At 47.9% G+C, this 144,179-nt stretch overlaps 1 protein-coding gene across 13 annotated transcripts; it reads right to left on the minus strand.

Annotated features, from left to right (window-relative positions):
• Positions 1–3,243: 3,243 nt before the first annotated feature.
• On the minus strand, positions 3,244–62,804 carry Bin1 (bridging integrator 1). Of its 13 annotated transcripts, none has more exons than XM_075969043.1 (20): positions 62,531–62,752; positions 32,746–32,826; positions 26,394–26,448; positions 26,171–26,265; positions 25,695–25,790; positions 24,593–24,700; positions 23,872–23,964; positions 19,482–19,567; positions 19,266–19,341; positions 17,521–17,603; positions 16,172–16,216; positions 14,688–14,835; positions 13,300–13,428; positions 10,309–10,416; positions 9,911–9,934; positions 8,400–8,507; positions 7,471–7,542; positions 7,127–7,237; positions 6,811–6,912; positions 3,244–3,837 (listed from the first exon to the last, which is right to left on the minus strand). In XM_075969043.1, exons 1-20 carry the CDS (start codon positions 62,612–62,614, stop codon positions 3,730–3,732), a joined length of 1,812 nt encoding a protein of 603 aa, XP_075825158.1. In that variant the 5' UTR covers positions 62,615–62,752; the 3' UTR covers positions 3,244–3,729. The 13 variants fall into 13 exon arrangements, with proteins under 13 accessions (XP_075825158.1, XP_075825160.1, XP_075825159.1 ...); XM_075969045.1 differs by lacking the exon at positions 62,531–62,752 and adding an exon at positions 42,391–42,490; XM_075969044.1 differs by lacking the exon at positions 16,172–16,216 and having other exon boundaries at positions 62,531–62,783.
• Between the last annotated feature and the right edge of the window lie 81,375 nt (positions 62,805–144,179).

The following is a 144,179-nucleotide window of genomic DNA, read 5'->3' on the forward strand; positions in this document are numbered from 1 at the left end:
GGCACACACCTTTAATTCCAGCACTCGCAAAGACAGAGGCAGACAGATCTCTGTGAGTTCAAGGCCACCCTGACTACACAAAATTGATCCAGTCTAAAAAAGAAACAGAGCCAAGTGGTGGAGGCTCACACCTTTAATCTCAGCACTAGGGAGGTAGAGACAGAAAGATAAATATAAGGCGGGAAGAGACAGGAGCTCAGGATTCAGTCTTAGGTTTCATAGAGAACGCATTTAGTCTGAGGACTTACAGAGACAGGATACCTCATTTAGTCAGGATTTCATAGAGGTAAGGCTGCACCCCCTAATATCTGACTCTGGGTTTTTATTACTAAGACCAATTAAAATACACGCTACTGCTGTGTGTTCCCCTTTTTGTTTTCTGAGTCTCAATGTCCTTTCGGGTCCATCCTGTTTCCTGTCTATTTCGTTGTTTTATTCGCCTTCCCAGCTGAATGAAATTTCACTGCATATGTCTACCATCGTTTCTCTGTTCCTCTGTTGATGAGCACCTAGGTTTCTCCATTTCCTACTATCGCGGACAATCCGCCAATGACCACGGACGTTTACTTACACCCAGAAGGTCTACAACTGAGTCACATGATAATCCTGTTTCTAATTTTTCTTTTTCAGGCCTCCATGATGGCCATACGGGTTTCCACTCCCGCCGCAGTGACGAGTTCTTCCCGTGCATCCCGCCAGCAGTAGCTGCCATTTGTTGTCCTGATCCTGGCCGTCCTGACTGGGACGACACGGAATCTTTTTTCTTAACATTTATGTATGAGAATGCAGGACCACGTGCCACGGCGTGCATGTGGAGGCCAGAGGACGGTTAGCATCGGTGGTTCTCACCTTCTGAGTCACCAGGCTTTGTGGCAAATGCCCTTACCACTGAGCCACCCAACTCAAAGAACCAGGGATGGAATCTTAAAGATTTTCGTTTCTATTTCTATAGTGGAGAAGGGGGGTTAATACTTTTTTTAAAGTACTTATTGGCCATTTCTATTTCTTTTATGAAGTCATAAGTCTTTTCATTTTTTTCTTCAGCAGGTTGAGGGTTTTGTGTGTTTGTTTTGTTTTTGTGCTTTTGGTATTTTAGTTCTTTACATATCCCAGACATCAGCACCCATCTGAGGCTTAGCTATCAGAGACTTTTTCCCATGCTATAGACTATTTACTTTGCTGATAGTTATCCTTGCAGAGCAGAAACTTAAAAAAAAAATTCGATTTATTTTCAATGTGTATAGGTGTGTGTGTGTGTGTGTGTGTGTGTGTGTGTGTGTGTGTGTGCTGCAGACAGAGGCTAGAATTACAGGCAGTTTGAGTTTCTCTAGGTGTGCTATGCACTGAACTCAGATCCTCTGAAAGAGGGAAGGGCTCTCAGGCACTTGGCTGTCCCTCCAGCCCCATAAATTTCAGTTTCCACAGTCCCATTTCTTGCTGCCAAGGTATCTCGAAATACTTCCTATGTTTTTCTCTAGTGGTTTCAGCATCCCAGGTGATTTTTATTTGTTTGTGTATTTTTCTTTGTTTATCAAGACAGGGTTTCTCTGTGTAATGGCCCTGGTCATCCTGGAACTCACTCTGTAGACCGGGCTGGACTCGAACTCACAGAGGTCCACTTGCCTCTACCTCCTGAGTGCTGGGATTAAAGGCGTCTGCCATCACTGCCTGGCAGCACCCCAGGCTTTAAGTTAAGGTCTGTGACCCGCTTTTCTAGACGGAGTTAAGTGAGCAGGAAGACTCACGGTCTATGTGGCAAACCCTTCCAGGAGCTGAGATCCCAGACTGGATAAAGAGAACACAAGCTGAGCACCGGCATCCATCTTGCTTGACATTCTGACTATAGATGTCACGTGACCAGACACTTCCCGCCCCTGCCACCATGCCTTCCCTACCATGACAGACTGTAGCCCCTGGATCAGTGCACTGGAGTATACCCCTTCCTCCTTATTTTTATCAGGTATTTAGTTGAAGAAGCGACACAAGGCATTAAACAGGCTGCCTGGCTCTGACTCCCCCCAACAGGAGCCTAAAGATACCCAGCTCCTAGGTCCATGGCCACAACCAGGTAGAACGGCACAGGCTTGTAGTGCCAGGACCAGAAGGCCGAGGCAGGAGGATCACAGCCAGTCTGGGCTACATAAATAGACCTTGTCAGAAACAAACTGGGAAGGAGTGTTGGGGGACATGGACAAGAAGCTCTCATGACGTAAACCTAATGTGGATACTTTGTAGTTGATAATGTTCTTAGTGAAAATGTTTCAAAATCTTCCACACTGAAGGACCTGGCTGCAGAACCCGGTAACAGCCGAGGACACCTGTATCCTAGGCTCAGGTCTGGACTTCATGGAAAGGAAAGAATGAACTGGAAAGCTCCAGCTCCCCAGGCAGGTGACTAGAAATGAATATGTTTTATGGGTGTGTCCAACCCTTTGACATCGGGGCAAGGAAGATGTCTCCTACGAAGTTCACACCCAAGAGCCAAGAATTGAACTATCAAAAAAAAAATCTTATAATTTTCAATAAGTTTATAGTTTTGTGTCAGGCCACATTCATAGCTATCCTGGGATGTTAGTAACCCACAAGCTGCAGGCTGGGCACCCCTGCCCACAGTGCTATTTTGATGGCAGCCGGTTCTATTTGTCCCCTACAGAAGGCTCAGGTTGCAGCTGACAGCAGAACAGCCCAGTCACCTACAGGAAGGCACAGGACTTCATTCTAAACCCTAGTTGGCCTTCTCTGGAGGCCAGGCGGTTTCTGCAGCCCTGGACCCTGAACCTCTCTGGCTGTTCATGAGGCAGCTATTTCCAGAGGTGCCGTGGGGAGAGGGCACAGAGGGGTAACCACGGAACTGGTTCACCATCTACCTTCACCCTTCCCCTGCTGGACATGCGCTCTCCATAGAGTCCGAGGTCCCATCGCAGGCCACCAGGGTCTCCTCAGGCCTCAGGGCTCTGATCCGCTGTGTGCCGCCCTGGCATCCACTGCCCACCCTCTAAGTGCCGAAGTAATAAATAAGGTCACCTAGGACAGTTTCCAGGAGGTGTCCATCACTTGTCCTCTAACCAACCACCAGTGGGCACCCCAGAGAGCACGTGCCCTTAGCCTAGGGGAGGCGGCATCCATGCAGACAGAGTCTCCCACACCCAGTAACTGAGGGGCATCAGCAGTATAAAGGCCTCAGCTGGCCTGGCTCCCCCTCACACAACAGAGGCGAAGAAAGACATATGCACTGTTCCTGGGTGGTTTTGTCAGGTTTTTTGTTTGTTTCGCTGCATTTTGAACACTAGGGCTTATATTCAAACAGCACACGGATGGTCTGCAGAGCGGGACCAGGCTGGGCCAGTGTGCAGGCCCCACCCACGGCAGCTGCCAGAAGAGGACCCAAGCCCCGCCCGGCGCGGCCAAGCGTCAGGCAAGTGTGGCGGTGGCTCAGCGCCCCCGGCCCGCCCTGAACATGCGGGCACCGGGAACTCAACTAGGGGGACACAGCAGCTTCGGGAACACTGGAGAAGTCCACTGAACTGGGCCGGACGGCTCTTTGGAAAACCACTTCATCTTTGGGGAAACACCTCTTGGCTTAGGTCTCCACTCCCCAATTTCCCGACATTTTTTAAGAGTTTCAAAACAAAAACAGAAAAGAGAGGAAGAAAAACAAAGAAAAGGAAAGCACACATCTTTTGGGAAACGGTGTTCTTCACACACCGGAAGGCTGCAGGGGCTCCGCCGTCACTGCACCCGCTCGGTGAAATTCTCCGGGAAGACGCCCCGGCATTTCTCCAGCTCTTTGTGCTGGTTCCAGTCGCTTTCCTTCACTCCCATGAGCCAGCCTTCATCCTGCGGCCAACAGAGCGTGGGTAACACAGGTCCACGTCACAACACCCTCCAGTACACTAAGAAGACCCAAGCAGGCCTGGGAGGAGCCTGTCTGTCTGCCTGCCTGCTATTCTGAATCTTCTGTGCCTGACGGCACTGGTCTAAGCCTCAACTATGTCCTCAGTACCAGCCCATAACCATCTGCTCCCTGCAAATGCATCCCTCCTGGTATCCAGACCCTTCAGATACAACGAAGGGCCAAGCCAGGCCACACTCAGCTGCCACCTGCCCTCTCATAGCTCTTACAACCTGTTCTGGGAAGAGGTCCTAAAAGAAGAAGGGCTGTAGACCATGACAAATGGCAGCTGTCACATGCTAACTATACCACCGCTCTTCCAGACAGTCCTAGTGACTCCAAACACCTGCCTCAGCCAGAAATACAAGCTTACATAGTATCTCACAGCCCAGTTGTGATTGCTGATGATCCTAGACACACTCCCTTGTCCCAACACACCTGCCCCTCCCCTCCTCTTCTTTCTCTCCCCCTCCCAGCTGAAACTTCCTTCCGATCCCATTGCTTTGTCAACTCTAAGGACCCCGGAGGGTGTTCTGACTCCTGTGTCTCTCTCTGGTATGGGATTTTCCAAACTCTAACAACTTTTAAGAGGATCCCAACTGTCCTCCCAAGTCTCCAGACGTCTATAAACAGCAAGGAAGTTCTGGAAGTACTAGCAGTTAAAAGCTTCTAATCAGACCTTCTGGGGGGGGGGGGGGTGAGAAAGGATGATAACAAGTTCAAGGCCAGCCTGGACTACAGAGTGAATTCAAGGTCATCTTGGAACAATTTAGTAAGATCCCGACCCCAAATTAAAACTTAAAAGAGAGGGCTGTGGATCTAGTGTGGTAGTAGGATCCTTGATTCAACACAACACCCAGTGCTGAAAAAGAAACATGGGAGGGGAGGAGGGGAGGAGGGGAGTGAGGTGGCTCCGTGAATAATGGTGCTTGCTACCAAGCCTTACAACCTGGGTTTAATCCCTGAGGCCTGCCTGGTGGAATGAAGGAAAAAAGGAAAGGCTCCTGTAAAGTGTTCTCTGACCTCCACTCATGGACCATGCCACACGCATGCACAAGTACACACACACACACGTACACACATACAATAAATAATGTAATAAAGATCTCAAGCCTCTAGTAGATGTGTCCAACGTTTAGATGCTGTGGCAGCTGCTCTCCTCTACAAAGCTCGTGCTCGAGAACTGGTCAGTCGAGTTGGAAAAGCAAAAGAACAAAAATCCCCTACTACCGGGGATTGGGATATGGTTGATTTGGCAGGGTGACTGCCCGGCATCCACCAGGTTTCACCCCTGACACCACATGAACAAGGCTTGGTGGTCAGCAAGCCCAGAACTCTGGAGGCAAAGGCAGGAAGATCAGAACTTCAAGATCATTCTCAGCTGCACAGTAAATTCCCGGTCAGCCCAATACACATGAGACCTTGTCTCAAAACAAAACAAGATGTTTTAAATAGGTTCACTGTTTTATGTTAGATCGCATTCACAGTTATCCCAAGGGCACGTGTGAGCCACAGGCTACAGGTCGAACATGCTTGTTAGAAGGTCCCAAATCCACTTTATGAAGCCCTTCAATCCCTACTTGCTTCTGCCTTCAACACTAACCCGCACAGGGGTTTTCTCTGCAAGCCCTCACTGCTGGAGTTCCATGACTGTCCCAAAGCTGAACCATGCCTGGCAACCTCCCGGGTCTTTACAATTTTATTCTATCATTATCTGCATTGTATCTACTTTACTGAGTCTGTACATAACCCATCTTAAGCCCTCTAGTACCCATACACAACTTTCCTGCTGGCTAGTGGCCAGGGCTTACGCTTCTCAAAACCCCACCCAGCTAGGAAAGACCCACCGAAGTGGCCAGGAGATACCTCTGACTTTAGAACAGCAGCAGATGGGGCTAGAAAAATGGCTCAGTTAGTAAAGTCCTTCCCACTCAAGGCATAAGGCTCTGAGTTTGAGCCTCAGAACCTAGGTAAAAAGCCAGAAGTAGGGGTGTGTATTGAAATCCCAGCATTGAAGGAGAGACGGGCTGACCTTATCACAGATATAGGTAGATAGTTCCTAGGGAATAATAAGTAAGGTTGTCTTCTATAACACACATACACAAGGCACACAACACACAGGCATACGCATGCACACAGGTACACAAAACATACACACACACACACACACAAGCTGCTACGGGATATTCAAGCCTGGGCACTCCCTGCAGCTCAGCCCACACCTACTGAGGGCAAGAGCCAGCCAAGGTGCTCAGTGTCAGCAGGGGTTCTACCAGCAATATGAAGGCTCGTTATGCCAAAAGTGGCACTGGGGCAGAGGAGTCAGCAACAGCAGGTCCATTAGGAGCTGCCTTCCAAAGTTAACTGACGTTAAGGCGGTGGCAGAGGTGACAAAGGCCTAGAAGACCCAGCTAAGAACGCAGCTGAGGAGCTGTACAGCGTGGAGCCAGCTCTGATGGCAGATGTAAGCCTGCCTAATGCTCTATCACTGCAGGTGGGAACCCTGCAGAAAAAAAGGACAAGCCTTGTGCCCAAGAGCATGGCAAAGACAAGAAACAAACTCAGATGCAGAAAGTTGGCAGGGCAGCTGGAAGAAAGAAAAAGAACAGGCTGAAAAAAGAGGCACAGACAGAGGAGGGAAATGGGAAGGAAAGACCGGAGTGGGACAGGGAGAATAATACAAGTAAGATTGGGGGTGGGTGGGGGTGAAGGAGGTTCAGGTAATGAATGGTAGCCTAGCCGCACCCTGCTACAGTGGGCCTCTGCTGCCCCCTGCTGTCCATAACCACCACTGCAGCAGCAGCCCCGGGATTCCCGTCCTCCACACCCCACTCCACTAGGCTCACGGGAATTCCCATCCTCCCCCACCCCCGCATTCCCCACTCCCCACCCCCACACTCCCCCTTCCCCTCGCTCACCTGCTCCTCTGGGTTCTGGAAGGGGATCACCAGCACCACATCGCCAGCTTTGAGTTGCAGCTCGTCCGTGTCAGTGGCCGTGTAATCGTGCTGGGCTTGCACCTGCGGAAGTTGGGAGAGCATGTCCAGGGGCTGTGTCCCCCCATCCAGGGCACGAAAAATGGAGGCTTTTCTTAAAGTAGACTCAGAGGCTCCGTTAAGAGTGAGCCACAGCCACAGGGCTCTTGGGCTAAGCATCTTAGCCTGTAAATGAAGGTGACCCTGGCTCCCAAGGCACCTGGGACAAAGGCTCTAGGGTTAGCTAGGCTAAGCTCACCTTGAACATGAAGCCCGGGGGCAGGTCCAAGCGCCCAGTCCCACCGCTGCCCTCCACGGCACCGTTCACAGTTGCTGAAAAGGTCTCCACCACCACGGCAGGAAGAGAGCTCTGCGAACAGAGCCGGGGAGTTAGGCAGCACGGGTAAAGTCGGGCACCAAGAGGGAAGGGGATGCGTTCATGTCCGGTGCCAAACTACCCTTCCCGGTGCTCTTCCAGGGAACTGCGGCCTGCACCAGCATGGGTGAGGCACACAGGTAAGCTGCAGGCAGGCAGAAGACAGACAGCACTAGACAGACAGACAATGGGGAAGAAAAAACAGGGCATGGTCCCTGCCATCTTACGGAGGCTGCTTCACTGGCCGCTGTCTCCCCTGGCTCCTGGGCTCCACCCACCACCTCGGAGGCCTCTGCTGGCTGCAACATAAAATGCCAGCAAGGGATCAGACACGGAGCGGGATGCCATATCCAGGACACATCACAGGAGGGCAGCGTACAAGTAAGGGAGCCTGGTTGGCCCAGAAATGTGTCTCGCATAATCCAGGGGCATCCGGCAGGACAGACATCTCTGTACAGGAGGCGACTGGTGAGAAAATCCTGGCTAACACAGGTGTGACACGTGTGTGCAGAATGCTCTACACCTCACCGAATGGCATACTACCATGCATGCTGCCCCCACCTAAGCCTTACAGGCCCTTCCCTCTAAATACCCAGCTTCCTCCTGCCCGCTCTGCCAGCCACGCTGGCCCCTCACAGCTTAGGGGAGCCCACTCGTGAGCCCGGACCCACCAAGCATGTTTAGGATGTCAGACAGCCTCTTCCAGCCTGGCTGCCATTATCCCCACAGGGACAGCATCAGAGCCAGCACTACAGGAGACCACGGCAAAGGCGCCACTACGTGCTAGCTTCTACCAACACTCAGACTCAGCCGCTTCTGAGCACTGGAACCTAGTTACGTGACCTTTCTGCCCTCCACGTCCTCAAATGCAGCAGAAGAAAGTATCTGGTTGATTGGTTATGATGAAGACAGGCCAGGGAAATTCTGGGAGATGCCTACAAAAACCTGTTAGGGCCTCTGAAATGTCCCTCTCTTCCCACTCTGAAGGGCTGCTCTGAGGTTAAGAGGGTGGGTGTAATCTGAGCCATGATTACCACTAAGGTACCACGTAGTGACACCATCTCAGGTCTTGTCCACACTGTGTGTTCCCTCTGGCTCTTTGTCCACGCTACACCCGAGATGGGACTATGCCAGATGGGGACAAGGGGGCACTTACTTGGACAGGCCCTGGCTCGGCCGTCTGGCTGGGCCAGGCCACAGCAAAGGTACCCTCAGCAGAACTGGGCTCCCCGGAAGGCAGGACGCCAGCTTGACTCTCTGTGGGCTAGTGACAAGCCACCAGGATGGGGAAGGGGTGAGAAGGCCGGGTGGGGGAGGCATATTGGACAAGGGCAGGAGACAAGAGAGGGTGGTCTTCAGTGGACAGCAGTAACAAGGGATGTGGCCTGGGGTAGCAGCCTAGTCAGAATTTTGTGAGGTCAACTGCCTCCCATTGCTCTGGTCCTGCCACCATCAAGGGGTCAGGCAGGTATGATGCCACCTCATAACACAGCATCTACCAAAAGGGGCAGAATGGCCCTGCCAGCCCACTCCAGCCGTATTTCTCTGGCAATTACAGAAAGACTTGTGTGTGTGTGGTGTGGTGTATGTGTGCGTGCTATGTGATGTGTGTGTGTACATGTGTGTGCTTATGCACATATGTGACATAGATGATCTTGTGTATGGAAGCCAGAGGTCCAGCTCTTAGTCTCCTCAGTCACTACACACACAGACACACAGACACACAGACACACACACACACACACACACACACACACCCTTGGCTTTTCTGAGGCAGGGTCTCTCTCTGAAACTGATGCTCAGTGCTAGGCCCGCTGGCAAGCAGTATCCAGTGATGCTGGGGTTACAAGCATGGGCCACCACAGTCGGTATCTTTTTAAAAGATTTATTTGCTATGTATTTACATGTATGTGTGTGTGCCCGTATAGGTGTACATGTACTAAATGTGTGCAGGGGCCTGCAGAGCCTAAGGCTCAGACCCCACGGAACTGAAATTACTGGCAGTTGTACACTCGCTGGTGTGGAAACCAGGACTAGAACCCAGGAAGGGCAGGAAGCACTCTTAACCACTGAGCTGTCATTCCCGCCCAATGCCTGGAGTTTTTGCCTGAGTACTGAGAATCAAACTCAGCAGCACTTTATAGAACAAAGCTTTTAGAGAAACTTTTGAGCCCCCCCAGAGTCCTGGCTGCTGTGTGGCCCAGCAGCACCTGCCACATTGACTGGTCCTTGTTAGATTGTGTCCTGGAACCTACATTTTACTGTAACCGCTTACTGGGCACATTCCAAGTGTGAGTCTCGGAGTCTCTCCAAGTCTCTGAATCCCCATGCCCAGGGCTCCCAGGGGTGGGTCCCCAGAAAAGCAGTGTTCTAATACTGCCTTGTAACCAGGACTCCTTGACTCTTCTAGATGACCTGCTGGCTATTTGTGAAAGTAAACAGCAAGACCTGGACTCTAACCAATGGAGGGCACGGTCTTGAGACACCAAGGAGCCCACTCCTGTGGTTCTGACAGAGGGACGGAGTCTCGGTGGCCCCCTGTGCACATGAACATGGAGAAGCGACTGTGCCACATGCAAACTGGGTACAGGGACGAGTGCGCCTCCGCACAGAGAGAAGCAGCCACCAGGGCTGTGGGCACTGGTGCGGAGCAAGGGCGTGGCTTACCTCCCAGAGGTCCCACGGGATTGGCTGAGCGAAGCGGTAACGGAAAAGGACCGAGTTAGTACAGAGATTAGAGACAGCATAGCAAGCACACCCAGGGACCCCACCCACACCCCAACCCGGCAGGCTCCAAGTTGGGCTCTGAGGGCTTCAAAGCCCCGTTCAGGGAGGCCCACAGTCTGGGCAGGATGCTGGAGGTTGTGGGACATGTCCAGAGTGAGAGTAACCCAGCTAATTCACATCTACTCTGCCCTATGTCTGAAGAGGTAAGAGGCTAGGGCACTGGGCCAAAGGCCTCGTGAGCTGTCCCCTCACCCCCGAAGACTTGTGTCTATATGGCTCCCACAAGCACAAGGCCTGGTCCTCAGGCGCATGAATGGGCACTGGTGGGCACAACCAACCTGACCAGAGGGTGTGGGTGCCTTCACAGGGCTTGCCACTGGCGGAAGGGGATCGAAGTCCAGGTCTAGTAGACTGGCCTGCTCTGCGAAAGGCCCAGGGGCCTCAAACTTGGTAACAGCAGCAGCAGAGGAAGAAAGCAGTTAGCAACAGACTGAGCCTATGCCTTGTGCACACCGAGGAAAATGGAGTCACATACACACACATTTGCACACACGCGTGAAGAAGTATTATCCACAACTACACAAACTAGTACAGGCCCCCAACTGCGTGAAGACACCTGATGCCAGCTAGGACATCCAACAACCGGCCAGATTTTTCCAGCAGCTGACAACAGATCACTCCCATGGCTTCTCGGCCCTTCGCCCCCACAAGCTCACCTGACTTTGCCCTGTGTATCAAGAGCAGCACAAGGCTGTGGCCTGGGCTGAACATGCCCACCTCAGTCTTCCAGCTCAGAGACCCCAGGTCAAAGGTTTCACACTGGCACCTATCCAAACCACTCTCTGGGACACCCCTACCTGCCATCCAACTCTAGGGACGAGGAAAGGGCACCTTCATTGTGGGATCCCAGTGTCAGGCACTGGGGTACCTACATTACAGCTGTAGACAATACCCACAGATACCTCGGGATTCCCTTTTGGGGAACCTGGATGCAGCCCAGCAGTGTATATGACGCTAGATCTCCACCAACAATATAAAGCTCCAGTATACGCCATCATGAGAGGTATCTCTCTCCAGACCCTCGAAAGCGACCCTTGAACAAGTCAGCAGTAGCTGACCGGGACAGGCTTCCAATGCTGGGTGGGTGCTAGGCAACCGCAGTTCCCCAGGGACACTCTGACTTAGCTGCCTTCAAGACACTACAAACTTGTCTTGCTTGTGGGCTTCCCCCTCAGAGCTCTGGCAGACGCCACCCGAGTTCGATCAAGGATATGGTGCCGTGTGCCCCCTCCACAGCCCTCAGGTGACAGCGAGGGGCTACAGACCTACTAGTTCAGGCCAGCAACTTCTTACCTCCACTTGCTTTCCATGGGGGCCCAACTCGGAGATAACACCCCAGGTCCATGTCCCTCCCGATCAAGAAAGGCTAGAAAGATTGTGATGTGGCCTGTGGCTCTTCAGAGGAGCCTCTATGGTCCTGGGAACAACTAAAAGCCCAAACAGCATGAGAATCTGGGATCCCTTTCAATTGGGTCCAGCCAAGTGGACCCACTTCCCAGAACAAGTGGCCTCTGGTTGACCCTTAGCTGACTCTCCTTCTGGTTCAGCCTTGTCTGAAAGCTGGGCTAGAGACCTCGTGGCCATGGCCTCAGGACGTGGAGGTGCCTGAGGCACCACTGTCACACAGCCACCAGGCTCACCCCTTCTGCACTTCTTAGAGGTCACCCAAGTCCAGACAGCAATGCTCCTGCAACACCGTCGGGGGAGGCCCACAATTAGGGTGTTGCTCGTCTCCTCTCAGTCCTGCCTCTGGCAAACGACTCTTTCCCACACAAGACCAAGACACTGCACAGGTGCAGACTGCTCACCACATCACACACCAAGCAGCCTGTTGGCACAAGCACCGTGGACGACATGAGCCCTCCCCCATGCATGTAATACCACCCAAAGTATTCTCCCACCCCAACAGACTGGTAGTCCCGGCTCCCTGCAGATGGAGATGAGAAGCAGCAAGCAAGGCGTGCAATGACATGGGGGCGGGGGGGGGGGAGAGACAGGCATACATGGAGCCTGGTGGGCCATTCAATGGCTCCCTCTGACACATGACCATGGGAAGCTCAGCAGGTAAACGGGGTATGGCCCCTCACAGGGGTGTTGAAAACCAAACAAGATGGCATAAGTAAGTAGCTACGATATCTCCCCCCATGATATCCCATATCTCTCACCTTAAACACATGCTGGCCACCTGCCCAGGCACCCTCAAGACACAGGCACGCTCAGGAAGGGAATGGCCCCACAAGGAGCGAGCCTGGAGATTTTCAGCCCCATTCCCACACTACCTATTCCTCCTGGCCTCTGGATCACCTTCTTTCATAGAGGAGCTTTGGTTCCACCCCCTAGTCCTTCCACAGGAGCTAAAAGCCCACCCTCTCTAGGTTCCTGTTGTAGTGGTCCCTGTTCTCCATTCCAAGCTGCCCCTTCCACAGTCCCATCCTCAGACCCTGGCCTCCTTCTCCAGGTATCTGGGATGTACAAATGATCCTGGGGAAGGTAGAGTCTAGAGACACCTGTGAAGGGAAGGGATCTGGCGAAGTCCCCAGGATCTAGGATAGCCACCTCCTCGAAAGGGAAGCCCTGCACAGGGTGGGAGGCTTAAGGCCAGCTTGAAGCAGGGAGCTGATCACCCCAGGCTGCTCTGATAGTGTGTCTGCCTGCTCCAGTCTTAACAAGATGTTTTCCCAGCACAGAAGGTGGCTCTGTCTTTGTCTCCACCTGAGGGGGGGCATTTCATGACACTTAGAAGCAGCAGTGCTGACAGATTAGTCTCTGCCCTTTGGTCATTACAGTACCCAACAGGGCTCTGCCTGACTCCTACCTGCACCACTTGTTGAGTCTGTCTCTTGTCCCTTCTGGCCCAGTTCTGATATCTCTAACTAGAACAATGCCTGCGACTCCTTCCCAGGCAAATGTCACCCGCACCAGGGATCGCCCTATGGCTGCCCAGCCACTCCATGTCCCCATTATATCACCAGTCAGTGTGAGGTGACAGCCAAGCTGACCTCCGCCATGAAGAACAGGGAAGACCTGTGGTTAGCACATCCCTTTATCCCGCCGTGGTGCATGCTCGGGTGGGTGGAATGGAAATGATGGGAGAATGATGAAAAGGGGAGATAGATGGATCAAAGATGGAGGCTCCAGCCCATCTCTCCAGCCAAATTCTTGGCTCTTGAGAGAAGCTTGGAGCTCAGCGTGGACAATGGAAGGCCATGCATGCTGTAAGAGAAAGAGTGACAAGGGGAGAAGACTGGGCCGCGGTGGACACGGCTGACCTGGGAGGGGGTAGTCACGCTGATCTCGGGGACAAATGCGTCATCAAAAAGGCTGAGAATCTGCTCCTGCTTCATCTCCTTAGATGGGGTGTGTTTGGGAGGCGGAGGGACAGGTGGGCCTTTCCGGAGCTGTGGGCCAGCAAGGGAGGAAGCATGGGAGGCGTGGTGGAGCACAGTACGGGGAGACAGAGACAAAGCCATGGTTACGTTAGTCAGTCACTCCCAGGCAGTGGGGGAAAACAAACAAGTCATTGTTCCCCTAAACAGACACCAAGGGATCAGGCCACCCCAAGAGAAGAAACCAAGAATGGAGGTCCAAAACCACTGTGCAAAAAGAAAGGAGAAAGAGGGAGGAGACAGAAACAAAGGGGGTAAACAAAGGCAGAGCGAGTGACCCATCAGGTCTCAATGCCTGACATGTCCCCGTAGCCCACTGGAGGAAGGTCTACCCTACTTACCTAGAAGGGACTTGGAGTTAAAGGCCGCCTCCCCTGACCACCCCCCCCCCCCCACACACACACACAGGCCTTACCTCCTCTTCCCTAGGCTGGGATTGCCCAAAGGCTCAGGCTATGCCTACGGAAGCCAGCCTGAACTAGGTCCCCACAAGGACCACATACGGAGATCGATCGGGTGAAGGATTGCCCTAATCTTGGCTTCTACCACTTGCCCAAGGCAGTGAGAGACCCAGTGAGCAGAAGGGTGTCTGGCCATAGCCTGGGGCCCAACCTCAACAAGGGCAGTACGTTATCAGGTGAGGGTTCTTACTGCCCTCTTGACTTCCTGCCCTAAGTTCCCATGGCCAGAAGCAAGAGGACCCAATTCTTTCAACCAAACCCAGGTGCTAGCTCCTGGGAACTCTGCGGGAACCCAGAGGGCTTGAGAGGACAGGACAGGAACAGAGGAGAAACTGAGGCCATGTACCCGTCCCCCCACCCGCCTTTCCTCACGGAGCCCCTTCTCTTTCTGTTCCTTGATGGCCCTATGAGACCATCTGATAGGGTTCTTCTCGCAGTCCCTACCAGACGAAGGACAAGACCTCCTGAATCTGGAGAGAGACTGGCTACTCAAGGCTGAACATCCAGAGAGCTAGGGAGGATGGAAGAAAGAGTCAAGGCGACAGGATGGGGAGACGGGAAAGGGGAAGATGCTCACTTCTGTGGAATGTTTACAGAAACCATCATCAAGTAGACCAGGAACACCGAGAAAGTCTAGGTTCAGTGTAGCCCAAGGAGACTGAGGTCAGAATCAGTCCTCCACGGAGCAGAACCTCGGGCTCAAAACCTGTGTTGGCCCCAGGTAGGGGATGATGGAGAAAGGGGAAGGGACAAAAGCAACAGAGGAAGAGAAGGAAAAGGTCAGGTCGTGGAGACAGCAAGCATGCCTACCTGAGATGGGGACTTGGGGATGGTGGCCCCCGGTGATGCCCCACTGGCCGGCTCTGGCTCATGGTTCACTCTGATCTCAGGGGTAGCAGCAGGGGAGCCATCTGGAGGAGGTGAAGGGCTCTTGTTCCCCTTTTCAGGGGCACTGTCACTGCAGAAGGACAAAAGGGGAATGATGTTAGTGGGACCAAGGGCTAGAAGACATGGAGCAGTTTGTGAGCTCCCTGAGCGTGCCCACGGGGAATGACATGTATGTATGCGCCAACTCCACAGATTCACATGTGGAGCCGTGTACCTATGTGAGCTCCTGGGATCCGCGTGTGAAACTGTGTGGATGAGTAAGCCCCGTGGGCCTGTGTGTAAATCAGTGCATCTATGTGTGAACCCCATGAATCCATGTGTAAAAAAATATAAAATTGTGTGCTGATGTGTGTCCTGGGCATCCCTGTCTGGAACTGTGTGCACGTGTAGATTGGAAGTGTAAGGAACAAGGCACGATCCTGTATGGTTCATAGGGGGCTTGCCTTCAAAGCAGGGGTGAACCAGTGAGAACCAGTCTCTTCCCTGCCTATGTCCAAACGCCCAATGTCCACAGCACAAGCAAGCCATACTTCCTAGAGGCAAAGTGAGTCTCTCTTTCCTCAGGCAGCATCCTGTCCATGCAGGCTCCTCCCCTCTGACCTGTTCCAGCGGCCTTCCCACCTGCACAGATCAGACCACAGCCCAGGAGCCCTCACTACCTCTGCACTTTCCTTCCCATGGTTCCTCAACTTAGTGCACACCCTGGAGAAACGGCTCCACGCTGGTGGCTTCACTGCAGAGAAGTGACAGCTGAGAGAGGGCAAAGCGAGCAGCAGGGTCCACTTGGGGACATGAAGGGTCGGGGACACACACTGCAGCCACTGGACATGCAGGAGCAGGGACCTATCGGTGCCTGCGAAAGGCAGCAGGCAGCAGCCACCGCAGCTAAATAAATTAGCATCACCATCATGGCTTCCAGAATCAAAATGCACACATTTCAGCTGCTCAAGAGCCACTTGTAACTATCAGCTATGGTGCTGGCATCTGAAGATCTAGACATTCTAGAAGGTCCACTAGGACCGGTCCCCCAGATGCCTAGTCTGAGGAGGCCTTGTTTTTTAGGGGGGTGCACTTGCCTCCCTGAAGAATATATAGCAAAGTAGAATACAGTGTAATGGGGATGCTTTCAACAGTGGGGCTCCTTGTCCCTGCTCAGTACCTGTGTGCTAGTGGACTCTAGGGTGTGCACAGGACAGGGGTACACTAACCCTCCAACCACCCGCCTTGTACCGCCTACCTCCCTCGCATCCCAGGTCCTCCACCCCCTCCTGACACATGTCCCCAAGCAACAGGACACACCGGCAGGTTAGGGGTTAGTGAGCCCTTCAGCAGGGCACAGGTCACAAGGCACATGCGCAGTCAGGGTGGGGCCCAGAGGCCCACGGCACTGCACTCAATGGCGGTACCTGTTCTTCTTTCTGCGCAGCCGTGAGAACAGTTTAGTTTTCTTTCTGTGGGAATGGTGGGGTGTGGGTGCTTCATTTGGAGGAGGAGCCTTGGGAACTAGGCCTTTCTCTGCTGCCTTCTCCTCCATCTCTGCTCAGGGGCCTCTAAGAAATGACCTAACCCTCTACCTGCTTCCTAACCTGCCCTTAGTCTGGCCCATCCAACCTGTCTGACCTTCCCACACTGCCCTCAGCCCGTCCCTGTTCTCCACCTGTTCTCAGCCTTCCTCCCTCTGCCCTTCTCCCAGGATTTTTCCCCATCCTCAGCCTGCTCCTGATGCCCCCGCCTTCACCTTTATCTCCCCTAGCCTCCCATCCCAGGACTCGCCCCCCACCCCGCCCTCAATCTGTACCCCATGCTCCTCCTGTCTGTCCTCTGCCCAGTATAGTTGCTAACTGATCCTGGAAGGCTACAGGACAGCAGGGTGGGCCACAGATGGGCTACCTTAGTGGAGAGTACAGACAAGCACCTGCTCACCCAGCCTGGGCCCCACAGTCTTTCCAACTGGGTAAGGTCTTCCTAAAGTGACCACAGACTCATATCTGCTCTCATCCCCCTCTTCCCTCCCCCCTGCTCCCCAGGACACCTGCAGGCTCCTCTTTGCCAATTGCATGTTTTATTTTTAGGGCAGAGAAAAGAATAAGACTGGTTCACTGAAACCCTCAAAGTTCTGGGCAGGGGACCAGTTACCCAAGAAGCGGAGACCTCGCAGACACGTGGGATGACGCTTGCCATGCCCATGCACTCAGTCAAACATACACACACACATACACAATCAATACCCACCCCTCCCCCTTTCCTTCACTCACACCCGTGTGCGCGCACGCACACACACACACACACACACACAGAAGGAGGGTAATACCAGACTCCAGTCTGTTTCTGCTGCTTGCCCTCTCCCTCAGGAGACAGGGACCCCCTAGCAGCTACCCAGGAAAGGCAGCAAAGGACAAAGCCTAGAGGCACTGCCCTCATCCTTGACCCTTACCTTGAGCAGGAGGAAGGAAGGCTGGTGTGCCAGGAACCACAACCTCTGTCAACAACCAAGCTCCGCCTCCACCCTGTCCTCTACCTCTACAAAGGCCCAGGCATTTGCAGGCCCCCTGGCCACATTCTTTCCTCCACAGAACAGGACTACAGGAGCTGCTTCCTGATGCCAGGGGGCAGAGAGCTAGGGAGGTTCCTGGAGACTGAGGGTCGAACCCGTGGAGACCAAGGGGGACAAGAGAGTCTCGGGGAGCAGCTGCCCCTGTGGTGCTGGCCATCAAGTCCCAGGCCCCGCAGACCTCACCCTCCTGCCTTGACCCACCTGGGCTGGGCCTTGACTGTGAAGGTGTTGCTCCCATGTTGCTTCTCCAGGCTGACCAGGACGTCGTTGAGGTTCTGATTGAGCTGCAGGGGAAGAGTGAACAGAAGCAGGCTGGGACAAGCACATCTCCTGCAGGAATCCCCCTTTTTCCTCACTGCCGCCCCCGCCTCTACCAGGAGTGAGCTCCATTGACCCCCATCGAAGGAAGACCAGCACAATGAACCCCAGACAACTAACAGCGTAATCAGGGGACATGAGCTGGACTGCCAACAGCTCCTATTTCTGAGGGCCACCTTTTCTCTCTTGCTCTTTAAAGGGATGTCCTAAATGCCACAAGAAAGCCACTGTTTTCACCTTTTCCCGGTCGGGGAAGAGTTGAGCATTTGCCTAACGTGGCTTTGCACATGCTAGGTAAATGTTCTACTACTAGGCCACATCCCCACCTCTTTGTCCATTTCAGTCTAAGATAAGGTCTCGCTAAGCTGCCTGAAGCCTCAACCTTGCTGGATTTCCAGCACAAGGAACTTCACCATTTTATTTCTTAAAACTCGTTTCTGCAGATTGCAGAGTTAATGTTTGTTAACCCTAGTTATTAAGGTCATTTTGGCAAGAAGCTTCTCAACCATCCTACAACTTCCAGAAATTTCTCCAAAAGCCAAGAGGGTTGCCCCACACAGATCATGGGTCTCATCACTGACAACATTTCTCTTTTTGCTTTGGCCACTAGGAAGTGCAGAGATAAATTTTTTCCCTACTTAATACATAATTGTGCCTTTTGTGCCTTGAACTAACTTTGCATAAAGGTTTCTTTCCCTAAAATACCCGTTTTGAATTTTTTCTCAATTTACGTATTTATTACTGGGGGACAACCCTGTAGAGTCGATTCTCTCATTCTACCATTATCCAAGTTCCAGGGACTAAACTCATGTCACCAAATAGGCCTATGTGACAAGCACCTTTGCCCACTGAGCCATCTTGCCAGTCCTAAGTGTTGTAGGCTTTGCCTCAAGTCTTTAAGAAGGAGGAGGAAAAACAGAAAGAAAGGAGAGGCCTTAAACAGTGGGTTGTAGTCAGGAAAAGGCCCCAAACTGACTCGTTCTCTTCAGTCCCAAAACCTGGGATCCACCATCGTCACTTCATTCCTCTGAGTCCAAGAGACAAAGTCACAACAGCCACCAGGAGTGGGAAAGCTGCCCCAGAAGGTGTCTCGAGTGGCCCTGTCACTCAGGAGTGGGAAAGCTGCCCCAGAAGGTGTCTCGAGTGGCCCTGTCACTCAGGAGTGGGAAAGCTGCCCCAGAAGGTGTCCCGAGTGGCCCTGTCACTCAGGAGTGGGAAAGCTGCCCCAGAAGGTGTCTCGAGTGGCCCTGTTACTCAGCTTCCATTCTAACACAGCATACAAGTGTGAGCTGACTTGGCCCTCCTATGCCAGATTCAGGAAGAGAAGCAGCCCGTTTCACTATCTCAAGAAACACAGGAGACTTTTTTATTATTATAAAAATTCCGGTAACTTATTTATTATCTTCCTATAGATCGAGGAAAATATCCATCAGAGTTGCCTGAGAAGATTGTGAGAGTTGGAGAAGGGGCGGATCATGTTTCAGCAACATGGATCCAGGCAAGAAGAGAAGGACAAAGCATGGCGGGCTGGGGCTGGACTGGAGCACCCACAGCCGTCCCCAGTGTGCCCAAGCTCCCCATCCCTGCCTTTGACTGACCCCTTGCCCTGCAGGATCGCTCTGGCCTACCTTACTCATCTCTTTATGGAAATTTTCCTCCAGGCCCGCGATGCTCTGGAACGTGTTGACATAGAAACCTACACGGCTGCCGGAGGGAGAGGAGGCGACATGATGAGAATCACACGTGACTGCATGCCGCATCCTCAGAGGCACAGAGCCGTGGAGTGGGTAGGCGGACACAGGGTCGGGCTGGCCACTAGGTATACGGACCCCTCCTGACTTCACCTGTTCCACAGGGACGGCAGCTCCTCCTGCAGGTCCACATTCATCTCCTCGAACACCTTCTGGGCTTTGATGAGCTCCTCCTCTGCCTGGGATGGAGAGGCAGTGGAGTCCATTAGCCTGCGCTTGGAACTCTGCCCTGGGGAGCTGAGGCAGACCTGCCCAAACAGCTGGTACCCTCTCCTGCTTGGATGCAGAACCCAGGGCCTAAGCAGAATAGACACTAGACTGGATGTAGCTACCCACCCAGAACTTCCCACTGGAGACGTGAGGGCTGCAACAGCTGGGCCTAAGGGGACACTCTGGGAATGGGAAGGCTGAGCTGTCACTAAAAAGGAGGGTTTAGAGGGAAATCCAATAAGACGACTGGAGACAAGGGCTGGGGAGATGGTTCAGTCGGTAAATTACTTGCAGGATAAGTAGGAAGACCCAAGTTTGAACCCCAGCGTCCACATAAAAAGCCTGATGATGAAACCCCAGTTCTGGGGAGGCGCCTATAGGAAGATCCTTGGAGCTCACTGACTAGCCGGCTGAACTGAACCATGTGCCTCGGGTCCCAGTGAGAGATCTGTCTCAAAATGCTACCGTGGACAACCTCTCAGGGACAGGACTGGAGCTTGATCCCTGGCCTAAACACACATACACAGAGCGGGGGCAGGGGTTGGCCACAAACAACCTAGAGAGCTGGAACACAAAGGCAGACCCCAGATTCGGTGGAGCCCCACTTTCATTAACTCCCTTGAGCCAAGTCTCAGCCCTGAGATTCAGCTAGCTGGCAACTGCTTTCTGTGACCCCTCCCGAAGGTTCCTACTTGCTTTTTTAGGGCCAGAGTCCACTTGGCTGTGGTTTCCAGTTTCTGTTAGTTTCTTGGGGAAGCTTCCCACCCCCCCACAAATCCCTCTCCCATGACCTGTTCCCACCAGGGGCCAGAGGCAGTGTCTCAGTACCTCTAAGAAGGACAAAGGAATTAGGCAGGGAGGAAGGAGCTGGGCTGAGGTGTCCATGCCCAGTACCCATGACTCTCCCTACATCTCTTATTCTAAAAAGTACCCGCATCCACCAAACGGTGGCGTTAGACCCCGCACCAGGTGAGTCACACAGACAGGGCTGACTCAGTCAAGTCTGACTCACAACCCGGCAGCCTCCCATTCTAAGGCTGGTGTTGAGCCCACAGCTGGCCAGAACACCACTCAGACAAAAATCACACCCAGCTTAAGACACACCAGGACCTGCCTGCTGAGCACCCAGCCCCAGTGGACCCCAAGCTGAAGCCTTGGGTGGAAGAAGGGACGCCCGTGGCTTCTGATTATCATACACTCCGGGTAACACATGGGCTCCTGGGTGTGTGTTATCAGAATCTGATTAAAAACGGGGTGGGGGGGGATACACACGACAAACCTTTAAAAGTGAGGCTGGAAAGAGGCCTCAGGAAATTTGTGGTGCTCACTGTGCACGCATAAGGACTTCTGTTTGATCTCCAGAACCCACTTTAAATTTGAGAGTAGGGAACAGAGAGATTGCTTAGTAGTTATGTTAAAGGGGGCTTCCTGACTATCCAGAGGACCCAAATTCAGTACCAGCACCCACATCAAGAAGGTCACAACCCCTTTTAATTCCATTTCCAGGTGACCTGACTCCCTCTTCTAGCCTCTGAGGGCATCACACACACACACACACACACACACACACACACACACACAAAGCAGGAGCTGGTTGTGTGTGCTGTCCCAGCAAAGAGATAAGTGAGTCTCCTGGGCCTACTAGTCAGCCAGCCCAGTCTATTTGGTAAGTTTCTGGCCAGTGAGAAAGCCTGTCTCGTGTGGTAGAACGCTCAGCAAGGAGAAGCACTTGCCATGGGAGCCTGACAGTCTGAGCTCAATCCCTGAAGCCCATGGAAGAAGGGAAGGAAAAAAAAAACAGCTCCGTAAAGCTGTTCTTTGACCTCCACATATGCATGACCACATTAAAAAAAAAAGGAGATGGTGCCTGTGCTCCAAAGTTTTATGTCAACTTGACACAAGCTAGAGTCATTTGAGAGAAGGGAGACTCAGCTGAGAAAAAGCCTCCATAAAACGTAGCTGTAGGCAAGCCTGTAAGGCATTTTTTAAATTAACAATTAGTGGGGGAGGGCGGATGCCATTGTGGGTGGGGCCATCCATGGGCTGGTGGTCCTGGGTTCTATAAGGAAGTAGGTTGAGCAAGCCATGAGGAGTAAGAGCAATCAGCATCCCTCTGAGGCCTCTGCATCAGCTCCTGCCTCCAGGTTCCTGCCCTGTTTGAGTTCCTGTTCTGACTTCCTTGAATGAACTGTGATGTGGAAGTGTAACCCAAATTAACCCTTTCCTCCACAAGTTAGAAACCATAACTAAGATAGTACCTGAGGACACTTGAGTCCTCTGACTAACACACACACACACACACACACACACACAAATGAGAAGGAAGGAAGGAGATGTCTATCTAAATACAAACAATTCCCTTGGGGCAGCGCAGCTCAGAGCGGCAAGACTCCGAGCACAGACCCGGTGCCCCAGCAACACTGCACAGAACAAGAGCAGGTCCATTTTAAAGCACAGAAGAGTGACAGAGCAGGGCAGCGCTGTGGGCAGTGAAGGAGCCCAGCAGCCCCCACACCCCTCTCCAGTCTAAAAGCAAGGCGCTGGCTAGAGAGACTGGGTCAGACTTAAGACAAGCCCAAGAGACTCAAGCAAGTCTGGAGAGCTTCCAGGACCAACCAGAGCCACAAGAAGCCTCAGTTCTACAAGCTCAGCTGGAAGAGGATACAATGTCTCCTAAAAAGTCCAGTCCACCCTCAGGGCAGATTACAGTCTCCAGTTTAAGCTCAGAGTCAGCCAACAGCCCACTGGTGACAAAGGTAACTCCCAAGCTGCAACAGTTTTCCCATTAGCATTAGGAGGAGAGGTCCCAAAGGGAGAAAGAAGTCACATGGGAAAATGAACCATCTATAGCCCAGCATTTGAAAAGGTAACCCTGTGCCTCAGCCTCCCCTGCTGCTCTGGCAGAATGAACTAAGGGCCCTCCTGAGCAGGATTCCCCGCCCACTCCTGTCTCAGGGGCCCTAAAGAATCAGGTAGACCCCATCCCAGGCCCTACAGCATCCCAGGGGCCTCTCCAACCCATTCAGAGTGCCCCTTGCCTTGTAGGGAGGGAACAAACAAACCTGGTCTCAGCTCTCCCTCCTATCCCCTCTCAGCCCATTACTGCCTGATAGTCCTCCTGCTCTGCCTCCCAAGGCTGCCTGGGTATTTTCCAGACCCGTCGGCCTGTGCCCACAGGCTCTGAATGACCAGTCACCTTGATCCTAACCTCAGTGCCTCCCAAGTGAGCCCCAAACCTTGGCCTTCAGGAAATCAGGCAGAGGGTCAGGTTAGAAATTTGGCAGCTAGCCATGTCAGGTTGGAGCTCCCTCCCTCCCCTTCCTGGACATCTGATATATGTGGCTGGCGATGACGAAATCAGGAGGTGCCCAGGAAAAATGGGGCACTGTCCAGGAGAAATCTGACCTCTTCCTGGGCCAAGTCTCAACTACCTGCCTTATCCCCACTACAAAGGGTTTCCTGAGTCTCAGCAAGGTGGGAAGGAAAAAAAATGTGATGTATATCTCTTGGTCTACTTGCCTCACCTCCAGCAGACCCCAGCCAAACTTTAGCCAGTTCCAGGTTCAGGATACCAAGACGACTATAAGATTCACTGGCAGGCCCAGCGTCCAATAGAAACTCTCTTAAAACCTTCTTCCTTTATGTAACCATCACAGGACCCATCTAGACCTATCAGGTCTCCCTGATAGGTTTCACATTCCAGTCAGAACACAGAGGCCTCCTGGAGTCTCCTCCAGTGGCCAAGTTCTGGGTCCTCTGTAGCAAAGACCACCTACATGGAAGCCAGGCCAACGACCAGGGCTGGAGTTATGGGGCCCGCTCAGCTACAGCCAGCTCTGGGATATTGGGAGTAAGAGTGCCTCTGGGGGCAGATAGGTCTCCTCAGAATACCCGGAATAACTTTGGAGCTCCAAACAGCTTAAGGAAGCCCCCAGAGAGGGCAGATACTCAAAGGTGTTTCTGGTTGGGGCCGTACTGGATGTCAGCCATCTGAAGAAAGCATAGACCCGGGTGGGTGCCCAGTTTAGCCACAACTCCTAGGCCCCAATCCGCCAGGACACTGCGTCAGTTGGCATCTAAAAGCCCCACCTCACCCCACCCTATGCCACAGGCCTCCAGCTCGGACCCCAGCCCTGTCTGCCTCCAAACCCCAGAAAGAAGATAAGCCCTCCCTTGCCCTAATGTAACTTGCGGAGGCCGGGCAGAGAGACACCCAGCGGAGAACAACAGACCAGAAGGCGCCAGCACGTGCAAGGTTAGAAGCCAGTATCACCTGATTTCGGAGCAGGTTAGTTTGAGCTACAAGATGAGCCTGTAGTTTGCCTTGGCACCACTGGGGGGCGGCTTTCTCAAGCAGCGAGACAGGCTGGGGGCAGGGAGGAAGGGAAGGAGAGGTCAAGGCAAAGGAGAAAGGAGAGACAGGAGGGAGGTGGGAGGAAAAAAAAAACAGAGACATTGATAATTAAACACCAAGCCCACAACCCCACATAGAGACAGACAAGCCAGCCCCTATCCAGAGGCCGGTCCAAAGCAGGTAATGCTTCTCCCCTTCCCAACTCCTGAGGCTGCGAAAATAAGGGGAACCCCACCCAAGTGGGCATGGAAAGGAGGGTTGAACTGTAACCACAAAACAACTATGTAGGAGGAGCTGAGCACACTGGGCTTTGCCACCCACCCACCACCCCTGTGACCAGCCCAAAGGCTTGTTCCAACAACACAGGGTCATATCGGATCCCGTGACAGAATTCCACTCGGTGCATTAAGCAGGATAGCGCCACGCCAGGGAAACCTAAGCCGGGTTTATTCTCATTCTGGAAAATTGCCTCAGAGCAGGGCTAAGGGGCAGAAATAGGCCAGCAACAGCCCCCACCCTCCTGCCTAGGCACCCGAAGGATCTTTGTCTATCTGGCACGGGGCTCAGCACCATCCCCACCCACGACTGGGAACCTTGGACTAACCTCTCTCTGATTCCCGGTCCCTGCCCCAGCCCTTACCTTGGCAATTTTGGCTTCATCTTTCTTTTTGGCGGTTTGAAGAGACTCATAGTGGTGCCGGGCACTGTCATAGTCCACCAGTTTCCGCCCCCGCTTGGCAATGCGAGACTAGGGAGCAGAGGGAGGGGGATTCAATGGGGCCTGATGCCAAGTTGCCCAGGCTGGGCCCGGAAACTGTAGGCAAGGTAAACGCAGCAGAACTAAAGTAGACCCCAATCTGGCCATAGCGCCTTCTGCACTCTGCAGGGCAACCAGTCCTCTATTTCACCCACTTTTCTGGCAACAGAAACTCATCCATCAGAACCACCTAGCCAATGTCATGTGAGCGAAATCTCTTCTTAAACCAGGCGGGGGGATCCTTAGAGACAGTTCGCAGGCCCCAGATCTCCCGAACCCACTCCATCAGCGGCTTTATACATCTGCACTGGCGTGCATAAGGGAGCCGGCCCTCCCAGCCCTCCTAGGTGCCTCAGACTCCTGAGCCTCTATGGATACAGCTCCTAGGGGTTTGGTAGCATTGGCGGAGACTTTAGCATACAAGGCTTCAAGCATGTATTCAGTTTTAACAGAAGCAACTGGGTTTCTGAACATTCAATAAGATAAACACACACAGAGCGTTAACAGGCAACATACACCCTACCAAATACACAGCGTAAGGCCTTACATACATCCTCACACCTAAGGTCCTAGCTGAGGTTATATAAGTGGTAACCATTACTGGGAAGAGGAGATGCTCTGGGTAGCCATGCTGCCTGCAAGTTGAACAGGGAGCTCCAGGGATACCCCTTTGTAAGTTGTCACTCACGCTAGGGTAAGCACAACTCCAAGAAACTCAACTAGACTTGGGTGAAATCGTTTCTTTGGAGTATCATCAATGCCTTATATCTCCTCCCCAACCCCCAGGAAGTCACGCAAGCCGGCTGGTGGCTGGTCACAGAGAGACCAGTACCGAAGAGACCAACTGCCAGGCTAAGCAGATACCTGACCACAGGGCAGTCACCTCCCGCCTGAGCCAGTCCTGCATGGCAGGCTTCCCAGACTCCATCTCCTTCTGTAAGTTCCAAGCCACCAAAGCAAGACAGTGGACAAAGAGGTCTCTTACCTTGATGTCAGGGAACTGGCCCAGGTAGGTGTCCATGGTCAGCAGAGCCTGATCCACCAGCTTCTGGTGGTAGTCCATCCATAGTAGGTCATTGTTCTGAAAACACAGGGACAGGAGTGCTTCAGAGAGCTAAGCCACACAGTCCCCAGCTCATGTCCCTGAGCCCATCCCCTCAAAGCTCTGTGGAGTCTCAGAGCCTTGGTTTCCTGAGGTTGCAGCGTCCCTAGGATGACAGAAAGGGTCAAATATAGTAAAGACTGGCAGGGTCAGCCATAATCCACTTTCGCAAACTCCAGTGTGAAGAATACCAAAGGCACAGCCTGCAGAAAAGGAAGGCAGCTTGGCCAAGGCGAGGTGACAAAGGAGTCCCGGAGAATCTGGTGCAAACTTGCACCAGAGGGTGAGACATCCTGGGAAAAGGAGCTAAGGCCAAAGGGTCCCTGGGGAAAGAACCAAGGCCACACTCCCAAGCTTACCTCTGCAATCTTGTTTGCTTCATCTCTGCCAGGCCACTCGGGCTCATACACCTCCTGGAGACACTCACTCAGCTTCTTGGAGGCTTCATGCATGGCTGTGGGGTAGGGAGAAGGTACATGGACTCCCACATGTCATCTCCCATTGGGACATCAGCACCACAAGCATGGTCCAGCTGCCCCAAAGCTCTGCAGCCCCAGCTCCTTGCAGACAGATGTACCCTACCTTTAACAGAAGCCAGGTAGGTCCGGAGATCCTTCTGCAGACGGGTACCCTCTGTCTGCCAGAAAAGCCAAGAAGTAGGTCAGGGTCTGGGGACACCGGTCACCACCCCATCTCATGACAAACCAGGCTTCCCTCTTGCCAAGGGCAACCAACCCATGTTCTCTCTGCAAGCTGGAGCCTCAGAGCACAGCAGCTGCAGCCCTCTGGCCATCGTTAATGTCATTGCTACTCCCTTCATTGGGAGCCCCACAGCTCAGTGGTGTCCCAGCAAGCAACCATCTTGCCTCTTCTCTCTCTGGTGGAGAGGGAAGGAGACATGGCCACAACCACCCACAGGAGACCTAGAAGGAGCAGGACTCAGACCTGAAAATTATCTCTGCCCATACTGGTCCACCTCCAGGAAGAGCATTCAGGGACTGACCACCTTCCTGGCTCACCCCAGCACCCTCCAACCTCGACTGCCCTGTGCCAGCAGGTCCTTCCTCCTCCTCTGGGCTCTGCATTTCTCTTCCTGGTGCCCACAGCCCTGTGTACCACCCCATCAACATCAGTACCACCACTTGACAAGGATGCTGTAAGGTCAGCTAGCCTCTCAACAACACTATCACCACTTGACAAGGACGCTCTCACCACTTGACTACAAGGGTGCTAAGAGGTCAGCACTCAACACTGTACAAAGTCCGGGAGATTCAGGAAGCGCCTGCAGCCAGCGGGTTTAGGCTAGGTGTGTAACTGATTACAATGGCTTCCAAGAAGTTCCTGAAATGTACAGATTTATAAGGTCCCTCCCCAGTGTTATATAAACAGTAACAGTTGCTGGGGAGAGGAGATTCTTCAGCCAGCCACACTGCCTGCGAGTCAGGAAACTCCAGGGATACAGCTTTGGTGAGTCATCACCCAGGCTGGGTGGGCTTTTCAGGGCACAGCTGCCTTTGAGTCACCCGTGCTCGCTCCAGTAAACTCACTGGTTCACCCCACTAGACTCGGGAGGAATCCTTTCACTGTTTTGTCTTCCGTACTCCATCTCACATCTCCTGTCACACAGCTGAGGACACCGGCAGTGGCAGTTTAAGAAAAACACGTGAAACGCCACATAATAAAACAGAGAGAATGAAAGGAACCAAATCCCTCTCTGACACACTTTCAGTGCCCCTAGAGGACAGCTGTACACTGAGAAGCATCAGGGATTCATCTGGGAACCCTGTCAGACACCCACACCCACAGATGCACAAGCCGAGGACACAGAATCTGCACAGGACCCACGAGTCTTCCTGTGCACTGTGCCCATCTCTCCACAACTCATAATGCAAAGGAGATACAAATAGAGCACTGCATTGCTTTTGCTTGTACAGTCTTGTTTGTTGTTATTGTTGTTTGGGTTGTTCTAGAAATATCTTCACTCTGCAGTTAGTGAAATCCACACATCAGCAACACGCAGATGATGGAGGGCGGACCACCTGGCATGTAACCCTGGTCAGATGTAAGCCTGAACACCCAAGTTCAAGGCTCCCCGAGTACAAAAGAAATGAGGAAACAAAAGCCCAGCCAAGAAGTGTTCTGAGACAGGATCCAGAGCTTGCAGGACAGGAGGAATCCCAGCTCTCCCAAGCTTCCCCACGTTAACACCTTCAATGCTTCGCTGTTATAGATGAAGATTAAAGAATGCTTGCAAGGTGACGCTATGCTGTCTTCTGACGCCACAGAACCTTCCAGACCCAGCTTCTCTTCCTGTTTGGCATCCCTCATCCCAGCCACACCTTTAGCCCCCTTCCTATCTCCTGCTAACACCTCCCCTTACTGTACCCAAGCATGAGGTCCCCCTTGGGTTGGTTATGCATTTACTGAATTTACCCAAGCTGCCGGCTGTACCAAGGCCCCCTCTGCCTCCCAGATGCTGAGCTGTAAGAGGTTACCCAGAACAGCCACCCCTAACAGGACAGCTGGGCTACAGCTCTCTAGAACTTCCTGATTTCAGGTCACAATGCCATTAGAGTCCAGCTGGGGAAGAATATTCTGGGCCACTGCTCAGCTGGGCCCACAAGTGTTACTTAGTAAGGAGCTGACACAGCCAGAGGAAGCCAAGCCCAGGCAGCCTTCATACACCCCTGCTGGGCCTTCCTCCATTCTCAGTCCCACCCTAAGCCTCCAGAGAGAGGTTCCCAACTCCAGTGGTTTCCAGGGGCACTGGGCTTCAGCCGCAATCCTTGCTGCTGGCATTCAGTGCCAAGGACAGACTTTCATATCAGTGTGCCCCAGAGTCCAGCAGTCCGGAACCAGAACGGCTCTACAAGTGGGAGCTCAGCCTGAAAGCCTGCGATGACTTCTTGGAAAAAAGTAACGCTCGCAAGATATGTTATGGAGTCAACCACAAGGCGGCTCCGATATGAGCCAAACCTAAGGCAGTTCCTGTACATTACTAACCAGCCCTAAGCTGTGAGCCCCTGAAGCCCAGAGCTAACACCCACTGGAACAATACGAAAAAAACAGAACTCTGGAGGCGGCCCCAGGATTGTGCTCCCGAGACATGGCATCTCAAGCCTCTGCAGGGATCCCCATTGGCAAAGGGACTCTGAGAGTGGCCTCCCTGTGACTTTGGCTCCAGCAATCATTGCATTTCCTGCACCTTTGCTGCACTGGTCAGTGCTGATCATTGCTCTCAATGACCATCGGGAACTTCCAACAGCACCGTCCTCCCAGCCTGCCACAGCTGAAGGACTCAGAAGCATGGGTCAAGCCTGCTCCCCAAGCGCCTTCACTGGAGAGGATTCCCCAGAGGAATTGTCTGCCCAACGATTTGCCACTTGGTGTGAGGCATCTGTTTGCATGAGACTACCATAATCTTTGTATAGTAGGCGTTTTAAGAAATGTTTGTGTGGATAAACTGAGCATATTCGAAAAGCAGACCTCAATCCTAATTGCCAAGCACCTCACAGCCTACCGGCTCTGCTCAATACAGTCAGTCAGGACAGAGCAGACGTCAACTCCCTGTGACTAGCACCAGCTGGGTCCAAAGACAGTCATTCACCTAGGTCACCTTGAGAGGAAGTAACATCAGAGGTGACAAGAAGGAGTAAGGAAACCTACTGCCCTCAAGACCGAACACACTGTCAGCCTTACAGTAACCGCCCAAGAGTTGAGCTCACTATGCTGAGGGCGTCAGCCAGAGGCACAGGAGAAACTGTAGCTCTCACTTCCCACACCCCCAGCTCTGATCCCAGGTCTGTAGGCTGGCGGAGAACCAAGCTCACTGCAGCTCCTGGATTCTCTCCCTCAAGAATAGACAAAAGCCCCCACGCTGTTGGCAATCCACTCCTCACCCCCAACCCCTTGCCGAGTTATCCCTCACACACCAAGCTATTCCAGACCTCCAAGGGAGGGCCACTGAGATGCAGAGAAGATGGCAAAACCGCACTCTCCACACTACCCCTAACCCTAAGCAGTCAGACACCACGCCAGCCCAGGACAACCTGAGCCCCAGTTCAGGTGAACCTCCATGAGTATCTTTACTCTGGGCCTGGCCCCTCAGTACCCGCCCAGGAGTAACGAGAGAGGGCTTGCTCGGGGGCAGACACCGAGCGCGAGTGACCCTGATGTGGCTGTAAAGTAGGCATTGAAGATTAGCATCGAGAGAAGTCAACCAGCAGAAAGAAACCCTTTCTAACTACGGCTGACCTGTAACAGAGCATCGTAGGAAAAGCGCATCAGGTATAGCCACCCGCATCTGCCCAGGGCAGTGTCACTGAGCGTCTAACTCTTCCCAGCTCCCTAATCCACACCCTCACTCAGGAGTTCTCTGTTACTGTCCATGGGCTAATTCCTTGTTCTGGCACATAACTTAGAAACCCCAAGCCCATGCCTATAAACACTGTGGGAAGCATAGGAAAAGCTGCTCTCTTGGGCCAGGCCACAGGGACCCCAGCTCCCACTCTGTGCTCCACCCCCACCAGCCCAGCCTGCTTTAAAGAGACTTCAGCATTCTCACTCCAAGCTCACCACATCTGGTGGTCCTCAGGGCAGGGTGAACTTGGGAGAAACTTAAAGGCCCAGAGTTCTAATTTTAATCTCCAAGCCCCCTAAACTAACCATGTGGCCTTAACTGCCCGATAAAACCCAATGTTTCTTCATCTGACAATAAGGAAAACAGCTGGAGCCGAGGGGTTAGCTCAGTGGGTAGAGTGCTTGCCTAGCATACACAAATCCCTGGGTTCGATCCCAAGCACACATAGACTGTGTAGTAGAGCAAGCCTAGAATTCCAGCACTCAGGGGATGAAGGCAGAGGGGTCCGGGTCAGTCTTGGATACAGAATGAGTTCAAGGACATTCTGGGATACAAGAGACTCTGTCTCAAGAGAAAAACATTAAAAACGACATGGGGCTCATTTCAAGGCTGACCAGGCTGTGCATGGCCTACAGTAAGTGCACAGGTAACGGCAGTCTCCAAAAGGGTTTCAGAGCCTGAAGGAAACACTGATTAGGAACCCCCTGCCTTACGCTAGACAGAATAAAAGGCCAGGGCTTAGGGTTTCCAGGTGACAAAAATAAGGCGGCAAATGTCCCCTATCAGGGAACCTACTCGGGCCTTGAAACACCTCCCATTCCTGGCCCAAGGGACAAGTAGTTGTGGTGGCTCCCATTCCTGCCCTGGAGAACCTCTTGGATTAGACATCTCAGGTAAACTAGGGTAACTTATCCTTAAGCCCTCTCCTCACATGCTTCCCAACCTTCTCCCAGCATCATCCTTGGTCTCTCCCAGCATGCATCAGCCCTCTCTCAGCATGCATCAGCCCTCTCTCAGCATGCATCAGCCCTCTCTCAGCATGCATCAGCCCTCTCTAAGCATGCATCAGCCCTCTCTCAGCATGCTTCAGCCCTCTCCCAGCATGCATCAGCCCTCTCCCAGCATGCATCAGCCCTCTCTCAGCATGCTTCAGCCCTCTCTCAGCATGCATCAGCCCTCTCTCAGCATGCATCAGCCCTCTCCCAGCATGCATCAGCCCTCTCCCAGCATGCATCAGCCCTCTCTCAGCATGCATCAGCCCTCTCTCAGCATGCATCAGCCCTCTCTCAGCATGCATCAGCCCTCTCTCAGCATGCATCAGCCCTCTCTCAGCATGCTTCAGCCCTCTCTCAGCATGCATCAGCCCTCTCTCAGCATGCATCAGCCCTCTCTCAGCATGCTTCAGCCCTCTCTCAGCATGCTTCAGCCCTCTCTCAGCATGCATCAGCCCTCTCTCAGCATGCATCAGCCCTCTCTCAGCATGCTTCAGCCCTCTCTCAGCATGCTTCAGCCCTCTCTCAGCATACCCCAGCTCTTTCCCACCAATGCTATCACTCACACCCATATCCCAGGCCCAGGCCAATGAGACCCTTCTGGGTCCCAGTGCGGCTGCAGAGGCTTTGATGGGCACCTTTAAAGCTATCAAAGACCTCAGTTATAGACAGTGTACCATGAGGTTGAAGTCTACCAGTTTGGGGCCGACTCTGCCCCGTTTCCAGCAGAGCCCTAAGCTCACCTCCCATATCCTGCCCCATCCTTGTGGCCTCAGATTCTCACGGGACCATCCTGAAGAGGCGATAGGCCAGGACTCAGCTCAGCCTCCCTCCTGCTACCTTGCCCTTTGCCCACTCCCATCATGGATGGTGTAGGTCATCTCCATTTGGGATGTTCAAGGTGTTCCCTTTAGTAGGGAAGTTCTTCCTTGTATCTAATTATTGCCTCCAGGCTATCTACTTAATTAAGCCTGGAACGTGTCCTTGCAAGGATGCCCTCGAAGTGTGTCCAGGCTTTGGAACCAAACAAATGGCCTCTGAATCTACCTCCAAAGCTGGATGGCCTTGGGTAACTGGCCCTACTTCTCTGAGGATCACTGCTTGATACAGGAAAGGGGAACGCTGAGACAGCGTCTCTCCAGTGCTGTCTGGAGATACACACCAGGTATCTACAAAGGACCAGCTGGAACCTGCCATACAGCTGGGCTCTCATCATGTCCGGATGAAGCCTAAGTCAAATCCAGCCTACTTGGACCCCCACATGAAATGCCTCAGATGCCCCTCTCCTAGCAAGACGTTCCTCTAGCTCCCACTGGCCTTGACATGTGAGCTTCCCACAGTCTAGCCACAGTACCAGGCTTTTGGCCTTCCTCTTCCCTGCTTCTCACTGTAAGTTTCCCCCAAAACCTGGCCTCCTTTCTCTCTGATAGTCTCAGCCAGGACCAGAGCAACCCCCTCCAGGAAGTCCTTCCCGAACTCACCAACCCACCCACACCATTCCCCATTCTGGGCTTTCCTACTCCACAGGTGTGGTCCTCACCATCCCCTACCTGGCAGCCGCTGCTCCACATCCAGTACTCACCAGCTGCTTATTGAAATTCTGGACGCACTGTTCAAACTGCTCATCCTTAGTCTCATCCGCCTTCCCCAGCTTCTGCAGGACCTGCCGGCACAGAGAGAAGGGAGGGTCATCAGCTTGAGAAGCACGGTGGCTGGAACAAGGACGCTCAGTCACCGAAGGATGGGGCACAGGGACCATGAGGGCTGTCGCTGTGCAATGATCAGAGTGTTATCTTAACAAGGCAGTGTGGACAGGTAAGAGCCCATGGACGGTAACCAGGCCAAGAGGGCTTTTTCTTCGCGGATAAAGAACGGATGTCATTATTAATGGATTAGGTCAGTTACTGAGAATGGTTTAGTTGTGTGGGCTCCTCAATATTGACACATGATTGGCTCCAGGACTCTGTCCCAATACCAGATTCCATGGGTGCTCATTCCCTGTATAAAACTGTAGTATTACATAGTCGCACACACATCCTCCCTAAACATATCAGTGTGGATAAGCACCTCTCCTATAACTGTCTTCCAAAAGCCCATGTGTCAACTTGGTCTCAAGCCTATGGTTCCACTGGGATATGGTAGAACCATTAAGTAGAGTTTAGTGGGAGAGAGTTCAGTCATTAAGAACATGCTCCTGGAGGGCTGACCAGGACTCTGCCCCCTTCTCTTTCTTTTGCTTCCTGGTTGCTACGAGATGAGAAACTTTTCATCCATGTGTTCTCCCCTTATATGATATACAGGCTCGCCCTGGGCCTAAAAGCAATGAGTCAAACCCACTGAGGATTTTAACTGCTAAACCTCTAACATGTGCGCCAAGCAGGCCTGTCCTCTTTTGTGCTGTTTTCTGTTTGCCTCTTTTTCATTGAAAAACAATTTTTCATATAATATATTCTGATCAGATTTCCTCTCCCCCAACTCCCCCAAGAACCTTCCACCTCCCTACCCACCTAGTTTAACACTTTCTTTTTCTCTCCTTCAAAAACAAAAACAAACAAACACACATATACACACAAATCAGGTATCTAAATATACAAGCAAAGACCAACAAGACACCCACAAACTAAACAATATGGGACAAAAAAAAGTATACGAGAAGACCACAGAGTTTGCTTGCTGATCTATTGCTAGGCATGGGGTCTATTCCAAAGTGTGGTTAACATTCCCAGTGAGACTCCACTGAAGATGGGTATCAATTGCAGACTGCTTCTTGTTAGGAATGGCAGCCCTTGTCCACATCCCCTTCCCTGCGCTTGGCATGCTGCCGCAGTATCTAAGGGCCCCTGTGCACATCAGTCCTGCTGTGTCTGGAGGACACTGTTTTCATGGAGTCATCTCTGGTTCTCACAATCTTTTGCCTCCTCTTCTCCATAGATCCCTCATTCCCCTCCATAGATCCCTGATCCCAGAGGGGAGAACTTGATGAAGATGTCTGACGTAGGACGGAGAGCTTCAGTATCTCTCACTCTCCGCACACTGTCTGGTTGTGGATGTCTGTATTAGTTCCATCTCTGATGATGGCTGGACAAAGAACAGATCTATGGGTGTGGCAGAATGCTTTAAGTAGTCATTTTTTCACTACTTTCCTTTAGTAAAACAGTAATACTTGGTTTTATCTTAGGTCCATGGTCTATACAGTTTCAGATTCTTGGCTACCTGAGCAGTGCCAGACATGGGTTCTATCTCCCTGAGTGGAGCTAAAGTCTAATCAGAGAGTGGTTACTCACTCACATAACGTTTGAGCCACTAATGCACCAGCCTATCTCACAGGCAGGTCACCATAGTAGGTCGCATGGTTTATAGCTGGGTTGATGATTACCTTTCTCCATTGGTAGTGTGCAGAGTACCTTCCAGTACCATGGACACTAGGCAGTGGAGGTGAAGGCTCTAGTTAGGTACCACTTCGATTTCTGTGTTCAACGAGATAGCAAGTGCAGTCTTTAGCAACAGCACCTTACCATCAGTTTCTGGCCATGATGGATAATCTTTGTATGTGTTCTTAAATTCTATTTGAAAGTATTTATTGTGAAAATTTGCATCTATGTTCATAAGAGAAATTTGCTAGTCTTTTCTTTTCTTTGTTGGGTCTTTGGTTTAGGTATTAGTATAACGGTATCTTCATAAAAAGAATTAGGCAATGTTCCTTCTGTTTCTGTTTTGTGGAATAATTTGAGAAGTGGTGATGTTAATTCTTCTTGGAAGGTCTGATAGAATTCTATGCTGAGTCCACTCTTGCCCTGGGCTGTTTTTGGTTGGAGAAACTCTTAATTGCAGTTTCTCTTTCACTGGGAGCTACACGTGTTTATCTGATTTTAGTTTAACTTTGGTGAGTTGTATATCAAGAAATTTATCCATTTCTTTTCGGTTTTCCAGATTTTTAAAGTGTGTCCTTTTGATTCTCTGGATTTCTTTGGTATCGGTTGTTATGCCCCATTTTGTCCCTAATTGTGTTAATTTGGATCTTCTTTCTCCATATTTTAGTTAACTTGGCTAATGGTTTAGCAATTTTATTGATTTTTCTCAAAGAACCAACTCTCCATTTTATTGATTCTTTGTATTGATTTTGCTTTCTTATCATCCACTCCTTTTGGGTGTAAGATCTTCTTTTTGTTTTAGATCTCTCAGGTGTACTATTAAGTTGTTAATATGGAATCTATCCAATTTTTTCAATGTAGGTATTTAATGCTATGGACTTGTCTCTTGTCTATGAACAACTTGAATTTTTCTATGAACAGTCTTCACTGTGTCCTATAAGTTTGGTTATTTTGTGTTTTCATTTTCATTCCATTCTAAAAAGTTTTAACATGTCCCCCTTAATTTCTGTCTTGTCTCATGTTTCCTTTAGTAGAGAATTCTTTAGTTTCCATGAGTTTGTAAGCTTTCTGTGGTTGTTGATATCCAGCTTTAATCCATGGTGGTCAGGTGGGAATGCAGGGGGTTATTTCATTTTCTTGAATCTGTTGAGACTTGCTTTGTGTCCAAGTATGTGGTCAGCTTTGTAGAAAGTTCCAGGAGGTGCAGAGAAGGGATTTTGTGTGTGGCATGCCTGGGTGAAATGTTCTATAAATATCTATTAGGTTCATTTTGTTCATAACATCTGTTGGCTCCAGTGTTTCTCTGTTTAGTTTTTGTCTGGATGACCTGTCCATTGGTGAGAGTGGGTTACTGAAGTCATCCACTATCACTGTGTGAGGGTTGATACATGGTTTTAGCTGTAGTGTTTTTTTATGAGCTTGCATGTTCGTGTGTTTGATGTATAAATAAATGTTTAGGATTGCAATATCCTCTTGGTTGATTTTTCATTTGATGAACATTTAGTGTCCTTCCCTACCTCCTCTGATTAGTATTGGTTTGAAATCTGATTTGTCAGATATAAAAATGGCGACACCTGTTTGCTCCTTGGGTTCATTTGCTTGGAGTAACTTTTCCCATCCTTTTTACCTGAGATGATGGTGAGGTGTGTTTCTTGGATGCAGAAGAAAGACAGATCTTGACCTCTAATCCAATATGTTAATCTGTATCTTACTGGGGAATTTAGATGATTAATATTGCGAGTTACCAATGAACAGCATTTACTGATTTTATTTTATTGTTCTGGTGTAGGGTTTTTTTTTCTCCCTCTTTTAATGTACTGTTCTGGTATTATTTATTCCTTGGGTCTTCTTGGGTGTGGTTAGCCTCTTCAGAGTGAATTTTTCCTTCTAAAGGCATCTGCAAAGCTGGATTAGTAGATAGAAACTGTTTAAATTTGTTTTATTGTGGACTGTCTTTCTTTGTCCATCAATTATGGTCAATAGCTTTGGTGGGTACAGTACTCTGGGCTAGCATCTGTGGTCTCTCAGAGTGTAGAACACTGGCCCTTCTGGCTTTCAGAGTCTCCATTGAGAAGCCAGGTGTTAGTCTACTGGGCCTGCCGTTGTATGTTATTTTGTCTTCTCCACATGCAGCTTTTAATATTTTTTTGTGTTCTGTATGTTTAACATTTTGACTATTACGTGCTATACGGATTTCTCTTCTGGCCTTTTCTATTTGGTGTGCTATATGCTTCTGACGCCTTGATAAGCACCTGCCTTCTCTAGGTTGGGGAAATTTTCTTTTATAATATTTTCTGTATTTGGCCTGGGTTTCTCCTTCCTCTATTTCTCTTACTCTTAGATTTGATCTTTTCATGGTGTCCCAGATTTCCTGGATGCTTTGTACCTGGATCTTTTGACATTCAACATTTTTTTTGACTGAGGTATTCATTTCTTCTACCTGGTCTTCAACGCCTGAGGTTTTGTCTTCCATCTCTTATAGTCTGTTGGTGAGGCCTGCCTCTGGGGTTTTTGTTTGACATTCTAAAATTTTCATTTCCTGTTTTGTTTCTGTTTCGATTTTCTTTAGTGAATCGATTTCTACTTTCATGTCTTGAACTGTTTTCATTATTTCATTCAATTCATTACTTCTTTGTGTTCTCCTGATCTTCATTAAGGGATTATTTGTATCCTCTTTAAGGACCTTGAACACATTCATAACTGCTATTCTGAAGTCCCTGTCTGGTGCATCAACTGGCTGCATTTCTCACAGCCTACTCTAATAGGGTTCTGGTACAGGCATTTGTCTTGGCTGTTCATCTTTGTGTTTCTGTACTGGGGTCTAGACATATAGAGTCATAATGATCTGGGTGTTTCTAGGTGTTGATATCATAGTCTTGGCTTCGTTGCATGGCTGTTTTGTTCTTTGGTGTCTGTTGCCCTCTCTGGATCTTAGGTAAACGCAGTAGCTGTGGAGGCCCTGGTAGAGGGTGCTTCTGCAGGTCAGTGGGGTGACAGAAAGGAATGCAAACAGGCTAGGAGGAAAGGCTGAGAGGGGCTGTGTGAAAGACTTAGGAAGACAGGGTCCACACCAATAGGGTCCCAGGGAGTAGAGTGGGTGTGAGGAGGGGCTCCTGCAAGTAAGCTGCAGGAGGACAAAGAGTAAGGCTGGAGAGACAGGGACGAAAGGACTAGGGGGATTCTGGGCCTGCATCAAAAGAAAGTCTCCAGTGAATGGAGTAGGGAGGGGAGGAAGGGCTTCTGCAAATAGGGTGCTATGGGAAGGACTCTGGTTAGGTCTGGACAGAGCATAACAGGAAACCAGAAGGGTAGTGAAAATCGCTACCCAGTGCTCAGTGTGGCTACTGTGGGTCCCTGGCAGCACTGGGGGTGTTTCTGGGTGTTTCTGACACAAGGGAATGTAGATGGACTAGATGGGGGGCTGAGAGGGTCCAGAAAAAGGAACTAACCAGAGGCAGAATCCCCCGTGAATGGAGGTAGGGCGGGAGGAGGGGCACCGGCAAGCAAGCTTGTCTAAAGTATTTGTTACAGAATCAGCAAACTGACTGAAATTTTTTTTCTGGCTCCTCCTTCCCTCCTTCCTTCCTTCCTTTATGTATGGTATATGCCCTTTGTGTCCTTGTTCACAGGATGCGTGCAAATGTGTGCACATGCATGCAAGGGTCAAAAGTCAGTATCAGCTGTCAGTCACTCTCCACCTTATTTTTGAGACTAAACCTGTAGTTACCACTTTGACTAGACTAGACTGGCCAATGAGTTCTAAGGCTCTGCCTATCTCTGCTCCCCCAGCCCTGGGGCTACAGACATGCACTACCTTATCCAGCTTTTCTATGGGTGCTGAGGATCTGAACTCAGGTCCTTAGATTTATACAGCATCCACTCCACCAACTGAGCCATCGCCCTGACCCCAAAACATGTTCTTTTACATTACACTGCCTGTATCATACCAGCGAAGAGTCGATGAAAATGGTAAGACGGAGGCACTTGGGGCTCCTTACCTTCTTTCCAAAGTTCTACCGACAGCCAGGAAAGGGAATCTCAGACGGGCCGTCATGACATCACCGAAGAGAAAGCTTCAGAGACAGCAGAAGACTAGATACCCCTCCCTACTGATCTCACTGAGCTGCTGGGAGCCCCACCCACTCAAAGTGGGCTGAGCAGGAAAGGGACCAGAGTGTCCTCACATACTCAATGACACGGCTGCCTGACACCAGGCTCATGACACTGCAGGGAGGCCCAGGGTAGGCAAAGAACAGACTACAACAGACCAGAGACGGTAGGAAGGGCTGCCGGGCCTGCCCAAAGTCACTTAGAATCAGCTTCCTATCTGAGTAAACTATTAGCGGTGACATGGGCAACACTGAGCCCAACCATACTATCTCTTACAGTCTTCCACCTACCCACATATTTACACAACACACACACACACACACACACACACACGTGCGCGCACACTCACACATGCCCAAAATGATGGTCCACTCCCAACTAGAAATCTCCAAAGTGGCCTGCCTCTGGCCTGCCTCATCAGTGCTGGGGAGATGAGGCATAGGACAGAGGTGTGGTGTTAGGAGGCAGGAGAGGTAAACCCAAGATTAGGAGAGAAGTTCGGTCAAAGAGCTGAGAGGAAGCCCTGAGCAGAGGGCCTGCCCGACAGGGCACCCCACTTTCTCCATAGGCTTGCTCTCTCCAACCCCAGAGCTCTCCAGGATGAAAAGGGGAGAGAAAAGAGACAAGGGGCAGGGGGGCAGACAGTCCAGTGATCACGGAGCCCAGATGCATCTGCCTCTGGGAACACCAGAACATTCTGATACACACCTCCCTTTGACGTCCCTGAGATAGGCTGTGCTGCCTGGAAAGGACACTTGGCCTACTCGGGGCCTCAGCGAGGCCCTTCCCACCCCCACTGACCCCCGTGGACCTTCACTGTCCCAGGAGCCCCAGTACACCCAGTCCGAATCCCTCATGTCAGTTTCTTGTCAAGCTGCACTCAAAAAAAGCACATCAACCATGGACTAAAATATCTCAACTATGAACAAATCTTTTCATTTCCTCTTTTTTTTTTTTTTTTTTTTTTTTTTTTTTTTTTTTTTTGGTTTTTCGAGACAGGGATTCTCCGTAGCTTTAGAGCCTGTCCTGGAACTAGCTCTTGTAAACCAGGCTGGCCTCGAACTCACAGAGATCCTCCTGCCTCTACCTCCTGAGTGCTGGGATTAAAGGCGTGCACCATCACACCTGGCTAAATCTTTCCTTCTTAAAAACTGGCTGTCTCCTGTATTGGTTATAGTAACAGCAAGCCGACTAGAATATTTTCTTTCTCAATCATCCCAGCAATATGATGCTCTACATCGCTGCTAAAGCCACACAAGTGACTCGGATGTGTGAGCGAGGGAGTGGGGCAGAAAAGACCAGACTCGTGGGGGGCGGTGGCAGCTCAGGCAGAGGAGAGACAAGGGACGAGTATATTATAGGGGAGCAGGATATCTACTGGCTCCAGGTCACTAGAGGTCACAGGATGGGAAGAGAGATAAGAAGGGGAGACCTGACCAACAACTTGGTAAACTTTCACCTCTGCAGTGGTTTAAGGGACAATGCAGCAACTAGGGTCCACACCTAGGATCAGGGAAGCAGCCCCTTCAGGTCCCACCTCACCCAAGTACCCCACTGCAGAGATCTGAGTCAATGAGACCTTGTGGCTACTGGGTGCATCAAGTTCAGGGCCAGCAAGCGATATGCAGTGGTGTATAGCTATGGATACAGACTAACACAAAATGATGGAACATCAAATTCTTCTTGTATCGTTCATATATATAATCCGACTGCACGGCTGCTTCGTGAGTGTAAACTCTGTAGGGACTCACAGGAGGAGAGAAGACAAAAGACCACTGCAGATTCCTATCTATACCACCCACACTGGGCACCGCATCCCACCCCGGCCACTGAGGGAGGCCTTCCTGACCAGTATTAGTGCCCAATCAGTTCCCTAACATGAATGTTGCTCAGCCACGCCATTCTGGGCCAGGAGCACAAGATACTCACTTTAGGTCTAACAGTGCTCTCACCAAGAGACATATGTTTACACACACACACACCACATACACACACATGCCACACACACACACACACACACACACAGAGCCCATTCATCCCTGTCATTGGCGTCTCCTGTGCTGAGCTCACAGACACAGGGCAGTGGTCCTCAGTATCTACAGCAACCTGAACCAGAAGAGGAGAAACACATGAGATTAAGCTGAGCCGTGAAGGATGAGAAGGGAGGAGTGACAGTGGCCTCAGTGGCACCCGGATATCCAGAGTTCTATACCCAACAGGAGAAGTAGGAGACTAGAGCAGAGAAGAAGGTTCCAGAAGCATCAGACAGACATGTGAGAGGCTGGGGAAATGGCTCAGTGGCTAAACCACTGGCCCTGCAAGTCCTAAGGACCTGACTTACACCATGTCTGGATGCTAAACTAGCCCAGGAACTTCCAAAAACCTTCCAGTTTCCACCTCTGCTCTAGCCATAGCATGCTGGTATTGCAGGCACGGGCTGTGTGCATGGTTTCCAGTGATCTGAGCTCAGGTCACCACCACACTCGGGTTAGCAAGCGCTTAGCCGCTTCACCTTGGCTGCACCTCCCAGCCCCCTCTTTCCTCTCTGTAATGAGCTGTCTATCTCTACCACTACCTAGGGGTTCCTGGTTCAACTCCTTATTGTAGGACAGACACACCTGGGAATCCTGTTAGGTGTCACCTAGATTCTAATTCACACCTATAAGGAAAGGAGGCCCCAGACCTTGGTATCACCGACAGGAGCACACACTCATAAAGAACAAAGAGGAGCCTTTCAAGTGGAACAAAGGCTAAGGCTCGCACTGGCCACACCTCCGTGTGTATATGCTTGCCAGGAGGTCACTCAGCAGGCCCAGAGCCAGCAGTCCAGGAAGCCTTATCAATGCCACTCAATGTCACCTCCTATCAGAGCTTCCTTTCCTCACATCCTCAGCTCTTGGCCAGATGTGAGCAGAGCTGGAGTATCTGTCAGCGGCTGCCTGCACACCTCAGCAGATGGCTTCAGACCTCCTTCCGCAACCCCCAGCTGCGGAGCCCCATGCAGCGGACAAATGAGACAGCCATTCCCCTAGGAAGGCTGAGATGAGGTGTCGGGCATAGGTCAGTGCCTGTTGGAGCCACCTGTGCCTCCAGGAAGGGAGGAAGTCCTCCCTAAGCCCCCCAACGTCCAATGCGGCCTTCCTCGTGACCTACCATAAGTACAGAGGTTCTGGGCTCAACCATGCCCGAGTATATAAGGCATTCTGCCAAACTCTCCAACACACACACACACACACACACACACACACACACACATACACACACACACGCAAGAACCCCTACAAAAGTGCTATGGCCCCATGCCAATGCATGACCACCATCCCAGAGGGAGGAGGGCTAAGCCCCCAGGGCAGGCTTCTTTGAACTCGGGTCAGATCATTTCCGATATCCCACACTGGGAAGCCTGGTGAGTGGAGGTAGAGCACACACACACACACACACACACACACACACACACACACACGTTCACAGAATAGGTAGGAATAAGCACATTCCAGAACCCAGGGCCAAATCCAGAAGCCCAGAAGGAAAAATGAAGGGAAGCTGGAAAGCCCAGGCCAGGCAGAAAAACTGAAGTTCTCTGCGGTTCCACCCGCTATGGGAAGCAGACACTGGACCCCACCCACTACTCACCCGGTTTTGCCAGCACCCTAACACACAGGCACAAGAGCATGCACTCATTCACCTCCCCTCCCAGGACCCACTACTCCAGTGCCAAGACCCTCAAAAAGCCACCAGGCCTTCACCTTCCTCATCATCTCCTCCGGGCGCATCTGAGCTGTAGCCGCGGCAAGAAAGTGGCTCCGAGTGAAGCTTCACCCCGTGAGGAGGGCGTCTCCCCATCCTCCCCACTGAACTTCTTCTTCCCAGCGCAGGCTGTGGTTGGGGACCGCAGAGACAGGATGCACAGTCTAACGCCCTCGCCCTCACAAACTCACACTGGGGCTGACAGGAAGGCAGCAAAGGCCCTGTGAGAAACCAGACAGGTTTCCCCTGTAGAGGCAAAAATGAGGAAGGGACCCCAGAATCAGGTCAAAGGTCTCTCCATCCCTGAGTTTTAGACTGATTCCCTGATACTCTGGGGTATTCTCCTGTGGGTCCTTCCTCACCTCTACACCTTGAGCATCACACACACCTGCACATGTGTGCGTGCACACACATACACGCGCGTACACACAGGCACACTCGCACACACAGAAGACAGCTGGGATCAGTCAAGCTAAGAGCTTTGGTTCAGAACACAGGGGCTGCCTTCCCCTGTGTTCCTCTGCCCCGTACTCAAAAAGGCTGATCGGAAGAGAGGGTCGAAGCCCATGCTCCACACCAGCCTTCCATAGCTCTCTCTCATTCTCATTTTGAAAGAATAGACCTAAAACCCGACGGTGGTGGCACACACTTTTAATCCCAGCACTGGAGAGGCAGAAGCAGGTGATTCTCTGTGAGTTTGAGGCCAGCTTGGTCTACAGAGTGAGTTTCAGAACAGGTTCCAAAGCTAGAGAGAAACCATGTCTTGGAAAACAAAACAAAGAAAAAGAAAGGAAGGAGGGAAGGAAGGAAGGAAGGAAGGAAGGAAGGAAGGAAGGAAGGAAGGAAGGAAGGAAGGAAGGAAGGAAGGCCTTGCAGAAAGCTGAACAGACACCAACCACTCCTGCACTTCCCTCCATACTCACCAGGCAATCCTTCCTTCCCACTTGCCACATGGGCCCTTTGGTGTTTCTGTTTGTTTGTTTTCCCCCTTTGAGACAGGGTCTCAGGTAGCCCAGGTTGGCCTCAAACTCACTACACAGCCAAGAATAACTCTGAACTTGTGATCCTCGTACCTCTACCTCCCAAGCACTAGGAATACAGGTGTGTCCACTACATCCAATTTTATGGGATCAAACACATGCATGAGGACCCAAGGTCAGATCCATAGCAGCCACATATAAAATGCAAGGTGTAATAGGGCATGTCTATGATCCCAGCACTGGGGAGGCAGAGACAGATGGATTCCTGGGGTTTGGGGCCAGCTACAGAGCCGGAGTAGCAGAATCTGTGACCCCCAGGTTCAAGGAGTGAGCCTGGCTTACAAAATAAGGTGGAAAGCAACTGAGGGAAATAATAATGTTGGCCTACACACACACTCACACACACACACATAAACACAAACACACACACACAACTCTGGTGATCAAAGTGAGGTGTTTTATCGCTGTAATAAAATGCTATAATCAAAAGCAACTTAGGGTGGGAAGACTTTAATTCGATTACAGTTCGATATCATGGTCTATAACTGAAAAAAAAGTCTGGACAGGAACTCAAAGCAGGAACTGAAGCAAAAGCCATTGAGGGATGCTGCTTATGGGCTTGTTCCTCATGGCTTGCTCAGCCTGCTTTCTTAAAGCATCTGGAACTACTTACTGCTCAGGGGTGGCACACAGTGAGCTGGGACCTCCCACACCAATCATCAATTTTAAAAAATTGCCCCACAGGCTTGCCAACAAGCCAATCTGGTGGGAACATTTCCTCATTTGAGATTCCCTCTTTCCAAATGTCTACAGCCATGTCAAGTTGATGCAAAATTAGTCAGCACAGGAGGCCTGTGGACAAGCTACGTAACTATCAGCCAAGAGCGTGATGAAGGAAAGGAACGCCAGGATCCATCTAATCCTGCTGAGTTAGCTTCAGGTGCCCCCCATGTAGCCCCGCCCCGAGTTCCATGCACAGGGAAGCCTGAGGTGCACTAGTTCCCACGGCCTGGCCCACCCCCTCCTCCACCCTCGTCATGTGCCCTGGCTTTCTGTGAAGAGCTTCCCTGCTCACCTCTGCAAGGCAGCGGGAAGGCTAGCGCCAGAAACCCATGCTGTCACTTTGTGTTCACTGTGTCAGATCTGTTCCCATCATTATTCTTTCACGCTCAAATGTCCCAAATGTGGCTAGGGGAACCTCCCGACATAGCCCCATTTATCTTCCGGCACTTCTGTCTAGTACAGCAAAATGCTCCAGGCCCTGCCTGTCCTGCCCTGTCTCTACCCCAGAATCAGTGCTTTCTTCCCTGTGAGTTTATCACTGCTACTGGGAATCCTTGCTCCCTTGCGCCTCAAATGTCTGAGTATTGCCCTCTATGGTAGTTAGTATTGTCGACTTGACAGGATATAGAACAGCCTAGGAGATGAACCTCTGGATGTGTCTGTGAGTTTCTAGACTGGGTGGGAACACCCAGTGGGCAGCCCCATCCCACAGGCTGAAGGGCCGAACTTAAGAGAAAAGGAGCTGAGCCCCAGCTCTGGTCTCTCCTTGCTTCCTGATTTTGGAAGCCATGTGACCAGCTGCCTCGTGCTCCTGCCGTAAGGGACTGTGTCTCCTCAAACTGTAAGCTGAAACAAACCCTTCCTTGTCAGGATTTGACCATAGCGATGACAGGAGTAACTAAAGCACCCTCCCTTCAGGCCAGGGTAGACCAGATGGCTTGGTGGAAAGAGCCTCTTACAGTACTTACCTGAGGACCAGAGTCTGATCCTCAGACCCTATGGTAGGAGAGAAGAGCCTCCCCCACACACACACATACACACACACAAAAAAAAAATATGCATGCACGCACAATAATAATAGTAACAATAATTTTTAAGTAATAAAAAGGAAGCAAGCAACGACACCATTGGCCACATTGCTAAGCAGAACAGGCCAGATCTGTGGTCACAAGCCAGTGCTGCTCAGATCTGTCAATGTGGGAAAAGAGACAGAGCAGGGCCAGCAGCCACCCAGAGCCATCAGCACCTGCAGGCAGCTCTGGCCAGTGCTGAGTGTGATGGGCTCCCATAGAGATCACATTCCTCCAACAGGGGGCCCTGCCTCAAGGATGCTCAAGGCCTGGCCAGCCTCTCCTTGGTCTATGCTGCCATTTGAGACGCCTCCAACCACAGCTTCCACTCTTCCTTTCTGGAACGAGCAGGCCATGGCAGCCATTTTGTGAGAAAGGAAACCGAGGCACATCAAAGAGGGTGGCACAGGCCAGGACTACAGCCTCATTACCAGGTGGCCCCTGGATGTGGCTCTTGTCACACGCACAGGTCATTGCTCAAGGGGTAGCTTCTCATCTTACCAAGCTCAGGTGAGCTCTGCCAATCTCTCCTTGGACACCGAGTCCAGATGCTGAGGCCTAAGCACTTTGTGATGACTCATATTGGCTGTATGTGGCTGTGAAGGATTGATGAAGATAGGAAGATCTGCCTAGGATACAGGAAGCACCATTCCATAAGGGGGGATGTGGGTGGGGAGTGGGGTCCTGGGGTGACTAAAAAGGAGAAGGGGAGCGGAGCACCAGCGTTCATTTCTCTCTGCTTCTTGACTGCAGACACAATGCGGCCAGCTGTTTCACCGTATGATGTCATGCCTTTCCCACCATGATGGATACATCACCCCTTCCTTCCTGAAGCTGCTTTAACCAGGTATTTAACTAATGCACGCTCCATCTCTTCAGAGTGGCCCCAGGGAAAGCAACTGAGCCTGCTACAGACAGTTCAGGCCTGCAGAACCGATCAAAGCAGAGCTGTTGCTGTGTCTTACCCCCACCACAGGAAGGAGAACAACCAAAGAGAGCGAGGCCAGAGCTGGGGGTGGCCTCTCAGGAAGGCTGCGGGCTGCTGGACCAAGGCCCTACACCTGCCCCAGCTGTGGGACTAGCAAAGAGGAGCAGCCCAAGTTCCCACACAGGGGCTCAGTCTCCGAAAGCAAATCTAGGACGGAGAAGATCATGGCCAGGAACAACCCGGGGTGCTTCCGGCTGAGTGGCACTGGTGGGCTGGCCACTAGCTCTACCTTCTACCTTCCAGAGCGACCTAAGTATGTGGGACGCTGCCCCTGGGAAGAAGCCAGAGACAGAGTTCCATCCCAGCCCTGGAAGACCAGAACATTCCCCAGCCCTCAGACAGTCCCTCCCCCCAGAGCAGCACAATGCCAAGCACTCATACCCAGATATGAAATGACACAGCTGCGCATACACTCCCTCCCCAGCAGGGACCTCCGCCACGCTCTCCAGCTGCCTCTGAGCAGGTAGGAAGATGGCATGAGGCATGAAGACATCGAGGAGCCGGACCTCAAGAGACATGGGAAGAAGGACCCCAAATCAGAGTGAAGGAAAGCTGGAGGGACTGAAAGGGATGGAAACTCACAGGGTAGAGCCCACACCTCTGTACCCGGGGTAGAAGGGCTTCCCCCAACCACAGTTCGGGCTAGTACTCGGTGAGTATTAAGTTCTGGAATGGAACTCGGGTCCTCATGCCTGTATAGTAAACGCTGTACCAACTGAGCCATCTTCCCAGCCATCAAAACGGATTTTGATTGACTTCCATTCTCTCATGACTTCCATGCCACACGGGGACATTCTTCAAAAGGGTAGGGCAGGGGATCCATTTGGGCAAGACTGCAGTGGTCAGACAGGAAATGGTGACAATGATCAAATATGGTAGGATAAGATGTGGGGGGTCCAGGTTTGAGCAATTAGAGAAATGATACCATCCCCCAAGATGGGGTGATACGTGGAGCAGTGAGGTACCCAGAGATGGCAGGAAGTGGGTACATAAGGATCAGGGTCACAGAACCCAACCTTGGAGTCATGGCTGGTTCCATTCCCGTCCCCTCGTCTAGATACTAACCTAGGTAGGATTGTTTCTACCTACATCAGCCCACCTGGTCCCCACCCTGCCCAGCCCCTCCACATGTGCCCACACAAACCTCTGTGACTCTCTTGAGCTCACACTTAGCCTTCCTCAGGAAGAGACACCAGCTAAACCCACAGCTCATAGACCAAGCTCCCTCCAGCAGCTTGGTTGCAGTTCTTCAGGATTCCGCAAGAGCCCGAGCCCATTGCCCTGGTCCCTTGGTTAAAAGGTAAGGCGGGTTGGAGAAATAGCTCAGTTTGTAAAGTGGTGGTTGTCTTGCGAACATGATGACCTAAGTTCAAGCCCTAGGACACACACAAAAAGACAGGCATGGTGGAACACTTGTAATTCTAGCACTGCAGGGGCTAAGACAGAGGATCCCCGTCAGCCTGGTCTGTCAGACCAATGAGAGACTCACTCTCAAAACACAGGATAGAGAAGATGGGCCAGTGCTTAAAGAGTTAGTTATGTAAGCAAGCGGGCTGGAGTTCAGGGTCCCAGAACCCATGTGACTGTTGGGTGGGCACAGCAGCTCCCTGTAATTCCAGCCTTAGCATGCAGACATGGGGGATCCCCAGAGCAAGTTAGCAGGTGAGGTAGGTGAGCCCTGGGTTTGATTGAGATCCTGCCTCAGAAGAATAAGGTGGAGAGAGACAGACAACTCTGGCCTCTGTGCATATGCCACACACAATGATAAGACAGGACAAGGTCTTCAGAAACCCACAAAAGGGAAACTTGAAGTTGTATCTCTCTGGGGAACAGCCTTGCAGAACCAGGAACAGCCACTATGGGGAGCCCTTACTGGGCCTCAGTAGTCTGACCCCAGGGCCAGGCCAAGTCTGACAGCCAGGCACCTCCATGAAATGTGAATGCCACAGGGTGACCCCAGGGCCTGTCCTGTTGGGTGTGGCACTGTTCTGACAGGCATATGCCCCACCCCTAGCTGTATTTCTGTGCCCAGCTATACAGATATATCATCAGGGCCACCCCTCCTTGGCCCAACACACATTACTGGCGACTGTGGGGTTATTCTCAGCCCAGCATGGGGGTGGATCTGCCTCTAAAGCCCCACCTCCCACCCCCTCAGCACCTGCTGCCTGGGCTGGGAAGAACACACATGGGCCTAGTATACCAACTGGCTTAGCAGGCATGAAGCCCTGGGTTCCACTCCCAGCACTACCAAACAAAAATAAAAGCTCTGAGAAGAAATCATATAATTCCATAAAAACAGACTAATGTCTTATTCCTACCTCCTCTCCGAGCAACATCAAGAGTAAATCCCGAGGCTTGGGGAGATGGCTCAGTAGGTAAAGTGTTTGTCTTACAAACAAACATAAAGACCTGTCAACCGACCCTCTCCCCAAAAACTATATGGCATCATAGTACATGCCAGTAATCCCAGTATGGGGGAGGCAGAAGAGGGAGGTCTGTGGAGCTCACTAATCAGTCAGCTTAGCTGGATCAGAGGGCTCCAGGCCAGTGAGAAATTCTGTCTCAAAATCACAACACCTGAGGTTGACTTTTGACATACATGCACACACACGAGAAAACATACACACACGCACACATACGACAGAATAAACTATGGAACTCGTGTTTCACTTACAACTTTCCATAGTTCCTCCCTAGAAGGGAATAACCGCTGGCGTGGTGGTCATGTCGGTAGTCCCATCACTCAGGAGGCTCAGGTGGGAGGACTATGAGTTCGAGGCTAACCTGGGCTGCACAGCCAGACCCCTGCTGTTCCTGTGCAGGCAAAGAACACGGCTTAGAGAGCATGGCAGACAAAGAGGAAACTGAAGAGAGGTTGGAGAGGCCAGAGAAGCCATTGTCCTCCTACGTCCAGATGCACACGTCAAGGGAAGTTTGGGAGGGAGCGGCTCTGACAACTTGTGTGGTATTATCAAGGCCAACACAAACCTCCACACTCTGGGTCCTAATGACCACAGCAGAAGGGAGCGAAAAGGCTCAGAGAGGTTGAGTTCCGCCTGGCTTGCTGCCCAGCGTGAACAATACTCAACAGCCTTGCATGATTCCTGCCTGGCGCCGTGAGCTCCACTGGGCTCAACACGTAAGGGGACCACCAGCTCAGGGAGACAAAGTGAGAAGCAAGAAAGCAGCCAGACGATGGTCACTACACTGCAGCCTTGGGCATGTCACCCCAGTCCCTCTCCACTGGAGCAGACACGTCCATCTATGACTTCAGAACTCTAGTAGACCCGGCCAAGAGCTGGGTCCTACCATCTGTTACTAGTGGAAGGGCTGAGAGGTGAGCCCAGGGAGGCAGCACGGAGTCCCCAGCATCTGGCCCCAGGACCCAAAGCCAAGCCTCACGCACCCTCTTATCAGACTGCCCCACTCCCTAGCTGCCCCTGCACATAAGACTGCTGTCTAAACTCAACAACTGCCAATCCCAAGAATGAGCCCAAGCAGGGGACAGGAGAAAAGGGTGAAGCTGGGAGTGGATAGCATCCCCACAGATTCCACAGGCTGGAACTTAACCAAGAGCTGGCATGTCTGCGTGGCCTGAGGGCTGTCCCCTGCGAAAGCTGACTTACTTCCTCCTCCCCCACTGAGTCTCAGGCCCCGCCATCTGGATCCGGAGCCTGGATTGAGCATAAAGGCCAAGCACTCCAGCGGAGGCTAAAGAGCAGTCTCTCACACACACACTGGTCGAAGGTATACCATGCACGCTGTAAAAGGCTACAACCTGACCTTCAGTGCCCTGGACTAACAAACGGTGACAGCTCAGCTCTGCCGTGGAGAATGGTGTCCGGCTCCACAAGCATTGTTCTCAATGTCAAAGGGATAGGAAGCAGGGTCTGCCCTTCAGCTGAGGACAAGAGTCAGCCTTCACTGCTGAAATTGGCCCTTAAGCCTCCTGGCGGTCACTAATGACTCACGGTGTCCCCGATCTTTTCCTTCGTGGAACTGGTGGGTATACCTTGACCCAGCTGTTACCACCATCTGGGGATTGGGTCAGCTTTATTCATATCCAGTCCTGAACCTCTGAGGACCTTTAGGCATAAGAATACCTAGGGCTTAGTCCCTCTGGCCTGCTTCTGAAGTGAACGGAAGATCCAGGATTGTGGAGAAATCCCTGACACAGTGAAGGGTCCACTCACTTCCTCCCAGTTCCCTCCCCACCCACCAAACACACACCAGGGGCTCAGTAACAAAGGCAGCTCACAAAGGTGTTCATCTGGAAACAGAGGAGCTCTGGCATTTGCTCTAGGGTAGACACCTCCCTTCACCCACCCTCTCACTCCCTGGATTCAAGAGGAGGTGAAGACAGGACTGAGGAGATGGCTCAGCAGGAGACAGTGTAAGGACCTGGGTTCAAATCCCTAACTCCAGCACTGAGTGGGTAGCAGGGGGAGAAACAGGAGGAATGAATGCTTGGACTTGTGACTGCTGGCCCAGCTCAAGTTCAAAGACCTTACCTCAAGGGAATAAAGCTGAGAGTGGTATATAAGGACACCCATGTCCTCCCTCTGAGCCCCATGTATACCCTCACCCCCCCCCCACACACACACAGAGTGGGCAAAACCAACCTGGGTTCAGAATGAGGTCCAGGACCAAGGGAATCCCAGGACTTCCCTGAGCAGACAAAGGGAGGAAGAAGGAATCTGCTCCGTGCTCCTGTCTGACTCCTCCGCCTACAGCCCCAACCTGGAGCCACACACAGCACCGCAGTTCAGTTTCTAGAAACCTGACATAAGCACAGAGGAAATGCAAAGGCCACAGTGGAGCAGATTAGTCCTGTCAGGAGAAGGGGGGCACTGCGGGGTGGGGGAACAGGTACACACACACACACACACACACACACACACACACCCCTAGAAGGAAAGCGGGCTCCGAAGGCAAGCACACCCTTGGCCAGAGGACAAACCCCCTCTCCTCTCTCAAAGTTCTCCAACCTATCCCTAAGATGCTACCACATTTTCTTCCTCCCTTTTATCCCATCCAGCTTCAACTCTCCTCTTCTCTACGGTCCCATCTAAGTCAGAGCCCCATCCACCCATCATAATGTCTGAACACTCAGTCAGTCCCAAGGAGTGTGCAGCATGGAGCAAGATAGCTCATGCCATCTTGAACTAAGAAATAGGGAAAACACAGCAGGCTAGAAGCATGGAAATGGGGTCCACTGAGGACCTCTGGGTATCAGGCCAGTGCCCAGGGCTCAGTGGTAGGGCCCCTGCTTGCCAGAGCTCAGGCATCTTGGCAGAAGTCCCAGGGAGAGGGTGAACTTAGAAAAAGGTCCAAAGAAAGAAGCTGCAGCTGTTGGAAGGGGGCTGAACCGGTCGAGGCTGTCCTGTCACCCTATCCCCCTTCCGGCCCTGAAGGCCCAGCAAAGCTCCTCCAACCACAGACAGCCATGGAAATCTCCACCTCCTCACCAGCCAACAACTACCCCATCCTCCTCCACCCAACAGATTCCAGGATCATCATCTCTAACCCTGCAGCCTCACCTACAGCCAAGCATGCCCACAGCTGGCAGGACCCAAGAGTGAGGGACAGTCCCTTCTAGGCAGTAGCTAAAGAGGGTGAGTGGGCCCCGATATTCCAGCTCACCAGATCTGCTGGTGTCGCCCCATCTTCATACATCCCTGCCATTCCCCATCCCCTCCTCAGGCCCCGAAGAAGACATAAGCAGGACCAAACATCAAAAGCCAATACAGGAAACTTTTCACTTCACTAGCCCCACCTGGCCCAGGCCCTTAGGCCTCTCAGAAATAGTTGATTTCTACTCTGGCCAAAGTTACTGCCCCTGGAAATATATAGCGCACTTCCTCGTCCCAACTGGCCTGAAATCCCCATGCCTGGAGCCAGTAAGACACCAAAACAGTGAATGTTTGGTTGAGTAAAAGTTGGAGAGACGGAACGGTTCCGACTACACCTGAGGAAGAAAACTTAAGGGCTTGACCCAGGAGGCCAGGAATACAGGTCAGTGGGTGAGGTGTTATGCCCCAAAACTCACATAGAAGAGCCAAGATATTGGTAGCACACACTCACAATCCCAGTTCTGGGAGGTGGAGGCTGGCAGATCCCTGGGGCTCAATAGCCAGGCAGCATGACTTACTGGGCAAGATCCAAACCATGAGAGACCCTATCTCAAAAGACCAAGGGGAGAGAGAACCAGGAAGATGGGTCAGTGGTTAAGGGCAATAGTCAATTGAGCCTGCCGACTAACACCCTGGGACGAATACAAAAAGTCTCACGTAGTGGTGCGTATTGTAATCCCAGCACACCGACAGAGAGAGAGAGAGAGAGAGAGAGAGAGAGAGAGAGAGAGAGAGAGAGAGAGAGAGAGAGAGAGAGAGAGAGACAGATGGACAGAATGGTCTGGAAGTGCATGAACTATGCAGGGCAGCAGCAGACACAAGAGGCGATCCTCAACAAAGTGGAAGGTGGGAACCAACTCCCTAAAACTGTCTTCACACCTCCACACATGTTTCCTGACACAAATCTACACTCACACACACATTCGAGATTAATTCATTGACTTAAAAGTTGATTTTAAAAATAATGAGATGGACAGAGCGCTGAGGATCGACACACACACACACACACACACACACACACACACACACGTGCAAGAAGCAGGAGTCAGACCCAGTCCTGAGGCAAAACCACAGTTACTTCCCCCACCCGGCCTCCATTTAGCTTTTCTCGGCCTCAGGTCTTATCCTCCCAATTGCATTAACTCTCCATCTCAAACAGGCCTTGAAAATTCTACTTTCACGACTGCCAGAAACATGTCCCCACAGCCTCGTCTGTCACCTTGCCCTGGACCTCAGCTCAGGTCTACCTCTCCTGGAAAGCCTTCCCTGGATCATCCAGGCCTGTGGGGGCACTATGTGAGAAGCAGGCAGTTCCATGAGGACAGCAGGAATCTCCCTTTCTGACCTATTCTGGTCAGGTGCTCGGTGAGAGAAATAACCTCAGCCCAAGAGAGCCGCAGTCTCCCCAGAGTCTAATTCAGGTCAGACATGCTGCATATAAAATGAGGAGCCCGCAGGGGTGGCCCTGACGTGGTGCCAGGGTGGCTCCAGAAGGAGTGGAGCCTGCGGTGGTATAGAAGGTCTAGGATTTGCAGCAGCTCTGACAGGGGAAAATCCCTCCCTAGCCAGTCTGTAGTAGCTGCTGTCTGTGGCCACCCACTCACTCCCATGATGACCTGAGGCTCCGCTTAGTGCAGGGCCCTTCCTGCAGTGGAAAGACAACGCCGCCAGGCACCCTTCCAAAGGACACCAGAGGCACAAATGCCCTTTCCCGGGGCTACCCAGAGATAGTCTGGGGCTCCCCCTCAAGTCCCATGATATGTACCCAATCCTCTATTGTGGCACTTGGGGCAGGGAAAGGGACAAAGGTGCAGAGCCTGGAAGAAGAAGAAAAAAGTCTAAGGACCATGTCTAAGGGTGGAGGCTCACCAGCTGTTGCAAGCCACACTGCCCCACCCCTTGGTCCACACGACCCGGTACCTCTGTCACTTGTAAGTTTGCTCATATAGAGCACTGCTCTGCTGAAAGCCAAGGGCCTATTTGTCATCTGACCTAAAAACAGGCAGCCCCCACCCCAACACACACACACACACACACACACACACACACACACACACACACACACACTCCTGAACAGCCACAGGAACGATTTCGCCAGGCAGCAAATCTGCAGCCACTGGAGATTTCAGTGAGTTTTACTCCACCGCATGCCTGAGCTATTTACTCATCCATCTTACCATGCAGAAAGGGAGGCCTAGATTACCCCAACGCGGTAGAGTAGGGTGGGACCAGCAACCTCCAGTCTAACCCTAGCCCCGTCCTGCAGCAAGCATCCCTGGTCTCCACCATGAAGCACAGTCAGCCTCCAGGCCTGTCGGTCGTCAGCCCTGTCTCCTGAGGTCAGAAGTCATGCGTCCTTCTGCAGTAAGGACACTGGTCTTCCCACTGTACAGTCACAGATTCAACAAACCGAATAGCAAAAACATTTCAAAGGACAGAATGGTGTCTGAACACACAGAGATGGTTTGTTGTTTGCTTGTTTGTTTGATTTTTTTTGCTGTTGTGTCCTGAGCAATATGTGATACAGCATATGCTCACACAGACTTGGGCATTATAAACCATCTAGAGACAGCTAGCAGTGTGTAGGAATGTGTGCATAGCTTCCATGCAAATACTACATTAATTTACATGGCAGGCGTGACTTCTAAAGGATATGGACATCTGCAAGGTGGGTATCCTGAAATTAATTTTCTAAGGAGGTTTAGAGGTGATTTCAAGCTTAGAATACCTGCTGTGTGCTGCGCTGGAGGCCTGGACACCACGAAGAGGAGGTAGTGCCCTGCCATTGAGAACAGAGACATGGGGCTGCTCTCCAGGCTGCACACTGAGAAAAGATTTCAACAGCATAGCTATTTCCTCCTGGGAACTTTCCAAACACCTAGTATCCCTGTCATTTTATAAAAGAGATGTCGTAGCAATGATGGGAACTAAAGTATACAGTATATAATTTAGAATAGAAATTGCTTCTGCCCTGGGCAGTGGTGGTGCACACCTTTCATCCCAGCACTTGGAAGGCAGAGGCAGGCAGATCTCTGTGAGTTCGAGGCCGGCCTGGTCTACAGAGCTAGTCCCAGGACAGCTAGGGCTGTTACACAGAGAAACACTGTCTCGAAAAACAAAACAAGAACAAAAATGAACAACAGCAAAAAAAAAAGAAAGAAGGAAGGAAGGAAAGAAGGAAGGAAGGAAGGAAGGAAGGAAGGAAGGAAGGAAGGAAGGAAGGAAGGGACAGAGGGAGGGGGGAGGGGCAAGGGAGGGAGGGAGAGAGAAAGAAAGAGAGAAAGAAAGAAAGAAAGGAAGGAAGGAAGGAAGGAAGGAAGGAAGTTAGGAAGGAAGGAAGGAAAGAAAGAAAGAAAGGAAGGAAGGAAGGAAGGAAGGAAGGAAGGAAGGAAGGAAGGAAGGAAGAAAGAAAGAAAGAAAAGGTGTTTCTGAACCAAGGAATGACCCCGTGGGTAAACGCAAACACAAGGACCAGAGTTTGGATCCCAAGCTCCCATGTAAAACCCAGGCACAGTAGTGGGCACCTGTAACTCCAGCACTGCTGGAGGCAAATCCAGGGGCCTCACTGACAGCAAGATCCAGGCTCAATGAGACATCTTGTCCCCAAAAACAAGGTTCTCTGGCCTCCGAGTGGACACACACACACGTACATGCACACGAACATGCTCACACTTGGTCTACTCTGTCCTCAACTGTGAGACTTAACTGTCATCTCAGTCTTTCTCTGGAAACTTAGTCCTTCCATCACCTAGACTACCACACACAGCATAAACCTCCACTTCAAGTGGGATTGAAGATACATCCTATATAAGAATCAAGCATCTCAGGGGCCAGCGTCCACTTCACCGGGATGCGTCTTCCCACCTTCTGACTGCAGGAGAAGTAGGAACCCGTAAGTCTGGCTGGCCCGGATGAGTCTGAAGTGTCAACCACTGGACCAAGCTTCAGTTTCTTTCTTCTTAAAATAAATGTTACTATATATTTGTTTATCTATTCATGTGTATACACATGCACATGTATACATATGTACCACAGCATACATGTGGACGTTCCCTCTCTTCTTCCTCCACACGGGATCCTCAGGGATCGGGGACAGAGCTCTGGCAGTCAGGCTGGTGACAAGTGCCTTTTTATTTCCCAAGCCACCTTGCCAGCCTCTTAGTTTCTTCACTGGATGAGACTCACAAGACTGCAGCAATGATAACAAAGCACAGGTATGCTGTAACCCACAGCTCTTACTATTAACTTGATGGGTGATGAAGCCTCCCGTGGGCAGGAACAGCAGCCTTTCTCTTCTCCATTCCCCAACCCCTGTGCAGAATCCAGTCACCTTGTTAGGAGGTGGCAGCCTGTTACCGGGGGCTTTAGAGGCCTGGATGCCAGGCTTTCCTTCAAGGAACCCCTGCTATGGTATTAGAGCAGTGAGACATGAAATCAACCCTACTGGTGGTTCCTGGGCCTCACCTGGCCTAGCAGCGCCCATGCAGATTTCCACTTCAGCTTCCCAAGTGCCCAGGCAGTAGGTATCACTCCCGGCTTTCAGAGGAGAAGACTGAGGTCAGAGAGACTGTTGTGATTTGCCAGAGGATAGGAACATGATGTGGGTGTGGGGAGATGACTCAGCCCCAGGTCATGATGCCTGTGACCTTCTACTGCAACATCGCTTGTATGGGATCTTGGAAGTGTACCCCTCCGGACCAAGCCACCTTGGACACCTTTGGTAGCATCCATAGGTACCTCTCCCATGCTCCCCAAAGTGTACTCTGAACAGGCACCGTCACCCACCCGTTCCTGCATAAACACCCACTTCAGGCTACATATCTGCCCTGGCCTGCCCAGCTATGGTGTAAAATTTTTAGGATTAGCATGCTTTGCTTTTCTTTGCATTTTTTTTCCAGCCCCGGTGGAAGCATGTCCAAGAGGAAAATACAACATAGCAGACATCCAACAGGAAGTCCCTCACTACTAGGCACGGCCTCTTACCTGGAGACCAGATTCTTCCCCTAGCCTTCCCCCATCAAGGCAGACATCCATGTCTGTAGTTACACCCAGCTAAAACCTAGCCACAGGCAGAGGTCTCCATACAAGGAACACGCTCCTGCTTGTGGCCACTGTGTGGTGACCATGTCTCCAGCGAGGACACCAGCTCCACAGGATATGGCTTTGATCCCCACTTCCTCAATGTTCAGAACACGGTGCATGCTACTTCTTGTGTAGAAGAATAAGTATGAGAATTCATCACCACTCCACCAGTGTCAAGAAGCAGAAGACTAGAGAAGGGGGTCCAGACTATAGTTTATCTGTAGGAACTGAGTTAACTCGAAAATAGTCTGATTTAACTTAAGTCCAAGCCTTCTGTCTGTATGACTGCCCCTGTACATACCACTTACATGTGTGTGCACCGCACACATAAACAGGCACACAGTACATGTGCATCACACACACAGGTGGGGAGTTGTTATCCTAAGCTCTGACAGGCCAAGGGCTCAGCAGGGATTAGCTGTCTACCGAGGCCTGTATCAGACACTCCCAGGGATTGATTTGAGTAGTGGGCCTTGTAGGGAAAGACGGCTTCCCAGGAGATTCTGTGGTTATCAGTCTGCCTGCCTCGCAGGTACTTCATGAGCATGTGCTGTGTGGCAGGCATCTGTCGAATGCTTTCCACTCCTCACAACACGCCTGAAAAAGCAGCATCACTATCTCCAGTTTATCCAGTAAGCGGGCTGGGGGCTCCAGAAGGACCTGCCACCTGACTACAGTCCTGCAGCCGGTCAGGGGGACCCAGAGGCCCCACACACAACCCACGGTGGTGTGCAGGATAGAAGATGAACCTCGAGGGGAAAGAGCTATATGAGGCACATCCTTGGCTCACAGCAAGAGTCGGGGACTGGAGCATTCTCAACACTGTTCCAGCCTCACGGCTTGGAAAGAACTTACCCAAAGCCACCCAGTGCAGAAGCCAGAGAAGGAAGGTGACAAGGGAACCTCGGAGGATGATCTGTGAGGAAGTGGCAGAAACTGGTTCTGCCTCGGCTGCTGTGAGAATCCCTGGGGTACACTGATTTTTTTACCCCAGCACACACCACTTAATTAAATCTGGCCGGAGGCTTTCACTCAGCGACCCCTCTCCTCGAAGGAACTGAAATTCTCTCCATCCTCACTGGCCCTCCATACCTGGCCCATACCTGTTCCCTAGGCATTCCAGCAGGCTCCCCCTTCTGTATTACCCACCAGTACAGTAGCATTGCCTGGCTTCCACCTGCCAGTCACTGTACAGCTGAGGCCACCAGGTCTGAGGGGGTTCAGGAAGATCCCAAGGACCTGCTCACTGCTCTCCCAGGTCTGAGGGGGTTCAGGAAGATCCCAAGGACCTGCTCACTGCTCTCCCATGTCTGAGGGGGTTCAGGAAGATCCCAAGGACCTGCTCACTGCTCTCCCAGGTCTGAGGGGGTTCAGGAAGATCCCAAGGACCTGCTCACTGATCTCCCGGGTCTGAGGGGGTTCAGGAAGATTCCAAGGACCTGCTCACTGCTCCCTCAGGTCTGAGGGGGTTCAGGAAGATCCCAAGGACCTGTTCACTGCTCTCCCACACCTTCCTGAGACCATTGCCTCCAGAGCATCCCCCGGGACTCTGTCCCCCAGCACCCAACACCCCATCCGGGATGCAGGCTCCTGCAGGGAAGATAAACCATTTACGTAAAGAATTTTCAGGAAATCTGATCTAGGCTGGAAGGTTCAGCAGAGCCTGTCCAAGCTCAAGGAGAGAGGCCCAATGCAGAGAGTTCTAGAAAGAGAGGAAAGGAGATGGGGCGTGGGAGGTGGGGACTGAGAATAAGCCTTCATCTCTCCAGGGCAGAGGGAAGCGCAGCAATAGAAAAAAAAAAGGGTTGTAGAGTATGCCTTGCATGGAAGGCAGCTGTTTAGGCTGAGACCTCAGACTGGGAAAAGCCTGTGTAAGTAAAATCAGTGGCCCAGATGGCCTCAGCTGCACGGGCTCTGTGATTCTAGCAGGCAGTCCGGTCTATGCAGCAAGAGTACATCCTGTTAAAGGGGACCTATGCACCTGCTCCTGCAGGTAGCCTAGCTACTCTTTAGGTCACTACCAGAAGCTTGACGTTCAAACCCAGCTCACACTATGGAAACTGGTGTGCCTACCACAACGGGAGACCTTGGCCACGCACAGTAACACAGTGCAGTCCACTGCCCTGAGTCAGGGTGGCCTAACAGCAACATGGCGCAGTCTACCACCACGTGTCCAGGTCCTATAAATAACCACGCTGCCCCTTTGCTGAGCATCTGTTCCACATGCCAGAGATGTGCGGTGCACTGACAACCCCAGACTTCCCATTCCCACTGGTGCTCCCCACCCTCTCGCCTGCACCCCTCTAAGCACGCTCAGGGACAGCCACAGCCATCAAGGAAACATTCCTGCCAAACCCTGTGCTCAACCACTGACCCAGTACCGGGAGAACAAGGCCCAGCCTCCCTCACACAGTCTTCCCTGAGGACTCCTAGGCCATGGGCTTGGGCAGGCAAGATTCCACCCCCCCCCAACCCCAGCTGTCCTTTTCCCCAACTACCCCATCCCCCAATGGGCCCAGCCCGCCAACCTCTAATCCTCTTGTCATCTGACCCAGCCTCCACCCTAAAATGGCTTTGCCCAGTCACCCTTCTGAGGCCCAAAAATGGACACAGTCATTTATAGAGGGTCAGCTAAGCCAAATGCAATGGGAAGATGACCTCATGAAGCCCATGGTTCTGGGCTCCAGGCACACACACTCACTACAGACACAGCAGCAGTGCAGGAGTAAGCACCATGGAGGCCTGAGCCATATGCTTCCTGCCTGAGGCAGCATGCCGGGACTCAGCCTAGGACAAGGCTCCAGGCATGTGTGCAGGCAGGAAAGTAGAAAGAATACAACCAGCTCGCTCCCAGGTCTGGGCCAGTCGGGGCTCCAAGACCAAGAACCCAAGGACCCACATTCTTTCATAAACATCCACTAAACACCTACCAGAGCCGGAGAGACACAAGAGGGTTACAAGTACAACTCTGTCCAGGTCAGTGAATCAAAGAACAGCAACCCAAGACCCGTTAGGGGCCACAGAGGAGAGCTGGTCCTGTGACCCCCTCACAGGAAGGACTCCATGACACTAGAGGGCACAGCGCACTGTCATTCTCTGAGTCTCCATAGCTGTTAGGGTTGAGAAGTTGGGAAAAAATTAATGTGAACCAATAGGGTCTTCCTTCTATGCTATTCTATAGACTGTAGGCTTTCTTTTTCTTTTTTCTGTGTGTATGCCCTTGCATGTAAAGGCCAGAGCTCAACAGCGGGTCTCTTCCTCAATTGCTCCACCTTCTTTTTTGAGAGAATCTCTCGCTGAACCTGGAGCTTGCTGATCTAAGCAACCTGACTGACTGGCAAGTCCCAGAGATCCTCCTGTCTCCACCTCCCCAGTACTGGGACTACAAACTCACAACACTCCTGCACCCAGTTATACACATGGGTTCTGGGGATCAAACTCAGATCCTCATGTTTGTTCAGCAAACACTTCTCCACTTGAGCTATCTCCCTTTCCACCTGCCATCCTTGCTCAAAAAACACCCTTCTGTGACAATAAAAAATAAAAATTACCCTGTGGCTAGTTTATTTGACCAAGAAAGGTAGGCCCAGTGTCAGGACTGCTTGTAAGATCCCATTAGCAGTGGGCATTGAATAGATTATGGGTAACCACGAGAAGATATCGGGGAGGTATCCAGTCAGTATACCCAAGCTGTGACAAATGCAGGTTCCAAGTGTCAGGATGATAAGTAGAAGAGGACAGTATCTAGGTAAGACACAGGGTTTCCTGAAGCAGAGTCTGTAAGGCCAAGGAGGGAGAGGATGGGAAACAGGCTACCGTCTCAGGATACCTGTCAGACTGTCTTGGCTTCCCCTGGGCAAATGGTCCCTCACTAATGCCCATGGGACACAGAGCAGCCGTGGCAAAAGGCAAGTGCAGACCCATGAAGCCCAGGCTCAGACAAGGCCAGCTGCTGGCTAGAGGTATGGTCCACAGCCAACCAGCTGCCAGCCAACTGCCCAAATCCTCTTTGCGGGCACTGAAAAGAGAGGTGGCAGCAATACAGGAAAGGGACAGAGCCTACACTTACAGCCCAAGGCTGCATCAAAGGGGCCTACTGCTAGAAAAAACTACATCTGGGCAGAGGTGCACACCTGCAGGCAAGAGGAGCAGGAGCTGCATGAAGTTGGTCTTCATGTAGTGGGGGCAGGGAACTTGTCTCAGCTTACACCCAGTGTTTCCATTCATTTCTTTTAGCAGTGGGAAATAGGCTCCAGGCACCTTAAATGAATTACTAGGTCATTGGGAGCCAGGGTGGCTGTATCTGTCTATTGCTCCAGCCACCAGCAGACTATGGGGGGTGGGGGGAGCTCTAATCTCTCTCTCTTCCTTTTCCTCCTGGATGGGGTAAGGCGCTCTAGCCAGATCTGGAGATTAGCAAGAGCTTCTCCATACTCAAATAGTTCACCCCCCTCCTTAGCTAGTAACCACAAGGATGAGGAGGAGGGCTCTAAGGAAGCTCCCCCCCCCAATCATATCACGTGTCTGCATCCTTGGGGAGCTCACAGCTCTCAGCTGCAAAAGTCATTGTTTATAAACAGCCCCAAGACTGGCAGAAGAAGGCAAGCCTGTCCCTGTCCCCACCAGGCCCTGGCCCAGCTAGAGCCATGGGGGGCTATCCCTAGCAGAAACACAGATTGTACAATCTCAGATTTCAGAGTCGGAATTGGCAGGGGAAGTGGCGTCAGCAGCTGGCGTGATCCAATTCAATAAGCCAGGGATGGCTAGGGGTAAAAGTCAGGCCAGCGAGGACCCCCGCCCCCATCCCCCGCATTTCCTGCACAGTCAGGGTGTCCCAGGAAGCCCTGATCCCATCCCCAGCAAAAAACCCATAGTACTCTCAGACAACAGGAATAGGGTTTCCTGGGGCGCCCTCCACACCCCTCTTCTGAGCCACCCGTTTAGCCTGGAGGTCCCACCATCACTCTCTCTCCAGCGGCTGAAACCGCCAAAGCCCTGCTGGGGCGAGGGGTGCAGAACCCTCTGCAATCCGGCGGGTCTGGGCGGGACCATCTAGGCCTCAGGCACCTCCTGGAAGGAGAAAAGCAATCCCTCCTTCAGGAACTAAGGTAGAGGGGCCGTAGGAAGGAGAGGGCAGTGGGCGCCCGCACAGGGCAGTGGGCGCCCGCACTAGCCAGCTGGGAAAGTATAGCCTTAAAGTCTGGGACGTGTACAGCCCTAGGGGCGGCGAGACAAGCTCCCTCCCCCCATGCAAGCCCCGCCTGGATTGTCCGCGTGGGTCTAGAGAGCTGGGGGTCACCTCCCAGCCTCCGACCCTTGGACTCCAGAGTAGGATGAGAGTGGACCCCGCGTCCGAGAAGCAAACCAGAGCGTGGGCCTCCACTCCTCTGCAGAGGAGTGCCGGTGTAAACCGGTGGGGGGAAGGGGGAGACCGGCTGGACAGCTGCGCCCTCCTCTGCCGGAGCCCGAGTGGGGAGAAGGGGACACCTTAACTGCAGGGAGACCAAGCCCGGGAACTCCTCGGCCACGACCATCCGGAAGTGACCAGCTCGATCCCAGGGGTAGGGGTGAGAGGTGTGGCAGGTTTACCGGTCGCTCACCTTCTCCTGCGCTCGGGTCAGCTTCTTCTGCACGTTGCTGGCGATCTTCCCCGCCGTCACCCCCTTGCTCCCCATCTCTGCCATCGCGGCGCCTGCCTCGCCCGTAGCGGGCGCGGATAATGGCGCGGGGAGGCGGTGCGCGCCGCACTCGCAGCCTCCAGCCCCGGCGCTCCACCAGCCTGGGCTCTGGCTCCACGCCGCGCACTAGAACAGCTCAGGGGACTGACGGAGACGGAGCGTGCGCGAGGAGAGCGAGTGAGCGACGCGGGGATCCAGAGAGGGAGGGACCCACGGGGGAAGGGAGGGGGCGGGGAGAAGGGACTAGCCGCGGGCGGGTCAGCGCCCCCAGCCCGCCCCCTCTAGACACGACACTGCCTTTTAAAGGGCCATTCTGGAATCCAGATTCCAACCCGCAGGAGGAGGGAGCCTCGAGGGCAGGCGCTGGGGGCTGCGAGACAGAGACTCCCCAGATGGACGTGCTGGCGACTTCGTCTGGGGGTGGGAACTACCTACGCTGTCCTTAGTTCAGCGCCACCGCGATCCTCCTCCCAAGCAGGTACCTCCTGCAACCCTAGAAAGGTAACCAGGTGAAGGAGCTGGGTGCTTTCTAAATTCAACGATAATGTGCGGGGATGGATGCCTGCGTGACCCTGGAATCCCTGAGTCTCCAGAGGCTGGGAAAATGCCCTTCCAGGGATTCCCCTCCCGCTGGAAGCCCGCCGTCCGCCCCCTCCTGCACCCTTTCTCTATACCTAGTTCAATGTCATCCAAGCACTTGGTTCTTTCCAGTCTGCCTTTAACTATCATTCTAACGAATCTTAACCGCATGTTTAATGTGCGCCTGGCATTGTGCTGAGTGATTTGGTAAGCATTATTTTACCATGTCACCAAACAGTGAGGGAAAGGCTCCAAATTATTACCATTTTACAAATGAAACACCAAGAGTGTAACTGCATCCTAGGCTTTGCCACCAATGCATGGGGGCAGGAAGAAGGGGTTGCCTAATGCTGTAATAGGGAAATGATTAAGGGTCATTCAGTATTCGTGAAGATAAGCTTATCCAATGACACGTAATACTTAGTCACTAGTGGGGGAGGGGCTTGCTACAACTTCTGGGAACACCAATATTCCAGGGATACTCAAGTCTTTTATGCAAAAAGACACCTGGGGAAGCAGAAACAGGCTGGCTGTTACCTGAGGCTTGCTGGTCAGCAAGCCTACTGTACTTGGGGAGTTAGGGGCCAATCAGAGACCTTGTGTCAAAAGGGCAGCTCAAGCTGTACTCTGGCCTCATGTGAACACCACACACACACACACACACACACACACACACACACACAGGATCATGCGCACAAATACACATGGCAGGGTGTTTCCATATAACTGATACCTATTCCCCCACATACTTTAAACCATTTCTTATGACTCAGAATGTCTAATATATGCAAATATTGTGTCGATAACTTATATTGTTTTGTTTAGGGAATAAGGACAAGGAAAAAGAATTCAGTATAGATATTCAGTGCAGATAAATTTTTTCCCTGAACATTATCAGTACTCAAATGAACTTGAGTGCCCCTGGGGCCTAGCTATGTCCAAAAAACATGGACAGGAGCCAGGGTATGAGACCTATGGAATGCTCACAGTAGACAGAGGAGCAAAGGTAGCTGAGACAAGGTCTCAGAGATGATGGAAGTCCCTAGAGGACTGGAAGCACTCATGTAGGCACGCCACCAAGTCCTTGTACAAATGGAGAAACTGAGGTCTAGAAACCAATGGTTCTGGGGCCTTCACAATGGCCCATCTCATCCCCTGGAACTCTCCTGGAAGTTGCCTGGCTACATCTGGTTCTTCCACCTGGAAAAGGGCAGGCTCAGCAGCTGGTCACTGGCAACAGTCTCACAGGTAGCAAATGGCAAGCAAAGAGCCGGCCCTCACAAGCACCAAACCCCGTGAATGGAAAGGATTATGTTGGAATTATCACTCTAGGACCTGTGTAGGCTCCCAGGCACTGCAGGCACACTGGTGGTCCCCGGGCTTGAGAAGCACAAGCTGGAGGATCCCTGGAGCTTGCTGGCTAGCCAGGCTGATTGAAGGAGTCTGAGTTCCAGGTCAGTGAAAGATAACATCTTAAAAAAGGTTGGCCTTTGATCTCCATGTGCATACACACATACCACATTTATATGCACACACATATACACACAAACCTACAAATTTATTATATACTTATGCCCAATTTATGAGCCCCTTAAACAGAATCTAAACAGCCTGGGTTTCTGAATCAGGGTTCTTCTGAAATATATTTTTGCTTCATGGTCTCATTCTTTTTTGTTTGTTTGTTTTTGTTTTTGGTGTTTCAGGGTTCCTCTGTGTAACAACTGGAACTCACTTTGTAAACCAGGCTAGCCTCGAACTCACAGAGATCCGCCTGCCTCTGCCTCCTGAGGGTTGGGATTAAAGGCGTGCGCCACCAACCAGCTTGATCTCTTTCCTAATTTACAATTGTCTACCATTCTCTCAAAGTAATTACTTCCCTCTCTCCCTCCCTCTCTCTTTCTCTCCCAGGAGTCTCTTCTATCCCTTGACCTTGAACTTCTGATTCTCCTGCCTCAACCTCCTGCCTGCAAATGCTGGGACTGCAAGTATGTGACATGGTGCCCAATTATAAAGTGTTATTTATAGAATCCAGAGCGTCATGAATACTAGGCAAGTACTCTACCAAATGAGCCACACCCCCAGGCCTGTCAAAGCAATTTCTTTCAACACTCCTTGAGGAAAGAAATGAGCAAAAGTCAAATTCTATTACAATCAGCCCCTGGGAACGGAAGATTCTGCTTTGTTGGGCTTCTGGTGTTTCCAAATATAGCAGAAACAAAGCAGCAGACATGTTCCTCGGTAGGAAGGGGTCAGCTATGCCAACAAGGCAGTGAGAGGAGTCACGGAGGAATCCTTCACAACTGGGAAACAATATAAAAGTGCTGCCCACGGCATAATCACAAATGAAAACACCACCAAAATATATGCATATGTTATCCTTAAATAGATGTAGGAGTTAATTAGATGCTCAGAAGAACTATAGACATCAAGAAAGAAGGCTTGGGCCCAAGTTCCATCTCCAGAAGCCAAATAAAAGAGCCAGGCTCATTGGCCGGCCAGCCCAGCTGAGTAGTGGATTCCAGGTCAGCAAGAAACTCTTTCCCCAAAAACAACAGGGACAGCTCCTGAAGAATTACACCCAAGGTTAACGCCTTACCCCCCCCCACACACACACACAGACAGATATACACAGCCACACATGGGGCAAGGTGGCAGGAGCCATCCTAACCAAATTAGCAAACTCCAGGTAAAACTGAGCAATCTTGTCTCCAAAATAAGAGAGACAGTATCTTGAGGAATGACATCCAAAGTTGTTGTCTTGTCTCTGTGTGTACCTGTACGCACAAAAACACACATACATAAATTGTAGACATAAAAATTCGGAGGAAGCTATTTTTGAGGACAGTGTTTGGGAAGCAACAGCGTAATGAAAGAGAAAGCAAAAGCTTGGGACAGAATACGTGTGTTGCACACCTGAATCTAGGGCAAAGGCTTGCCTGTTTCTAACTGACTTTGTGTTTCACAACAGTTTAAGATGTATTTTATTTTAAATTGTATATATGCGTTAGGTGTGTGGGTGGGTGTGATTTCAGATGCCTACAGAAGCCAGAAGAGGGTCTCAGACCCCATGGAACTGGAGTCACAGGCAGGTTTGATCCACCCAACATAGGAACTAGGAGTCAAACACAGGTCCTCTGCCGAAGCAGAACGTGCATAACTGCTGAGCCATCTTTATGTTTGCAGCAAAAGTGAACGGAAGACGTAGCCATTCCCCGTGAACCTGCCATTCACACTCGAGTGGTATCCTAGTTTCGTTTCTGTTGCTGAGATAAATTACCCTGGCAAAGTGGGAGAAAAGGATTTAGTTTATCTCACAATTCCAAATTTCAGTCCATCATGGTAGGAACATCACCACAGCAAATGCCTAAGGGAGCATTCACGTCAAAAGCAGAACAGTGCCTACTTGATGCTCAGCTAGCTTTGTATGAACTGGTACAACCCAGGGCCCAACAGCAGGGAATGGTGCCACCCACTTCCACACTGGGTCTTTCACCATCAATCCCAGCAACCAAGACATCCCCACAGACATCCCCACAGACATGCCTAAAGACATGCCTACAGACATCCCCACAGACATCCCCACAGACATGCCTACAGACATCCCCACAGACATCCCCACAGACATCCCCACAGACATCCCCACAGACATCCCCACAGACATGCCTAAAGACATGCCTACAGACATCCCCACAGACATCCCCACAGACATCCCCACAGACATGCCTAAAGACATGCCTACAGACATCCCCACAGACATCCCCACAGACATGCCTACAGACATCCCCACAGACATCCCCACAGACATCCCCACAGACATCCCCACAGACATGCCCACAGGCCCCTTTGACCTAGACAGTCTCTCACTGAGATTCTCTTCCCAAGCCATTCTAGGCTGTATAAGGTTGAGAGAACTAAGCATGACATGTAGCCTTCCCCACCATCAACATCTGCACGAGAGTGGCCCATTTATTATAAACCTGATCATCTCTTTGTCTCCTAAATGCCCCGGTTTCCATTAGGGCTCAGGCTTGGTTGTGTACATTTTATGGGCTCAGACAAGTGTACAACGACATATTTACCATTATAGCATCATGGCACGCCATATATGGAGCAGTTTCACTGTCTTCTGTGTTCCAGCTCTTCACCCCTCCCATCCCAACCCCTGTCAACACATGATCTGTTCACCCACCACCCCACTGGTGTCCCTCTTCCAGAATGTCATAGCCTTGGAACTTCATGGTACGTAACTCCTTCAGTGGCCTCTTTCACTTGGCCATCCGTATTTGAGATTTCCTCTTCACCGCTGTCACGTATGTAGGGAGATGGCCCAGTGATTAGCGTGCTTGCCTCACAAGAGTGAGGACAAAACTTTAAATCCCAGATCCATCATTAATGCTGAGTGGGTGTGGCAGTCTGCCTGGAAGTCCAGCCTTAAAGGGCAGAAGTGCGATCCCCTGAGCTAACTGGCTAGCGATACCAGCAGTATCAACAAGATCTAGGTTTACCTGAGAGCCCCTGCCTAAGGTGGAAGAGCAATCCCCCACACACAGGCATGCACACATAGAAAACATGCATATGTACACAGGTATAACACACATGGGGGGGACAAGATTCCTCTATCTCTTTTCATGTCTTAATAGCTCATTTCCTTCAACACCATATAGGATCCCACTGTCTTAAACACCACAGCTGTCCCGCTCACCTATTAAGGGACATCTTTTTTGCTTCTAATTTTGGGGAATTGTAAATATGGTAATGGAAAGCACCTGTATTCAGGTATTCATAAACATAAGTTCTAGACTCCTTTGTATAAATATTAACAAGTGTGGTTGCAGGACCAAATAGCAAGAATAAATTCAATATTAAAAGGGTTTTCCAAACTATCTTCTAGAGAGGCTGAATCATTTTGCATTCCTACCAGGCAAAGTCAATTCGCCGCTCTGTCTGCACCCTGCCAGCATTTTGGGTTGTCACTGTTTGGGACTGGGAGGCCCCGATAGCTGTGCAGTACTGTCCTTTGTGTAGGTCTGCTAAAGATGGCCATTTTTCCCTTGTGGAGAAAGAATTTTCTTATGATTCTTTTATACTTTTGGTTGTGAGTCTAGCCTTTAATGACTGAGCCATCCCTCCAGCCCTCCTTATGTTTCTTTAATAATTCAAGAACTAGAGAATATTATTTGAGCATCTTTCTATCATCATTTATATTACATTTACTAGAAAATATCATTTTGTTTTATGTGTACAAGTGTTTTGCCTGCATGCATGCCTGGTGCCCATGGAGGCCAGAAGAGGGCATCACATCTCCTGAGACTAGAGTTGTAGACAGTCATGAGCCACCACGTGGGTTATAGGAACCAAACCCGGGTCCTCTTCACTGCTGTGTCATCCTTCAGCATCCGAACCCTTTTGAATATCATAATCAAATCATATTTTCAGGCTACCGTCTTTCACTTAGTAACACGCATTTAAGAATATTTAGTTGTGGTACCAGGAGATGCCATGAGAGTTTTCAAGGAAGGGAAGCAACATACCCAGCCAGGATGTCTACGAGCTAAAACAACGAGACCACCATGGCACACAATCCCTAAGCATGTAATAGGGGTACATACACCTTGGCAGTAACCGGCATCTCTCTAAGTGAACTTAAAATCCACTCAACAAGAGGGAAATCACGCCTGGTACTGGAAACCCACCCAGCTACCTGGTGCTAGTGAAGTCCTAGATCTTGAAGGAGACCACAACCACCATTTACTAAACCAGCATAATTCCTGCTTACATTCTAAATATTTATTCCTATACCCACATGTAAGTATAGTTCTCACCCCGTCAAAGAAACATCCCTTTGCAACAGGACAGAGACCATTGCAGAAAAGCCAGGAGTGATTCAAATGCAAACAAGTTACCAATATGGTGCCCAGCCCCAACTGATACATCTATAACACAGATATAATAAAGGTCAGGGGTCACAGAGGAAGGGGAGAGGAAAGATGGTAAGAGCCAGAAAAACAGGAAGTTTCCTCTGAGAGCTCTCCTAGAAAAGGCAGAGAAGCACCACGTATGAAGTCTCATCAACACGGCTGCCTAAGCAGGACTGAGCAAGGATTCCTCCAATAGATGTGTTCCTATGGAAGGGGAAGTCTATAGGGCCTCAGCCATAGGCAGAGAACTAACTACGGCGACTAAGCAGTGCTAAGAACATTAGAAATATGTCTTCTCCAGATAAAAGCTACCACCACCACCCCCGCCCCCTTCCCCACACTGATTATCCAATAACAAGTGGCCGGCACTAAAAATCATATCCATACAAGTAACATTATATCGACTGCGGTGGTTAGGTTTATATATTTAGGAATATATTTTATATGTAAATAGTTTATAAAATGGAGGCCATGAATTAGAGATAGCAAGGGCAGTGGGGAGTATATAAGGTTTGGAGGAAAGAAAGAGAAACTCAAAAACAATGAGTTTAACAAGGACACTTGGCTAGTAGGCCCTTCGTGAGTTTAGTTAGCACCCCACCATCTCTGGAATAGACCATCACCCTGGAATGGGCTTCACCTCTTAATATAAGAAAGGGCTATCTTGCCCAGGATCTAGAAGAATCGACAAGCAGAACCAATTGTTGAAGAGAATTGAAAGTGTGATAAGGTCTCTAAGAAGTCATGGACTCTAATGGCATTCATTCCCTCTTTGTAAAATGTCACCAATCTGAAAGTGTTGTAGAAGGAGGAGACAGATGTGGGGTCAGAAATCTGCGTGTATCACTTCTCACTCATAGGCATCTCACTAAACAGTTCTAATCCCATTTGTCATGCAGGAGAAATGTCCTCTTTAGTTTATTGTGGGAACATGAACAGGATAAATGGTGACACATAGTAGACACTGGGTATTATCAAGTCAGTGTCCCTTTCAATAGTCGTCCTCCTTATAACTCCTTCGGGCTGGAAGCATGCTTAATGTAACAGTATTCACAAGTGTGACTTGTTAAGGGTGAAAGGGGGCTAACCCGTAGAGCGCTGTCCTCAGAACGCCTTAGCGTAGCTCTCTCCTGGTTCAGTTAGTTCTCGTGAGAGCAGGCTGTTATAAAATGCCTTGCCACATGCCTGCGTGACTGCTCTACCATGCTGTAGGACAGCCACAAAGCCCTCAGGAGAGGCCAGCCGAGGGAGGTCCCCCCCAAGCTTGCATAGTCAGCATCTAAAGCTGTGCGCTATAGAAACTTCTTCATATACATACATGTATGTATGTTAGCCAGCACCAGGCATCTCTTACAGCTCCATAAAATGGACTTGGGGGAAATAATTTGGGGAAAGCTTCTCTCTTGCACCAGTATATGCACATCTTAGCTTCAAGGCATGCAAATGTGATCCAAACAGAGAATTTAAGACGCTTTCTTGGGGGAATGGGGAAACGGCTCCGTTAAGAAAGGGCTTGTCACACGAGCATGGTGACTTGAGTCACAGTCCCAGCATCCACGTTAAAAGTGCGCACCTGTAACTCTAGGGCTGCTGGGGCTGAGTGGAAACAGAACAATCTTTAAGGCTTGCTGGCCAGCTCAGTAACGTGCATTCCAGGCTCAGTGAGAAAGAGCCTCAAAAATTAGATGGTGTGTGATTGAGTAAAACGTCTAAGGCTGACCCCTGGCCTACACTACATACACACACTCATAAGCAGCGTTCTGGAGGTAACAACAGGAAGATCACAAGTTCGAGGTCATCCTCTACTGTATACTGAATTCTAGGCCAGGTTGTGATGCGTGAGACCCAGTCTCAATAAAATAAGTGGATAAATAAATAAATCCAGTCAGAGATCAATTGTAATGGAAAGAGTCATGGTCATATGCCACTAGCACGGAGTCTGTCCTTCTGAGGTCAGCTCCAGCACAGCTCTAATCCAAGTCATGTCCAAGCTGCTCTCTTGTATGCATTGACCTTAACCTGTTTGTATTAACGTGATGTTTCAAATTTGGGACAGATTTTAGTAATAGGAAGAAAAATAACTATACCTGAGAAGTAAACATAAACCATGAGTATCCTAAGCAAACGGGATGTATGAATTATCAACTTGACAAGATCTGGGGTCACCTCGAAGGCAACTCTCTGGATCTGTCTATGAGAGTTTCTAGACCGGGTTAATTGATCTGGGAGGACCCCCTAAATATGAGTGGCGCCAAGCCGCCAGCCTGGGTGCCGGACTGAATAAAATGGAGAAAGGGAGATGAGCGCCACTATTTATGGCTCCCTGCTTTCTGTCTTCCGATTGTGAGCAGCCACCTCAAGCTCCTGTTTCCACGCCTTCCCCGCCAAGATGGACTACAACCCGTGAGCTGGAATAACGCTTTCTCCCTTAAGTTACCTTTGTCTGTTATTTTTTGCAAAATTAGAAAAGTAAAGTACTTTCGGACATGTGCATGGCTGTGCCCAGGTTAGGGACAGACGCCAAGAGACAGACTGGGTAAAGGGGCTAAGAACAAGCCCTTCCTAGTCTGTGCTGAGCACTGACGTCTGCACGTCATTACCTGGGTTTGTCCGGTTTCTTTGAGGCCTGGAAAGATGACTATCTAAAGAACTCTCCAGAAGAACCCGTCTCCTTCCACCCCAGCTTCCAAACCTACTGACGTGGATGTTTAGAGGGGCCTCCGCGGTGAGTCAGTCACTTGCCTGCCTGCTAGCTCCAGACAGCAACAAGGCCATATATAAACTAGTTCTCTCCTTTGCCATCAGAAAATGAAGTCCTCTAAAGGGTCTGGGCCGAGTATGTTCCTTGGTGGTTAAAACCCAAGGATTCAGATCCCCAGCATCCATGTAAATGGTAGCCTTGGAAGGCTGAGACAGGGAAACCCCAGGGCAAGCTGATTAGTCAGACCAGCCGTATCAGTGAGCTCTGGATTTGATTGAGAGAGCCTGTCTTAAAGACTATGATGGAAGAATAATGAAATCAACCTCAGGCCTCCACCTGCACACAATCCCGTGAGTGAGTGTGTGTGTGTGTGTGTGTGTGTGTGTGTGTGTGTGTGTGTGTGTGTGTGTGTGTGTGTGTGTGTGTGTGTGTATACGCACACACACCTACATGCATGTAAACCTTCACACACACACACCACAAAAAAGAAAAAAAACCTTTTCAAGATGACAGTTTCCTTGATTCTGCTCTGTGTCTTTGTTGAATTCTCAGTCCAGGGTGCACCCAAAAGCCCGTGGGTTGAGAAGAAACACAACAATAGTTCAGACTTGGTAAGGGGCTCTTCTCTCCGCATTGGTCACGTGGTCCTGGGTCGATTACTGCTTGCTCTTTTTAAAGGAAGCCAGCAATCACGCTGGTCTGGCAGGGCTGTAGTTAGGATATGGAGGTAACCTAAACTCCCCGGGCCCTGAACCGAAGGACCTAGTAAATGGGGACGATTACCACCGTACCCAGCCGGTGTAGTATGTGGCCTATATCACAGGGAAGGCAGGAAGGAGTCTGACCTTTGCCGGCTTTACCAATGTAAACAGAAGTAGCAAAAAAGCAAACCGCCCTTTGCCCAGCGCTCCTGCAACAAATCTCTACTGAGATCGGACAGAGAAGCAGCTCTCTCTCTGTACCTCTGGGCAGTGACCCTTTGGGGGTCGAACAACTCTTTCACAGGGGTCTCAGATCAGATATCCTGCATATCAGATATTTACACTATAATTCATAACAGTAGTAAAATTACAGTTATAAAGTAGCAATAAAGTAATTTTATGGTCGAGATTACCACAACTCATTAAAGCTGTATTAAAGGGTCAGAACGTTAGGGAGGTTGAGAATCACTGATCTAAACTTATGAGCCCCATCCTGGGACATGCTCCCTGGAAATTTACTCTATCTTTATGTTAGCTGCCAAACAAACAAAACAGGGCTTACTAAACAAAGTGCAGGGGCAAAACTACTCCCTTTTTAAAGTATTGATAAAGGTTCACTAATCTATAAATAAATCAGTAAGCTATAGGGTACCTAAGAGGACGACTCACTTCCTTGAATCACACTCACAGGGTGCAAGGCACCCTTTAGGAGAGCAGTATCCGGACACATAACAAATCCATGCCTGCATCCTGAGGTCAGAGCACGGAATAAGTGCGGTGGTGAAAACTGAACCCATATGGATGGCGGTTGACTCTGTCTAATTTAGGTCTATCTGTAACTTGAATATAAAGCTACCATTAAAAATAGCTAAATATGGCAAGATGGCTTGTTGGGTCAAAACACTTGCCAGGCCAGTCTGATGGCCTGAACTTAATCCCCGAAACCCAAGTAAAATGCTCAGTGTCGTGGCATTCCTCTGTGGCATTCTCCTATGGCACTCGGGAGGCTGGGTGTTATTGTATGTACATGTATGTGTGTAGGTATGCACCTGTTCCTGTGGGTGTGGGTGCGTGTGTTTCCAGAAGATAGTCATGAGTGTTGTTCTCCAGGTAGTGTCTCTGGTTTTAGAGAGAGGGTCTCCCATTGGTCTAAACTTGTCAAATAGGCAAGGATGAGTGGCCAGTGAGCCCCAGGGACTAACCTATATTTGCCTCCCCAGCTCTGGGTTTGCAAGAGTGAGCTGGGCCCAGCTTTTCTTTATATGGGTTCTAGGGGAAAATTTGAGTTCTCACATTTGCAAGGTATGCACCTTACCAGCTAAATGATCAGCCAAGCATTTTTCCCTTTTCTATGAACATTGGTTAAAGTCAATTTGAACAGGACTTAGGGCTTTAAGTCACTGGCATATTTAACTCACTTTTCCCCTGATGCTCTGTATCGAAGTCAACATCTATGCAATTCCAGGAGCTGGTGGAAGCACTGGGGACACAGCTGGGCTTGGCCTGAGCAGACCTTGAGGACAGGCCCACTGGGACAGACAGACACACATTCACCAGAGCGCAGGTGGCCAGCATCACTCTTGCAGTGAAATCATGAGTTTTGCATTTTGCATTTTACAGAAGAGGACACAACATAATCATCGTTTTTGTTCACTCGAGTAAACATCTGACAATGTCCAATTCAGCGGGCTCTGCCTCGGTCACAGCAATGTTGTCAGATGTGTGGCTCACCCCATCGTCCTGACAGTGCAAGAAAGGCTGGGCTTTTTTTTATCCTCCTTTTTCTTTGTGTGTGTGTGTGTGTGTGTGTGTGTGTGTGTGTGTGTGTGTGTGTGTGCATGCGCGCGCATGTGTGGAGGTCAGAGGACAACCTTAGCTGTCATTCTTAAGAACCACATACCTTGTTTCTAAGGCAAGGTCTCTCACTTACCTAGGCTGCCTGGTCTGCAAGCCCCAGAGATACAGCTGCCTCCATCTCTCCCAAACACGTCTGTGGTTGGCTATTTGTTTGTTTTGTTTTGTTTTGTTTAGCATACTGAGAGGGAAAGACAGACAGACACACGGGAGCAAGGGAGAAGAGGGAGGAGAGGGAAAAAGAGAGAAAGAGAGAGAGGGGTTTAGTATATACAGAGTATCCCATATTCTAATCATGAGACAACTGTTTTCTGAGGCTCTGGTTTGTCTAGTAGCCTGGGACTTGGCGTAACCACATGCTTGTCGCCAAGTCTGGCAACCTGCATTCAATCCCCGGGACCAACATGACAGGAGGGAAAGTGTGGCCAGTTGTCCTCTCACCTCCAAACATGCCACACACAAATAAATAAAGCTGCTGATCAACTTTTTTAATTACAAGAAAATAGACGTTTTTGAATAGGCACAGTGTCCCATGTCACCATGGAAGTGCCTGATGCTGGCTGGGCGCATTGCTAAGGTGGCGATGCCTCATTGCTCCCTCGTGACAGGCGCTGTCATCTTGCACTGAGCAAAGGAGTTGCAGGCAGGGTGGTCATTTGTCGCTGTACAGAATCTAGCCCTCAGTGACCTTCTGTTGGGAACCGTTTGTGTCCAGAATGACCATTCCCTGACCTGATTTCTCCCTAAGGACCACAAGTAGAGATTTTCCAACTCTAGCATCTTTCTCCATTTCCTGTTAAAAATTACAAATGCACGATCGTTTCTAGAATGAGGAAGTGGTGGGATAGTCATCAGTAGTGGCGGATGAAGTGCATTTCCCCTCTTCTCGATTTCTTTTTCAGCATTGCTGTGAACACACTGAGGTTTTTTAATTATTATTTTTTAGTTAGCTTACAGAGTAGCTGGTTTCTTTGTGGCATGTTCATACACACTTAGTTCTGATTGACACTTTCTGCAATCTCTTTGCTCCCTCGTTCCCGTTCAAGCCTGCACCCAGCACCCATAAGCTATATCACCTCCCTACTTTCTCCCTTCCAGCCTCTTTGCCTTTCTCTAGGGCCCATTTTCAGCTTCCTGGCCCTACACGCACTTACAGCTCACAGCTGCACACAGAGAAGACTTAGAAGCCAGGACCTGCAGCTAGAGCGAACACGCTGTGCCTGTCTTCTTGGTCTGGGCTGCCCTGCTTAATATATATTTTCTAGTTCCATTTATTTTTCTGCAGATGTTTGGTTTGGTTTTTGTTTTCTCTGATTGAGCAGTTAGGCATGCTTTGGGCTTTTTGTTTTGTTTTATAGATAGGTTCTCCTGTTATAACCCAGACTGACCTGGAGCAGGGGACCCTTCCACATTAGCCTCAGGACGACAGGGACTAGAAGCCTGCACCTCCACACCAAGCCGAACTCATAGGTCTTTATTTATTTAAAGTTTTTGGTCAACTTGTTCTTGTTCTTTTTGATGCTCCAGTTATTCTAGACTTGGCCAAACCTAAGATCTACAGAGTAGGCCAGCAGACTGGAGAGGCCTATGAGACTTCTGGTCACAACCCAACGTAATGCTGCCTGTCCAGAAGACTACAGGTTTGGCTAGCCCCGCCTCTATCTGATAACATGAGACTCACCTACCTTACCAAGGGCTGCCTTTGTAACTGACATTAGCTGAAATCATATATACAGAATTTCTCCCCAGCAACAACAGCCCCACTGATGTTTAACAAAACAGTGAATTTGAGCATACCGATATATAAAAGCTATCAACACAGATGGCTTCTTTTTTTTTTCCAGGAATATTTCAAGCTCGTTGCTATAGACTGGATGTTTGTGCCTCCCTCCCCAAATTAACATGTTGGAGGAGACTGTTTTACTGAACACAAGTAACAAATCAGGTCATACTTGGAAGGCACAAGGCTTTAATTCTGTTTGTTTGTCTGTGTTCTGTATGCCTTCTGTCGTCCTGGTTTCTTTTTTTGTTGCCATGATAAAATATCCTGATAAAAGCAATGTAAGAAGAAAGGGCTTATCTGCCTCACAGTTCAAAGGGACGCAAGAGGACAGTACATCATGAAGTCAAGCCTGCAGGAGCTGGAAGCAGCTGGTAACATCACCTCACACCCACGGTCAGAAAAGAGAAAGATGGATGCTTGCTCTCAGTTTACTTTCTCTTGTTATACAGTCCAGGGCCCCAGCCCAGGAGATGGTGCCTCCCACAATAAACCTCAAAATGAAGATAGTCTCAGAGCAAGGCCATGTTCTCAGGTGATCCTAGACCGCATCAAGTTGGCATGTGAAATCACGCCTCACCAGCTCGCTGGTTCCGGTCGTGCAGGTGCTGTCCCTGTGGGTATTTGCGTGTGTTAGGCCGAGAGTCAGAGTTAGAGAGTGAGCACGTGGACCTACAGTCTCGAGGGAAAGCTGGGGCACAGCCATCCTGCTCCGAGCACAGAGATACAACAGCCTTCTCAGGCCAAAGTCTCCAAAACACTGATGGAGAAGAAAGGATGGGAGTGGAGGTCTTGAAAGACATTAGGCTTAGCGTGGATCCCCACTTAAACTGTCTTCCCTGCGCTTACCTTGTGGCCTCCTGCTGACTTTTCTCAAAGCTGACTTTAATTTTACGTAGGACATGTGTTTTAAGTGCACATCCCTGTTCTGCTTTTTAAGTTCCCTTCCTCTGCCCTTTTACTTTCAACAGAAACAGTTAGGAACAATTAGACCTGCACTGTCAGGTGGAAGAGGAGGAAGGGGAACCCTAAACCGGCTGGCCCCAGTCCTCAGGCTGGCTGAGGACAGTTCCTGCCTTGGTATGTCGGCCTTGGATACACTGGTCCCTGGGCCAGGCCCAAGCCAGACGCTCATTGCTAGTCATGAAACGGCAGTAGGCACTGAGCAGATGACCTAATGAGTCACCTCAGTTGTTCTTCCTCTGCTCCTGAAGCCCAGGTACTAGGAGTCCCCTGGGCCTGGTGAGTTCTTCACCCTTGTTCGGCAGTCTCTGTCAGATCCTGACAGTCAGTCAGAGCGCCCTCCTGATGTCAGTCAGACCCTGGCACGGGGAAGAGCTATTGCTTGGCCTTTGTAAGGGGAGAGAGCTCAGGCACTGCACTGCTGCGCTTGTGCAGCTAAATGAGGAAGTGGGGGTAGGGGGAGATGGTAGCCGGTTGGCTCTGTCATTTCTTGTCTCAACATCCCAATTCATTACGCTGTCAACTGCCACCTTTGCTCATTGTGGTAGGTTGAACATCATTGGCCCCCATAAGCTTATAGAGAATGCCACTATTAGGAGGAGGTGTGGGCTTGTTGAAGTAGGTGTGGCCTTGTTGGAGGAGTGTATCACTCTAGGGGTGGGCTTTGAGGTCTCCCTTGCTCAAGCTTCCCTTCGTGTGACTTTTAGATCATCTCCTGTTGCTTGCAAGATATAGGACTCTCAGCTCCTTCTCCAGCTCCAGGTCTGCCTGCATGCCACCATGCTCCCTGCCATGATGATAACAGGCTGAACCTCTGGACTGTAAACGAGCCACCCCAGTGAAATACTTTCCATTATAAGAATAATGGTGTCATTATTCTTGGTCATGGTGCCTCTTCACAACAATAAAAACTTTAACTAAGACAACCACCCATCATCTTCAGTACTGAAATTCCTTCAAATCCATATACGTTCACCCGGGTCAGCCTGTCTTCTCTGCTCAAATCGTAATGGTTCTTCTCTCAACCCCATCTCTCTTTAAAACCAAAGATCCCTCAAAGCTTTGGACTGGGGCATTGACTTGATTGCTGAAGTACTTGCTATGCAAGCATGAGAATCAGAATTTAATCCCCAACACCTGCATAAAAAGTTGGTCATGTGATCTGGAATGATGACTCCAGGGTTAAGAGCACTTGTTGATCTTACAGAGGATCCACGTTCAGGTCCCAGCACCCATGTGCAGCTCACAACCATCCATAACTCCAGTTCCAGGGGATCCAACATTCTCTTCTGGCCGCCATGGGCACCGGGCATAGGGGCAGGCAATGTGGTACACAGACATAGGCGCAGGCAAAACACCTGTACAAATACATCTCTAAACAAACAAACAAATGAAACAATGGGCATGATGCTTCACTTTTAATCCCAACACTAGAGAGGCAGAAACATGGGATCCTGGAGCTTTCCTGACAGTCAGCCCCACCTACTTCGTGAGCTCTAGGCCAATGAGAAAAGCTTAGGTGGGACAAGCATGGTGGCACCTGTGTTTAATCCCAACACTCAGAGAGCAGAGGTAAACAGACCTCTGTAAGCTGGGGTCCAGCCTGATCTACATAGCAAATTCCAGGCCAGCCTGATCTACATAGCGCCCTCCTGATGTCAGTCAGACCCTGGCATGGGGAAGAGCTGTTGCTTGGCCTTTGTAAGGGGAGAGAGCTCAGGCACTGCACTGCTGCAGACTGTGCAGCTAAATGAGGAAGTGGAGGGGGGGAGATGGCCAGCCTGATCTACATAGCAAATTCCAGGCCAGCCTGATCTACATAGCAAATTCCAGGCCAGCCAGAGCTACATAGCAAGACTCTGTCTCTAAAAACCAAAACCCAAGCAAAACAGAATGTGCAGTGCACAGGGAACAAGAGTCAGGGTTGACCTGCGCCCTCTACATACAACACACCAATTTCTCACACATTTGAATCAGCTGAGGCCATCCCTTCCTGCTCTCTACAACATAGATCTATGGAGTGTGCATGTCTTTATCTAAGATCCCTAATGATTCGGGGTAGGAAAAAGCAGTTGGAATTCAACCCACCATTTTGAACTAAGTTTTAGAGAGCTTGCTTGAATCCTTCACAGCAATCCTATGGATTACACATTAGCCATCACTTTCATTTTACCAATGAGAAAACAAGATGGCAGCTAAAGGTGAATAATTTGTTTGGTTGGGGGAAAAAAAAGCGCATGCCTTTATATCCAACACTTGGGAGGCAGAGACAGGTGGATCTCTCTGAGTTTGAGGCAAGCCTGGTCTAAACAGTAAGTTCAGGGCGCAGCCTGGGCTATGTAGAGAAACCTTGTCTAAAAAGAAAAGAAAAGAAAAAAAAAGATGCCATGACTGACAAAGCTCAACATTGCCCCTAAGTCCAGGAAATTGAGTCACCTCCTACACTGGCAAGTGAAGTGTGGTCTCACCTAACCTTGTAGTTCCCTGCAGACTCGGAATCCTCTGTGCCAGGACACAGCTGCGGACCCCAACTGTATGCCATGTCCCCAAGGCCCCTCCAACCCGACCACTCCTATTTCCACTCATCCACCCATTGACTCGTTCATTCAGCTGCTCCCGAAGTTGCACTCTGAGAATAGCCTATGTTGCACACTCTGTGAGAGCAAACCTGCTATCCCTGTCTGCTGCTAAACTGTCCCTCAGCCTGCAGATGGAGATGCTGAGAACAAACTAGAGAAAACCCCCCGAGACCACAGAGTGAGAGCAACTGGGAGGACAGCGTGGCTGAGAAAGGGCCTGCCAGTCCGCAGAACTCACATTTGGAAGGGGGAGAGAGGGCTGGGTGTGTTGGTTCACACTGGAAATCCCAGTGCCGAGGGGATAGAGACAGCGAGACCCCTGGGATCTCTGGCCAGTCAACCTACCCTAGTCAGCAAGTCCCAGGCCAGATCTCAAAAATTTGAGGCAGATGGTACCTGAGAAATGACACCTGAGGTTGTTGTCCCCTGGCCTACAGACCCCCACACATGCAAGATCACAGAGGCAGGAAGGCAGATTCTCTGTCTTCACAAACTGGCACCTAATTCTCTCTGCCTTTTGAAAACAGATACTACATGAATGTTGTTGAAAACCTCACTACGTACATTTCTCCCTAACAATATCTGTAGGCCTTAGAACATTTGCTTTGTATGTCAATAGCTAAAATCATATTTAACATGTTATTTCTCTGTAGGATGTGCTGGAAACTGAGCACAGGTTTGGAAGCTCAGACAGGATAACCAAGAGTTTGAATCTAGCCATACTACATATATAATTTCCTTTTCATATATATAAAAATCTGTCTTCTGTAACTTTTTTCATTGAATGGTTCCAATAGAAACATGAATTTCAGCTACATTTATGGGAGTCAACATTTCAATGAAAAGAAAGGAAATGGTACACGGATGAGATATTTGCTGTAGGCCAGGAACTAGATATTTTCTATAGATTAAAAACTACGTCAGAGACTGGAGAGATGAGTCGGTGATTAAGAATGCATATTGTTCTTTCAGAGAACCTGAAAACACCCCTGTTGACTGACAAGCGTCTGTAACTCCAGTACCAGAGGGGTCGGATGCCTCCTGCCTCCAGGGGCACCAGCACGCATGTACATATGTGGTCCGCTCATACCACATACGTCAACAGACACACACACCTAATGACAAATAAAAATAAATCTGTAAAAGCTACAGGTTCCTAGTGTGCACCTGCCCTGGGTTCAAGCCAGCAAAGATAGACAATACCCAAACTACGTGATTATTATGTTATCTAATCAATACCTTATTTCTGAAAACCAAAACTGAAAATTTCCAATTTTCACTACTGCAGATAGACCTTTACATTACTGTCCTCATCTGCAATAGTCTTGAAATAAGAAGCGCCGTGGCTAATGGGTTTTGACACTTGCATGATTTGGGGTGACTTTAAGTCTCTGTGTCCTCACCTGAAGAATGACATAAATCACTTGCTGTAGGTCAGTCTATCTTGACACAAGCATAGAGACATCTGAGAAGATAAGAGTGGTGTGGGCAGGCCCAGCCCACTGTGGGCAGGGCCTCTCCTGGGCAGGTGTTTGTGGGTTGATGAGAAATAAGGCTGAGTAAGCCATGGGGAGCAAGCCCGTAAGCAGTGTTCCTCCATGCCTTCTGTTTCAGTTCCGGCTTCAAGTTCCTGGTTTTGTTTCCCTCAATGGACTGTGCCCCAGGATATGTAAGACAAATACCTCCCCCAACACACACACACACACACACACACACCACAGAATTTGCCTGTGAACGAGGTCTTTATCACAGCAACAGAAAGTACCCTAAGACAGTGTATCTATTTCCCATTGCAATATTAAATTAAATTATAAAGAAGGAAGATTTGTGTGAGTCTAAAGTTTCGGTCCGGTCAGTTGATCCCGTTGATTGGGGATGGTGGTGAGGTAGAGCATCAGTCAGGGGTGTGTGGTGGCACGCTCAACTTGTAGCAGTTGTAGCCAAGAAATACAAAGAGAGAGAGAGAGGAGCCGGACATCTTACAACCCCACATCCCCCACCAAGTGCCCAAATACCTCCCCACTAGGTCCCACCTCTCCAAAGTTCCCTATAGCGCCAATCTGGGGACCAGTCTCCATCACCTAGGACATTAGGAGACATTGCGTCTCCAAACTCTCAGACATGATGCTTCACTGACAACTGCTGGGTGAGGATGAGCCAAGGAGCCCCACCCACTGAAAAGGAGAGAGAAGTTAAAAACTCAACATTTATCTGAGCCTAGTGTTAAAAGGGTGGGGAAAAACTTCCAGCTAACTCCAGGTTGGGTGGAATCTTGGGTCACTGCCTCCTGAACAGCCATCCCTCCACCCTCCAAAATTCATGTCACCACTAAGGAGTACCCAGGTATGCTGTTTAAATATTGGTGGTCACTTTGTCACTTGGGAGACAGTTAATTTTCTGTGGATGTCAATGAAGAAGTTTCTGGGTTGGGTTGAAGAGGGAAGACCCTCGCTGTGAGCGACCTCAGCCTGTGAGCTTCGGGACTGAGCTGCACAGGAAGGAGAAGGTGACTGGAACACCAGTACCTTCCCCTCTGCTTCCCCAGTGCAGGTGCCACGTGACCAGCCACCTGCCAGTCCTGCCACTAGGCCTTCCGAGGCGCCGTGGACTGTACCTTCAAACTCTGGGCCAAGATAAACAGCCGTGAGACAGGTGACCAACACTGCCTGTTCTGGTGGGATTTGCAAACGTGAACATCTGGTGCTCAATTGGAACTTATTTGCAAGGATGGCCACCTTTGGTCACCTTTGACTTTTAAAGGGACATTCTGAAGACAGGAACTGAGGCGGAGGAAGGCTGCTTACTAGATTGCTGTAGACCCATGTTCAGCTACCTTTCTGACACCTCCCTGGACCATCTGTCAGGACTGGGACTGCCCACAGTGGCCTGGGCCCTGCCACATCCGTTCAAACTCAAGATACTGTTCCTTAGACCTACCCACAGGACACTCTGATGAAGGCAAGTCCTCAATTGAGAGATACGTGACATCTCCAGTCATATCCAGGAAGAGAGATCATATGTCTAGGTTTGTGTCAAGTTGACAAAAATTGACCAGCGCACTCATGTTGGAACATCATCCCTAAAGTCACATGGCAGTGGAACTCGGGAGCGATATATTTGGCAGGTGTTGAGTCATGGGCCTGTCCTCAAGAATGAAACGAACCATTAATGAATCAGTGAATTAACAGGTTAGCAAGGAAGCCAGTCTGTTATAAAATTCAGTTCAACACAGGGTGCATTGGTGCATGCCTGCAGTTCAGTACTCCTTAGGCAGAAGCAGGGGGATTAGAACTTTAAAGTCATCTTCAGCAATGTATTGAATTTCAGACCTGCCTGGGTTACATGAAAACCTGTCTCAAAATCAAAATTAGCAGTAAAGAGCAGTGGCCACTCTTCCAGAGGACCTGGATTCAATTCCCAGTACCCATACGATGGCTCACAACCATCTATAACTCCGGACCCAAGGGCTCCAACACCATCTTCTGATCTTTGCAGGCATCAGGTACACACAAGGTGCACAGACAAACATATGGGGGACATGCTCACATGCATACAGTAAAAAACTAACGTCCAGGCCTGGGCCGCCTTGGGTTCTGTCTTGCCCCGTCAGCAGGAAGCCCCTCACCCCAGCTTTCCAGCCTTCAGAACTGTCAAGGAGCAAATTCTCTAAGGTTAGAGCTTTTACTTCCCGTTCCTCTTTGGTGTGAAAAGCAGGCGAGGAAGGGGAGAAAGTGAAGAGGGGACAGAAAGTAGCAGAGAGATCAGAAAGGGACCCATGGTGAGTCGTCCGGTTACACTCTGAGGCAAGAGCAGGCCGCAGAGGCTCTGATGAGAATCGCTGCCCCCGAGGGCCTCCTGTCTAACTCAGCTGAGAGTTAGATGCCATATGAATCTTAGAGCTGGTGAAAAGGAGAAAGCTCAGCTGGTTAAGTGCTTGCCTTTGTAAGGAACAGAGTTCAATCTCCCGAACCCACACTGGAAAAAAAAAATCCGGGCATGATTACACATGCTTTAATCACAGTACCAGGGAGATACAGATAGATAGCTCCCTAGGCTTTGCTGGCTGCCAGCCTAGCCGAATCAGCAGGTTGCAGGCCAGTGAAGAGCATCAATTTCAGAAAAAGAAAACAAATCAAAACAAAACAAAAAACCGGTGCCGTGCAAGTTTCTTCCGGAGGAGGTAAGTGTATTGACTAGTTTTATGTCAATTTGACAGGCTGGTGTCATCAGAGGAGGGAGCCTCAACTGAGAAAATGCCACTATTAGTTCCTGTTGTAGGCAAGACTGTAGGGTGTTTTTTTAAATTAGTGACTTATGGGGAAGGTCCTAGCCCAGCTGTTATCACTGGGCTGGTGGCCCTGGGTTCTTTAAGAAAGCAGCCTGCTTAAACCTTGAAGACAAAGTCAGTAAACATCACTCCTCCATGGCCTCTGCATCAGCTCCTGCCCCTGGGTTCCTGCCCTGCTTGAGTTTTTGTCTTGGCTTCCTTTGATGATGAACTGTGATGGGGAAACATAAATAAACCTTTTCCTCCCCAAGTCATAGTTGGTCATAGTGTTTCACCACAGTAATAATAACCCTCACCAAGAGAGGAAGTGACAATCGTCCTACCCAGCCATTACATCGTGCCTAGGAAATAAAACAATGACCAGCATAGCACAAAACCCATAAAGGTACAACAGTGTCGTACATAACTTGGTGGCTATCAACAGCTTTCTTTTTATTTATTTATTTTTTAAATTATTTTATTTATTTATTTATTAAAGATTTCTGCCTCCTCCTCTCCACCGCCTCCCATTTCCCTCCCCCTCCCCCAATCAACTCCCCCTCCCTCATCAGCCCGAAGAGCAGTCAGGGTTCCCTGCCCTGTGGGAAGTCCAAGGACCTCCCACCTCCTTCCAGGTCTAGTAAGGTGAGCATCCAAACTGCCTAGGCTCCCACAAAGCCAGTGCATGCAGTAGGATCAAAACCCAGTGCCATTGTTCTTGACTTCTCAGCAGTCCTCATTGTCCGCTATGTTCAGCGAGTCCGGGTTTTATCCCATGCTTTTTCAGACCCAGGCCAGCTGGCCTTGGTGAGTTCCCGATAGAACATCCCCATTGTCTTAGTGTGTGGGTGCACCCCTCGTGGTCCTGAGTTCCTTGCTCTTGCTTTCTCTCCTTCTCCTCCTGATTTGGACCTTGAGATTTCAGTCTGGTGCTCCAATGTGGGTCTCTGTCTCTGTCTCCTTTCATCGCCTGATGAAGGTTAATATCCAGGAGGATAACTATATGTTTGTCTTTGGGTTCACCTTCTTATTTAGCTTCTCTAGGATCACGAATTATAGGCTCAATGTCCTTTATTTATGGCTAGAAACCAATTATGAGTGAGTACATCCCATGTTCCTCTTTTTGGGTCTGGGTTACCTCACTATCAACAGCTTTCTAATTGGTCTCAAAGCCTGCTCAAAAACATAGAAACCTAGATAACTACTTGAGTCTAGTGAAGTCATAGAGCTTGAAGGAACACCTGAAACCACTGCTTTATTAAATCAGCTTAATTCCTAACTACCATCTAAACATTTGTCCATAATTATACCCACAGGCAACCATATCCCTCACCCCTCATCAAGAAAACTTCTTTTTGCAAGAGAAACCATTACAGAAAACCACAACCTTTCAAAATGCAGGAAACAAGTGACCATGTGGTGCTTAGTCTCAATTGACACGTCCACAACACAATTCCTGCATCTAAGCTTCAGAGAGCATGGCAGAAGAGGGAGAGGGAAGATATTAAGAGACAGAGAAACAGGAAGCTTGCTGTGAGATTGTATCTCCTAGAAATAGCGGAGATGCTATACCCACGAAGTCTTATCAGCATGGCTACCTAAACAGACCTAAACAGTGGTGATACCAGGGGACATGCTGACATGGAAGAGAGAAAGCTCACAGTACTTCAGCCCTTGGTAAAGAACTATGGGCAACTGGGGAATGCCATGAGCAGGAGAAATGATCGCCTCTGGGAAGAGCCCCACCAATTGGCTAACCAATACCAGTCAGTCCTGGGATGAGAAGCACACAAGTAATATGTAAGGAAGGAGCAGGTGGCATTCACGTATTTAGGAGGAAATAAAACAACAATGAAAAAAAAGGTCATGAATATGAAAGCAAGCAAAGAGACACGTGGGTGGGAGGGGTTAAAGGGAGGATACAGAAAGCGGAAAATAATGCAATTATAATTTCAAATAAAAAAGTAGATGGTGCCTGAAGAATGACACCCAAGATTGTCCTCTGACCTCCACATATGCGTGAACATAGACACAAACACAAAGACACACATACACACATCCATGTACACCTGCCAACACAAATGCACTTGCACATATCTAAACATGCATACCTATGTGCACACAGAGAAATAGATCTCAGAGCTCAAAGGTAGTCTTGAAAGACTAATCATTAATGTTAATACGTAATAATCAATATGGAGTATTGCTCTTGGACTCATTCTCCCTAGAAGTGTAGACATTGTTGCCATCCCTCTTTTGGCCATAACTTCACTGAGACAGACAGGGAGAATCCTAGTTCTGGGGAGGCAGAAACAGTAAATCCGTGACACCCCCTCTTTGACTATGTAGACATGGGGACTGGTTTTGTTTTGTTTTGTGGCAGGATCTCACTATGTGGCCCTAGATGACATGGAACTCACCATATAGACCAGGCTGGCCTCAAACTCATATAGACCAGGCTGGGTTCCAAGTGCCAGAATTAAAGGCATGTACCAACACATTTGCCCTGAGTCATATTGGGTTTTTTGTTTTTGTTTTGTATTTTGTTTTGGTTGGTTTTTGTTTGTAGCAAACTAGCCCATGAAGGCAAAGATCTGTTTATTGCCTGAGCTTGCCCTCTCTCCCTGGTCCCCACTGCTGTGCAGTGCACCCTGGGCTGTTGCCTCCAGGTCTTCCTGATCTCTAATGTCCACAGATCTTCCTAAGGTTCTTCATTTGAGTTAATCACCAGGGTCTCTGAGGACCTAGAAGAAAAAGAACTCCCAAGCGTAGCAGGCTTTCCGGTGCACCCATGTGTTTATCCGTCCAGGGCTACCTCCTGATTACGGATGCTGATCCAGACTGGGATGGGTGCTGACCACACGGACCAGAATCACAGTTTCACAGTTTTCTTTGAGACAAGGTCTTTCTACATAGCCCTGACTGTCCTAGAACTCGCTCTGTAGACCAGGCTGGCCTCAGATTCACAGAGACCTGCTTGCCTCTGCCTCCTGAGTTCTGTGTTTAAAGACATGCACCACCATGCCCAGCCCACCACACACAGCCTTTCAATGAATGGTCTTCCCAGGCTGCAAGTCGCCATCCCTCAAAACAGTGAAGACACTGACTAGTTGCCAATGCAGCTGTCTGATGTCACTCAAGCACGAACTTTTAAAAGCATGCAGGAGGATATGGCCAGTGATAATGTGTGCTTAATAACAGGTATAGCCTTGGGTTCAATGACAGCACTGCAGAAAGCAATCTGTTCATTAATGTATATGTGTGTGCATGTTTTGGAGTACACGGATGCACATGTATGAACAGGTACGTGGACACAGTGGTACCTGTGTTTGTATAGAGGCCAGAAGTCAACCTCAAGCCATTCCTCTGGAGCCATCCAACTTGTTTTTTTTGAGACAGGATCTCTCCTTGCTTGCCCTGGGACTTACTGATTAGACTAGGCTGGCTGGATGGTGACCCCGAGGGATCCATCCACCTGTCTCTGCCTCCCCAGCATTGCGATTGCAAGCACATATCACCATGCCCCGACCCAGGTTCTAAAGAGTAAACTCAAGTCTTCACACTCGCAAAGAAAGCACTTAACAGGCCCAAACCATCGTTCCAGCCAAAGAAAGACAAGAAGGAAAGGAGGGAGGGCAGAGGGATGGAGAGAGAGAGGAAAATTATTTTTCAAGTCATGTGCATTGCTTTTTTTCAAATGACTAAGTTTCTAGGAGGATAAGATTTTATTTTTCATACATAACTGCTTTGAAAATAGCGCTACTCATTGCTTCTTTCAGCTTACAAAGTGCCTTAAAAATCCTTTTAGTGTGTTGCTGAAATTCCTTCCCTGGGAGAGACATGAATAGTATCTGTCTCTGCTCCAAGGTCCCAACAATTAACTGATTCCACAAAAGTTCACCCTGGGCGGGCGGTGGTGGCACACACCTTTAATCCCAGTACTCAGGAGGCAGAGACAGAAGGATCTCTGTGAGTTCGAGGCCAGCCTGGTCTACAAGAGCTAGTTCCAGGACAGGAACCAAAAAGCTACAGAGAAACCCTGTCTCAGAAAGAAAGAAAGAAAGAAAGAAAGAAAGAAAGAAAGGAAGGAAGGAAGGAAGGAAGGAAGGAAGGAAGGAAGGAAGGAAGGAAGGAAGGAAGGAAGGAAAAAGAATAGAAAAAAGGAAGAAAGAAAGTTTACCCAGGGGACCAGTGAGTTTATTTGACTTATTGACAGGACAATAGGGGAGGGATTATGGGCAGGAGCATGGGCGACCTTAAAGCATCCACACTGGATCCACACTGGAAGGTCTGCACCCAGCTCGATGATGACTCCCCATGGCTGTGTGGATGAAGACCCAGCCCTTCCCCAGTAAATACTCTGGGTCTTCCATTAGAGCCCAAGACCATGTGCAATCAGAAAAGAACTGCATACAACTTGCTGGAAGGAGAGGTTAGGTATTCAGAGGATGTTTCTGGATAATCTTCATCCTATCCCTCTGTGAGAGAACATCAACAATCAGAACAAATCTAGCTCTGCTAATCATTTGCAAGAAGGCTCAGCCAACTCCAAAGCTGAGAGCAGTCTGGCTTGTGGACAGCCTCGCACAGCATGCTACCCCTTCCTCCAGCTCTTGCATTATTTCTGACTTCCTCTTCAGCCAGGGTCCCTGAGCCCTGTAGGAAGTGACACACATGTCTAACTGTTCTCCAGCTCCAGCAAGGTACCAAACCCTCATGTCTTCTTGTCAGTTTCCATAACATGGCTGTTGGCTGCCGAGAGGGCTGTTCCTCCTACTATCAAACAGAAGTGAGGAAAAGGACAACAGAAATGGAAACATAACCAAGCAGACGTGGGCTGTAGTAATAACTTATGATGGCAAACACAAATGGGGGGCAGCACCTCAGCCAGTTTCTCCGCTGGAGCCTGAGTTCCCTCCTCAAAGGATTTACATAAGTTCTCAGTACCAAATGTGCATTTCCCATGTGAAGTGGACCTTAAGTCTAACCAAAAAGTTGGTTAGTGCAACCGTCTGTACTACTACTGCACTAGCTGGTACAGCTTGCCTGGCCCTTCTGCTGTGATGCAGGCAGGAGCCACAGCTGAGTTAGGACTTTTGGTGGTAAACTCCTCAACAATTTTAGTAGCACATTCTGCGACTACAAAAGGAAAGGAAAGGAAAGGAAAGGAAAGGAAAGGAAAGGAAAGGAAAGGAAAGGAAAGGAAAGGAAAGGAAAGGAAAGGAAAGGAAAGGAAAGGAAAGGGACGATCCTGACCCTACAGGAGCTACATGGAAGGGAGCGGACACTCCTGACCCTACAGGAGCTAGGTGGAAGGGAGGGGACACTCCTTACACTACAGGAGCTAGGTGAAATTGAGGGGACACTTGCAGCTCATGACTAGCTTTGTTTTTCCAAGTCCTGCAAGTGAATTTTGTGATATCTTCAGCTGACAGGTCTCATCATCTAGTTCGGGAATGTGGGATAATGCTCTTGTACACTGTAAAGTTTTGTCACTCTTATTTAGTTTAATAAAATGCTGATTGGCCAGTAGCCAGGCAGGAAGGATAGGCTGGGTAACCAGACTAAGAGAATTCTGAGAAGAGGAAAGGCAGAGACGCAGTTACAAGCCAGATGCAGAGGAAGGAAGACGAGAATGCCTTACTAAGAAAAGGTACCAAGCCACATGGCTAAACGTAGACAAGAATTGTGGGTTAATTTTAAGTTGTAAGAGCTAGTTAATAATAAGCCTGAGCTAATAGGCCAAACAGTTTATAACTAATATAAGTCTCTGTGTGTTTCTTTGGGACTGAAAGGCTGTGGGACTGGGTAGGACAGAAACTTCAGTCTACAAAACAACAGCAGTGTTGACAGCCTCTGTCTTTAGGGATATCCAAGGCCTCATTAGTCAACAATCTGTAGAGAAGTAGCCCACACCTACTGCTGCCCATTCTCAATCAACAACCTATGTCTTCTGGCAATACCTGCTTCTCCCCCTCACACAAAACCCTTGTTTACTCTTAACATCTACAGGCCCAGCCTATTGCAGACTTTTCCCCGGTCAGCTTGGTAGGTCACATCTGTGTCTTAGTCAACCATAAAGTTGCCAATAATTGCACAGCTGCACCTGGCCCCTGTATAGATTGTGAACTAACCTCCCATGCTTTCTCCTTCATTTTTTCTTTTCTCAAAGTTACTTTCACACTTTATGGATACTCTTCCATTTTGAAATGACTTAGATCCCCCAAAGTCTTTCCTACTTAATACCAATCCTTCCCCACCAAAAGGCTCAGCAACAGTGCTAAAGCTCCACACTGGCCTCAAGGTCCTTGCTGAATACAGTTCTTCCTTAAGTCTGTGGTGAACACTGACCTGTCAGGCCTGTAAACCGGGCATCGCCGTTTCCCTCGTACCTACATCCCTCAGTGAGCCTGTCCTTCCTATATTGTTGTGACTCTCCACTGGTGATGACCAAGTGTCTCTACTGTAGGCTGAGCCAGACCATCAGGGATTGGTTCCCCTTGTACTGCCTCAGGTTTTGCAGCTTGTGGCTCAAGGATAGATGTGTGAATACTTTCCTCCATTTCTTTGCAAAACTCAAACTGATCCCACCTATCTCCTGCCCCATTCCATAGCCTCACAACCTCATAGGCTGTGAGAAATTCTTCCACTGCTTGTTTAAAACTTTTCCCTAATTCCAGCAATTCCAGGGCTAGGGATCCTCTGATTGCCATGGTCCCTCACCCAGACCATTGTTAAGATCCCTGTGCACACACTAAATCATGGATTTTTCCCTTTCTCGGTGTAAAAGGTCAGACTCAAGACATATCTTCTGTTGTCTCTATTTTACTCTCTTCCTCTTTGGGGTTCCTCTTATGGACCCAGATTTCAGGATCTCAGGAAGGGCTCTCTATTACTATCTTATCCAGGTCCTCTTCTCTTTTTGTCCCCAGTCATTACAGAGAGAGAGAGAGAGAGAGAGAGAGAGAGAGAGAGAGAGAGAGAGAGAGAGAGAGAGAGAGCAACTTTCCATTTCTCCTCTTTTGTTAATGTATCTGCTAAGCTGGAGGTCAATACAGAAGTTGCCATCTTCGTATCTATTTCTTGCTGCAACCCCCCCTTACACCTACAGTCCTCTGAGCTGCTACCTTGACCTCAAATAGATCCCTTATTACTCATAGTGAAGGCCAGGCTACCTCTGCAGCTGCTTGCTGATACCTCTGCCCCTAGGGCTCACAAAGTCTTCTCTAGCTCTCCAACTTGCCTCAGAGCATGTTCATATTCCCAGGGAGGCCCTGCCAATAAGGCAGACATGGCACTTCATACCACCTAGAAGAAGACTGCCGTCCTGGGGTTTCCCCTACAGACAACTCCCTCCCTGGTTATATATTTCACTACTCTCTACACTGTCCATGCCCCTGCCTCTACTCTCACAAGCCCTACAGGCAAAACCACCATGTCTAAATTTACTCTGCAAACATCTGCCTCAATACACACACACACACACACACACACACACACACTTCAGTTGTTTGTCTCCAAAAAAGGGACACCACCATCACTCTTGTCTACACTGCCAACTATGCCAGTTGTTACTACAATTTCTTTCCTGGTAGAGATGTTAGCAATGTCTACACCTCCTTCTATTATCCCAATGATGCACCCAGCTTTGGTTCCACCAAAGTTCACACTGGAGAATCAATGAGGTAGTTAAGTTTACTGACAAGGCAGTGAGTGAGAGGCTGTGGGCAGGAACATAGGTGACCTTAGAGCGGCCTCACTGAAAGACTTGTACCCTGTGGGTACAATAACTTCCCCAGGACTGCACAGATAAAACTGTTTCTCTGGTCTTTCCCTACCTACGTACTTCAAACTCTCCCCGAGACTCCAAGGCCACAACCAACCAGGGCAAAATTGCCTACAGTGTAGGAATGGCTAGATATTCAGGGAGGGTCTCAGGACCCTTCCTACCCCTCCTTCTATGAGGAAGCGTTAACAGTCTCCAAGCCCAACTGTGATGATCTTTTGAGGCAGGCCCAGCTGAACTCCTGGAGAGTGGGGCAGTGGAGAGCATCTGGTGCAACAAACAGTCAAGAACCGGCTTGGAAAATGCTCTCAGATAAACTCTTGTTAGGGCATTTGCGCCATAAAAGGGCAAGATGGGTTTATTGTTCTGTATATTTTAAATTCCAACTTCTGTGCAAAGATTAACATCTCTAATCTAGCCATCAGAATATGAGAATAAAGACAGACGAACAGTAACACACTGGTGTAGAGACTGCCAGCAGCTGACACTTTCACTTTTTAATTTGATTTTCTTGTGCGTGGGGGGGGGTATTTTACATGTATGATGGCATGTGAGCATGCGTGTACACGTGGAAGCCAGAAGCTGATGCCAGGAATCTGGTTTGATCACTTTCTACCTTATGTATCGAGGCAGGGTCTCTCGACGAACACAACAGTGCTCCCCCAGTTTGCCTAGGGGGCCCCCTATTTCCACCTCCAGAATTCTGGGGCTACTGCAGTCAGGACACCACAGCCACTGGCATTCATGTGGGTTCCAGTCCTCACGTTTGCGCAGCAAGCCCTCTACTCACGGAGCCACCTCTCCAGACCCTCCCTTGGTGACTTTCTTGTTGCAAAGAAACTAAGAACTTCCCTGGAACTAATGTTTTTCTCCACGTATGCAAATTATGCTCAGTTCTTTCTGGTTCATAGAATTTTGAGCGTTTCTCTTTTTGACATTGAGAAGAAATGCATTGACATGGCCGCAAGTGTTTGCTCTGCGTGAGACTCCCAGAAACTGTTTTCTTCTCCACAGCTCTCTGTATTATCTAAATCCTATTCAAATTTTGTGTGTGTTTGTGCACCTGTGTGCATGCGTGCACACGTGGATGGGTGTGCATGCATGAGGATCTGCCTTGCATGCACTGGCATGTGCAGGCATGTGAAGGCCGAAGGTCAACCTCAGCTGTCATTCCTCAGGAACTCTCTACTTTATTTTTGAAACAGGATCTCTCACAGTCCTTGGGCTCACTGATTTAGCTACTGGCTGGTCAGCAAGCCTCAGGTCCACCTGTTTCCACATTCCCAGTGCCAGGATTCCAAGATATACCACCATGCCCAGCTTCTCCACATGGGTGCTGAGGAGCGAACTCAGGTCCTCATTTTGTGTGGCAAGCACTTTACCACCTGAGCCATTTTCCCAACCACAATTTTTAGTATAATGCTTTTAATAACTTGAGAGTTTCATATCATGTATTTTGGTCATAGTCACCTCTCCCTAATGCCTCACAGATCTACCCCATCATGTCCCAAACCCCAACATACTAATCTTTTTATTAAAAATAAATTTCCGGGGCTGGAGAGATGGCTCAGTGGTTAAGTAAGTCTGACTGCTCTTCTAGAGGATCTGAGTTCAAATCCCAGACCCACATGGCAGTTCACACACCTGTCTGTAACTCTTAGATCTGACTCTCACACACAGACATAGCTGCAGACAAAACATCAATGCACATAAAATAAAAGTAAATACATTTATAAAATAAATTTCCTTTAATACAGTATATTTTGATCACCATTTCCCCTCCCTCATTTCCTCCCAGATCTTCCCCCACCTCTCCACCCATCCAACTCCATGATTTTTTTCTCTCTCTCTATTTAAAAAACCAACAGGCAAATAAAAAAAACAGACTGAAACAAAACAAATGAATAAAAAACAAAGAAAAGGCAGGAGAAACATATATGCATACGTAGACACACAGAAGCATACGCATACACAGGCACACACAAAATCTGTAAAAGCACAAAATCTGAAGCCACAATATATAAGCGTAAAACCTTAAAGGTAAAAAAACAAATGCCTAAACAGAGCATTATGAAGCTATATATGTATACACACACACACACACACACACACACACACACACACACATATGAAAACACCATTGAGTTTGTTCTGTGTTGGCCATCTGATGTTGGGCATGACCCCTCCCCTCAAGTACGGTTTGTATACCCAGTGAGACTCCATTGGAGAAAACTGGTTTTTCCTTTATGAGCTGTTGCCAACTGGAGACAGCTTCTGTGTTAGGGATGGGGCTCATGTCCACTTTTCCTCTCAGTGCTAGGACCCCATCTGACTTGGACCTGTCCAGGCCCTATACATGCTGCCACGGTCTCTGTACAGTTACCTGTGCTGTTGTGTCCTGGAGGCTCGGTTTCCTTGGTGTCTGACATCCCCACTGACTCTTACACTCCTTTTGCCTCCTTTTCTGCTGTTCTGGAGCCCTGAGGGGACGGGCTTAATGAAGACATCCCCGTTTAGGACAGAGTGTCCCAAGGTCTCTCACTCTCTGCACATCATCCAGCTGTGGGTCTCTGTATTAGCTCCCGTCTCCTGCTATTTTAAAGAACTCTAAATGGCGGAGACAAAGATCCAACAAGACATCTCTTGCCACCAAGTGGAATCTCTAGTGCCAGGGATGGGTTACATCTAACCGAGTTGTAGGCTAAAGGAACCTCATGTTCCTTTAGGCCTGGAAGTTTCTCTGATGATGGCTGAGCAAGATGTTGATCTCCGAACAGCAGAGTGCTGTTAGGAGTCATTTGTTGCTGCATTCCATTAACAGAACAGTTGTGTTTGGTTTTCTCCTACGCCAGTGTCCTACCTAGTCTCCGATTCTTGGCCCCCTGAGCAGTGCCAGGCTTGGGTCCCATGTCACGGAATGGGGCTGAAACCCAATCAGAGAGTGGTCCATCACTCGCACAGCTTCTGTGCCACTGTCACACAGCATCATCTGGCAGGTGAGTCACCGTAGGAGACAGGATTTGTGGCTGGGCTGGTGTCTACCTTCTCCTCTGGCAGTGTGCGGAGCACCTTCCGATGCCGTGAACACAGCCGTTAGTGGTGAAGGCTCTGGGTCAGCACTAGCACAACTCCTCTGTGTTCGGTGAAATATGTGAACGTTGTCTTCTGCAACAGGGCCTTACCTTCAGTTAGTGGAGAGCAGCCAATAGACTTGGCCATCACCTGAGCTGTTTGGGTTTCCATGAGGTTCCTTTAGCCTACAACTCGGTTAGATGTAACCCATCCCTGGCACTAGAGATTCCACTTGGTGGCAAGAGATGTCTTGTTGGATCTTTGTCTCCGCCATTTAGAGTTCTTTAAAATATGTATTTATTTCAAGAAGCTTCAGCCATGGCAAGTTTTCAAGTGACCCTCAAATGGCCCTTAATGTTAGCTGTCCCTCCCCCTCTCCATTTAATTCTCCTGTTTCCGTCTCCTCCATCTCTCTGCAACTATAGAATCCATTTTTCCTTTCTTGTAAGATTCTCCCCTCCTCCTATATGACCTCCTTTATGGTTATATAGATTGTAGTATGCCTAACGAAAGCTTAAAAACTCATTTGGTCGGGGGAGAAAGCCTTAAGTATTTCAGATTAAGTTTGGCCTTAAATTTTATTAATAAGTTCAAGACGCGGTACTAAAATATCTACCTCCTGCATCCTTCTTTTCAGAGACGAAGCCCTGGTCTTATAAAAATAGCCTTTGCTTGAAGTTTGATGGAGAGAATTTCACAGAGGGGAAAAAAGGAGAAGGGAAAGTGCTGGCTAATGGGTCTAAGCGCTGACAGATGTCTGAGGGCTAAAGCGCCAGTTCGCCCCACTCCTCCAGTGTGTGCTGGGTGCTGGCTTCATATGTGGCTGTGATTAATTTTAGAAGACCCTGACATTCCATCTGAGTCACTCTGCTGTGGCCTGATTGGAACTAAACGAGCAGGTCCATTTCAACACTGTCTTCTCTGGCGTCCTGACCTCTGGGGCTCTGCCAGCTCCTGAAATTGCCAGGCCTCATTCCTATCAGTGCTCACCATCTAGCTATCAGGACGGGTCCAGTTACCATCAAAAGCAGCAGAACCAACTTAAAACAGTGCTATGTGCGTCTCCACTTGGCAGCAACTGGCGTCATGATGTTTACAAAGCCCACTGCAGGCCTTTCCAATGCAGCAGCAATACAAACCACCTAGTGCATGTAAACAGTGTTGTAATGAATCCAAACCTAACCATCCACCTTCAATAAATGCTAAACCAGGGAGATGGCTGAGTGGACGTGCTGTCCACACCATGTCACACATGTAATCCTCTTCATCTCCCTCGCCCCCCACACAAAGTTTTACAATTTTAAATACAGGTATGGTACTAGCGTGATAGTTAAGTCAGTAACATACTTGTTTTGCAAGGACACAGACTTGAGTTCCATACTCCTGGAATCCATATTTTAAAAATGCAGGTGTGATGGCAAGAACTTATAATCCTGGTGCTGTCGAGGCAAAGCCAGATAGATCCTGGAACTAGCTCTGTGACCAGCTGCCTAGCCCAACCAGCGAATTCCAGGCCAATGAGGGAACAATGCCTAAAGAATAACACTCAGTGGGCAGTGGTGGTGCACACCTTTAATCCCAGCACTCACGAGTCAGAGGCAGGAGGATCTATGTGAATTGGAGGCCAGCCTGATCTACAGAGTGAGTTCCAGGACAGCCAGGGTTACACGGAGAAACGCTATCTCAAACAAACAAACAGTCACTCAAAGCTGTCTTCAAGTCTCCACTCACACATAAACATGTGTGCCTGCACACATATGCACGCCTACCTTTGAACATCACACAGACACACACCCACGCACAACCAAACGTCTAGGAGCAGCCCAGACACATTGATTCAGTCCATCCAGCCAAGAGCCCCTGGGTGTTTGTGGTCTGGACACCACACTCTGGAGGATCTGGAGCAGAGGGATACTCAGCCTTTGCCCTGAGGTCCTCTGAGTCAGCCAGAGGCACTGATAGGATGACAGGAAATCGACCTTTCTGAAAACGTTTTCTGAATCATGTTCCTTGCCTGGGGATGAGTGGCATCTGAAGACGTGGACTGGAAGCAAGCCCAGTGTTGCTCCCAAATGAAGCCAGGACGGCTGTGCCGAAGGGAATGTTGGGCAAATGGCAGATCATGAGCACTCTCCTGGTTCTGCCAGGCCAGGACTGTATCAGCCCGAGCAGTTTTTGTTGCAGAACATCTAGCAAGTACCGGGGAGCATGCGCCACCAGGCATTCTCGTTTCTGTGTCCCGTACTGTCTCGTTCGCCTACAGAGGGACCTCCATCTGGAGAGGGCTCTCGGATTTTCCACAAGCGCTTGCGTGCGCTCACTCAACGGCCTCTCTGGTCTTGGTAAAAGGCTCAGAAGTAAGCACTGACCTAGGATAAACCAATCAGAACCGGAAGCCAGGAGAAAAGCCATCAGGTGCCAAATACAGATGAAGTAAATCAGAGCTGTCTGTGGCCGTGTGCTGCCCTGTGGGCAGCAGGCAGAGTGAAGTGGAAGAACCCACAAGGAGACGTTGCCCTGGTGATACTGTGTCTGCTCCCATCACCCTGACTATTGTCTAAGTTTGGTTTGTGTTTTTTCTTGTCATTAGCAACCAACGTTATGACTTCCACCTGTGATAGTGTGCATCTGTAACCTCAGCCAGTGCTCAGGAAGATGAGGCAGGAGCACTGTGAGTTCAAGGCCAGCCCGGACCGGGGAGCGCTGTCAAAGCAGTACTGCAAGCCTATAGATCGCTGTATTCTGGGAGAGCTATAAATACTTGCGACTCCTTTGGCGCACACATACAGTACTCTGCCTATTCTTAGTAGCGGGCTGAGTTCGGGAAGGGCTCAGGATCCCTGTGGCTACATGTCTTGAGAGAAAGATGAGCTGGCCCCTCAGCTGTGCTGCCCTGCTTAACATCCGAGCCTAGCTCACATTGCAGCTTGGAATTAAATCTCATGGGCTCCAAGAATCCTGTCTTAACAATACTCAAGCTGGAAGTATATCCAGCCAACATGCCCTTTAAAGCCCAATGGTCCCAGTGCACACATCCAGGAAGCTTCAAAGGTTTCCTAGCCCCACTGTTCTGCAAGCTCTCCCATCGTGGCAACTGCCCTGCAACAGAAGTTGTAACTGTCAGATGCCAGGGCTCTGGGACACACCATTTTCCCCTCACAGACTGGGCAAAGACACTAGACGTCTCTACCAAACTGGGAACATCCACATTACCTTTTTATTTTTTCTTCCCAAGATTTATTTTTCTATGTGCATGAGCGATTTGTCTGCATGTTTGTATGTTGTTGGCTGTTTATTGCTCATTTGTGTCTGGTAAATTTAAAGGAAATAATCCATAATCTCTCCTATTTAGTAAATCCAAAATTTTATCCCTAACTTACTTTCTATCATATCTAGGAAAAACTTCAACTATAACTGTCTAGTCTAAACAAAAAGTGCATTGCAAACAACTTCCAAAACTTTAGAAATGACAGAGACATCTGACTGCCTGACAGTCACTCAAAGTTCCTCTACATCATTGGGCAACCATCTTCAGCCTACAGACCTAGAGTATCTGGTAGACACGCCTATAAAGCAGGAATTTTGAATGACTGTCTACCTCGTCATAGTTCAGCAGTCAGTTCCTGCGGAACGTCTGGCAGTTTCTTCTGTGAAGCAGGAACCCTGAATGACCATCCCACCTTGTTTTGGCAAAGTTTGCAGCAGTCACTTTCCTGTGGGTCCTGCATGTCCAGTTGGCACAGCACACAGGCAGCAGTCAAAGGCAAGAACAGATTCTTTGTTCAGTGGCTAACTGCCAAAATGAAAGCAAACTCCATAAGGAGTTTCTTCAATGCCCATATCTTCTCTGAAGTAAATTGGTGCTGCCAGGAGCAGATGTGTCTCATTCTCATGAAACATTTTCGGGTGATGGTGGTGCATGCCTTTAATACCAGCACTCGGGAGGCAGAGGCAGGCGGATCTCTGTGAGTTCAAGACCAGCCTGGTCTACAGAGCTAGTTCCAGGACAGGCTCCAGAGCCACAGAGAAACCCTGTCTCGAAAAACCAAAAAGAATAAAAAATAAATAAATAAATAAGCAAAACTTTTTAAATGCCATATTATATAGGCCTTTGAAGTACTTGAAAACCATCTATTTAAAATATATTTCCATATGATCTGAGAAACATACCTAGCATATCTACAAATTTTATTGTTATAGATTACTAACTACTGACCTGTGTTTCTTGATTATCCTAAATAGTTCATAATAATGGTTTTCAAAAGCTAGAATTTTACCTTACATTTTAAAATTAACTCCATAAGTACAACATCTTAAACAGGAGCAAAAACATATACAGTATGTTGTAACAAAAATTGGTATCAATATATAAAATCCCTTAAACAAGAGTAGAAACATAAATACAATGCACTGTAACAAAAATTACCTTAAGCCGGGCGGTGGTGGCGCACGCCTTTAATCCCAGCACTTGGGAGGCAGAGGCAGACGGATCGCTGTGAGTTCGAGACCAGCCTGGTCTACAGAGCTAGTTACAGGACAGGCTCCAAAGTCACAGAGAAACCCTGTCTCGAAAAACTAAAAAAAAAAAAAAAACAAACAAAAATTACCTTAAATTTGTATCAATATATAAAAGTCCTTTAAGTAAGGGCAAAATCACATATACAGTATAACAAAATTGACTTCGAATTTGTACCCATATACCAAAATCTATGCCAATACAAAATATCTCAGATTAATAGTTGTTTTTTAATTCTATATCCCTATATTCACCTAAATATAACAAATATCCATGACCCACAAAATAACCAAAGGCCACACACACCCCCCTTTCTCTTGGGAATGTGGACATTGTGTTCTTTATTTCCTCACCTATATTCAAGTTACTCCTGTAAAGAAAAAGAAAAGAAAAGAAAACAATAACAGCAAAAACAGGTCTAGTGTCAAAGGGAAAAAAAAGAGTTTATTTTCGAACCTAATGTTTTTTTAGTGTTCAAAGTTTTTAATTTGAATTTTATACATACACATAATATTTTGAGCTAATCTACTTTCTATTTCCTCCCTTCATTCCTTCCTGGCATCTGAACCATGGTTCACATGCTTTTATATTTTTTAAATTTGTTTTAGTCATTTTATACCAACCACAATCCTCCCCCACCCATCACCCTCCACTCCACCTCAACCCCCATCCCCCACCCCACCTCCGTCTTACAAACTCCTCAGAAAGGGCAAAGCCTCAAATAGGGCATCAATAAAGCCTGGCATATGAAATTGTGGCAGGACCAAGCCCCTTCCCACTGTATGAAGGCTGAGCAAGGTATCCCACCATAGGGGATGGCTCCAAAAAGTCAATTCATGCACCAGGGATAGATCCTAGTCCCACTGCCAGGGGTCACACAAAAAGACCAAGCCATAAACTGTCACTCACATTCAGAGGGCCTAATTTTGGTCTCATGCAGGCTCCCCAGTTGTCAGTCCAGAGTCAGTGAGCTCAGGTCACCTTCCTCTCTGGGTTTCTCAACCATGATCTTGCCCCCTCCCCTTGCTCATATAACCCCTCCTTCATCTCTTCTACTGAACTCCAGGAGCTCAGCCCAGTGCTTGGCTGTGGATCACTGCATCTGCTTCCATAAATACCAGATGAAGTTCTGTGATGACAATTAGGGTAGTCACCTGATGTGGGAGTGTCATATCAATCTGTTAATTTCTTTGGCTAAGCAATAAAGAAACTGCTAGGCCCATTTGATAGGCCCACCCTTAGGTGGGTGGAGTAAACAGAACAGAACGCTGGGAGGAAAAGGAAGTGAGGTCAGACTCGACAGCTCTCTGCTAGGGAGCAGATGCTTCAGAGAGAGACGCCATGCCCCGCTCCCGGGCAGACACACGCGATGAAACTCCGACCCAGGATGGACTTAGGCTAGAATCTTCCCGGTAAGACCGGTGCTATACAGATGATAAGAAATGGGCTAGTCCAAATGGGAGAGTTAGCCTAGAAGAGGCTAGGTAGAAATGAGCCAAGCAGTGTTTAAATGAATACAGTGTCTGTGTAATTATTTCGGGTAAAGCTAGCCGGGCAGGCAGCTGGGGTGTTGGGGACGCAGCCCCGCCGCCGCTCATATTACTACAGTCACCAGTCTGATTACGGGAGAAGGCCAATTCAGGTACCCTCTCCACTATTGCTAGGAGTCTTAACTGAATTCATCCTTGTGGATTTCTTGGCATTTCCCTAGCCCCAGGATTCTCCCTAACCCTGTAATGGCTCCCTCTAACAAATGATTTCTTTCATTGCTCTCCCTCTCCACCCCTCCCCCCACTCAACCACCCGTTCTTATGTTCTCATTCTTATACCCCTTCCCCTCTCCTCTTCCCCCCACCTGCTCTCAGTTTACCCAGGAGCTCTCATCTATTTCCCCTTCCTAGGGTGACTCATGTGTCCTTCTTAGGGTCCTCCTTGTTACCTAGCTTCTCCAATACTGCTGGTTGTTGCCTGGTTTACATCTAATACCCGCTTATGAGTGAGTACATACCGTGTTTGTCTTCCTAGGTCTGGGTTACCTCACTCAGGATGATTTCTTTTTCTAGTTCCTTTTATTTGCCTGCAGATTTCATGATGTCATCGCTTTGTACAGCTGAGTAATACTCTGTTATGTAAATGTACCATATTTTCTTTATCTGTTCTTTGGTTGAGGGACATCTAGGTTGTTTCCAGGTTCTGGCTATTATGAATAAAGCTACTATGAACATAGCTGAACAAGTGTCCTTGTGGTATAATTGAGCATCCTTTGGGTATATGCCCAAGAGTGGTATTGTATCACAAGATCTTGAGGTAGATTGATTCTCAGTTTTCTGGGAAGCCGCCATACTGATTTATGTACAAGTCTGTACTCCCACCGGCAGTGGAGGAATGTTCCACATCCAACATAAGCTGTCCTTAGTGTGTTTGATCTTAGCCATTCTGACAGCTGGAAGATGGTAGCTCAGCCTCATTTTGATTTGCATTTCCCTGATGACTAAGGATGCTGAGCAATTCCTTAAATGTCTTTAAGCCCTTTGAGATTCTTCTGTTGAGAATTCTCTGTTTAGATCTGTACCCCATTTTGTAATTGGACTGTTTGATATTTTGATGTCTAGTTTGGGAAAAACAAAAAATCCTGAATAGTCAAAACAATTCTTTACAGTAAAGAAACTTCTGGAGGCATCACTATCCCTGAATTTAAGCTCTGCTGTAGAGTTATAGTAATAAAAACAGTTTGGTACTTGCATAAAAACAGACATGTAGATCAATGGAATTGGATTGAAGATACATTAATCCACACAGCCATGAACACTTGATTTTTGATAAAGAAGTCAAAATTGTGCAATAGACTAAAGAAAGCATTTTCAGCAAATGATGCTGACATAACTGGATGCCAACATGTAGAAGAATGTAAATAGATCCTATTGCTATGCACAGAACTCAAGTCCATGTGGATCAAAGACCTCAACATAAATCCAGTTACACTGAACCTGTAGAAGAGAAAATGGGAAGTAGCCTTGAATGCATTGGCACAGGAGACCACTTCCTAAATATAACCCCAGCAGCACAGATGCTGAGAGAAACAGTCAATAAATGGGACGTCCTGAAACTGAAAAGCTTCTGAAAGGCGAAAGACACAGTCAACAAGACAAAATGGCATCCTACAGAATGGGAAAAGATCTTCAGCAACCCCACATAGGACAGAGGGCTAATCTGCACATAGCTTCTTTCCAGAACTTTCCTTCACACTGTCTAGGGTTCTTTATTTTATCCTGAAGGACCCTGGAAGGATCCTTCACTGGGTGATCTCCTAGTGATAAAGTTGATTTACCTGGGAGTGTTTTGATTGACTTTTGTTTTTGAGAGATGCTTTTCTGGATGTAGAGTTCTTACTCTACAAGTTATTGATCTTTCTTTTTAATTTTTAAATTATTTAGTGTGTGACTGTGTGTGTGTGTGTGCGCGCGTGCGTGTGTGTGTGTGTGTGACTGTGTGTGTGTGTGTGTGTGTGTGTCTTTGTCTGTGCTTATGTGTGACTCATATGCTATGCAGATCAGAGGACAACTTGTAGAACTTAGTTCTCTCTTTCCACTGTGTGGGTCCCAAGGATCAGGTTCAAGTCATCAGGCCAGGCAGTGAGTACTTTCACCCACTGAGTCATCTCACTGCCTCTCCTTCCCCCTTTCACCATTTTGAATAGAATCATCTCTTGATTCCTGGCCTCTACTGTTTCTGCTGAAAAGTCCACCTTTAAACTTACGGGGGATACCTCATATTTGAGTCATTTTTCCCTCACTGATTTTGAGAGTCTTTGTTTTGTCTTTCTCTTTTTTTTTTCAATTTAAAAAGTATGCCAAGATGGTCAGTGGTGGCACACACCTTTAATCCCAACACCTGGGAGGCAGAGACAAGCTCTGTGAGCTCAAGACCAGCCTGATCTACAAAGTCAGTTTCAGGACAGCCACTGTGACACAGAGAAACTCTGTCTCAGAAAAAAAAAAAAGTATGCTGATTCGGCAACACTAATTTAGAATTCTAACATACAGTGGGGAAATGTTCCTTGACACTTTCAAATTCCTGACATGATACTCTTTGAAATTAAGGGTATTCTCGGAGTTTTCAAAATTATATTTTTAAACATACAGCAATCTTCACATGCTATAATTTGAATAGATAAACTTTTTTTTTTAAGACAGGGTTTCTCTATGTAGGCTTGGCTGTTGTGGAACTCACTTTGTAGACCAGGCTGGCCTCGAACTCACAGAGATCCACCTGCTTCTGCCTTCTGAGTGCTGGGATTAAAAATAGCTAAAACTTTTTTTATTGATTTTTATTGAGCTCTACATTTTTCTTTGCTATCCTCCACACTTCAATCCTCCCCCAAGGTCTCCATGCTTCCAATTTATTCAGGAGATCTTGTCTTTTTCTACTTCGCATGTAGATTAGATCTATGTAAGTCTTTTTTAGTGTCCTCATTGTTGTCTAAGTTCTCTGGGTTTGTGGTTTGAAGGCTGGTTTTCTTTGCTTTATGTTTAAAAACCACCTATGAGTTGAGTACATGTGATAATTGTCTTTCTGTGTCGGGGTTACCTCACTCAAAATGTTTTCTAGCTCCATCCATTTTCCTGCAAAATTCAAGCTGTTGTTACTTTTTCTGCTGTGTAGTACTCCATTATGTAAATGTACCACATTTTCCTTATTCGTTCTTCAGTTGAGGGGCATTTAGGTTGTTTCCAGGTTCTTGCTATGACAAACAATGCTGCTATGAACATATGCACATGTCCTTGTGGCATAATTGAGCATCCTTTGGGTATATACCGAAAAGTGGTATTGCTGTGTCATGAGGAAGGTTGTTTCCTAATTTTCTGAGAAATCGCCACACTGACATCCAAAGGGGTTGTACCAGCTTGTATTCCCACCAGCAATGCAAAAGTGTTCCCTTTACCCCACAACGTCTCCAGCATAAATTGTCCTCAGTGTTTTTGATCTTGGCCAAGGAATAGCTAAAACTTTTAAAGACTAAACTACTCTAAGTTTATTCATACTTTTAGAAACTACATCGTACAGGAATAGTCAATAAAAAACATAGTTTAAAATTTAGGTCTCATGGTAAGATTACTGTCCTTCCTTGAGAGAGCATTCAAAGGGCCTACAGAAGGCATGCTATTATGTGAACTTACTAGTGCGAATTTTGTCTTATTAATTATCATCTCTTGTTCTACTTTCCAAATGTTACACTACACCTGTGCATACATTTGTTTGCACGTATGCCTATAAACATAGGCTCAGATTGACTTGGGGGACGATTACGCAGTATGTTTCTTTCTGAGATTGAGTGACCTCGACTAATATCATACCTAAGCCCATTAATTTTTCTAAAATTTTTGTGATTTTATTTTTTTAGGGATGAATACAGTGTTTTACATACACACCAGATATTCATTTTCCATTCATCTCCTGTTGGACTAGGTTGGTTCCCTTTTCTTGCTATAATGATTAGGACAGCAATGAACATGGGGGTGTAAATATCTCTTTGGTGTAGAATCCTCTGGGTACCTGCCCAGATGGAAATGTTGGATCATATGGTAGTTCTACTTTTAATTTTTTGAGGCACCGCCAAACTGATTTCCACAATAGATAGATAGATGTGTTAATTTGCACACAGCTGTGGATAAGGACTCCTGTTTGCACAGCCGCCCAAATGCTCATTGTCAGATCCCTTAGTGACCCCCATTCTGACTGGGGTGAGGCAGTATCTCAACTTCATTTTCATTTCCTCAATAGTTAGGGAGATTGAAAACTTTTATTTATTTTTTTAAATTTATTTATTTATTAAAGATTTCTGTCTCTTCCCCACCACTGCCCCCCATTTCCCTCCCCCTCCCCCAATCAAGTCCCCCTCCCTTGTCAGCCCAAAGAGCAATCAGGGTTCCCTGCCCTGTGGGAAGTCCAAGGACCACCCACCTCCATCCAGATCTAGTAAGGTGAGCATCCAAACTGCCTAGGCTCCCACAAAGCCAGTACGTGCAGTAGGATCAAAAACCCATTGCCATTGATCTTGAGTTCTCAGTAGTCCTCATTGTCCACTATGTTCAGCGAGTCCGGTTTTATCCCAGGCTTTTTCAGACCCAGGCCAGCTGGCCTTGGTGAGTTCCCGATAGAACATCCCCATTCTCTTTTAAAAAGAGCTATTGGCCACTTGTAACTTTTTATCTGAAAACCATTTATTCAATTCATTAGTCCATCTATGGGTTGGTAGTTTTATTTCCTTGCTATTTAATTTTGCAGATTTTGGTATATCTAGACATTAGCCCCGTGTCTGGAGCATGGCTGTAAAGGCAGTCTCCCACTCTGTGGGTATGGGCTCTGCTGGGTTTTGTTGCTATGCAGAGCCTTTGATTTTCTTGTGGTCACCTCTGTTGATACTTGGGACTGGCTCCTGAACTTTTGGTGTTCTTTCCTACTCCAGTGTCTTCAAGAGTAGGTCCTGTGTTTTCGTCTGGAAATTTTCACTTTGTATTTTGAGGAACAAGTTTATCCGAACAGGTCTGAAATCTTCCTTGGAAGTTGTATAGAATTCAGTAGTGAATATGTCCCATCCTGGCTCTTCTCTGTGGGAGAATTTTGATTACATCTTCAATCTCATTGCTCACAGTGTTTACATTATTTATATCTTCTGGCTTTAATTTTTGTAGATGATACATATTAAGAAATTCTTCTATTTATTCTAGGTTTTACTGGTGTATGTTTACAAAGTATTTGCTAATAATGTTTTCTACTTCACTATAGTCTGTTTTGGTGGCACACTTTTCATCTCCAATTCTGAAGTATCTTTAAAACTCCAATCTCCTTTAAAGTTCTGTGGGCCCTAGTTAAAGAAGCGAGTTAAATGCTTTCTCACCCCACGATGGAAGAACTAGGGCACAGACATGACCAAATCAAAGCAAAACTTAAGTTCACCAGAGTAAAAAGTTCAGGGCTTGGTGTCTGGGACCGGCTCATGGTGTTCTGGCTGGGTTTCCATTGCTGTGATAAAACGCCACGACCAAAAGCAACTTGGGAGGGAAGGTGTTTATTTTGGGTTTACACTTCCAGATAACAATCTATCACTGAGGAAAGTCAGGGCAGGAATTCAAATGAGACAGAAATCTGGAGGCAGGAGCTGATGCAGAGGCCATGGAGGGGTGCTGCTTACTGGCTTGCTCTTCATGGCTTGCTCAGCCTGCTTCTTGACAGAAGAACCCAGGACCACTAGCGCTGGAGTGGTTCCATCCACAGGGAGCCTGGCCTTCCCACCTAGGTCTCAAACAGGACAATGCCCCACAGGCCTGTCCATTGGCCAATCTGAGGGGGCCATTTTCTCAGATGCAGTTTCTTCTCCTCCAGTGACTCTAGCTTGTGTCAAGTTGATGTGAAACTAACCAGTACATCTCTGATCCTGCAGAGGCTGGAAGCCTAGGTGCCTGATGCTTCCTGGTTCTGGTCCTACAAAAGCCAGAGACCTCATTGTATGGTGCTTTCTGGTCCCACCAGAGTAGGAGGCCTATTGCCTTTGCCTTTTGACATTTGCTTGTGATGTGATTGTTGTGGGTCACTCTAAATTGATCCTCCTTGAAGTGTGTGGAGTACTTGGAAGTACAGGCCAATGTTCATCAATCTCTAAGCCTTCATCTATTATTTTACCACCACCCCGCCATCTGAAACCCACATTATGCATAGCGTGGCGTGTTTGATCGTACCCCCTGGACTCTGGCCTGTGGCTCAGCTCACCTTGATTTTCTCTCTACTACTGACATGCGATTGGTCTCGACAGACATCTGTTCCAAGTCATTGATGCCGTTCATCTTCTGCCTCTTACAACTCCTCTCAGGTTGCACTGATGAGGCTTTTATCTCAGAATATTCTTTTCATGAAAGAGTGAGAGACAGGGTCTTACTACATAGCCCAGCGTGACCCAGAGCTGGCATTCCTCCTGCCTCAGCTTCCCACTGCAGGGATTGAAACCAAGCCCACTTCAGACTTTTCTATATAGAAATAGATAGAGGCCATTTTTATGTTTTTATCGACATTTCTATTTGTCCTGATATTGGGTTGTTTTGTTGTTGTTGTTGTTGTTGTTGTTAGACTTCTTTGTTTGTTAAACTTTGTTTGTCTTTTCTTTGTCACTTGAATATACTTAAATTTTAAGGAACATGGTCTTACTGTATTGCCCAGGCTAGCCCAAGTTCCTGGGTTCAAGAGATCCTCTGCCCCAACCTCCCTGGAAGCTGGGTCCACAAGCATGTATCACCAAACTGGATCTAAGCAGCTGCTCTAAAGCCTGTGTCTAGTAAGTCCAACATCTGTACTTCCTTAACAGTGTCTAGAGGTTATTTTTATTTTCCTGTCAATGGGCCCTGCCTTTGTGTCTTCCAGTGTTCATTCTGTTTTGTTAAAAGCAGGATGATTCATATCATAAGCTGATGAGTACCCTCAACATCAAATTCTCTAGCTCCAGAGAGTTTTGGTTTTGCTTTTCTGTTTTGCTTACTTTTATAAAGCTGATTAAGCAATCTGCTTGTTTTTTATGATAGCCTGAAGTCTCCTCAATTACCGGGGTTATTTCCAGGATGCTGAATGGCCTGTGGGTATCTCATTTCCCAAGATTTTCCTTTCAGAGGTTTCGGTTAGTCTGCTGTGCGTTAGTCACTGCTCCAGACGTCTATGAAATTACTCAATTGCCTGTAACTGTTTTCAAGGGATGCCCTGTAACGAAAATGCCTTTCACTCTGTGTAAGCAGACACAGGCCATAGGTAAACAGCCTTAACAGCGGGTTTTCTGTGGACTGCTTGACCAGAGTATAATGGTAATCATTCGGCAAATGGGCTTTGAAAACCCTCTGAGCATGTCTGTTTCCTTATGAAGCTGCTAAGAAGATAAGAGACCTTAGAAGGAACCAAACATGACTGGCAAAAAAGTCAGTATAATGATGTCTAATAATATTCTACTATTCTCATAGATTGGTGCCTAGCTCAATGGTCGTCAGAGAGGCTTCCTCTAGCAACTGATGGAAGCAGATGCAGCAATCACAGCCAAACATTAGGTGAAGCTCAGGAATTCTGTAGAAAAGAGGAGATGAAGGATTGTGAAAGCCAGAGGGATCAAGGACACCACAGGAAATCCCACAGAATCAACCAACCTGAGCTCACAGGGGCTCACAGAGACTCCCTAACTGACAGCTAGGGACCGTGCATGGGACTGACCAAGGCCCTTTGCATAGGTTACAGTTGTGTAGCTTGGTTTCCTGTGGGATGTCTAACTGAGGGAACAAGTGCTGTCTGTGACTCTTTTGCCGGCTTTTGAGTTCTCATACTGGGTTGCCTTGTTCAGCCTTAATACAAGGAGAGGTGCCTACTCTTACTAGAACTTGATACAGCAAGTTTGGTTGATATCCATAGGAGGTATGCCCTTTTCTGAATAGAAACGGAGGAGGAATGGATGGTGGGAGGGGCCGAGGGAATTTGAGGGGAGTGACTGGGAGGAAGAAGGAGGGAGGGGAAACTGTGGTTGGGATGTAAAAAATAATAACATTTTAAAAAAGAAAAACTGTAAAGATCCCATATTAACAACTTAATAGAATATCTGAAAGATCTAGAGCAAAAAGAAGAAATAACATCTCAAAGGAGTAGATGGCAAGAAATAGTCAAACTTAGGACTAAAATCAACAAAATAGAAACAAACAGCAGCAACAACAACGAAAACAATACAAAGTGTTGATGAAACAAAGAATTGGTTCCTTGAGAGAGTCAGTAAGATGGACAAATAGCAGAGAGAAGACCAAAATGAAAATTAGAATAAAAAGGAGACATAACAAAAGACATCAAGGAAATCCAGAGAATTATAGGAAATTAAAAATCTGTACTCCAAATTTGAAAGTCTAAAATAATAATTTTCTTGCTATATGCCACCTATCAAAGTTAACTTTAGATTTAAACAGACCTATAACCCCTAGTAAAACAGAAACAGTAAGTAAAAGTCACTCCCCCCCCCCAAAAAAACTCCCAAGGTCAGATGTTTTAGAGCAGAATTCTGCCTGATTTTCAAAGAAGAGTTAATTAATGCCAATACACCTCAAATAATTCCACAAAAAATATAGACTGAAGGACTACCCAATTCTTTCTATGAGACCACAGTTACCTTGATATTTAAACCACAAAAAAGGCCTGAAAAAGAAAAAGAATTACAGATCAATTTCCCTGATGAACACATTTGTAAAAATTCTCAATAAACTTGCAAACTGAATCCAAGAACAAATCAAAAAGATCATCCACTATGACCAAGTAAACTTCATCTTAGAGATGCAGGATTGTTTCAACATACATAAATCAATAAATGTAATTCAACAAATAAACATTTAGACTGAAAGACAAAAACCACATGAGCATCTCATTAGATGCAAAACAAAAGGGCTTTTTTTTCCACCTGAGTAATACTCCGTTGTGTAAATGTATCACATTTTCTTTCTCCATTCTTCAGCTGAGGAGCAGCTGGGTTGTTTCCAGGTTCTGGCTATTATGAATAATGCTGCAATGAACATAGCTGTGTTTTTGTGGTACGATTGAGCATCCGAGCATCCTTTGGGTATATGCCCAAGAGTGGTATTCTATTACTGGGTCTTGAGGCAGATTGATTCCCAGTTTTCTGAGAAGTCACCATACTGATTTATGTACAAGTTTGTACTTCCACCAGCAGTGGAGAAGTGTTCCCCTTATTCCACATCCTCCCCAACATAAGCTGTCCTCAGTGTTTGTGATCTTAGCCATTCTGACAGGTGTAAGATGGCATTGCAGACTCATTTTGATTTACATTTCACTGATAACTAAGGATGTTGAGCAGTTCTTTAAATGTCTGTTTGTTTTCTAACAAGAGACAGAGAAGGTGTGGATCTGGATGGGGTCAGAGGTAGAGAGAAAGTGGGAGGAGTGGGGGGAACCATAATCAGAATATATTGTATGAAAAAAATCCATTTTCAATAAAAAAGAAAAGAAGAAATGGAGTCCATCAGTTTGAGAGAGAGTGTGAGGGGTGACATCGGAGGAGGGGGAAGGGGTCACAGGAGGGGTTGGGGTAGGGATAAAGGGAAGCAGTGTGTAATGTGGTTATATTTTAATTAAAGCATTTAAAAGGCCATAAGAAAATGGGTAGAAATTGACAGAATCCTTTTTTTCTTTAAACGTTGGAAATGATTCAAATTGTAAAAATCTGGCTCGCTTTTGGTTTTAAGCCTTGGTTACATCTCCCCAAATAACCTTAAAATGTCCAGGCTCTGGGTCCTGGCACTCCAGGCAGTGTCAGGAGTGGGCTCCTCTCGTGGCGTGGGTCTCAGGCTGGACCAGTCACCGGTTGGCCACTCCCACAATTTCTGCACCACTTTTTTTTTTTTTTTAACATGGGCACTTAGTGCTACGCACTTCCTTTTAGAACAGCCTTTGCCATGTCCCATAGGTTTGGGCATGTTGTGTTTTCATTTCCATCCAATTCTGGAAAGTTCTTAATTTCATTTCCTTCTTGGTTTCTGTTTGGACCCATCCAGTAGGGAGTTGGTCGGTTTCCACAAGATTGTAGGCATTCTGTTGTTTCTGCTGTTGTTATCCAGCTTTGATCCATGCTGCCTAGATAGGATGCAGGGGTTTATTTCAATTTTCTTGTATCTGTTGAGACTTGCTTTGGGACAGAGTATGTGGTCAGTGTGGAGAAAGTTTCATGAGGTTTAGAAAAAAGAGGAAGTTTTGTTTTGAGCTTGGGTGAAATGTTCTGTTAAAACCTGTTAGGTCCATTGGTTGTATAACACCTGTTAGCTCCAGTACTTCCCTGTTTATTTTTTTTGTCTGGCTGACCTGCCTACTGGGGAGAGTAGGGTACTGAAGCCTCCCACTGTCACTCTATGAGGGTCTATATGTTCGTTAACTGTGGTAATGTTTTTTTATGGAGTTGGATGCCTTGTGTTTGGAGCAGAGATGCTAAGAATTTCAATATCCTCTTGGTGGATTTTTCCTTTAATGATGTATTGGCTACAAGGTCAATCTCTTCTAATTACACTTTGACTGAAGTCTATTTTGTCAGATATTAAAAATGACTACACTGGCTTGCTTCTTAGGTCCATTTGCTAGGAATGTCTTTTTCCATCCTTTTACCCCGAGGTGATGTCCATCCTGATGTTAAGGTGTTTTTCTTGGATACAACAGAAGGATGGACCTTGTTTTTTTTTAACCCATTCTGTTAGTCTGCATCTTTTGTTTTTTAATTTTATTTATTTATTTATTTATTTATTAAAGATTTTTGCCTCCTCCCCGCCTCCCCGCCACCGCCTCCCATTTCCCTCCCCCTCCCCCAATCAAGTCCCCCTCCCTCTTCAGCCCGAAGAGCAATCAGGGTTCCCTGCCCTGTGGGAAGTCCAAGGACCACCCACCTCCATCCAGGTCTAGTAAGGTGAGTATCCAAACTGCCTAGGCTCCCACAAAGCCAGTACGTGCAGTAGGATCAAAAACCCATTGCCATTGTTCTTGAGTTTTCAGTAGTCCTCATTGTCCGCTATGTTCAGCGAGTCCGGTTTTATCCCATGCTTTTTAATACCACTCTTGGGAATATACCCAAGAGATGCCCTATCATACAACAAAAGTATATGCTCAACTATGTTCATAGCAGCATTGTAATAGCCAGAACCTGGAAACAATCTAGATGCCCTTCAATGGAAGAATGGATGAAGAAAGTATGGAATATATACATATTAGAGTACTACTCAGCAGTAAAAAACAATGATTTCTTGAATTTTGCATGCAAATGGATGGAAATAGAAAACACTATCCTGAGTGAGTTAAGCCAGACCCAAAAAGAGGAGCATGGGATGTACTCACTCATATTTGGGTTCTAGCCATAAATAAAGGACATTGAGCCTGTAATTTGTGATCCTAGAGAAGCTAAATAAGAAAGTCTGCATCTTTTTATTTGGGAACTAAGACCACTGATATTGAGAGTTACCCATGAGAGTGTTTGCTGTTTCTCATTATTTTGTTCTTGTGGTGGTGTGGGGTCCCCCACCCTGTATTCCTCATGTTTTCTTGGGTGTGGTTGGCCCTTTCAGGCTGAAGTATTTCTTCTAGTGCCTTCTATAAGTGCCATTTGTAGATAGATATTGCTTAAATTTGGTTTTATTTTGGAATGTCTTTCCTTCTTAATCTATTATAATAGAAAGTTTTTGGGGTATAGTAGTCTGAGCTGAAATATGTGGCCGCTTAGAGTCTATGGAACATATATCCAGGTCCTACTCACTTTTAGAGTTTCCATTGAGAAGTCAGATTTTTTTCTAGTAGGTCTGCCTTTCTGTGTTACTTGGTCGTTTTCTATAACTTTTAATATTGTTTGTTCTGTATGTTTAGCGTTTTTATTATTATAGGCCAAGGGGAATTTCTTTTCTGGTCCAGTCTAGTTGGTGTTCTGTATGCTTCTTGTACCTTGATATGTACCTCCCCCTTCAAGTTGGGGAAGTTTTCTTCTATAATTTGTTGAAAATATTTTCTGTGATTTTGTCCTGGGTTTCTTTTCTTCTGTTTTTATTATCCTTAAGTTGGGTCTTTTCATAGTGTCCCAGGTTTCCTGGGTGTTTTGTGCCTGGGTGTTTTTTAGATTTAACATTTTCATTAACTGAGCTATCCATTTTCTTCTATCTAATCTTCAGTGCCTGAGATTTTCTCTTCCATCTCTTGTATTCTGTTGGTGAGGCTTGTCCTAAATTTTACATTTCCAGTTTTCTTGCATTTTATTGTTTTCTTTATTGCTTCTATTTTCAGTCTTCACTGTTTTCATCATTTCATTCCACTGTTTATGTCTTTATAGATTTCTTTAATAGGCTTATTCATATCCTGGTGTGGGATGCTTTTTGTATATGTGTTGGATAATGAATAAAGGTGCTTTGGCCTATGGCAGGACAGAATATAGCCAGGCTGGAAGAGATATAAAAAGAGAGAGTAGGCAGAGTCAGGGAGATGCCATGTAGCTACAGAAGGAGAAAGGCCCCCGCCAGAATCCTTTGGATAAGCCACAGCCTCATGGCAATACACAGATGAATAGAAATGGGTTAATTTAAGATGTAAGAGCTAGCTAGAAATATGCCTGAGTCATTGGCCAAACAGTGTTATAATTAATATAGTTTCTGTGTGATTATTTGGGTCTGAGCAGTCAGGAAACAAACAAGCAGTTTCCTCTTACAATATCCTCTTTAAGGTCCTCTAACATATTCATAAAGGCCATTTTGAAATCCTTACCTGGTGCTTCAGCTATAACCCATATCTCAGAGCCTGCTGTGGTAAGGTGACCAGGTTTTCATGGAGACATATTGTCCTGGCTGTTACTGGGTTTGATCCTGGTGTCTAGGCTTCTGGTTTGGGGATGTTTTAATTCTAGCTGTTGATATCTGGTCTTGTCTTCACTGGGTGGGTGTTCTGCTCCATGGATTCTGTTATTCTTTCTGGTTCAGAGAAGAGTGTTGTGTCTGTGTGTAACCCAGTATGAAATGCTTCTGAGATCCTGCCAGATGTGTCCACCAGAGGCTCTGGTTAGAATGTGTTTCTTCATCTTGGAAGCTGCCACTTAGAGATGGAGAGAGCCTAGAATGGGAGCAGGGGGTTGTCTGTAGTTCTTTGTCTAGGAGTAACACAATGGGATTAACACCCTTTCTGTGGCTACATGGCTATTGGTGGGGTTACGGGCTTGTTTAAGTAGCCATATTGTTAGGGTGTTATGGGTATAGCTTCCCTGTCATTTCTAGAAGAAACAATCTCACAACCAATTTCCTGGTCTTCTGGCTCTTACAATCTTTCTGTTCCCATCTTCCTTGGTGTTCCCTGAGCCTTAAATACAGTTGTATCATATAGACATACCTGTCAGGCCTGGGCTCCCCACAATCTGTTCTCTGCATTTTGACCAGTTGTAGTTTTCTGTGACGGTCTCCATGCTGTAAAGAGAAGCTTCTATGATGAGCAGCAGCTATATTTATCTGTGGGTATAAAGGTAAGTTTTATAACGCTGTTAGGAATTATGCCAGTCCAGTAAAGTGGTGGACGTAGACTCTCCCCTAAGATCCGTGACCTCATGATCCCTGAGTAGTTGGCTAGGTTTCCAGTACCAGGCAGGATTTCCCTCCCCTTGGACAGATCTTAAGTTAATACAAGGTACAAGTGTCACGATAGCACCTTTGGTTGTATTTTGCCGTGGTAGTCACTGCTGTGGCTCAGAGATGTCACAGTTTGATAGGACTATTGATTGCTCGCCCATCTTGGAAGCTTGCACAGCACCCTTTCTAACAGCTTTCTTGGAGATAATTCTCAGAGTCCCTACTCTATCATTTCCACCCACATCACTTCTGCATTTGGCATTCTACTAAAAGTGTATCCAAGCGTGATCAACAGTCTTGACTGTCAACTTGATGGCCTTTAGCATCAACATGGAAACAAATCTCTGGACATGTCAATGGGGAAGTTTGTAGATAAGGCTAGTGGAGGCGGGGAAACTCACTAAATGTGGGTGGCACAATTCCATGGATTGGGGTCCTGGACAGAATAAAGAGAAGGGGAGATGGGCACCACTGTTTGTCACATTCTACTTCCTGAGTAGGGACACCATGTGACCTGCTGCTTCATGTTCCTGTGGTCATGCAGTCTCCACCATGACCAACTGCACTTTCCACCTCTGAGCTGGAAGAAGCTCTTAAGTTGCTTTTGTCAGGTTTTTTTTTCAGCAACAAGGAAAGTAACCAATACAAATATTTCAATATAAGATGACTTGGTTTTAAATTGTTTGCCATGGAATGAAATCAGCTCTCGAGAAAGATGGGCCGAGTCTATTCTTGGAGCTCACACCTGCCACTCCCAAGTAGCACAGCTCTATTTAATGTTCTAATTATGTGTTGTCTCATCTACCAGATTATATCTGCTCTGGATATAAGAAAAAGTAGCCTTCATTCCTGTCAACTGTGTCTGGCAAGAAAACTTGAAACAGGGCTGGGAGTGGTGAGTGAGAATGCAAAATGGATGTCCCATGTGCTATTTATCTGACTATGCTAACCTCGGGCAGGACATCCTAATAACAGCAAGGACAGTGTGCTAATGTTCCCACTAACTTATTTCTGAATTCTGACGTAAGACTTAGGCGTTCCCAAACCATGAGTGCTCTGCCACTGGCTGTAAAATTCCTAATGGCAATCACTGTCTTCAAATTCTAGGTCAGCCACCTCTAACAGTAAGGAAGACATTTCTTCTTAATGATATAATCAAGCAGGCTAGAGAACAGGTGTATTTCCAATTTCCATAGCCGCTCCTTTCTCTGAGTTCAAATAGCAAATGCTCAAAAGAACAATAGCACTGTCTTCTGACAGCTGGCCGCAGTCAAGCCAGTGCACATGACTCTGTGCGTGCGTGTGTGTGTGTGTGTGTGTGTGTGTGTGTGTGTGTGTGTGTGTACGCATGACTGTGTATGTTCACAGAGTCCAGAAGAGGGCATCATGTGTCCTCCGTTATCATTCTCCACCTATTTTTGTTGAGCAGGACTCTCTCCGTGGACCTGCACTTCGTGGGTAGGCTGGACTCCAGGAGACCACAGCAATCCTCCTTTCTCAGCTCCTCTCAGAGCAGGACTTACAGGCATCTGCAGAGATGCTCAACTTGTTATGTGGCTACTGGGATCCAAACTCAGGTACTCATGATCGGAGAGCAAGCATTCCTAACCACTGGGCCATCTCTCTGGGCCCTGTTCTTATTTCTTGAATCATCAAAAGTTTTTGTATCTTTATCTTCATGATCTAATAATTGAGATTAGTAGTATTTTACTTCCTCTAGCTCACTACAATCTTTACAACATAATCTATACTTGTAAAACTAAACACTTTACCATGTGTCACTTTTCTGTATTAACTGGATAACAAGTTTTATCACGGCGTTTTCACACATGTATATGACAACTTCTGTAAATTAACGTGATTAACATGTGAGGCTTACTCCTGGCCCAGTATGATGGGCTATCAGTGTGTGTGTTCCCTTGAAATCCACTTGTTGAGGCCTGGAGAGATGACTAAGTCAATAAAGTGCTTCCTTGCAAACATGGAGATCTGAGCTCAATCCTCAGGACAAACAACACATGCCTAAAGGTTGACCTCTGCCCTCCACATGCACACATGTATAAAGGTCAACCTCTGGTCTCATATGTACACATGTATAAAGGTCAGCCTCTGCCCTCCACATGCATGAATGTATAAAGGTCAACCTCTGCTCTCCACATGCACACATGTATAAAGGTCAACCTCTGGTCTCATATGCACACATGTATAAAGGTCAACCTCTGGTCTCATATGCATACATGTATAAAGGTCAACCTCTGCCCTCACATGCATACATGTATAAAGGTCAACCTCTGCCCTCACATGCATACATGAATAAAGGTCAACCTCTGGTCTCATATGTACACATGTATAAAGGTCAACCTCTGCCCTCACATGCATACATGTATAAAGGTCAACCTGTGGTCTCATATGCACACATGTATAAAGGTCAACCTCTGGTCTCATATGCACACATGTATAAAGGTCAGCCTCTGCCCTCACATGCATACATGTATAAAGGTCAGCCTCTGCCCTCACATGCACACATGCATAAAGATGCACACACACACACACACACATTACACATGCTTTCTTTAACTTCATTATTGAGCCCAAGCTTTCAGTGTGATGTTATTTAGAGATGGAACTATGGGAAATGCCTAGGATCAGTCTCTCTCTCTCTCTCTCTCTCTCTCTCTCTCTCTCTCTCTCTCTCTGTCTCTCTTCCCCTCCCTCCCTTCCCCCTCCCTCCCTCTCTCTCAGAAGCCTGTTTTTTTCATTTTTGTGATTATAATTACATTATTTCCCCTTTTCCCATCCCTCCATCTAAACATTCCCATAGACTCCTCCTTGTTCTCTTTCAAATTCATGGTCTCTTCCAAAAAATTGTTATATGTATATAATATGTACTTATAAATATAAGCTGCTCAGTCTGAATATGTCCCTTGTGTATTTTCAGGAATGACCTCTTGGTACTGGATAACCAGTTGATGTGTTGTTCCCTGAGGAAGACTGTTTCTCCCACTCAGCATCCCTCTGTTGCCTGGAGTTGTTTGTGGAGGGTGGAGACCTCCTGGGCTTTCCCCTGTTCACTTTGGCACGTCTATTGTCCTTGTTCAGTTCACGTTCAGGCAGTCGTGTGGGTGAGGCTGTATGGTGTCGCTTCTGATATTACTAGGAGACACAGTCTCACAGCAAATGTCCTGGTCCTTCGGTTCTTACAATCTTTCTACTTCCTCTTCCTCAGTGGTCCCGGAGCCTTAAGTGTAGGAGTGTTTTATAGACGTATCCACTGAGACTGGGTTTCAGAATTCTGCCTTTTGATTAGCTGTGGTTCTCTATGATGGTCTTTATCTGTTCCTTGATGAGAGGTGAGGACTGCCCTTCTCTGTGGGCACAAGGACAAACATTTAGAATATAGTCAGGGAGTATGCTGGTTTAGTAAAGTGGTGGTTATTGTTTTTTCTCCAAGATCCATGACTTCACTAGCACTGGTTAGTGGGCTGGGTTTTCAGTACCAGGCATGGCTTTTCTCTTGCTGAGTGTCTCTTAAGTCCAATTAGAGAACTGTTGGTTACTGACACAGTATACATGCCATTACTTCAGGGGCAGTCTTGAAGGCAAGGCCCTCACCATGGGATTAGTGGGTTCTGGCAGTTTCTCTGGACTTGTGAGTAAGAACATAGTCCCTTTCTAGGCCAGGGAGAGCATCCTCCCCAAAGGCCAAATTTGCTGGTAGCTTTGTCTCAGACTTCCAGCCTTCTGAAACATCAGACATAAATAGCTGTGGCATTTTGTTGTTGAAGCCGGCATCCTGAACGGACTAGAGCATCCAGAATTCCAGATTTTAGCAAAATGTGTTCAGAAAGCCTGAAGAAATAGCAGATCTTCTCTATACTCCATAATACTGTAAAAATACAGTGTGTGCATGAATTTGTGTGTGTTCGTGCTCACGCACATGTGTATATGGATGCACATATGTCTATGAGTACACGCAGAAGTCATGTAACCTTGGGCCTGCAGTCCAAGGCCAAGTGCTATATCATGATTCAACAGAAACTAGGGAGAAGGAATGGATGCTTGTGGACTTGGGTCCCTTGTAGGTGGGCTGCTTCTGCTCTTGGCAACCCTTCATCTCATATCAGGCAGTTTCCTGAGGCAGAACTTTAAAACCGTTTACATATTTAAAACATGTGTGTTGCAGGATCAGGGGGATGACTCAGTAAAGTACTTGTTGTACAAGTATGAGGGGCCTGAGTTCATATCTCCAGAACATGGTGGTAAGTACTTGCAACCTCTGTTAAGGGGTGAGGGTGGAGACAGGTGAATTCTCAGGCTTTCTGCCCAGTCCATGAGCTCCAAGTTCTGTGGGAGAGCCTGACTCAAAAATTAAGCTGGAGAGCAATAGAGGAAGACAGCCAGTGTCAACCTCTGGCTTACACCACAAGTACACACACACTCATGTACACACACACACACACATTTATATGTTTATGTGATGGCCACTGTCTCAAGCCAATCCATCTCCAGAGAGCAGCCCCCAAACCCTTGCCACTAACTTCCTTGTGACAAGTGCCTGTATCCAGCTTCTGTCATCTGTACTTGGTTGCATTGCAGAGATGCCAGTCATTCAGCCATCAGGTACCCAATCCACGGAACTCAGGAGACTTGCCAGAAAAAGACAGATGGTTCCATCATTCCAGGTTGTGAGATGCTTCTGTCTGTGGGTTCTCAAAGCATGGTAGAGACAGCCTGGATATACTCAAGGCCTTAATCAAGTTCCCAACATCAACATGATCTCCACGGTGATGGTTCTAGGGTATTGAACAAACGTTGATGGTAAAACCTCTGGGTTTAGATATACCTTGTTTGGTAGACAGGCCAAAGCAGAAGTTCATGACTATCCTCAGCTAGGAGACCTGGAGAGGAGACTGGCTCCTCCTCCTAAATGAGCAACCTATCTGAAGCTACACATGAAGAGGGGACTAGAACTTCAGCCCAGACACTGATTCCTTCTGGTCAACAGCATTAGAACCAAGTCTCCAGATTCTCCAGGTAAAAATGGATTAAATCTACTCCCCAATTTCAGCCCACCTCCAAAACGATTCTAGAGTTGCGTCTTCAGAGGGGGAAATGACTCTTTAGCAGGAAAGGCCCATTAACAGAAAACCAGTTCCTTCTGGTCAAGAGGATGAAGTCTCTGGCCTGGAGACCTAACATTCTGGTTGGGTTAGCCAATCACCAGGCCTGAGAGGACACCACCTCTCAGGAAGGTGGAACCATCTCCAGGAAGGCAGCCTTGTCTTAGGCGAAGCCAAAGAGATATAGGCAGAATAATAACCTCCTTTAGTGAAATATCGTACTTTTCCTTCCCAGGACTCCTGTCCTTGTCAGCACAGCTCACACGGCTGTGGCCATGCAGCTCCCGCAGTCTGCTTGCTTTTCTGAATTACTCAGAAGAAAACAACAGCTTCTCTTTCTTTTCCTTCCATTTCTGTTCTAAGTATACTTCCCTAACACTGTTTCCTGAGAACCTCACTCCTCCACACGGGCTACTAGTCCAACATATGGCTGTCCTCCAAGCCTGCTAAACTCAAATGGCATATCTCCTTCCTTCTCTCCTCCCTAGGCACCTGCTGAGACTACAGCCTCCCACGCTGGGGTTTTTCTTTTAATTCGTAGGAACGTCTCCTTGAGCTTCCACTAAATTCTTTTCCCAATGACATTATTCATCCAGAGAGGAGACTCAGCTATCCCCAGTATGGTCTGGCAACCATGACAGGAACTCTCTTGTTTCTGGTAACACTTTGATCATAATGTCTGCTTATGGCATCTGTCTTAAGCCAAAGCTACGGGGCTGTCAGATTGCTAATGACCTGCACAAATTTGATTCCAATAAAAACCATTTTTTTTTCTTGCCAAAGAGATGTCTCAGTTGGTAAAGTGCTTGCCTTGCAAGCTTGAGGACTTGAGTTTGGTCCTCAAAACTCATTATATTGATGATGATATAGATATAGATGATGATACAGATATAGATGATGATATAGGTGATGATATAGATATAGATGATATAGAGAGAGACATAGATCAGGGAACAACCAGGCAAACTTGGAATCCCAGCACTAGGGAGGCAGAAACAAGCAGATCCCTAGGGAACTCCCTTGGTTAGTCAGCCTAGGCTACTTAGAGAGAAACCCTGTCTCCGCACTGACAAAAACTGGGGATGGCTCCTGAAGAACAATACCCAAGCTTGGCTCTGGCCTCCACACACATGTACACACACATATACACATGTACACACATATACACACGTGTACACACATGTACACACGTGTGCACTTGTATATGTATGTGCCCTCGCCCACACAAACATCTGCAAACCCCTCCGCCAGGCCATGCAATTAAAGCAGCACTGCACACGACAGGCGGTGTGGAGTGGCTGGACACACAGATGAGGGTCCCCTGTCCCCACCCCTCTTAAGGGCAGGTTAATAGTCAGCAGGCAAGCCCATCTGGAGTGATGCCCAGCCCACATCTTCCTCCAGCTCTTCTATGCTTTCCACTCCTCTGCAGCAAGGGTCCCTGAGTCTTGGAGGGGGCTACATAGATACCTATTTCCCTTCAACCCCAGAGAATGCTGAACTCCTAGACCTTCCCATCATCCCTGGAGAACCCGGCTGCTGACAGGTCTTGGTGCTATCTCTCTTACTACAAAACATAAGAGGAAATGAATGAAAAACAGGAAACAGAAGAGTACCAAAGAGGATACGGACCTCAGCACTAACTCTGAGTGTAGCCCGTGACTCACAGCTTCAGCTCCACTGAGTCAGCACAGCAGGGAAGGGGGCATGCACAGCGCCCGTGGGAGTGCTCCAGGGTGGTGCAGACAGGTACTTTCATTTAGGGAAATCCCCCACCCTGGTGGGCTTCCAATACTCTCTGTGTTGTCTGTGCCCCAGACACTACCCTCACAAGCCCTATAGGAACAAATCACGATGTACACACACACACACACACACACACACACACACACACACACATCGATTTCAGTTGTTTGTCTCATTCCCCCTATCAGGGTCAGCACCATTGTTCTTCCTAAACTCATCTTGTTTTGTCTATCTTGCCAACTTTGCCAAATTTAGCTAAAATCCCTTCCCTAGGGGAGACACAAGCAACATCTATAAATGAACTGTCGACATGATTGCTCTATGGTATGGCTAAAGGGAAGACCATATTGTAGACCTGAGAAAGACAACAGCCGGAAGCATCTGGAAGAGTAGACTGAACAGAGGACTGGACATGGCCAGGGCTGCCTACAAGAAGGGAGAATAGCCGGGGGGGAGGGGTGGAGAAGGGAGAGCACAGTGAGAATGGGAGGAGCGGAAGCCGTGAATAGTGAGAACAGCTGGGTGATAGGAAGGGTGAGCAGCCGGAAGAGGGAAGGGCCAGGAGACTGGCGGGTGGCTTTGAAAAGCACAAGTACTTGTGAGAAGGACTGAGGAACTGGAGGCTAGCATGGGCCTTGGTAGGCTGACAGGCTCCACAGGTGTGGTAGTGGGAGAGCCATTTGTTTGTCCCTTTAGCCAGAGGTAAGGGAAGTGACTCCTTTTGACCAGTTTCACAAGTTCCCAAGGAATGCTGACCCTTATCTAACAACCAGAAATTCTACTCTGGCCAGCCTGAGCTCCTTTCTGGATATTTGGCAGCCTTTTTGGAGTTTGGGGAAGTTGAAGTCTGGACGTGACAGTCTACACTTCTTCTTAAGGTCCAAATGACAAGTTAAGGTATTGTTCCACCAAAAATCACTCAGGGGAACCAAAGAGTTTATTGTCCTTACTCACCCTGCTTCTCTGTAGAATTCTGACCATGAGTATAGACCAGGCAGTAAACAGCAAAGTTACAGTTTGAGGCTCTAACTATAGACATCAGGTCTAATTCTCTTTGCTTCTGCTTTATTGGAGACCACACTCCGTGAAATTGGTAGAAAAGTTTAAAGATGCAAAATGTGCCTTAGTCCATTTTCTGCTACCTAAGAGTGGATAATTTATAAAGAACAGAGGCTTTGGCCCCTGCTTCTGTAGGCTGAAAAGTCCAGAAGCAGCCTAGCAAAGGACTTGAGATACTGCAACTCATGGTGGAAAAAAGTAAGGCAACCAGACCCACGTGGTTGAGAGAAGGAGCATAGGGTGTCCCTGCTTTATAGTGACCACTCTCAGGACAAATTCGTAGATGGATTTTTGTGTCCAGCTTCCAGCTCCCAAATAACCATACAGAGACGTCTTCTCAATTATAAAAACTCAGTCGATAGCTTAGGCTGGTTTCTAACTAGCTCTTATAACTTAAATTAACCCATTTCTTCTAACCTACATTCTTTTATGTGGCTCATTTATCTTTACTTTGTAATGCCCATGCTGCTTCCTATGTGTCTGACTGGTGACTTCTTGCCTCTTCTCCCCGCATTCTCTCAGTTTGGCTCTCCTGCATCCTCTCCTCCTGCCTAGCTATTGGCCAATCAGCTCTTTAATAACAACGAGAGTAACACATCTTCACAATGTATAGAAGGATTATTCCAGAGCACAGATTCACTCCCACCGTGTGCAGATTATAATGCATTAGCAACTAAGTCTAAGATACCAATAGCAGATCGGTGTCACATTGAGGAAAGGAATAAAAGCCCTTCCCCTTGGAGTCATTTAGCCAAGAGCGAGCCCAGATTTAAATTCTCTACTTCATGCTCCCTGTGTCTTCTGTCCTCTGTCTGTCTGTCTTATAGGATATATGCCTGGTTTGTGCCTGCCTGAAGGTTACCTGGTGAATCTGTTCCTGAGTCTGTGTGTCTGTCCCCACATATGTTTGCTTGTGTATTTCTGTCTAGTGTGTGACTGTGACTGTGTCCTTAACAAAGGGCTTCTCCCTGTGTTTATTGAACAGCCTAGAAAGCATCACATGGGGAAAGGATGGGGAACTATAGCACTCCCGAGCAGAGTTTCGTTAGGAATGAAGCCAATGGCTCCAGTGAATCCCAATGGCAAACATTGTTAATCAGCCAATATCCGCAGTGGTTGCTTTCAATCTCTGTGGTAGATTTTAGGAAGTTGCTTTCAACTTCTGCATTTGTCGCTTTCAGCAAATGATACATAAGCATTAGCTGGGCCGTGGGCATGGAAGAGTGCATGATTTAAGATTACCACTTTGAGCCGGGCAGTGGTGGTGTACAACTTTAATCCCAGCACTTGGGAAGCAGAGGCAGGCGGATCTCTGTGAGTTCGAGACCAGCCTGGTCTATCATTTTAGAATGTAGGAGTCATTTATGTCAGGCTCGAAGAAAATTTCAATTCCCCAAACTCCAAAAGGCAATCCAAATATCCAGAAATGAGCTAAAGCTGGACTATGATTCTGGCAGTTAGATTAAGGCCAACAGTCCTTGAGAATTTATGAAGCCAATTCCCATCTACCAAAAGAAGTCATTCCCTTACAGAAGGGACATGGCACGTATCAGCACATCAACGTTCATGTTAACCTCCAGGCTTCTTCAGCATCACAAGTACCCGTTACATGTTTCAAGGTCCACACTGGCCTCCTACCCCTTCTTACCTCCTACCCTAAACTCCCTCCAGCTACCCACCCTTCTTATCACCCTGGTATTCTTGCTACTCTAGGCTTCTGCTCCTGCTCTCCTCACTATGCCCTCTCTATTCTCTGTCCCTGCTGTTCTTCTCCTTCTCACTGGTAGCTCTGGCCATGTCCAGTCTGCTGGCCATGTCCAGTCTTCTTTATCTCTCGCTTTGGACTCTTCCTAATGCCTCTGACTGTTGTCCTTCTCATGTCTGCAATAAGAATCTTCCCGGTAACCACACCAAGGAGAGGTCATGTCTTCTGTTTATACAGATTACATAGGAAATCCAAGGCGAGTAAGACTGATTGTGACTTTGTTATCTTAAGGTCAGGTTAAACAGTTTGAGTACACAGTAGGACAGCAGACGTAATTCTTAAATGACCTGAAGTGACATCATTAACTCTGACTGTGTGGTCCAACAAAAGTTTCAGTCTCTTAGAATGTAAGAGATATTTTCAGATTATTGTGTGACCACTGTTATGGTAAAAATAAAATGCTTCGGATCCCTGAGGGGTGCAGCGGCAGAAACACTGCAAGTCTCCAAGTGGTGGCAGACAGCAAGCCATGAGACCACACCACAGACCATGCCGCAGGTTCCCCAGTGGTGGCCGTGGGAAGCGGGCCATAAGATCTCACCACAGGTCCTGAGTGGCAGCAGGCAATGGGCATGAGACCACGGGAGCAGCTGGCTCCCAGGCAGGGAGCCCCCGAGTGGCCCATGGGCCATGAGGAGCAGCAGATCCCAGGTAGGGAGCTGTGTGGTGGGTGAAGACCTTGACAGGGCAGTCAATCCTATGAGGAACCACAGCCATAGCGGGTGACAGACAGACGGATAGGCATGCTATGTAGAGTGAGGTTGGATATTTACTTAGTGGGTTATGGAAGGGAAAAGGGAGAAGAGAGAATGGGAAAGAGCAGAGAGAGAGACACGAAAAAGTAGAGGCTTGCATGTTAGAAGCTGAAGGAAGATCTGCCTGCTAGGTGGGAAGGGGGAGAGGGGGGCAGAGCTTGAATCTTAAAGGGACAGGACAGACCATTACAACTACACCACAAGAAAGGATTTAACCCCTCAGATTGCCTCCTGCCTTATATGATGACACATTGTGAATCAAATTCCAACTTGGGTGTGGACTCAGCAAGTAAGTGCTTGCTGCTCAGGCATGAAGACCTAAGTTCAAATTTGCAACATCCATGTAAAAAGTCAGGCATGACCACGGCCACCCCCACTACCCCAGTGCTTATGGCAGAAGCAGAAAGACCACTGAGGCCAGCCTGGCTCCAGTTCAGTGAGAGACCTTGTCTCAAGGGGTTCATCTCTCTGCATGTGTGTGGGCATGTGCACTTGCATAGGAGACACACACACTCACATACATTCTCACATGCTCACACACATACTCACACATACACTCACACTCTTTCTCACACACACACTTATACATTCTCACATGCTCACACATACACTCATACACACACAAACACTCTCACACGCTATTACATATACATTCACACACACAACAATAAGGAACATTTCAACATAAGTTCAGGGGGAGAGGAAGCATATTCAAACCATAATGGAGTAGAAGAGGAGAAATTGTCGGAGCTGGAGGAGTCTGAGAAACTGGCATCTAAGGGAGTTGTGAATTCCCAAGGGAAGAAGCAGTTCACACTGTCTGATGAAAGAAACCCTCTTTCATCAGATTGTCTGGAGCTGAGGTGAGCAGTCATTTGTACATTCTCTAACTTTTCCTCTGGAAGAGGAAGCCTTTCCTGTGTCCTCACATCACAGGAGGTGGGGGCAGGGCTGGGAGCCCGCCTCTTAGGGGGCAGCAGAGAACACACTTGCAAGCAGCTAAGGATACAGAAATCCAAAGCATGAAAGCTCTCAACGGAAGGGGTTTGTTTTAAATGTTTCTATTTTAATAATTTAAATGCAATATGTATACTTTATTCAAAAAAGGTAACAAATGGGGCCTGGAAAGATGGCTCCATCAGTAGAGAGCTCACCATGCAAACATGGAATCTCAGGTCAGTTCCCCAGAACCTGTAAGAAGCTGGGTGTGCTTGCTAGCCTTTGTGCTCTCAATGATGGGGGAGGAAGCAGCCGGTTGTAGGAGCCCACAAAAGTGGATCCATTTCACCTTAACTAGAGGTCAGAGTTCAACCTAGTCTTGCTCTCCTGTTACTGACCACAGGAGATTTGACTTAAGGTGTGAGTACTAACAGGATATCTTGACCTAAGGTGGTTACTGGTGTTCGGGGGATTAAGATTGTAATCCCTTTGTTCCTTGTTCCATGATTCTTCCCTGTTTTGGACAGGGGTGTTGAAAGGTCATAAGAAATAAACATGGGCACAGGCAGTATTCACTGGGATGCCCTCCCCTACTATCCTATGTCTCTGCCTAACATTGCTAATCCACACCCCTACCCTGGAACCTATGAGCCCATCGAGGAGGGACACTGACAGATGTCACCCCAATGAGGGACCCCAACACTGGTGGACCCTGGATTGTGCTGACCACCCAGCCTAGCCTATCCAGCAAGCTCCAGGACAGTGAGAGACCCTGTCTCAAACAGCAACACCTGAGGCTGACCTTTTGCCAGTACACACCCACCCACACCCACACACACGTCTCCACACACCCACACAGTACACACATTCATTTCTGTCCATCCTTTAGAAAAGATCTTCTACAAAGGATATATAACCCTGACTCTCAGATCCTATCTTAGGCTATTGGATGAAGCATCTCCCTCATCGCTCTTTGGATGCCATATGCATTTGAGGGCACTTGTTTGCAAAGTTCTCTGGGTAGCATAGCCAACCAGTAAGTACAGTGCCTGGGGCAGAACTGCTTGTGTGTCTTCCTATGAGGACACAGCTGGGTGGCTACCATGTCTGCACCATTTGCAACAGCTGCTTCTGCACATACCAGAAACATGGACTGAACATAGAACAGCTACCTTAATGTCTAATGTGGTAAGTCATGCTATAGATGCTGCCCGTGGAAGCTGAATCTCTGTGTGGTATGTTGTGCATATGTGTCTGTGTATGTGTGTGCAAGTATGTTGTGGGTTCATGTGCAAAGGGGTGCCTGTGCATACAGAGGTCAGAAGTCAATGTCACATATCTTCCTCCTCTTTCAACCGTGTGTGTGTGTGTGTGTGTGTGTGTGATGACAACTTGTGGGAGTTGGTTCTCTCCTACCATGTGGGTCTTGGGGATCACACACAGGTCTTCAGGGTTGGCAGCAAGCACCCTTACCCACAGAGCCTCTCCCTGAATCTGGAGCTCATCTATCTGTCAAGACTAGTGGCCAGTAAATCCCAGAGACCCTCCTGCCTCTAGGGTTCCAGGCATGCACTGCCACACAGAGCTCCCTCCCACCCCTGCACTTTAGCGCATTTTAAATTTTACATGTGTGTGTCTGTGTAGACTACCAAAGGACAGTTGGCACCTGCACTAGGACTCGCTTTTCTCGTCACCATGACAATAGCTGGAGAGACAGCTTAAGGGATGAGGGCTTTGTTGGCTCACAGTCTGATGGTCCAGACTACAGAGTCCATCACAGCAGGGAAGGCAGGTCCGCAGGAGCTTGAAGCAGCTGGCCTCATCGCATCCACAGTCAGGACGCAGAGGGAGATGAGTGCCAGAGCTCAGCTCACTGCCTCCTTGCTGTTCAGTCAGGGGCCCCAGACCCTTGGTACTGCTTGTGTTGAGGATGGGTCTTCCGTCTTCAGCTGATTTGGGAAATGACTCAGTCAGTGAATGCTGCCTTGCAAGCATGGGGACCCAACCTGGATCCCCAGAATCCACAATGAAATTAAGTCAGACATAATGGCATGCATTCATAACCCCAGCACTGGGGAGGAGGAGACAAGTGGATGCCAGGACTCAATGACGAGGCAGCCTAGTCTTCTTGGAGCATTCCGGGTCCATGGAAAACCCTCTTAAAGATATAAAATGCGGACAGTGTATGAGGACAGTGTCTGAGGAATGACACCCAAAGCTGTTCCACATGCGTGAGCTCATGTGTGCGCATGCATCTGCACACACTCATGATAACACACACACACACACACACACACAAGGAGGAAAATAACCTTCCTGGAGTGTCCTCAGAAACGCATCTGTAGGTACGTTTCCATGGTGATACTAAACCTAACCAAGTTCACACTGAACAGTAATCATCGATCACATCTGAAAGACTGAGGGATAAAAACACATGAGCCTGAACCCCCAGAAAGCTGAGGTCCCAGGGGGCCTCAGACCCTGGCAGCCAGTGTCTCCTGCCTGTGGGTTGGCTTGGATGAGGCACTATGCTTTAAGGTGTAGAATTTTGTCAAAGACCTATGCCCAGGAGCTGAAGAGATGGCTCGGTAGTTAAGAGCTCCTGCTGCTCTTGCAGAGGATCCAGGTTTGGTCTCCAGCCCCTCACAACCACCAGGCGAAAAGCATATACATATAAGATAAATTAAATAAACCTTTAAAAAAATCAAGGTCCAGCACTTTGAATGAATGTGTGGACGTTCATAGTCCCCTTTGCCTTTCCTTTATCTCTAGAACTGGTGGGATGTGCGTCTCTTCCTCCCTGAGTTTCAGGGCCAGCTAAACTCGGCTAGGTCTGAACTCAAATGTCAAGTAGTCTGAATGTAGCTTTGTCCACGGAGCCCTTGCGAGGAGTTGAGCAAGGTGCGCAGGGAGAGGATCTGATGGGAGTTTTCTCTTTTAGAGCGTTTCACAGGTAGGCAGCAAGGCAGAGAAGGATCCTAAGCTTCTGGCTGTCCTCCACATCCCCAGCTGTGCTCAGAGATCAGCTACAATCCACAAGGAGGCTGCCTCTGTGACAAACAGCAGCCCACCACCCTTGCTGCTCACCTTAGTCCTGGGACAGCCCAGGCCATCTCCCGCCCTCTTCCTTCCCCATTGCCTCCCACAGGGGCAATCTGGCTCCAAGACTCCTCCACGTTTCCCTTAAGCAGCCAACCCCCATCCCAGTTATTTGATGTGAAAAGGAGATTTTTCTCAGTTCTGTGTGAGATGTCGCACTACCTCTGACCTGACAGCCACCCTCTCTACAGTCCTTTTCTATCCAGGGCCATCGGAACCTCATCCTGCTCCTGGTTCCGATGGTACATCTTTGGGCCTCCTGTGGGTCTTGCCTCCGGGTAAGGCTACATCCTGGGTACTGGGTTCTTGGGTTCCTGGCTAGTGCTGAACCAACCAAAGCTGGGCTGCTGCCGGTATCTGTATCAACATCCAGAACAGAGCCCTTGCAAAGATCTCAGAGCAGAAATCTACCTTAGACTCAGCTCTGCTGCCAAGAGACACCCCGGGTGGTGTCTTTTCTATGTTTACACCCGATACCTTTGGAAAGTGGAAGTGTATGTTATTTATTTTTCTCCTGACTGTGAACAAATACCACACACACACACACACACACACACACACAAACTAGTTAAGGGAGGAAGTGTATTTGGGCTCACTGCTTAAGGAGAGGCGTGGTGGCAGGAGTGTAGGGTGGCTGGTCACATTGCATCTGCCATCAGGAAGTGCGGAGAAGAACGGTGATGCTCAGCTCACCTTCTTTCTATGACCTCCAGGACACTGCCCATGGGATGGTGCCACCCACATTTAGAGCTAAATCTTCCCATGTCTATTAACCTAACATCCCTCACAGACCTCACAATGCCCAGAGGTTTGTCTCTTCAGTGATTCAGATTCTGCTAAGTTGGCAATCATGGCTACCATCGTGGACAGATACAGAACTGTCTATGGGATCATCTACACGGGCCTCCAGTTGAGCTATCAGGGTTCTCTAAAGGAATGAAAGTGAGAGGATGAATATGCAGATTAAAAGGAGACTAACCAGACTGTCATACAGGCTGTGGTCCAGGTAACCCAATCATGGCTGTCTACCAACAGAAAAACCAAGAGTCCATCTGCCCAGTCCGCAAGACTGTCTCTGTCCCAACCTGACGCAGTGTTGTCCTCGAGGGTTCCTGGAGGGCAGCTGGTCTCTGGTCTCTGTTGGAATCTTGAAGAAGTTAGATTGAATACGACGCACAACAACAGGATGGGCAAGCTTGACAGCAAGAGTGAGGGCAAGAAGGCAGCAAGGAGACGCTTCCTTCTTTCATGTCCTTTTATGTGGGAGGCCACCAGAAGGTGTGGCTCAGACTTTGGTTGAGTCTTACTTCTTCAAATAATGTGGTTTTTAAAATCCCTCACCGGAGTGCCCAACAGCTTGGATTTTAGTTGATTCAAGAGGTAGTCAAGTTGACAACCAACATCATATCTCCTCATAATGTCAATCTCCTGTATTCATAGATTCAACAGTCTCAGAGTCTACCAATGACAGAACTGCAGGGAAACAATTCCATCAGGCTGGAGAGATGGCTCAGGGGTTAAGAGCACCGGCTGCCCTTCCAGAGGACCTGACTTCATTTCCCAGGACCCACATGGCAGCTCACAACTGTCTGTAACTCCAGTTCCAGAGGCTTCAGCACCCTCATACAGATATACATGTGTTTATGTGCTGAGTGTGCATGCATGTGCAATGGAAGGCAGAGAACAGCTTCGTCCGTTGCTCCCCGGGGACCAGCCACCTTACTTTTGAGATGGAGTCTCCCACCGAGACCTAGGATGTACAAAGCCAGCAAGCTTTAGGGATCCAGCTGTCTCTATCTCCTCAGCGTTGGCATAACAAATGTGGCCATCACATCTGGCTTGTTATTTGGGTGTTGGAAAGTAAACTCAGGTCTTCACACGTGTCAAACTTTATCAGCTAAGCCATCTCCCCAGCCCCTCCATCAGCATCTTATATCCTCAACAGCATCTGTCCAAAAACCTTTGTCTTGGGGTACATCTGTATCATTGAACAGTTTTCTGGGTGGGAAGGACTTGAAAGTCTTGGTTTCCTTTTGCATAACACAGTATTGAAATCAGAAACCTGAAAATTCCACTTATACACATCCCACCAGGGGCTGTCTTACACCTGTCTACTCATGTCAGTGATCATCACAGGGGCACTGAAGTTCAGGAACATTCTGCGGCCCTGGTTGGCTGGAGGAGACGACCAGAGCCACAGAACGGAGCTGTGGGAAATGTAAACATAGCCAGCATTGACAGCCTGCTAACTCTCCAGCCAGGACATTCTCATTTCTAGCCCTGGGGTAGGGGACAGATGTGACAGCTGTCCAGCGCCTGGGGTACCAGAACACCAGAGCATCGTCTCAGCCTCCAGCAGCCTTTCCTTGTCTGAGGATGGAGTTATCAGAAATGTGTTACAATCATCCTGACACGAAGAAACCTGTGCTCCTGCTTTTGGCCATCAGACTGTTAAAACATTGGACCCCAAGATATTTCAGTTTTCCTGGGAGTCTCATGCTGGGAGAAGGCAAAGACTGCAGCCTGCTGTTAGCCAGAGAGGTGCTTGTCTACCAGAAGAGATTTCGCACAGTGCTGATCATCTGTCAGTCACGTTGTGGGACAAACTGGAGCCTGGACAATGCTGATGGTTAGGGCCACTCTTTGACCAGGATGACTTAGTTATGCATACATTCTGACTTTTCTTAAAACCTAAACCTCATGTCAGGACCCCAAGAACGGACTCAGGTAGTCACTAGGCTTAAAGAAAGGGCTTACAAGTAACTGAGCTGGCCTTGTTAGAGTTGTGAGGTCCCGTGATATGACCCTAATATCTCCCTAACAATGTAGGAGTCTGAGAATTCAGTGTGTATATATATGGGCAAGGTTTGGTAGTATCATTCATGTGCTACTAAGTCTCTGGTCTTTTTATGCTCAAGGTACAGTGCCCATCCCAGGTGACCAGTTCAACACCCAATAGCATTTCTATCCAAATTCCCACCACCATAATAAAGATCCCAAGAAGCCAAGTGGAGGCACTAGATTCATTCTTGCGTTAAAAGTAAAGACTTTTTTTTTCTTGACAGGGAAAAAGCCAACAAGAGAAAAAAACAAACAAACAGAAGATCCACAAAGCATATATTTTAAAAAAAATCCACCAAAATAACAGTTCATTTCTCAATGGAAACTTTGAAAGCCAGAAGTGTTATGATTCTGTGCGCAAGAGACCTTGGCAGGAAAGAGCCAAGAGGTTCCACGGTGGGCAAGAGACAAATACACCATGCAGACAGAGCTTCAGTGAGTTTATTGAAATAGAGGAAGTGTGGGGGGGGGTGAGAGAGAAAGCAAGAGAGAGAGAGAGAGATGCAAAGAGAGAAAGGGGAAGAGGGAGAAGAGAGTGAAGTAGGTGGAGTTTCACCTTTTAAAGACACAGGATACTGCATGCCTGGCCCTAGGAGGAGCAGAGGCATACTCTGCCAGGTCCTCAAGGGCGGGGCCGGGTTCATCCAGGCTCAGGGATGTTAACAAGAAGAATGCACTCCAAGTCCTAAAACACCATGATAACAAGCCTTGACAAACATTCCTGCAAAAGCTATCTACCATAATCGGAGAAGAAAGAAAAACTTGCCAGAATGCAAGCAGCCTAAAATTTTGATATCAACTGGGCCATGGTGGTGGCGCATACCTTTAATTCCAGCACTCAGGAGGCAGAGGCAGGCAGATCAGTCTGAGAGACCAGTCTGATCTGCAGGTCTGCAGAGTGAGTTCCAGGACAGGCAGGGTTACATGGAGAAACTCTGCCTTGAAGCCCCCCTCCCCAAAGAAAAAAGAAGAAAATTTATATATCTGTTATCACAAAAACCTTGATTTTAAAGATAGGTACCACCTTAGAGTAAAAGGATGAACAGAAAGTATTTCCATCAAATGGGACCAGGAAGCAAACAGGTGCTGCTGTCTTAATACCTGACAAAATGGACTTCAGATTAAAACTAATCAGATAAGCTAAAGAAGGATACTTCATTCTAATCAAGGGATGAATTAACCAGAAAGACATTAGTATCCTAAATATATATTCACCAAACTCTAGTGCATACAATTTCAAGGGAATAATGTATTACTAAATTTAAAGACAAATTAGCGCCAATCCAATAATAACAATGATTTCAACATCCCACTTTCTCCAAAAGGCAGGTGATTTGAACAAAAAATAAACAGAGAAATACCAGAATTAGTTGACACCAAACATCAAATTGTCTTCACAGACTATTTCACAAAATGCCAAAGAATACACATTCTACTCAGTAACACATAGAAACTTTTGTGAGAAACAATCTTTACAAATTCAGAAAGATTGGAGCTACTGCTTATATCCTATCCAGCCACAATGCAATAAAACAAAGTTGACAGCAAGCAAAGCTCTAGTAAGTGTGTAAACTTGTAGAGATTAAACAGCTTATTATTGAATGATGAAGGGCTCAAAGAAGAAATCAAGAAAGAAATGAAAAACTTCCTGGAACTAAATGACAGTGAAACACAACAAAACCTCTGGGACACACTGAAAGTCGTCCTATGAGGAAATTCACAGCTCCGAGTGCTACGTTTAAAAGTAGAACGCAAATAAAACACTTACTGATGCGGCTCCAAACTCTGGAGGAATAAAACTAAACCAAACCCAGTGAGAAGCAAGAAATAATAAAAATCAGAGAACTCAGTGAAATAAAAGCTTAGAATATAACACAAAGAATGAATGAATCTAAGCGCTGGTTCTTTGAGAAGATAAGTAAGATTGACAGACCCTTGGCCCCAACTAAGAACATCAACAAGAAAAGGAGGAAGGAAAGAGGGAGGAAGGAGGGAGGGAGGAGGGAGGGAGGGAGGGAAAGAGGGAGGGAGGGAAGAAGAAAGAAAAAAAGGAAGGCCCTCAATTATCAGAATTAGAAATAAACAGTGATACAATAATGTTGTTTGTAAAACAGACACAAAGCAATTCAGACTATTATAAGAGAATGTTTTTAAAGCCTATACTCTATTAAGCTGGAAAAACTAAAATAAATGGAAACATTTCTAGATTCAACCAAATTATCAAAATTAAACCAAGGAGAGCTCAACCACCTAAACAGACCCATAACTAATGAGGTGACTTAAATAGTAATTAAAGAATTTCAACTTAAAAATAAATTCTAGGATGAGATTGATTCATATAAAATTTCTACCAGACTTTCAAAGATCTACATCCAATCCTTCTTAAACTATTCAAAATAATAGAAACAGAAGGAGCATGTCCAAACTCCTTCTAGCCACTATCACTTTAATACCAAAACCAGGAATAGATACAAGAGAAAGAAAACTAAGGTCCAATATCCCTGATGAATACAGACTAAACAATGCTCAATAAAATACTTGCAAACAGATTACAGACACATTAAAACCATTATCTACCATGACCAAGTTGGTTTTATCCCTGAAAGGCAGGGATGGTTCAAAATACACAAATCAATAAATGTAATAAACCACATAAATGGACTTAAAGATAAAAATTGCACATGAATCTTATAGATGCAGAACAGAACGTTTGACAAACTCTAACATGCTGTCATGGTCAAAGTCCAAGCTAACATAGGATTAAAGGGAACATATCTCAACATAATAAAAGCTATAAGTGAGAAACTCACAGCCAGCCTCATCTTAAATGGAGAAAAGCTTGAAACAATTCTACTGAAATCAGGAATGAGACACAACTGTCTTGCTTTTCAATATGATGCTAGAAGCACTAGCTGAAGTGATAAAGCAAGAGAAGGAAATTAGATGGATATGAGTAGAGAAAGAAGAAATAAAATGATCACCATTTGTAGATGTCATGATGCTATATATTAGTGATCCCAAAAATTATACTACAAAACTTCTAAAAAGAACAAACAAATTCAGCAGTGTGGCAGGATACAGAATCATCTTGCACAAATCAATAGCTTTCCTAAAACACCAATAACAAGCATACAGAGAAAGAGTTTATGGTAGGTGGACTTTTCTGTCCCATCGGCCTGCTCCCTGCTAACCACAAAGAGGCTTAATATTAACTATAAATGCTCAGCCAATAGCTCAGGCTTGTTAATAACTAAGCTTACAACCTAAATTTGTATTAACCTACATTCATATTAACCTACATTCTGCCACACACGGTGTTACCTCTCTTTCATCTTGTACCTCGTTTCCTCTCCCTGTCTGTCTGGAGACTCCTCTGGTTCTGCCCTTCTTCTTCCCAGTGTCCAACCTAACCTTATTCTCTCCAGCTATAGGCCAATCAACTTCCTTATTAAACCAATTACAGCGACATATATTTACACAGTATAAAGGAATATTCCACAGTTTATGATTAGGATCTCTGGTTTCCAGAAGAAGGAACTTTAGATGAAAAAGTATGGGACAAGTTTGAATGAATGTTGGGAAGGGATTTAAACAAGGGAATAAGATCCCCATTAAATTTGGGGTCACCGAACTAAGACTCATAGCCATAGTGGAGGGGATACCTAAACTGGCCTTCTCTTGTAATCAGATTGATGACTACCCTAATAGTCATCATAGAACCTTCATCCAGTAACTGATGGAAGCAGATGCAGAGATACATAGCCAAGAACTGGGCTGAGCTCCTGGAGTTCAGTTGAAGGGAGAGAGGAAGGACTGTATGAGCAAAGGTGTGTGTGTGGGGGGGGTTTCAAGATTATGACAGGGAAACCCACAAACAGCTAACCCTAGCTTCTGGGAGCTCACAGACTCTAGACCGACAGCTAGTGAGCCTGCACGGGACTGACCTAGATCCTCTGCATGTAGATGACAGTTGCGTAACTTGATCTGTTTGTGGGGCCCCTTGCAGTGGGACCAAGATTTGCCCCTAGCACATAAGCTAGCTTTTTGGTGAGATGTCTTGCTCAGCCTTGATGCAGAGGGGAGGAACGTGGTCCTGCCTCAACTTGATGCGCCTTGCTTTGCTGACTCCCATGGGAGGCCTTCCCCTTTCTGAGGAGTGGATGGGAGGGGGTAGAATAGAGGTGGGGGAAGGAACATGAGGAGAAGAGGGAAGGAAAACTATGGTTGGTATGAAAAATAAATAAAAATAATAATAAATTGGGGTCACTTGAGCATTAGTTTGGGCTGTTATTAAAATGCTAACTTTACAACCTAGGCAAGGTAGGGCATGCAGGGAAATGGAATTCATTACCAATTCAGACTAAGAGGCATTTGTGTATTGTGTGGATCCTTCACGGCCTTTAACTTTGCTCATTTTTCCCGCTAAATTGTCTCCTACAGGCACAAGAAGATAAACCTTTGGAATGGATTTATCTATACCATACCAATCATACAATATGGACTGCTTACCTTGCTCTTCTTGCTCAATTAGTAAATCAGGAGAGGACCCCACGTCAACAATTATATGGATTTGATCCTTGCTATCTTATATTACCCTCAATTAACAAGCGGTTTTTGAAGAGTGTTACAGAATTCTGTGGATTTTCAAATTTCCTTTGCAGATTCCTGTTGAGGGAATAGTATCCAGCTGGTGAGCTTTGGAATCTTCTCATGCAAACTGAATCTGTGATTGCAGACATTGTCCAGCCTTCTCCCATCCCATAGGCAGGTACTTATTTTACTGACGGCTCATCGATGTCGTAGGAGACATCCATGGTCAGGATATTTTATCAATTCTTCATTTCCCCACTCCAGCAGGTAGAACTGGCTGTTTGGGCTCATCTACTATGGCTAATTCATAAGCCTATAAATACCGTTTCAGATTCTGCCAATGTTGTAGGTTTATTTCTAGCAATATACTCATACTGTGCACACTCCAACCTCCCTGGTTTCATTTCAGAAGTTAAGCTGATGCATTAACTTGCCCTATTTTTACTTCAGAAGAAAGTTGGGAAGGGGTATGCATCTGCCATTGCAGATGGATCTTCTGAAACATTATGGATTTCTTTTAGTATCCTCTGGCCCAAGGCCATCAGGGACAGTGACAGAAGGCAAGGAGATGGTAGAGGCATGCCTCTAGCTGAAGGGCAGAGGGAGTTATCAGCTATATCATCAATGTCAAATCTGCCACCTCAGGCCAAGTTAAGGCCCTATGCAGCAAGGGAGAAGATATTCTACAAAACACACAGAGACCTAAGTCACCTGAGAATCTCTTTCTGGCAATGCTAGCTGCTTTGACCCGTGCATCTGCAGTGTGGGCATCTGAATATATGTCGTGTTCCTCATCCTCCTTTGCTTTAACTCACAGATTAGATGTATCCAGTTCCTGTTATCTTTACTAATGAATCTGTTTATGACTGGACCTTGAGACTAATAGACTCACTCATTATCTGGGACTGCATTTAATTCTTCCTTGGGATTTAAATCACTTCTTCTTTGTATAGGGCATCATTTGTATTCCTATTAAAGGCAAATATGGGCTTCTGCTCTATAAGACACTAGAACTATGAATCATAGGGGTCTCTTTTTAAGCTATTCTATGGATTTTCCTGATGGACATAATAATGCAATCAATCGTACTGGGCACGGTTTGGACCCCTGCTCTGGGTGGCAGAGTGTCGCACACATACTTCTACTGGCCTAACGTTATTCAACATGTTAATAACATATTGCTTATAGGATGCTCACACGTCAAATGACAATTAGACTTATCTACAGCATCTCAAACCAAAACCACTGGAAATTCTGCTATGAAAAAATAAAAAGGGGGGAGTTGGAGTATGGTGCAAGAATGGAATCATGCAAGGGGAATTCTGGGCGCTTGTGAGAAAACAAGACTCTGGCTTCCTCAGTTTCTTTAAAAACACAGAGATGCTCTTGGCATGTGCTTTCGTGCCTCTCCCAGGTGCAGTGGGTAGGAGTGGGTTTTCTTTAGATTATTTATTACAACTAGACGTTGTTCCTGGTTTATATGCCTCTATGGAAAGCATGCTGCTACCGGCCTATTTGGAGACTATTTGAGTGTTTTCTTCTAATCTGGATTTCTTGGAGTTCAGATAAAGCAGTTTCAGTGTGGTCATGGGTTACTCCACTTTTAGTCTGTCAAACAATTGAACCAATGAACCCCAAAGAAATGGGAATTTCCCTAGAATCTCAAACCAGGAGAAGAAAATGGCCTAGTCACAGGGGGATTTGTCTCCCTGAAAGAAATTTCATGCAGTTCTCAGACCACCTTATAGGAGAGACTGAGCTCAGACAGTGATGGGCCTGTGGTGGCCAGGACCACTCTTTGCCAGGACTTCTCAGATGATGCCCTTGGCCCTCATTTCAACTTGAATCTCTCTCCAGGAACCCCAAAACAGAGTTGGGGAAGTCCCTGCTTTATTTGTTCCTCTTCCCAATGTGGACACATTAAATAAACTCCTTTTTTTTTTGCTTTCTACTGTTCATTTGACTCTTTCAACTGACTTCCTGGGGATGGATAGCCAAACCCAGCTTGGTTTTGGTCCCCCCAAGTTTAGAAACACTGAGGCAGTAGGAGAGTTGAGCCTCCCTGGTTGTAATATGTACTTTTATAGGTTCCGATACCTGTAAATACCTTGGAATTGTTCTCCAAAGCCAGTGGCATCGTGTAGTTACTCAGCAGAGGCGTAGTGGCTCTCCACCTGACCCCTGTTGCTTTGATGATGTGTTTGGAGGTTCCAGCAGGGGAGATCAGGGGAAACACCTTTGACTGAAGACCATACTTCCTCTGTTGTGCAAGGTCATTCCCTTCCACTAAGTGCACAGCTTGAGGAGGGATAGATAGACGGGGTGCAGTAAAGGAGCAAGGCAATGCTCACCCGCCCAGCTGGTTCAGCTGAATCGACTCTGGCAATTAATGCAGTGACAGATGCTGTGGCCAGATCGCCCTCACATCCATTGCTATTGCTTTGAAAAGACCAGATCACCCATGTCAATCATCAGCACACTTGTGAGGACACCCAGCTGTCTCCCCCTTGTGAGAATTTGCATTTCTTTGATGACCTTAGACTGGGCAGTGACTTCCTGCCAGAAAATACTGAGACTTCCTGAGGGCTTGCACCATTCCCAAACTGGCTGTGAATGAAAAAGACTGAAATCTGAAAGGCACACTGCCCACGTCCTGGCTCATTCATGGAAAGAATTGGAGTTCCCGTGAGCTTGTCTTCTACATCCGGGGAATCATTTCCTCCTATCTGAATCAGCTGAATTAAAAAAATAATAATAATAAAATAAAAGGGAACAAAGATGGCAGACTTTCTTCTGCTGTGGTTTGAATTTGAAATATCCAACATAGGTCTCCGTGTTTGAAGACTTGGGCCCCAGCTGGGGGTGTGGCTCGGGAGGTACAGCCTTGCTAGAGGATAAAGGTGCTGGGGACTGGCCTCAGAATTTTATACCCCGCCCCTTTTCCTATTCTTTCTCTTCTTCCTGGATGTGATGTAGTGTGACCCTCAGCCGCTCTCTCCAGCTGCCATGTCTGACTTGCCAGGATGGGTAGTTATCCATGAGAACAATAAACCAGAGTTAACCCTTTCTATCTTGTTACTTTGTCAGCTAGTCTGCCTGTGTCAGTAACTAGGACGTCTTCCCTCTCAGCCAGTAAGGAGAAACACAAGGCTTCCATGTGTTCACACACTCAACAGCCCTGGTGTCGAAACAACACATTTTCCCGCTTGTTCGTTCCTTGAAGTGCAGTCCTGCCATGTGGATCCTTCCTCACCCAGCCCTTTGTTCCACCCCCAATCCCTGAGGTTCTTCCTGGAAACCCACTGGCGCACTGGCCAGGGAATCAGGTCGGTGATCTTCACTCTCCCATCCTCCAGCTCCTCAGTCTCATCCCCAGCCTGTAGTCCATCCATGCAGGGGGCCTCTCTTCCCTCTTTTCCTCCATTTTCTGTGCACCACACAGAACCTCGTGGCAAACCCAGCTTTCCACTCTCCTGTGGACCCTCTCAAGCCCCACATCTTTTCACATCTCCATTCCTTAACATCAGCTGCCAGTACTAAGAAACAAGTTCTACCTGCAGAAGCCCACACAAAGGGACTCAGAAGCTTTCTCTACCAGGTTTTCTGCAGCCATCACGAACTGCTGAGATCCAGAGAAAACAGCAGAAACCAAAGAAGGAAAACCCACCCAACAAAGACAAGACCAGAAAGCAACATCTAGAATTACAGTCATACCAAACCCAGATGCCTAGATGCCAGCTTAGAAACAATCATGACCAGGACAATGAATGTCTCCGCTAGAGCCCAACAGCCCTACTATACTAGGCCCTGAGAAATACAGTATAACCGAAGCACAAACAGGACTTCCAAAGTGGTATTTTGAATATGCTCCAGGACCTTAAAGAGGATACGAATAAGTCCATCAATGGAATCCATGAACCAGTGGAGTGAAATGAAGAGAACAGTTCAAGAACTGTAAGTAGAAATAGAATCGATAACGAAAATATAAACTGGAGGAAAACTGGAAATGAAAAATTTAGGAACTTGACCAGAAAACTCAAAGGCAAGCCTCACCAACAGAATACAAGAGATGAAAAAGAGAATCTCAGGCACTGAAGACAATATATACAAGAAAAGAATATGTCAGTTAAGGAAAATGTTAATTTTTTTTTAAATCTAGGCACAAAACATTCAGGAAATCTGGAACACAATGAAAAGACAAAATCTACAAGTAATTGAAATAGAGTAAGAAGAAGAAACCCATGACAAACAAACAGAAAATACTTTCAACAAAACATAGAAAAAAATTTCCCCAACTTAAAGAAGGTAGTTATTGAAATACAAGAAGCAAACAGAACACCAAATAGACTGGACCAGAAAAGAAATTCTCCCTGGCAAATGATAATCAAAACTCTAAATGTACAGAACAAACAAAGAATATTAAAATCTGGTGGGGAAAAAAACAAATAATATATAAAGGCAGATATATAACACCTGGCTTTTCAACAGAAACTGTAAAAGCAAGAAGGTCCTGGACCTGGATGTTCTACAAACTCTAAATGACCCTACATGCCAGCCCAGACTACTATACCCAGAAAAACTTTTTCTCACAATAGATGGAGAAAGAAAAACATTCAACAATAAAAGTAAATTTAAGGAGAATTTATCTACAAACCCAGTCCTACAGAAGACACTAGAAGGAAAACTTCAACCTGTAGAGACTAACCACACCCAAGAAAACACAAGGAGTAAATAATTCCAGACCAGCAAACAAACTAACTAAAAGATTTTTTAAAAACACCCACACCACTACAACAAAATTATGGGAATTAACAAACACTGCTAATTGATAACTCTCGGCATCAATGATCTCAATTCTCCAGTACAAATTCCTACTCCCTCTCTCCCTCCCACTCCCTTCCCACACCTTCCTACCCTACTCCCTCCAATCCTAAGACAGGACAAGGCACTCTGCACTGTGGAAAGTCCAAGGCCCTCCCTACTACATCTAGGTTGAGCAAGGAATACATCCAAAGAGAACAGGATCCCGAAAAGCCAGTACATGCAGTAGAGACAAATCCCAGTGCCACTGTCAATGGCCCCTCAGTTTGCCCCAACTGTCAACCACAGTCAGAGGGATTAGTTTGATCCCATGCTTGTTCACTCCCAGTCCAGTTGGAGTTGGTGAGCTCCCATTAGCTCAGGCAAACTGTCTCAGTGAATGAAGCACTATCATTTGAACAAAGTAGTAGGGTACAAATTGGGAAAAGATTTTCACCAACTACACAATATCCCAATAGAGGGCTAACATCTAAAATATATAACAAACTCAAAAAACTGAACATCAAAAAAAATAAGCAATCCAATTTAAAATGGAGCAGAGATCTAAAAAGGAATTCCCAAGAAAGGAGATATAGATGGTCTAGAAGAACTTAAAAGCTCAACATCCTCAGTGATCAGTGAATACAAATCAAAACTACTTTGAGATTTCATCTTACACCAGTCAGAATGGCCAAGATCAATGACAAATGACAGCTTATTTGTAGAGTAAAGGGAACACTCATCCATTGCTGGTGAGAGTGCAAACTTGTACAGCCCCTGTGGCTGTTTCTCAGGAAACTGGAAATAGGTCTAATTCGGGATCTAGCTATACCACTCTTGAGCATACACCCAAAGGATGCGTTATCAAACTACGGAGACACATGCTCAACTATGTTCATTACTGCTCTATTCATAATAACCGGAAATGGGAACAGCCTAGATGTCTGTCAACAGATTAATGGATAATGAAATGTGGTACATTTACATGATGGTATGTAACTCAGCTGTTAAAAATGAAATTCACAGGGAAGTCGATGAAACTAGAAAAAAATCATCCTGAGTGAGGCAACCCAGATACAAAAAGACAGTCATAGCATGTATTTGCTTCGATGTGGATGTTAGCTGTTCAATAAGCAGGCTACATCCGCCGGGCAGTGGTGGCGCACACCTTTAATCCCAGCACTTGGGAGGCAGAGGCAGGCAGATCTCTGTTAGTATGAGGCCAGCCTGGTCTACAAGAGCTAGTGCCAGGACAGGCTCCAAAGCTACAGAGAAACCCTGTCTCGAAAAAAATACAAGAAAACAAAAACAAAACAAATAAAAAGCAGGCTACATCCATATAATCACAGAGGTTGGCTATAGAATAAGGGACCAGGGAAGAGGAATGGATCACCCTAGGAATAGGATAGGGGTGAGGGACTAGAATGGCAGGATTAAATGGGAAGGAGGAGAAAATAGCAGGGGGAGGAAGGGAATATAGGGAGGGACAGCTAAGGGCCATTGACGGATAGTTGAGAGGCTGAGGGGCCATATGTAAACCTAATGAAGCAGAAGCTTCCTAAAATAAATTCATATATGAAGATGGCCTAAATGAAATTACCAAATATCAGGGGACACAGAACCCCAGCTGGCGATCGCTCATCACCAAATGGAACCTCCAGTTCCCGAAATTAGTTTACATCTAATCCGTTGTTGTTGGCCAAAGGGGACCCGTAGGAACCCTCAAACAACCCAGGCTACTTCAAAGGCTATTGGTTGCCCTCGCCAAACTGATGGTCAAGCCCTGCTCCTGAAGACAACACCCACACAACTCAGTGAACACATAGACATCAAGCCGGTGCCTACCTAGAGCCTTCGCCAGAACTGACTAGTGTTGCAGTACAGGAAGGGACTCTGTGCGCTACCAAAAGAGAAAAGCAAACACCAACCAGCCGCAAACTTTGATCTCCAATGGTGCCCTGCACGCAGAATGCACCAAGGTAACAGTGGCACAAAGTCTGTGGGACTAACCAACCAATAGTTGATTAGATTTAAGGCCTAATCTATGAGCCGGAACCCCATACCTGATGCACGGATGGCTAAGAACCAAAGACTAGATAGGCCAAGGACCTAGGGCAGAACCAAACACTACTATTCTGCTAAGGAAAGCAGCAATAAACTGGCTCCCGATGATGTTCTGCTATACTCATAGATCAGTGTCGTCCTCAGCCCTCATGACAGAAGCTTCTCCGACAGTGTGTGCGGAAAATACAGAGACCCACAACTGTACAAGATGCAGAGAGAGAGATCTTGGAACACTCAGGACTAAACAGGACTTCTCCATCAGTTCCTTCCCCTTAGGGATCAGAGAACCCCATGGAAGAGGAAGCAGAAAGATTGTAAATACAAGACGAAATGAAGACAGCCAAAGAAGCAAGGCCTTCTGAACACAGCAGGATATATATATATATATATATACTCTCAGAGACTGGGGCAGCATGCATAAGGCCAGCTCAGGTCTAAACCCAGGGTGTGTCCCAGGGTGGCCTTGAACTCTCAGAGGTCAGGGACTAAAGACGTGTGCCACCACTGACTGACCTCTAGTAGCTCAGTTTTGTCCTTCTGATCTTTAGGCAGGCTTTGTTTATTAAAACATAAATTAAACTATCTCTATACAGATCCCATACAGAACTTCCACAGATTTTACTTATGAAATTGCAGGTGTCTGGCCTTGTAGGATGTAAGCCATCAGAGGGTTTACGATGAATTAGAGCGCTACTGTTACACCATAGTTCTTCAAGAGATCAATAGCGCCTATGTTTTCCTAAGCTGCCTTCATCAACACCTCTCTGACCTGATTAGTAATATCAATTAACACGTTGTAGCAGTTTTTCACACAGGATTTCAGGTTCAGTCGACTAACTGTTTTTACTTAGGTCCTGAGATTCAGGTGATAAAAAAGGCTGTTAGCTGACTAGCCGTGTCCTGATATTATTAATCACACTTGAGAAATGTA

The sequence above is a fragment of the Microtus pennsylvanicus genome, chromosome 4, assembly GCF_037038515.1.
Source record: "Microtus pennsylvanicus isolate mMicPen1 chromosome 4, mMicPen1.hap1, whole genome shotgun sequence".
Taxonomy (NCBI): domain Eukaryota; kingdom Metazoa; phylum Chordata; class Mammalia; order Rodentia; family Cricetidae; genus Microtus; species Microtus pennsylvanicus.

Bases quoted from the DNA above. Each gene is read 5' to 3' on its own strand.
- Bin1 (XM_075969043.1), bottom strand. From the start codon at position 62,614: ATGGCAGAGATGGGGAGCAAGGGGGTGACGGCGGGGAAGATCGCCAGC. The intron at 19,568-23,871 runs GTGATACTGGCT...TCTCCATCCCAG, and splicing joins CTAACCTGCTCCGAAATCAG to GCAGAGGAGGAGCTCATCAA. The intron at 3,838-6,810 runs GTGAGCGAGGGG...TGTTGGCCGCAG, and splicing joins TCCAGAACCCAGAGGAGCAG to GATGAAGGCTGGCTCATGGG.